Source organism: Dermacentor silvarum, chromosome 8, assembly GCF_013339745.2.
Source record: "Dermacentor silvarum isolate Dsil-2018 chromosome 8, BIME_Dsil_1.4, whole genome shotgun sequence".
In the NCBI taxonomy this organism is placed as follows: Eukaryota; Metazoa; Arthropoda; class Arachnida; order Ixodida; family Ixodidae; genus Dermacentor; species Dermacentor silvarum.
This window is the reverse complement of record NC_051161.1, coordinates 80,930,714-81,074,892: the sequence shown is the minus strand read 5'-3', so window position 1 is coordinate 81,074,892 and position 144,179 is coordinate 80,930,714. Positions and strand designations below refer to the sequence as shown.

The 144,179-nt window shown below is 45.2% G+C and overlaps 4 protein-coding genes and 1 non-coding gene across 6 annotated transcripts in view; 2 read left to right on the top strand and 3 right to left on the bottom strand.

Moving 5' to 3' along the window:
* Positions 1-28,608: 28,608 nt before the first annotated feature.
* On the top strand, positions 28,609-53,216 carry LOC119462723 (cubilin). Its single transcript, XM_037724011.2, has 7 exons — positions 28,609-28,842; positions 32,097-32,287; positions 38,620-38,817; positions 40,311-40,464; positions 42,668-42,759; positions 47,203-47,358; positions 52,201-53,216. The coding sequence occupies exons 1-7, from the start codon at positions 28,631-28,633 to the stop codon at positions 52,491-52,493; spliced, it is 1,296 nt and encodes a 431-aa protein (XP_037579939.1). The 5' UTR covers positions 28,609-28,630; the 3' UTR covers positions 52,494-53,216.
* Positions 33,184-33,263, top strand: Trnal-uag (transfer RNA leucine (anticodon UAG)). Its single transcript has one exon. It is a non-coding gene; the product is annotated as a tRNA-Leu (tRNA).
* Positions 53,217-69,722: 16,506 nt separating the features above from the next.
* Positions 69,723-88,778, bottom strand: LOC119461485 (cathepsin L-like). Of its 2 annotated transcripts, XM_037722817.2 has the most exons (7): positions 88,547-88,777; positions 87,670-87,812; positions 85,731-85,928; positions 81,415-81,606; positions 77,117-77,282; positions 70,084-70,189; positions 69,723-69,968 (listed from the first exon to the last, which is right to left on the bottom strand). In XM_037722817.2, the coding sequence occupies exons 1-7, from the start codon at positions 88,581-88,583 to the stop codon at positions 69,869-69,871; spliced, it is 942 nt and encodes a 313-aa protein (XP_037578745.1). In that variant the 5' UTR covers positions 88,584-88,777; the 3' UTR covers positions 69,723-69,868. The 2 variants fall into 2 exon arrangements, with proteins under 2 accessions (XP_037578745.1, XP_037578748.1); XM_037722820.2 differs by lacking the exon at positions 85,731-85,928 and having other exon boundaries at positions 88,547-88,778.
* A 3,270-nt stretch (positions 88,779-92,048) lies between these two features.
* Positions 92,049-134,091, bottom strand: LOC119462229 (cathepsin L-like). The gene is made up of 14 exons (XM_049672902.1): positions 134,003-134,091; positions 132,834-132,957; positions 129,984-130,126; positions 125,603-125,794; positions 120,844-121,035; positions 119,548-119,713; positions 118,179-118,284; positions 116,292-116,385; positions 104,276-104,396; positions 101,974-102,116; positions 98,745-98,936; positions 96,670-96,835; positions 94,719-94,827; positions 92,049-92,270 (listed from the first exon to the last, which is right to left on the bottom strand). The coding sequence occupies exons 2-14, from the start codon at positions 132,934-132,936 to the stop codon at positions 92,171-92,173; spliced, it is 1,827 nt and encodes a 608-aa protein (XP_049528859.1). The 5' UTR covers positions 132,937-132,957; positions 134,003-134,091; the 3' UTR covers positions 92,049-92,170.
* Positions 134,092-142,705: 8,614 nt separating this feature from the next.
* Positions 142,706-144,179, bottom strand: part of LOC119461484 (procathepsin L-like) — a 10,095-nt gene continuing 8,621 nt past the window's right edge. Inside the window, exons 7-8 of the mRNA XM_049673116.1 lie at positions 143,557-143,662; positions 142,706-142,893 (exon numbers count right to left, since the gene is read on the bottom strand). Coding sequence (XP_049529073.1) covers positions 142,794-142,893; positions 143,557-143,662 — 206 coding nt within the window. The 3' untranslated portion in view covers positions 142,706-142,793. The remainder of the gene's footprint in view (positions 142,894-143,556; positions 143,663-144,179) is intronic.

Sequence of the window (144,179 nt, the reverse complement as noted above, 5' to 3'; positions counted from 1 at the left end):
AACTGAATTCTCTGTGGTCGGTGTGCGCTTGTAGCAACACACCAACGAAGATAATCTAAACTTGCCCTTCCACTTTTTTTTTACTGCAATAGCAATTATATGAACACTCCAAAGCGGATTTCTGCCGTCGCCGTTGCGTGAGGTTCCGTATGACGTCAACGGCGATGAAATCGTCGCCGATGATGATGATGATGATGATAAGTGGTTCTTGAGGGAAAGGGAAAGGTTGGCGCCGTATGCTGTATGTGCGAGTGAAAGGGTGCGAGAGACGCGCGCTTTCACGGGGAACGAACGCATGGCGGGGAGCAAACGCGCGTTCTGCGCCGTGCTCCCTGACGGGCTACAGAAATAAGGGTCTCTGACCTCCTTTACAATCAACATGCAGGCTGTTTATTTTTTCAACTGCACCAAATTATTAAAATTAGAATACATAAATCTTGGTCACGTTATGTTTACCATTCGAGTGTACGGATTGGCGGCCTCTAGATACAGAGCAATTTCCGCACTTACGTGCGTAATTAGCGAAGTTACGGTAATTGACTTTCGAATTATCAACAATAGGTGGCTACAGCAAATGAGTACTTTGTGGCCCGTCCTCGACACTACCTATCCCAACGATCAAATTTTGAATAGCGGAGTTCATGTGGGAGCTACGCGAACAATTAGTTCCCCTTGGCAGTCTCCTTGAAACCGTAACTGCCTGCAAAAAGAGCGTCTGTGTCGTCGATGTCGCCGCCCCCCCCCTCCCCCCCACCTTTCGTCACGTCTCATCGACTCATCGACAGCGGCGTACACACATTTCTGTACATTTCTGTACACACGTGATTTCGCCTAGAAATATGCGATTTCGCCTAGACACATAAAGCTTCGCTTTAAAAGCCTCCGCAGAGCAAATTGGTGCCTAATTGGGAAGCTGACTTGATAGCACGGATTCAGTTTATCTCTCAGACTGATCAGACGGACCTTTTGCCTTGCAAGTTTTGTGCGGGGAAGACCTCGTCGCGTGAAAAGGGACGATCAGGTGTATTGCTTAATGTGATTGTCTCGGTTTGGGGTGGTAACGCCGTATTATCACTGTGGAGCGCGCGCTTCTTGAACGCGGATACTCTATATGTAGTGGTTTGGGTGCTTGTATAATAACAATAATGAAATTAAATTCAGGGGTATTACTTGCCGAAACCACTATAATGTTAGGACGCATGCCATAGTGGGGGACACTGGATTAATTGAGATGACGTGGGGTTCTTTACCGTGTATATCTATATATATATATATATATATATATATATATATGGAGCAAGGTTTACATAAATACTGTAAGTGTGTGCTGCAGTACTGTCCCTCTGTAATAGTTTTGGCCAGCCGTTCTCTTCTCCTGCCTAGCCGCCAACACTTTTTCCTTCGAGATTATACGCAACGCGACGACAAGATCAATCAGTCAGAGGAAGCAGACGCGCATATCTGAAGTACTAAATTCTCATTTAGAAACCAATCTTTGTTGGCTGGTCGTAATTCGGATCATCCTGTCGCGTTCTGCAAAAACAAACAAAAAAATTGTCATGTAGCTAATGCGGCATAGCTGCTGAGGCATGCGGGTTACAATTCAAATGTCAAGAACGGAACGAAGACGCCGCCGACCCTCGGTAGAGCCTGCGCAATATGTAAGGATTGCTATAACCCCGTATCCATTTCGAACAAAGGTAAATAAAAAGACAATTTCCGTTTTCAACTGCGTAAGCTTGAAGATTTTTTCTATGAGAACAAATCAAGGGCCAACTGCAGCAGTGAAAGGGAATAACGAATGTTGCAGATCCCCAGCGCGGTGCGCCACAGAATATGCAACCTCTTGTAACGCGCTGTCTTGAGAAACAGAGTCGGAAAGTGAAAAAAATGTGGTTGATCCCTCTTATATAGGAATCGGTATAGAACACGAAAGTGAAACGTGTCTTCACAGAAGTAGTGTAATGTTTATTGCACATTGATATATAATGTCTATTGGTGTTTTGTGGCTAAAGCGCCCTTAGGTGTTGATGCACCCACGCTGACGCCTGGTGGCACGTCTCCTCCATCACGACTACCAACGTCGATGACCATGAGCAACCGTCGTGCACATGGAAGCTGCACTACGCTGAACACGCTAGCACAACGCGAAAGACGAAGCACGTAACTGACACACTAATACAACGCGCAAGACAAAGCACGTAACTGAATCGTCACCGAGTCAAATCAGCGCGTACAGCGCGTCGTAATTGCAGCCTCCGCGATCAACTTCAGAAACATTTTCAGAGCTAATTGCGGAGGCCACGCTCCGCTGTGCTGAGTATGGTGAACGCCACCTAGGTGGCGTTGGTAGTGCTTCTTGATGCCAGCGTCCCTTCGAATGCTGGCATCGAGGCGTCGTAGTGCTGAGACCACCGAAGCGTTCACTGTCGGTGCGCGTTAGTGTCATAATGCAGTACTTCTCTTTTCTGCTCGTAGGCGGCGGCACCGCTACGAGCAAGAGCGCGGGTACACGGAGGAGTGTTAAGCCCAGACCACACGTACGCTTGCGGACGCGCGTAAGCTCGCGTCTACGCGCCTTGCGGTTGCCGCGCCTAGCGAGGAATGGCGGTTTGCATCCACAAATACGCGCGACAGCGCGCGCCACTGGCTTCACTTGTTTACACCTTGGCACACGCCACTTCGTATCAAAATGCTTCAAAATGCTTCAAAGTGCTTCAAAATGCTTCGATATCTATAAACGTAATTGTTATCTTTTTGGAGCTGTTAGATCAGCACGAAAAGTGAAGAAGAAGCACTTTCTTGCATGATATAATTCTGCTTAACTGAGAGTTGAATGTACCGCGCCGTCGCTGCGTAGCCAGGCGCGCCGACGCGAGGCAGCGAGGCAGCCCAGGCGCGCGATAACTGAGAGGAGCTGATCACCGAGATCGCGCCGCGTTTCGACGCGTACGAGCCGTGACGCACCGTCTGCGCATGCGTGGGCGTGCGGACGCGAGCTTGCGCGCGTTTGCAAGCGTACGTGTGGTCTGGGCTTTAGATATATAAGGCGCGTCTGTGTAGCTCTCTGCAAATGCGTTTGTGGCGCAATGGGTTAAACGCTCGGCGATCTATCGTCGCGGACCGAGAGGTCGTGGGTTCGATTTCCAAATTTTGCATGTTTGTGGAACTTTTTCTTCTGGTTTCTTTCTTTGTATTATGTTCTATGACGTATTTCCGTGACGGAAATACGTCATAGAACATGACGTATTTCCGTGACGGAAATACGTCAGTGAAGTCTTGGTGGACCCCGGCATAAAACACTTTCGTGTTAAAAGAAAAAAAAAAATTAGCGTAGTTTGCACTAGTGGCACGAGGCTAAAGAAACAGCAGATCTTACCGGCAGCTAGCTGGTCCTGGTCTTACGGGTTATGCTTTTCCGGAATTTATTGATTATTGATCGATTATCGATTATCTTGATTGGCTATTGATTGACTACCGCAAGGTATTGTCCACGTATTTGCGCTAGGCTCAGCACTACCACTCATCCCCAGCATTTTCCAGAATTTCTTGATAATTGATCGATTGTCGATTAGCTATTGATTGGCTATCAATTGGCTATCGCAAGGTATTGGCCATGTGCTTGGGCTAGGCTAAGCACTACCCAAGTCATCCCCCAGAATTTTACGGATGTTTTTATTATGGATGGATCATCAGTTAGCTATTGATTGTCTACTGATTGGCTGTCGCAAGGCATTGATCACATATTTGGGCTGGGCTAAGCACTACCAAGTCATTCCAGCATTTTCCGAAATTTATTGCTTATTCATCGATTATCGATTATCTATTGATTTGCTATAGATTGGCTATCGCTAGGTGAAGCAAGGCGCAGCTGTGCGCAGTGACGTCATCACTAGCGCGGCGGCGGAGGAGCTAGGCGAAGCGAGGCACAGCTGTCATTGCTAGGCGAGTTTTTGCGAATGCTACACGGGGAGACGAAAATCTTAAACAGCTCCGCTGTTAAAGAAGAAGAAAAAGAATAAAGCGATGGAGCTTAAGCGTTGTGCTACCTCTATTGCTGTGAGTGCTTCTCACTGCGGTCGTAAAAACTCCCAGTTTCTTTCTTCTTTCTATCGTTTATTACTTTTCGTTTTCTTTCTTGAAGCAGTGATGAGGGAGCCCAGATTTAAGGAGCTTACCATGAATGCACAGCGAGCGAGGATCCGCATAAGGAGCCTGGCTTTGTGCCTTCTCGGCGAGGATTATAATGCGATGCTGGCAAACTGGAGACTGCGCGTAGCGTGGCAGTTAATGAGAGTTTCGTGTACTGGCCTGCGACAACCGCGCCTCGCGCTTCTATTACAGACACGTCTCTCAGCGTGTGTAAGCCGCTCTGTTTTGGCTCTTGTAATAGAAAAAAAAAAGAAACAGCGCGTGTTCAGGTTCATTACAACGATTACAAAAGATTACAACGTTAAATGATGGGCAGCTGTGGCGAGGTAAGTGGGACAACGCTAAAGCTTCCATAAGTTTGAGAATACCTCTAAACTGCTTCGCTTTTTCGCTTTAAAGTCGTAACACCCCAAAGACCAGCCTATCATTCTTGCTGCGCATATATAGCTTGACACCTCCGAATACCAATTTAGGGACAGGAAACTTAGCGCGAAGTTCATAGTAGCGTTTTTCACACACTGGAGCAAGTTCTCAGTTATGGATACATAGTTACGCGAACCAATTACAACTTACACAATTGTTATACGTATAATTTTTTACTCAAGTAACAATTTATTGTAGTTTCTTTTCCGAATGTTTTTTTTCTGTGGCCAGAAATAAAGGTCAAACAATTGCTCTAACTTTAATTGATGCGTAATGAGGTCTCGGTGCTGTGTGACTTCGTAAACATAACTTCATATTTCCGCTTCCTGTTACTACCAGTCTTGCCGACCGTGGTATGAAGGCAGGAAAAGCCTCGCAAAGTGAATGTTGGCCAAATGCGAAGGGTGTACATGCCCAAAAAAGAAATGCCCTTTTGTAGGGTGTGTTTGGATGACTTTTGCTCGCTTTACCACCGAATTTATGAGCCATAACCGTGTTTAAATAAAACCAGCGTGTAACAAATGCTTGCACACATAGGCGTGTTACCCGCACAAAGAACGCCTGCAGCCTTCCCTGCACATCGCGTCAAATGTATGCTACTTTAATTACTGCGAGATGCAGACATGCTTTGTTAAAAGATATCTGATCTATTCTACTCTTCTTCCTATCAGACAAGGAAACTCTTACGCCACTTCAATGAATATATATATATATATAACAACAAATACCAGCCGAGCCTTTAGCATGTGTAAGATAGGGAAACTTTACTTTATCATTAACGCGGAAAATGTGCTATGCCACAATTTTATCTTTGTAGCAACGTACAGCGGTTAGTGACCACTCAATTGTAAGAATACTCGTAGTTTTCTTCTAGCTGCAACAGGATCGATGCTTGCCCATTTACATATCTCTGTGCTATCTTCCCTTGACTAATTATCTAAGCAGCACAGGAACGCAGAATGTTCGCTGATATAGTGAGAGATAGAGAGGCATACTACGAAATGAAAATACGCAGAAGTCTCTCGCAATCTCAATTCGTACGTCTGGCAAGGCAACCCCTTTTGCGCCCTTTACAGAAAGAAACTCAATTTGTGTTCAGGCCAGCAAAGTGATTGTAAAAGAAAAAAAAAGTTTATTTTTGTTTGTGCTGGGACTGGGTTCAAAGTAGAAACGTTTGCATTTGTAGTTGCTATTGAAGCAAGCCGGAGGGTGTCAAAGTGATTAGACCTGGAACCGCTTTCATAACAGCTCCTGCTTCAGCAGGCCAAGCTGCGGTTGTGAAAAGGCAATAACGCCTTGGCTCCAAATCGCATTAGGAGCTGTTTTATTTTTCTCCCGCGTTTCTTATCAGGACGGGATGGAAGTTTAAAAGCCTTCTTTTCTGTAACCTCATCTCAAAAATGAAACTGCGCGCCAGAAAGAACAAGCTCTTACCAAAGCCAGTGTTCTGGACACTTTGTGTTGTAAGACCTTTAATGATAGGAACGACGAAAAAGTTTCTCAAAAGATGCGGCTTTACACCTTCGGGCACACTGTTACAGATCAACTTGAACGCATGTGATAACAAACATCGGCGGGCAAAGTAAAAAAATGTATCGTGCTTAATGGTGTGTGTGTGTGTGTGCAGGTATGTGTATGTTTGCGTGTGTTTGTGTGTGCGTGTGTGTGCGCACGTGCTTGTGTGTTTGTGCGTGGTTATGTGTGTATTTGATTGTGTGTTTGCGCGTGTACGTGTGCGCATGCATGTGTGTTTCCGCGTGTGCATGTATATGTGTTCGTTTGCGTGTGTGTGCGTTGCGTGCATAAAAGCAAAATGTATGTTCAGTTCTATGCGTACATGTGAGAGAAACAAAAGAAAAAAGTAAGTTTTCATTTGAAAGGACTGTTAACCCATTGACCAGAATACTTTGCCTACAGAATATTCCATGTCAGGGCGTGTGGATGTTTATGAATAGAAATCGATTTGTCGTATGATTGTTCGTCTGAACACCAAGGCACAAAATTGTATTTTATTATCCTTTCTATTTTTGAACGCACTTCGCATGCTGCCTACCTCATGGAGCGTTGAAATTAGTGATTGGAGACCGCGCCAAATTGTAATAGAATTTAGTGTGTTAAAAATGAAATTACATATTTTCTACGCACTCGCTTTCCATGAAGGGTCCGATTTCAGGCTTAACTTTCCCACAGTCTAGTAATCTAATAAGATTACCTTAAAATCTAAAGAAAAGCTGTTTATTGCAATGGGCTGAAGTCGCTTTTACCGCGCGTCCAATTTGCAGGAGGGATGGTTTAATGGCGTACGTTATTAAAATAATAAAGTGAATTCACAAATGGCAGAAAGCGAAGAATTAATGTGTCGTTGACAATAGAGTGCGAAAGATAATGGTCACGATGGTGTTGCAGGCGGATTTACCCTGCATGTTCGTGTAGTTGGAAATGTTTGACAAGAGTCGCATTGCGAAACAAGGCTGACCTCGTGCCGATTGTACAGCGACATCGTACATTTTTTTCCATTTATGCTCAGCATTTAGTAATAAAAAGTAAAGGCGCTAGTGTTGTCCAAAGACGTGTTTCTCCACAATTGGTTTTCTTCAGACATGCTCATGCTGAACATACCAAACTTGTGCACAAAATATAAGCTGGCACGCTGCTGACATATTGTTTTTGAGTAGAGTCCTAATAGTTTGACGCTCACTTGAGACGTGATAAGGGCTCTCATAGTTTCATAAATCAGTGGCTATGGTGTTGGGCAGCTGAGCACGAGGTCGCGGGATCGAATCCCGGCCACGGCAGCCACATTTCGATGGGGGCGAAATGCGAAAACACCCGTGTACTTAGATTTAGGTGCACGTTAAAGAACCCCAGGTGTTCCAAATTTCCGGAGTCCCCCAGTACGGCGTGCCTCATAATCAGATGGTGGTTTTGGCACGTAAAACTCCATAATTTAATTTTAATTTTTTTAATTTCATAAATGCCTGCCGAGAGACCATGTCGCGCTACGCCAATAATGTTTTAATATTCGGATCTTCTGAAAAGTATGATGGGAAGCCTACGTGCTCATGTTGACCCCCCATTCTTGTAATATTGTCCCGGCAACGCTCGGAAGTTAGAAGACAAAGAGGTGGTGTGGAGCGCGTGCGTGAACTGGGCGGTTAATCGCACCGGGCTGGTCTTCGCCTTCGGCTGCTCCCTTCATGTGATTTTATGTATCCCCACCTGTAAATAAAACCACACCTTTGTAAAAATATGATAAGTTTTTATGAAATCATAAGCTTCAGTAATGATAGGCGCAGGGCAGTGTACGTCTAGTGTAATGCAGTTTCTTTTGTGGAGACGGCACACACCGGCTCTGATGGATTGGCCAACAATCGGATAGCAGAGTATTCAGTTTGAGCGGGCGATTATGCATGCAAAACTGATAATAGTATCATCAATAAAAAAAAGGTCACGATCACTAACTGTTCCGAAAAGTGTACTACAACTCAATTGTGCTGAGAGTGTTTCTGTCGGGTTTAGAAACATTTAGAAACAATTTAATAACAGGCACCTCCCACAGGCGCCAACATCTCCTCACGCACGTTTAATAAAAAGGAAGGCCGGGCAGCTGCAACAAAAGTAGCATCCATGATGCGAAGGCACCAGGCCGCGCCAAAACTGCAAGAATTGCCAGACACGTGCACCGTAAAGCCATGTGCGGCCGGCGTTTTTTGTTCGGACACGGACCACAGAACGCATCAAGTCCGCAAAACCCGAGGCGAGTCGATCCCTTCGCTGGCTGTGCCCAGAGGATCAGACTGGCTATGCCACCGGCCCGAAGAGCATAGGCTGGCAAACCAAGAACGCTCCCATAAAAGAAACCACGGTACGTGTGGCCAGCCGGAAACCGTGCCTCCGTGCGCACGCCCGCATCGGGGCAGGTAAGCACGTACTCGCGTACCGAAGCGGGCATTGTGACGAGGCCCCGGATATTGCGAGCAATGGCCTCGGCCACCGCTCCGCGGCCTCCCGATGTAGCAGGCCCTTCCCCTCCAGCAACACGGTACCTGCGCCAAATTACCCATCTAATAGTTACGATCCTTACGCTTCACGCGTGCCCCAGTAATGTGTGCCCCTTTGTGGTGTTCGCAGCGAAGAACAAGAATAGATAAAGAGATTTAAAAAAAAAGGAACGTGAATGACCGTCTCATGATGGTTACTTCTTTCAGAGTCGCATCCACGTTCGCGCTCGATCCGCTTGTTTCACATGCGTGACGTGAAATATAAGAGTATATGACTGAAGTGCAGTCCGGAAAACTGATTCCTTTCTTTTTTTCATTTCGGACACGCGGTAGGGAAACAAATGGGGCGGTCCATGCCCGACGGTTATTCTGCACACGTTTGTGTGCTTGAAACGTTCCTTGCGTGGCTTTATGAAACTGAAAGAGGGAAAGCCCAAGCTTGTGTCGCGCTGCGCTTTCTTCTTCCCTTTCCTTCCTTTCTTCTCTGTTTAAAGTGGCGCTTGTTACACCTTTTTACTCATAAAGGTGAGAATATTTTCTTTTTCTGAAGTTCTTATATGCCTAACAACGGGAGGGACTGATTATGAAGTACGCCGTAGTGGGAGATGCGGAGGCGATTTTGACCACTTGGGATTTATTAATAGCGTTCACCTAAATCCAAGTACACAAGCGTCTTTTTTTTACATTTCGCCCCCATCAAAATGCAGCTGTCGTGACCGGGATTCGATCCCGCGACCTCGACCTAAGCAGCGCAACGCCATATAGCCAATGAGCTACCACGGCAGGTTTTAGGCAAGATATAAGTTTAGGCAAGTTTGATGCCTCTTCGGCATCAAACTGCGGTGTTCTTTTTTTTTTTGCTATTGTGTAAAATTTTGCCAATGTACGTATGGCGCAATTATTTGGTCGCACCTAATCTTTTAGGAGATCCGTTTTTTTCGCGATAAAGCTAAAAGCTGGTCCCCCTCATGAAGTACTGGAAAAGGGCGAGAAAAAGAATGTACGCTATGTGCAATTATATATAAAAAATAGAGATAAGAGCAGTAGCATGTTATTCCGGAAGTTAACGGCATTAGCTCTCTAAGAACTTTTCCTGAACATTGGTAGGCGCTACCTCAGTGCGAGTAAACATTTCAAAGAACAAAATGTTGCCTATTGGTGCATTGCTTCTTCTGTTTAACGTACACAAAGTTTAGTTAGACGGCGATACTTGTTGATGGTAGATTTATATTTACATGAACCTGGATACACAAGACTCTCGGCTTCTGGTCGCCTTATCGAAGACGAAGGAAAATATTATAAAAATAATTATCGATATTTCCGACGTAAGTTATTAGCTAAGAAAACAGGACGACCGAAGTCAGACGGTGATCTGAACGTAATTTTTTTTATTTATTCGAACATTGGCTTCACGTTTACGCGCACTTTGAAACGTTTTCTTTTATTTTCTTCTCCCCTAGGATGCGGCGTTTCCGTGTTGGATACCTTGTCTGTCTATATTTTCTTTCTTTTCCACGCTATCTCTTACGATAATGGACTGACCATGCTGTCCAGAGAAATGATCTTCAGACGTCCCGCAGTCATTGAGAAGTGGCTTAGGTTGGCGTTAAAAACCGTATCGTCAGGTGTGCAAAGGCTGCGTATGAAAGTTTTCCTAAACTTAAGGTTTTCCGGGCGATACCGTTAAGACCCACAGGCAAAAAACTTCTCTGCTTCAGAAAGTATTTATTTTATGACCGTCTTATCTCTTAGGGAACGGAAGTTCGGGTACCACTAGACTGGGGTTTTACAGGGACTTAAGCGAAATTTTGCAGCAGCTCCAACTTTCAAAGCGCCGTGGCAGTTTGAAGAAGTGAGAACGCTCGACTGCATCTTGGGAAACCGAACGATTACGAGCGTGGTGAAATGACTACTTACCGTTATCGAGAGTAATCGCACACTCCCTCTTCACGTGAAAGCATTCGCGGCGTTAAGAGCCGTCCTCGATCAGTATCATTGTACTAGCTGCTGTTATTATATCTCCGCCGTAGTTTCAGCAGTACTTTGGTTTGTGTGGTAATGGTTGTGCGTTTCCTTTGGTATACCAGACTTATTTTTTTATATATTCACGGCTAGATATCACGAGCGGTAAAAAAGGCTCTAAAACAAGCAACTCAGAATAACCTTTTTTTTAATTTTTTTCACGCTTTCCTTCTCTCATTGCAAAGCTTGTCACAGTGCCGGGAAAGGAACTGATGTTTATCACGTTTTTCTAAAGCTTTTTTTCCAACAAATATATCTAGAAATTGCCTACGGCATTACCGCAATTTGGTCTTTCCCGGTAAGGCATTTAGAAAGGAGGACATTAATTTATCTTAAAATCAATGTGCAAATTTCTGATAACAAGAATTTAAATAAGTAGGTTATTCGCCGCTCTATTCGATTTGGGAATTAATATCAGGCCAGCGTTCAGGCCATATCTGGGCGTATCAGAATTTATGAGAACCTAGCACCCGTTCTGAAGTGTCCGCCTTCAAATTGGACTGCAAAATACACTGACGTTCCAATCAGTTGTTTCACCAAAGCTTCCCTCGTCCACTTCGGTGGGCATATCTCGAAAGCGGGGCTTGTCGTATGATATATGGTCAGTACACGTGGTCTAATTTTATCTGGCTTCGTTTCTTCCATTCCAAATAGTGCTCTAGATAGTAAATAATAAAAACAGTAATAAGTGATACTTCACTAACCTAAGCAATACGATTTGTCATGCAAGTAATGTCCGCCAAATCCCAGCGATCTCTTCTACCGTCTTCTGCTTAAATAATCCGGTCAAAGAAAGATGAAATAAAGGTTACGATATGTTTTTCTCTTTTCGTAAGCAACTGACACTGAAGCATTTTTGATGGCTCAAAGATAAAAAACGCAAAGCCTTAATGAAGGCATAAGGAATTTCATAGCGAGAACCGAAGCAGCGTTGCTGAGTGACCTGGCGAGTGAGAACAGAACTTCACAAAAGAACTCTAAGCTATTTCGTTAAAACTTCCGGAAACGCCGACTCAATCGTTCAAGTCGTTTACTGTAACAAAGCAAATTTCGGGCTATGAGAGACACCGTGGTGGAGAACTCCAGATTAATTTTCACAACCTCGGGTTCTTTAACACGCACCTAATTCTGCGTGCTGAAGCATTTTTCATTTTTTTTTAATTTCGCTCTGATCGAAGCGCGGCCGTCGCGGCTGCATTTCGATGAGAGGGAAGTGCAAGAATGCGGAAATACTAAACCAAAGACCTCGCGCTCAATAGTAGTACACCATAGCCGTGGCGCTACCGCGGCGGTTAGGAATTGCTGATGGACCCTTGCCAGTTGCTGGTGAGGTACACTTGGCTCAGTACATGCAAATTCAGCAATACGTCCGCCAAACAAGCAACGTCTCCGTCGACGCGCAAATTAAAATCCCGAGATTTCTATACACTTCAACGGCATACCACCTGTTGAGACCGCTGCAGAAAATTACTTCGCCCGCGGTCATCGACTCTTGCGCTCCGGATCGAACTGTGACCCGATGGTGGCGGCGCTTCTCTCGGCCCCTTATGGCATTACCGCTTTTCTTTTCCTTTTTTTTCTCCGTTTTGTTTACCTTCTAGTGGACGCTCACGAGCTAACAAAGTAGCGGCAAAGACTCAAGAAAAAAAAAAAAAAAACGTTTCTACACAGTGCTTTCCCCTGAGTGTCGCGCGTGAAGAGCTTGGGCTAATTGCGGAATTAGCGACAGGAAACGAGCTAATCGGGTTACGCCGGCAGTTCGGCGCCGAGCCAAAGAATGCGTTGGGAGAAGCAGTCACGCACGCTGCGTCGAAAACAAGGAACATCCCTTTTGGAGGGCAGATTATTCTCCCTCGTACGTACGTCTGCGTACTCCATTTCTTGATGCATTATTTTTGCCTATTATGGTTCTCTACCTCCACTTCAACTCACAAGGTAGATTCCCAGGAGTTCTTGCGTGCGCAATCAGCTTACTGTATAGACACTTTAGATGCGGCGATAAGCAGAGACTGTATCACCGGCGTCTGGTGCACAATCATAGCAAATTGCTGTCGAAACCACTCAATTATCGTTATGGTTAGGCGTATAGTTGCAGGCAGCTTTGTCATTCAAATCATGCGAAATAGGTGCTCAGGGTTACTGAATCGTAACAGTTTCAGTTCAACTACGAATAATCTTGACTATTTTAATTAATTTTATTGCCGTGTTACAGTACCACCTGTTACCAATTTTATCCAGTTACCACACGTATACCACACGTCCAACAATTATCGTCCTGACTCAAGGCGCTGTAGGATGAAGGCTGCGGTATCCAATTACCCGTATCGAGATTCAGCCTGTTTTATCCTATTCCCCAAAATTTCCTAATTTTATCGTGCAACCAATTTTCTTTAGGGTCTCGATCGGGCTTCCTCGGTCCTTGGCAAACGTTATGTTGCTAACCCCCAGTTATCTCCGCTACGCTTCAGTGGCCTTCGTCACTTATTAGAGGACAGAAATCTCACGGACTGTCTTTGACTGCCAATTCATTGTTATGGTATACATTCACTAAGTTCACGTGCAAGTTTTCATGGGAGATTCTCCCAGCGTGACGTGGTCAGTGCGCCAAATAACTGTAGGCCGTGCTTCTGTTGCTGATGATAATGATGACACTATACTTACATGCTTGTCACTCGCGTTACTGTGCGTGCCGTGTTTGGTTCATTATGTTATTAGATTCCAGTTTCATCGTGTTTTCTCTTTTTTTTCCTGATTAGTGCTACTTTGGTATAGCCGAATTTTCTTCCCCTAATAATAAATAAATTATTACGCGGACTGCCCAACTCTACTTCGTTCCTTTAATCTCAGCTAGAGTGAAAAAAAAAATATATCCAGACGCCATCTCACAACAACTGTCGGCGTAAATGCGATTAGCATTGAAGAAATGTCGCGACAAACCGTGTTGACAATGCCGAGAAGCGTGCCTTATGAGGCATGCATGCAGTCGGGCGGCTCTCTCACGCTTTCCACTGCAGTACGCACTGCGCCGGCTACCGATGCCGCTCCTCAGCCCGCACGTGGCAGGTGAGCGTATATATATACTGGGAAAAGATTGCCTGACTATATATGACGCTGGTTCGATTTCGCTCAGCACAGGGCTTTAAATAATTTATTTTTGCAAATCAAGAGCGGCACATACTCGGTACCGAAGTTGGTGCCAAAGTGGTTCATTCACGAGCGCCACGTACCTAGTGGCACACTCGGTGACCCAAGTTTGTCAGACAGTTGGTTTCCAACCCGGTTGCCTCTGCCCAGCAGCCCAATACTACTACCTACGCGGATCATTAGACCATGGACTACTCAGTGAGCGAAGTTCGCGGGAGAACGGTTAGAGGCATCGATAGATGAGCACCGGAAAGTGCGTAAAGCAGTGTTCAAAGGCTAATCACACCAACATATACCCGCGTTTGCTCAGTAATTCAACCTGTCCTTACCTCAGCGTTACACCTACGCTTTACGTTCCATCGACCACTGTGCGGTCATCAACTTTCTTTTGTGGTGTTATTTTCCTTTGTCTGTTTAGCTGTTCATAATATGCATGCAGACGGTGACGATGACCACCACCGCCACCACCACCACCACCACCAACACCAACAACAACAACAACAACAACGACAACGACAACAACGACGACGACAACGACAACAACGACGACGACGACAGAAGCAGCAGCAACGACAACAACAACGATGACGACGACAGAAGCAGCAGTAACGACAACAACAACGACGACGACGACAGAAGCAGCAGCAGCAGCAACGACAACAATAGCAGTTGTTGCCATTGTTTCATTGCGACAGGGGAACAAGTCGCCACGAAAGAAGACTCTATTTTACCCACACAGGATTCAATACCAACCCTTCGCATCCTACTGAAATTTCGGTGAACGATAAACGTCACTGCGTGGTCGGTTTTGATAACAGGAACTTAGCTGCATGGCCAACAAATACGATGCAAAAGTGCTGTATAACAACTAAAAAAAATTATTGAGCACAGTGGCATAGTTCAGCGTTATTAGCGGATCTACATACACGTCGCGTTTATTTGCTGAAAAAGACGCTGCTCAAATCAGTATAGTGGAAATTTGGGCTTGCTGGTTCATGATGTTCGGGTTGTATAGCGCCAAGTGAGTGACCGCATAAAGAAGGGAAAGGCGACACACATAGCGAAAAATACAAACGAATGGTTTATTTCTCCAGACCACATTTTTATGCGCTCGCACAAAGCCCCCACGCATGCGCAAATAAATACCTCCTAAGAAAAAAGCAGGTTCCTTGTCGGAAAGGTTAACAGATGGGGTGCTTGTGCACATCGGACCTAATCTCAAAATATTTTCATCCTGAATGACTTCTCTTGTGAGCTTGTCATGCATGGAGTATACAACGGGGCATGCGCTGAAGAATGGCTCACATCCAGACGATTTACGATGAATAACAAGCCACACATCATGTGCATTTTGACATTGTTATTGCGTTCTCTAAGCCTGTCATTAAGGCACCTGCCCGCCTGCCCAATATGCTTCTTACCAGAAGAGAGGGGGATCCTATAAACGACATTGCTAGGATTGCTAGGAGACGAAGGTGATCTTACGTTTCTTTTCCCAATCTCTTAGTCCCCTTACGCCGTAGTTACCATGGCAGAGCCAAAACATTTTCCGAGCCACTCATAAAACTACTTGTGATTTTGATCGTTCTGCTGATTTTTTTTCTTTTTTTTTCAGAATATGGGGTATTTTGTGGTAATACGGTATAACATCTACCTCATTTGGTTTATCCGCTGAAGGCTGCTCTGCGGTTGGCGAAAGCCGAAGTTCTTGAGCAAGGCTTCAGCAACTGAAGTTTGCGCAGGCAAAGAATAGCCGGCCGCTGACAGCCGGTCTGACTGGTAATCTAAGCTAGCTGCTAATTCATGTTCTCATGATTTAGTCAGAGTGCTACGGAATCAGAGGTTAACAATGGCTCTTTTGACTAACTCAGAGTGTGCCGAGTTGCAAGAGAGGACAGGCTTATTGCAACGTGGTTGACAGCGCCAGCACAGGTGATTAGGGTGAAAAATGAATACATTGTCAAGGAATTTAGTAACATTTCTTTCTGGCATCTCATGCGTGAGGGTTAAGGGGTAAAGGTTTCACTGAATTGAGACAAGATATTGAGCGCGTGCGACCAGTTCGCTTCCGAGTCATCGTCAAAAAGAACAAAGTCGTCATCGACAAATATAAAAACTTTGTAATGTTCTGGCTGACGAGGCGTTCGGCCACAGCTCTGTCAATTCTAGTAAAAAATATGCCACTTAAAATGGGGGCAATGCAAGCGGCAATGGAATGCCAGCTCTTTGAATGAAATTTTTGCCTTCCCATACAATGTGGGTTGTCTTGAGATAGGATGACAAAAGTTCAAAAGAACTGTTCACAGGCAAACCCTACACACGTTCAAACTGAACACTCTCGTACAAGTTAATGCACTCTTCGACTGCATGTAACAATTGGTCGTGAGAAATGCAGTAGTACAAGTTTTTGACATCAATCGAAAAGCCATAAACACTTTTTTCGGCCCAGGGTACAATGGAATTCAGGACTTCCTCTGAACGTCTTACGATGTAAGGGTCGTAAATTGTGTTTATGGCTTTTCTATGGTTGTCAAAAACATGTAGTACTATGTTCCTTTCACCCACTAACAACTGAAAGTTATCGCTCAGAGCAAGACGCTCATGGATGCATGATTTGGAACTTCCTCGAATGGTATCGCTGATTCTATCTGTTGTGTATGTTCTCATCAAACCTTGTGTAATCAGATTGTAAGCGTGACTCGAATTGTCTAGTGTTTTCTGGAAGGCATGCCGCCACCACCGATTACGCTGGAGCCTTCGACGAGTCATCTATAGATTGCCACGTGCTTGACCCGCAAATCAGATTTCAACGTTCACCGACTCTGCTTGCCGCTATCGTGCTTCGAATGTATCTTGCTTTTGTGGGCACAGGTTCACCCATTATAAAGTTGGTTTCATATTTGAGAGTTTCGCAACTGTGTTCTTCACCGTCACTACAATGTGGCAATAGTATGACATATGTGTGTGGAGATGTTTTACATGTACACGAGCGGCGTAGCACCTTCAGTTTCTAATATCAAAATATATAGCCGCACATGCACAAAACAGTAAATCTTCTTGACACAGCAAACTGCCGGCGCCGCATTATTCAGCCATCTGATATTTATCATGTCAATACAAAAATAAAGGAAGTCTCATGCAGCTTCCTCATGCAACGCGAGATCTATTACATTATCAATAGGAGGGAAACGTGAGCGAGTTGGCGGAAGTTCGCATATGACAAGCAGCAGCGCTAACTAGACGAGAAGGAAGAAAAGAAAATCACAAAGCAAGAGCTGTGATTCTATTTTCTTCGTCCTCGTCTAGTTTGCGCCGCTGCTTGTAAAATATGTACTGTATTATCCTCATCCTCGGGAACATGAAGGAAAGCTTAGGCCTCTGAGAACGGCACCATACCTTTAAGGAGGTTACACAACGCGAGCGTCATGTAAAAAATAGTGTATAATCATAAGCCATATATTGGAGACATAACAAGCACGGAGAAAAAAAAAAGAAATGCGTTCTTAACAAGCTCGCATATGCGCACTTGAACACACAGAGTTAACCCGTATAAGTCTGCGGAAGTTTCCGCCATAGTGCGATACTATGTCGCTAGCCTACGTGTTATCTTCCATAACAAGGAGTAGCAGTCGCTATCCGTCATGTTATGACGCGGCCGTGCATTTAGCATATCTAAGGCAAGGCTTGTTCTTTCTTTTTCTTCTCTCACCTTCTTGCGTCCTCGAACATTCAGCCGTTCAAAACCACGCTACATATGAAGCTCCTCGGCTACCTCCCAAAAGACTGATCGAGAAAAAAAAAAAAAAAAAACACCCGGAAGGGAACACAAACAAATAAAGCTGACTCTCACACTCGGCGGCCAATTTGCGCGCGTCGCATCTCGCGACACGCGTGGAAAAAACACACAAATAAATAGAACGCTCGAATGGTATTTGTTAGTCTTGTACCTTCTTTACTTTCTCCCGTGTTCTTCCCATTTTCGTACAGAAGCTTAAAGCCGTGAGCCTCCGCTCAGTGCGAACAGAGAGAGCCAGCCACAGAGGAAGAAAGTTATCCGTAAGAAGCTTCTTGCAGTTTATCTTTTTTTTTTCTTTTTCTTCACCGTTCTTAGATCTAAAATTTTTGTCGATAACACGGCCCCCATGTCGAAACGAAAAATAAACGGCCGCCGCCATTACCACAATTGCCACCTGCTGCAATCCATAACCACCTACCTTATTTGCAACCCGTGTCATCATAGCTGAATACAGAAATACACGCGGCTTTGGAAACAGCACAAAAAAGAAAGAAAGAAAAGAAAAGAAAAAAGTAAGGAGCACCGTGACGCGTCATTAGGCGTATACAGCGTGGTTTCGCTGCTCACTTCGAAAACACCTTGGGATACTCCATAGCTGGAAGGAAAAAGAGGAACGAAGGAAGCGGAGTAAAGAGGAAGACAAAAAATAAAAAAGAAGACATGGCGGCCGCATGCAAATGACGCAGGATACGTGGGCGAAACTAAACGGAACGTCGTCTCCCCATTTTCGGCGGCGCTTTAGTTGCGTCCATGCGAAAATGGCAAAGCTTCCTTTTTCCCCGCCATCTTCCCGCGGCGCTAGCGTTTTTCCTTTCGGGTTCGGGATCTACACACACACACACAAGAAGGAAGTGGGCTTGCCTGAGAGGTTGAGGGAAGAGGCTGGGAAACGCAAGTTGCGCTTAGTTGAGCCTAACCGAGTGCGGATGCTATAAACGCGAACATGCGTGCCGCAGATGGCTAGAAGGGACGATGTTTGCGAAACGGACGTCTTATGGCTCGGAAATGTACTGGGTCGTTTACTCACGCGGTTTTGCAAGACGCTTCGGTGGTATTGCGCGCGTCTACCACGTGGCTCGTACGTGAGGTGCGGGGAACTAAAAGCACCGTGCGAGGTCCGAGGTAGGCTGCGAGTGAATTGCGCCTCTGCGTACGGCGGCGTATGTAGGACACGGCGGCTGTACTTTCTGGCGGCTTCTTTGGTCGAGAGAAGTGCGGCGTTGATTACACAGTCCATCGGATTTGCAGCGAAAGGCAACGAACGCGTTCTGTTTATACAGCTCGTTAGGAAGCATCCACAAATGCCACTGAAACTAGCACGACGATGACGATAGAGAGGGAAAAAATCGGGGTAGCTTGCACTAGTGGAGCAAGGCTAAAGACACAGCGGAGCTGATCGGTTCCTAGCTGGTCCTGGCTATACGAAGTGATGCTAAGTTATACAACGTAATGCCAACTGGTGCTAAGTTATACGAAGTGTATAAGCATTTCCTCGTGGTCCGTGGCATCGGGGATCGCCTGGCAAAGCACTTGCAGTCTGAGCATACGTAAGGGAAGTGGGGCGAAGGCTATGCACAGTGTACGGGCGGTGCGCAGCAGACGACACGCCGGGTTGACGTCACGGCGCATGCACAGTAGCGCGCAGCTGGTGGGAGCTCGGCCGAGCAGCCGCCAGAGTCGCCTGCTGCCTTCACAAAGAGAGAGAGAGAGAGAGAGAGAGAGACGTTTTAAAGGCAGAAAGGTGGAGAGGTCGGCCTGAGTGAAGTGCCTCTAGCCTGCTACTCCACGCTGGGGAAGGGGTTTGGCGGAAGCTGCCGTCACAAACACCGGGATTGTTCAGCACTTATGCGGGGAAACAGAGAAGCGCGGATGCCGTCGGCAGTGCCTCTGCGCGTTGCCTCGTTGTAGCTGCTACCATTTGTTTCTTTCTCTCCCCTTCTCGCTCTCATTTTCTGTTTCTCTCTCCCGAGCATAGCGCATGACGCACGCACTCTCTCTCGCTCTCATTTTTTTCTTTCTCTCTCTCTCTCTCTCTCGAGCATAGCGCGCGACGCTCCACGAAGTGGTTGCCAGGCAATGCAGTGACAGGCGGCACACGTTACGGCCGGTTTAAACAGCTTCGCTGTTAAAAAAATAAGAGATGAAAGGCTGGGAGGTTAACAGGAATAACAGTTCGATCGGCTAGTTTCCACTGCTGAGGACGGGAGAGGGTAAAAAAGATGAGGAGACAATAAGAGGAAGAAATAAAATAGTCTGTCCCCCACGATGAGGAAAGCATAAACCAGCGCGTACCCAGAGTACGCAGATTTCGCGACAGTTGTGCTTCCTGTGCGGCGGTTTGTGTTTTCGTCGGCGCGTCGGTTCTTTGTTGAATTTTCAGCCCAGATCTAAGATGCTACCACCAATTACAGCTCCGTTAATCGCTTTGTTGTCGTTGGCAAGGCGTATAGTGTATGACAATGTTTCCTTGAGACAGGAAATAGGCTATATAAAGAGAGGCTGCCTTTATAATGAAAGGTGGAGATTTTTCTTGGGTTAAATGCCTGCCCTGCTACGTCCAGGTAGTTTGTGAAACGCGTGTACACAGAGATCAGACAAACATGGATTCGGCACATACACCTAACGCGCGCTCTCAAAATATACACTTAAGAGCTATCAGGTTTAAACTAATGGGACAAGTATTTGCAGCTGCAGTTACAAAAAAAAAATGAGGAAAACGAAGACTGAGGAACTGCCTAAAAAAACATGAATGCTGATTTGGGAATTCACTAAAAGGAAAAAAGAGAAAGTTGTGAGAAATTGAATTAAATTTTGTATTGCGTTTAATACGTTTAAATCTCAAATACATACTTTCACGTTGCATGAGTGAACCCCGTTCATGGCCGATTTACTTTGTAAATGTATATACTTTTGTTTGACGTGCAAGGCTATTACGTTTTCAGTATTTGTAAGAGTTGTACGTAGCATCTGTTACTTTGTGTCCGTTCTCTATTATTTATGCGTGGTTTAAAATTAATTACTGACGTGGAATTTTTCTTAATTTCTATGTTCACTGCATTACAGCACTACCAATTTCTCTCTGAATGACCGGTAAGGAATCCTCACGTTGGCAGGTTCGGGCGACAGCTGTGACAGCTTTTTTGGGTTATATGGCTTTCTTATTTTGCGAAATATTACAGTCTGAAATCAAGTACAAACATTGCCTACAGGATGAATAGTGAGGATAAGAAACTGTGCATAAATATAATAAACAATGACACCATTTTGACAGCGAATGAGATTTAGTGGCGCGATATGCTGCGAATTCGGTGATGGGGCAGCTGGCAACAAAGCCATGACGAGCGAACATATTGGCCTTAAGCATGCGATAAAAATAGGCTCTGTGTCATCGCGGTTGTACTTTCGTTCTTTCCGCCAGTTCCCGCAGTTGCGAGCAAAATATAGCTGCCCCGACTGCCAATTCTTCTCTATTCCCTTCCTCTCTCCTCTCTCATTAATTAAATAGGTTAATAAAGAACTGCTACTTCATCTGTGTTACACGCTCTTTGTCTTTTTTCCCCCCCTTTTCTGCTTTTCTTTGCTTGATGTGCTTTCCATACTGAACTCGCAGGCTTGGCACAGTCGTGCGGCCCAATCAGAACCGATGAGTGCTGCAGTGTGGTTCCTTCTGTACCGCCGTCCTCTCGGGGCGCTGTTATCATCGCATCGCGACGGCGCTTGTGAGGCAAGTGCAATGGCGGAAGACCCCAGCCAGCGATCGCATGGCCTGTGATCCGGGGCGACGGCGGACGGCTCCTGGAACGGCTCGTTCATGGGGAGCGCTGCGGTGACGGCGGACACAAGGCGAGACGCTCATGCATTTAGGCGATCAGTCGTAAATGCAACTGAGGACAGTAACACTGAATAACGAGCGGTTTTGACTTAGTGGATAGACGAGAAAACGTGTTCACAGCAGCGAAATTCGGGGGAAGTTGCTTTTGTCTATTTTTGTGTGCGCGTGTGTGGGTGTCCTGGACCATCGCACGGCTTAGGTCATCAACATAGACGAACCAATTGAACATGGCGCGTAACATGGCACGAAGCACCCTGGTAAATGGCGGGGAAGCGCGATACTGCAGGAAGCCGGACGATGAAGAGCGTGAACGACCTGATAACACACTGCATTTTTGTGCCGTACTCCTACCCAAGAGGCTGAGATATTGCCCCTGCGTCTATGTGTTGAAATTCACCGCAATGCACCAGCGTAAATAAATGGGCAAGAGTTTTAAATACTATATTTTGATATGCCGCCTGAATTTCAACGACTTTCAGTTAGAAACATCGACAGGGTGCGCACTTCCAATAACATGCGTATTTATGACCCTTCTTCGTAACTTTCTTTCTGGGTTATAGCAGTATTTTATTCCTGACAGAAATTCTGCTATGAAGCAGCAAATACGTACATTACGAATAAGGTGCCGTAAATGGGCACGTTAATAAAAGGACGTGCACTCTCGACGTCATGAACTGAAGGTTATTAGAATTCGGGTGGCTTTACTGAAATATCTCCTTTTTGAATATGCTGCCCATCGAGTTCCGCTGGTGCGCTGCGGCGAAGTTTGACAGTAGCTGAATGGGCAATGTCCAAAATTCCTCGACATGCGCATATAGCAGGGTGCTAATGCGAATGCAGTCTATAATAGTGCATTGTCTTTCAAGAGAAGCTTGCTCTGCGAAACGACCGAAAAATTGCTGACAGTAAGCTGCTGGGCGCTGCTGTTCGGCTGAACAGCTCATACATTGGAGAGCGATCATATAGCGTGTCCCAGCTGGCGTTAGGTAATATTTCAAAAGAAAAGAAAGTATTTAAGTAACACAGTGCAAGACATGACTTTAAGACCTAGGTGGTTCGGTCGTCAGATTCCTGAGGGCCAAACGCCGTATGTCTTATAATCGTAGCTTGCATCACAATTTCATAAATCTTTTTTTTCCTCTTCGAACAACAGGACTAACGTTAGCAAGGAAACGCGGTAATAATGAACAGACTTCCACGTAGCCACCTGTATTACCCCTACGGATGTACCTATGTTCGGCACTTTTCTCTGCAGAATTACGCAGTAACACAACAAACAGCACCTGATCTTTCTCACTACAACACATGCACACTTTCAAGCGAATATTTCCTGTAATAAAGCCAAGCTTTCTGTGCCCTCTTTCCCATGGTTTGGCTCATCTCCTCAATCTGTTTATCGCCGGCTAGAGTGGGCCGATCTTGGAGATGGTGCAATACTAAACTTGGCTTATCGCCGAGATGGTGTAACGAATACTGGGCCGATGATGGGCCTTGGGTCACGTGGGTCGCGTGTGTCGCTGGGGTCGCGTGGTAAAAGTATCCGCGTCTTGCTGATCAGCCGGGCAGGCACGCATTCACAGTGGTCTAACTTATACCGTCACTTCCGGGAAACGCTTCCCTGTTGCCCCGCTTTCTGGGGAATAAAGCTTTATCACTCTTGGTCACGTGACGTGCTAACCTGCATGCACCAACAATAGAGAGAGAAATACGTTGCCGACGACGTGATATGGACGAAATACTGACTAATGATTACCTTCAACTCGCCACTTACTATCAAACAACGGGCATTTCGTTCCGCTAATAAGTGCTGACAGGCTGTCACATCGGGTACTTTAAGAGGTGAGCGGTGGGCGTCTAATCAAGATAACCGCCTCCAGTAATGCTTCGACTTAGCGCACGGGAGGAACCCGAGTGTAATGCCTCACCTCTTTCCCTTCGCGAGGCTTTTCTCGGGCGCTAATGAGTTTTGCCGCGTACGGCAGAAGCGGCGCGAGAGGGCCTTGTTGAACAACGCACGCTGTTCGCGAGAGTCGTGGCTCCATTACGCTAAGTAGGTTAACGGTCCCAGCCTGTCGGAGTTTCGGGGCCTCCCTCGATTGTTGAAATCTCGGCCCTGAGAGGCAGCCTTCGAGGCGCTGCAGCTCTTTGGGACCAGATTGAACTACCGTGTTCCGAAGGCAGCCCAGGCGCATGGTTACTTCCGAATGCCTATACATATACGCCGAAGTGTTCTGGCTCTCCGCCATGCAACGCAATTCAGCATATGCATCCACGCATGTGCTTAAGAACTGTCAGAGAACGCCGACGGCTGTTTGCGGGGACCAGTGAATTGGGGAGAACTGAATTCGCGACAGATTATGCAAATTGCGCAAAACACGAGCAGACGCTCGTGATTGAAGGAAGTCGCCGGACTTAGAAGCCCCATTATTCCTCGTTGAGAAACGAAACGTCGCTGACTATGCCGCTTAGTGAAGCCACTTTCAACAGATTTGCTACACCAGTTGGACGTAATCATAGAGTTTCTCACTTACTTGCCTAGAGGAAAATCTGGCGCCATTGTCTATGGGAGTTTTCTAGCGAGCACTGTGCCGGCATCGGAACGACGGAATGCGTGTGCGAGGCTTGCGTTGGCTGGTGCTGTACGAGACTTCGTCTAAAAGCTGAATATGGCTGCATAGACAATGCGTTCTTCAAATAAAATTTTAATAAAATAATCTAATTCACCCGTATTACACTTTTCAATAAAGTTTATACTCAACTGTAATGCATAATCAAGCGATGAAAAGCAAGAACAGACGACAAAATGTTCCAAAGCGAGCGCGAAGTTCTATCATCTGCGCTCCAACTTCAGCGGTCCATGATACTTTGAACGTTTTATTTAATTGTACATCCAATCACAAGTCTTAATAATTAAACAAAACATGTTTTCTCTAATAATAAAGCTAAAACGGTTTTTAAGTGCTACTTAAGTAGGAAACGAATCGTTTTCACCATCGGAACGGTGCTAGCCAGGTGCGTCTTCAATGTGTCCTGGCTCACCGAGAACTGAGACAATCCGAAGTCACCATATACCGGCATTCCCACACATACAACAACGCAGCAGCCCCAGATTTCCCTCTAGGTAATATAGTGAGAAACTCTGTGAATGTAATCATACTTAAGGAATGCACTGAATTCAGCAAAAGTAAAGGTTAAATTCAATGCACAAGGGTCAGTGAGAGACTGGAGCAGGGATTATACCGAGCTGAGGCAGGGGAGATTAGTTCATTGTCATGAATCCGGTAACAAGACCATTAGGTAATATAAAGTGATACCCACTTGAGGAATATATAGTGCGTTTGGATGCTTTCGACTTGATTGGAGATCAAATGAGGAAAGCACAACAGAGATGTGAGGTATAAAGGACCATGAAACAGTAAATTCCTGGATGAGAATTTCAGTCTTGACTATTTGTTTCATTGCTGCAAGCGATACATAAAACGCAGAACAATGACTAGGATACGTATAAAGGCCTTATCTTTGTTCCGCGCCGCTTACGCATCCCGTAAAATGCACATCAGGCATGCATATAGTTTTAAACATTTCCGCAACACTAAGATCTAACCTTCTACAACCGAACACACAGCTTCATCTGTAGGCATAGTGTGGGCGAGCCACGCGCAGTTAAGAAGCATTTGAGTAGCATGAAAGACTTACACTGTGAGGTGACGTGGCTTCCTTGGAATGCACGTGAGTAGCCCTCATCACGGAACAGGCAGGAGCGGAAGCGGTTAACTCGCACGAAGCGCTATTTAATGGTTAACTTAAAGTCCGACGCGCACAGCGCAATGTATGAAACGAAGTAGAGGCAGCTGCCTACCACACATGCCCACAAAAGTGGCAATCGTCGCATATTAACTGATTAAACTTACCCTGGGACCCAGCGCGGCGCACAATGGCTCACACAATGGCCCTCGCCGTGCCGGCCTGATGAAAAAACCTCCTTCCTACCGTCTACTTCTAACCTTGGCGACGCTTGACCCAAATTCCGTTAAGCATCATGTTACAATTTTGCGACCACCGGTAGCTGCAGTGTAGTGTCTTGATGTAACGTAGGCAGCCGATGCTTCATTTTGATGAACAACCGAATGAATATTGGCGATCCTGTTGTCTACAGAGTTGCTCATGCTGCTACCAAGTACAGAAGTAGAGTTGGTTTTGTGCTCTCACGCTCATGTTTCAGGCTCTAATTTTCATCTGTCTCTAACTCCAAACTCCAACAAACTCAATATGCTCAAGAACTACTATTCTATTTATAAATATTTGCTGAATAAGTAAAGCTGGATGCAAGGCTTGATGAAAACGGAAGAAACACATAGAATCATTAGTTTCAATCACACACGGCGAGCTAATTATCTGCGCCTACATATGAAACCCTCAATTATTCGTGGGATTTATACTAGGTAGCTCCGTAGTAAATGTGACGATGCTCACGACACCTTCTCGAGAAATTGATATCAGCGGCGTCTTTGTAGCAATAACGCATCAATGAATCGAATTATAATGCACAGAAACGTCATTGAGCGTCACGTGCTAAATACAGGCGCTTCCGTTTTTACCAATGATGACATCGCATTCATCATGATTTGCTTATGAAAGCCGGATGGCTGCGCACACAGCCATTCCCGCAACAGCAGTCGTAATGACACACTCGTTTCGCCATGCCATAAATTACGAACATAAAAAAGAAATCAGCTAAAGACGCAGCAGGTTTCTCGACAGGGACGTGCCTGGTGGCAGAAGTTGAGTGGCGAGTTTATCCAAGAATCCCATCACCCTCCCGCGGGACTCTTTGTCCATTCCAAGAGTTACTGCGGCAAGCTAAACCCGCACTTCCTTCTCATCGACGATGGGAGCGGCCTATTGTTTCGCACTCACGCTTCGATGACTCTCTGGCAACTTCCAGCTCGTACGTCCACGTAGGGAGGACACGCGTGGCGTCTTCTCGTAGCGGCGCGAAGCGAATCGATGCGAGAGCCATTCTTTTTCTGTCTCCGGTGCTCCCTACAGGCCCGCAAGATTGGCGTGCCGCCGCCGTGCTTATATATATATATATATATATATATATATATATATATATATATATATATCTTGCTACATCCACGACATGGCTGGAGGCAAAGTCCGTGGTGCACGGCTTCGAGCCCGTTGTGCATTAAGGCATCGGTCTCCCGGGGACCTCGCTCCGCGCTCGTACGTAACCCGCACTTCCAGCGAGCGTGCAGGAGAGGGTGGCGTCACTCTGTATTGTGAGCCTGCCATCCCACGGGACAGGCTGTTTTGACAGACGTATTCGGGACAAAGCTACCGTGTATGACGTGCCGGCGAACGATATTCCCATAGAACAGGCCTCATGCATACATCACGAGCTGAAACTGTTTAGTACTACGTGGGAGAGATGTATTCGTGGCTGCCTTCTGCATTGCGTGAAGCAGTGTTTGGTGTCTGTTTCTTAGCGGCATTATTCGTGCAATCTGGGCATTTGGGGTTGAGAAATTGCAGTGTAGTGTTACTGAGCCAAGGTGCTTGTCCTAGCAAACTCGCTTTCATTTAGGGTCTGTATACGCGCAGTCACACGTGAGTTAGCTGCTTCTATAGCGAAGACATTGACGTAGACTTCTAACTGAGAAGTCCTGACAAATTCGGCAAAGTTTTGTCGGCTGGTGAGTTTGCTTAGCGGAAGAAATGTTCAGCAAACCTCCGAAATGCCTTCAGTTCTCAAGCTATAGCTTGCTGCTACATCGGCTTCTTCTTCGGCTCTCTCCAGTGACACCTCCGACATTGTGCGGAAGTTGGGGAATCTTGGGTACGCCCCTCTGATTCTAGGCAAGAAAGGCAACAGTGTGCAAAAGACGGCAGGGTGACAGCGAGAACCGCTACAGCAGCAGTGGCGGCATGACGGAGCCGACGGCACATCAACGGTGGGACAATGACAACGATGATGATGGCTTGACGACGCCCGCTGCATCAAGATGTTACATTGCTGGCTGATGCGAAATGATTAGATGCGCAGTGTGTGCAATGGGAACGCTGCGATTGACTGCAGTGCTGAAAGCCACGATACGAACGGCTGCTAACAGCGCGCACAATCTCTCTTGCGTGAACGCATTCGGCTTATTGCTACCTCAGAAATAAATCCACGGACACCACCACTGTGCGGGTATGCGTGGCTGGTGGTGTAAACTTCGTGCAGAGAGCCAGGCACCGAAATTGGAGGATTCAGTTGGTTGGAATTGCATCGTTATAGCAAAAGCGTACACACAAGCGACAAGGGACAAAGCGGGGCAACACACTGCGCTATGGTGCCACAAGCCCACTATGAATTCCCGTTCTGTCACATTGTAGTTTGCGTGTCCACGCTTTAGTCAAACCAATGCGCGTGATAGCTCAGTAAGTAGCACGTTTGCTCCACACTACTATGGTGCAGTCGTGTCGTCGCTTCAATCACCAAGTGTGCAAAGTTTTGTTCTTGTTCACCACATGGTGCGGATTAAGCTGAAAGTGAAGGAATGATTAGTTGAAAAATTGGAATGTCGATGATCAAATCGCGACCGCGTAACAAAGAAGTCGTTAAGAGAAAGCGAGCGCAATTTCGAGATGATTACTGTTGCCGCAGTAAAATTAGAAGAAGGACTGCAGAACCATTTAGTGACGATGAATGCTCCGTGTCGTTGTTTCGAAACTCTCACTGTTTCACCGCGTTTCTTTCGTTCTTTATTCAGTCCAGTTTTGGAACCCTTTGGCCTCTGGTTTCTAGGCCAGGTGTACACAAGCCATTCTTAAGATAAATGTTGGGTTTTACGTACGAAAAGCACGATCTGCATTTGAGGCACGCTGTAGTTACGGATTAATTTTGTCCACGTGGGGATCCTTAACTTGCACACAATGCACGTTACACGGGCTTTTTTTCATCCCCCCCCCCCCCCCCATTGAAATGGGACCGCCGTCGCCAGGAATCCAACCCGCGACCTTCTGCTTAACAGTGTAACGCCATAGCCGCTAAGCCACCACGTTACTAAAGAACAGTTCCATGTAGGGGATGGGCAGGGTATATCCGTATTCTACGTTTATTTTGTTGAAATGAACGCACTGGGCCTAACCGAAAACTTCCGCTCAGTAGTGCAGGCTGTGGCCGGCCGACGACGTGCATCACAAACTTTCTCGCTTTCGTGTTTGCTCACTTTGCAGATGCTTCCAGTTATAACGCTCATTGAATGGCTAATGTTGCTGACATTACAAGCAAGGGCTGTTCTGGGCATCTGCCACATGGAGTTCGACAGCCTGGCGAGCAAGTCTGGCAACTTCTCGTCGCCTCAGTACCCAGAGCCGTACCCGGCCAGCATCCACTGCTACTACCTCTTCAAGGGCCAGGAGTCCGAAACGCTCAAGATCACCTTTCTACATTTCGACCTCGAACCACCGTTTTCCAAGGGGCAAGTATGAATCTATTCGATCCCGACCCTTAGGAAAGTGTTCTCATTAGTTTGAGGGGGTAAAGTGGTTTGCCATGTTCAGGCATTGTCTCAACGTGAGCTTGCTAAGCTCGGCACACATTATAAAAAGTCGATGAGGTCATATAGCTAAGCGCTATACGCGCGGTAAAATGAAAACAAACACCAAAACGACGCATCATTACATGCCGGAAAAATCTGTGGTTTTCAACATGGTTTATAAAGACTGGTTTCTGTGTGGTCAGAAATAACCATAGTGTCAAACAGATTTTTTTTTGTTTGCAGTGCTTTTAAAACAGAACATGCCACAAAAATTATGCCTCTTGATAAGAAAAAAAGTAACTATAGGGTAGACCGCTTTGGAAAAAGAGCAGAATGTTGGATGTCGCGTTATCAGTTACATTTTAAACAAATAACAATTTTGTACAGTTATCATGAGCTATTATTTCAAATTTGTTCGAGAATTTATAGTGTTCCCAAGAAGTGGAAAGAGAAATGTTGCTTGCTTGCTTACAAATGTTGTAAGGACGCCCTGATGAAAATATTCAGTCCGCGATATTCAGTCGTCATACAATGAAATGTCGCCTTATCTTGTAACACAAGAAATATAGCAGTTGCGCAATACTAAAATTGTGTTCTGACGCAGTATTTTGATTCAAGGTTTCGAGTGAGAACTGTGTGTTCATCATTCGGTTAAAGAACGGGCTCCCGAGGCAAGACAAAAGTGGGTGTGTGTTGAACTGAGCTGGTAGGCGCATGTTTAGAAGGAAATCGAACAGCTCAAGAAACATTGTTAGTCAGCGCTGTGTCTGTCACCTTCACTATCTATCCTCTTTTGCGTTGTTGGATTTTCATCTAAACAAGAAAGTATAGCTGTACCCAAGTAAATATCGTATTTGTGTATTTGTTTGCTTCAAGAATTTTATTACAGTGGTTGTCTATGATAACCATTTATTCCTCTGATGTGTCTATCTGCTTTTGCAAGCAGTTATAATGTATGCTTCGTGACATGAGCCAGCGGTGCTGATAGATCAGACGTAACCTTTCGTACTACATCGAAAGCCATAGTATTCAATAACTATAGTATACCAAACCGTAGTATCCATCGAACACAATAGTATTCAATTGAACACAGGCGTGTAGCTGATTTTACGCAAAACAGCAAGGATGAAGACAAGAGCTCAGGAAGAAATCCAAGGGCATCTATACACTTCTTATGAGTTGTGAGTGCAAAAGCACGCATGTCCAATTGAACGCCGCTGAGCGGTCCTTCGAGATATGAACTCTCCGCGGGCAAGCGAGCGCGTGGATACGCTTGGCGTGTTTTGATTTGGCCTTACCGATTCGCAGTTAGAACGCTGGCGAGAACTTGCGCGGACAAGGAACGCGTGGATTACACAGGCATCGGAAAGTGATAGCGAGGGTGATTTGGCGTCGCGGCGATGGCCTCGATCTCCCCTCACGCATTACCTGGCGTGCTAGTGCGGCAGCACGTGTTCCCTTTCGCCTGCTCTGCCCCGTCGAGGTGCGCTCGGGCTACTGCGTCGCCGCCAATGAGAATTTAGGTGCCGTTTCGCCGCTACAGACGCCGGACAGCGGCCTTTTCGTTCAATGAGGCAATTGACGCTTTCGCATCAAAATGACCTACCGAGAACTCATCTTCCACCGGCGTCATTCCATCGCTACCTAGCTCTCATGTGAAATAAATTTCTGTATACTTCCTGCGTTTTCGAAGACATATGGCATGTAAAATACTTTGTTGGCATTGTTAAACTTAAAGACGATTTGTCACCGTGAAAGCAAGCTAAAACATGTTCTCCATCTGTACACCAAAAAGACGTTTCTTTTTCTTTTTTCCTTGTTTTATGCTGTTGTTTAGGAGCTGCTCACAGATGGGAAGGTAGGCTACATTAGAGCTCACTGTCTCAATACACAATTACCAATTTCTCCATAAATACGCACATACGTATCCCCGATCACAAACATCTATATAACAGTAAATCTGTGCAAGACAAAATCTAAACCAGGAGAAGCAAGCCAAATACACCAGCGCCAAGTAAAACAACTTTATGTCCACTGTTCAATAAAAATACTACTATACACGTAAGACAGGAATGCTAGATTCCGTGTAGTCCTGACTTCAAATACTCTAAGAGTTCCTGAGAATCTCTAAATCAAATAAAAATTGAGATTTTTGTCTAGAAGAAGCTCTTGTAGGGCTGTCAAAGCACATCTCTGCTTAGCAGGACAGGACCAGGGACCAAGTATTTTCACAATGAAAATTTCATGCCTGTTCAAGTGGTTTAACTTATCGCGAAAATAGATTGGATGTTGTTTATTTTGTAGACAGTCTATGAGCAAGTGATCAACAGAAGTGTCTGGTGTTTCACGGTAGTTGCCGTTAAATCTGGAGGAGACATTGTCTTACATGTGTTTTTCCACACAGACTGATATTGCCATTATTTTTTATCCCTGCCCCTCGGGCACTTTGGTACGTCCCTAAAAGAATGATCTTTTCCTATAGGTATGCAAGAACGCGTTATAAACAGGATCTTCCCCTTTACCTCCTCGATAAACTGGTGCCACAAATATTTGCTGTTGTCGAATACTCTCTCGCTTAATATATGCTACGGGCATTATTTCCTGTATTTCACAGCGCGAAGGACGAAGGCGCTGACAGCTTGCTTGGGTTTTTAGACCACTACGCAAAAACGTTGAGCTCACGTTTTTATTAATGAAACGCCACTTAGTCCGCGGGCGGTCTTGTTGCTTGTGTGTCTCCTCTAGTCTTTCTTTTATTTCGTTGTAGAAATATTGAACGAACAACTACCAACTCCGTAAGAAAAACATGCTGGGTCAGTTAGAGCTTCTTTATTTACATAGTGTAGCGATGAGGCACAACCACAAACAAATAGACAACGACATGTGTCTGTGCGCCTTCCTTTGTGGTTCTGCCCTTGCGCTAGATTTTTATTAACAAAGCGCCAACTAGCCGAAAGTAACCGTTAGTCTAAGGGTTATTTTCTTGCGTTCGGAACGTATTTCTTTGTATATACAATTACTAATCGTTTTTATAATCGAGGTAAGTTTTCAACTAGCCTAACTAAGACGCGAACTCTTCTTAACCCCTGTATTTGAGAAAGGGCTCTTGAAATCCAGCTAAAAGTTTGCTAGGGTGTAACAGCAGTTTCGCAGTCTGAAGTGTCGCGTATGAGTTAAACGTGAACACGACGCAGATGTCTCAACGACTTCGTGGACATCAGCACCATAAGCGTGACCAACGTGCGGCAGCTGGTCGGACGGTACTGCGGTGTCGAGGTTCCCGTGCCGCTTCTCACCATGAAGCCGCGCATGGAGATCATCTTCAAGACAAATCACGCCCACGAGCGCACTGGATTCTTCGGAATGTTCCAGTTCACGGACGAGAGTAAGCATTCATTTTAAAAGTTCAAGGTAACCGAAGTGTCATTCTGTTGATTGTGTGACGTCTGTCGTTTGACGTTACAAATTTAAGTAAGAGATGCAGGCCCGCTATTTCAAGAGCGTAGTGGCGCTTGTTTAATGGGCCGAGAATGCAAGTGTGAAACGATTGAGAGTAAGGGGTAGTCATTGAACGCAAGTGCGTGAAAGCCTTTGACCACAGTTGACGCCGTATTACAAATCAAATATGACCATATAAGGGCGCATATGCACTTGGACGCTAATTAAATTTTGCAGGTTAATTAAACCTGTAAGTGCGGCTGCCACTGAGAGTTAGTGGATGTCAGTGTGAACGCCATTGAACGCCGTATACCTTTAGATGATGCAGATATTATTGACAGGTGACCGAAAGAATTATGCGAATGATACCCTCCTGAATTGAGCACCTGGATGATTTCGTATCGTTGTGAGCAACAGCGGTGTGATTATCCGGACCATTAGGAGAGGAGCGCAAGCAACGAAGGGAAAGCTTGGCGACATCATCGGAAACTTCAATAACAAAACAAAAATCAAATTTCATCTGCCTTCAAAAGAGTACGGTGCTTTTTGCTACAAGCGAAGTTAAAGACCAAGCAGAATTGGGACAATTCGAATTGTTAAACCAATGTTCTTATACGGCGCAGTTTTTTCACGATGGTATCGCCAGCTGTGCTGAATGTTTATTGTGCACGGTTCCTTTTATATTGTTACGTCAAGGAAAGTTGACAGATGGTTGAGAACGGCCTACAGAGTGTAGATCGGGGACGACGTCGTGAACAGAATGAGCTATTAGACGTAGGGCTGGCTGAACAAAGCCGTCACGCCGATCGGATTTTCCTTGTAAAGCAACCCTTCACGACCAGCGGTAGCGTGGCCGAGTGGTCTAAGGCGCTGGTTTTAGGCACCAGTCCGAAAGGGCGTGGGTTCGAATCCCACCGCTGCCAAAACTTTTTTTTTCAATTTCGTAGTTCACATTTGCCGCTATTCATGCTTTTCTGCTTTCTGTCTTAGTACGCTTCATTAAAGCATTATTCTTTAGAGCTAATTTTGAGCTCCTGAACGATACGCTTTTTACTTTGCACAGCCGAATGTAAACTAACAGCCTTGTCACCTGATTTAAAAACTACCAAATACCATTGCGTGAGGAGTGGTTGCCGTTGCTGGTTTCCTACTGCGGTGATTGATGCCCCATTACGTGAAAGAATTCACGAAGTCAGCGAGGCTGCCGTAGTAGTCGGCCACTTTTTCCCGATAAGTGCGGGTTAAGGTAGGTCCTGGGCAACCTTCGCGGCTACTAAACTTTTCGGGGCATAGGCACAGAGAAAAGTCGCACTTAAGTACGTCTTCTTCTTGAAACACGTTAAGTGCCGATGTGCGACATTAGAAGTTTTTCATTTCTCTCTTTTTCTCGCGATTCCTCATTGGCTTGCACAAAGCCAAGCCCCCCCCCCCCCCCCTCTTTTTACTGAGATTGACCGCCGTGCGGTCAATCTCAGTAAAATCCGAGGACACCTAAACACTTATCAGTTGTGAATGCGAAAGCATGAGTGTCCAATGGAACGCCTCTCACGGGTCCTTCGATGTATGAACTCGTCGTGTTCAAGCGAGGAGTTTTGAGTTTGCCTTATAAGGGCACAGTTTGAACGCAGGCAAGAGCTTGCGGGTGTGACGGTTTTCACAACAAATCATTGCAGGGTCGGGCCTCGCCTCGATGACGTATCACTCTTTTTTTTCTTCCTCTCTGTTTTTCCAACGCCGCCAGCGTTGGAGCGAAGAACACGTTGGGCTGGTGGTGACTAGGCACAACTGTGGCTGCTCTTAAGGGATCGATGGTAATTCTAAATAAACGCATCACCGTTTTGATGATTCAAATATAATCTCAGTATCAGGGAGGGAGCAGTCTACCTGACTGGGGCAGTATTTTTTTTTATTTGGGTTGTTGCTACGCTGCGCTCCGCAGCACCCCAATGACTGCCGCTTCGCGTCGGCGCCCGGCACCGCGCCTTCCGCCACGGCACCGGGGCACAACCGACCGTGCTGTCAAACAGAGAGAAAAAAAAGAACATGGTGATACGTCATCGAGGTGAGCCCCCGCCCCTTCACGAATTTTTTCTGAAAATAGTTGCACCCAGAGCTTGCGCGGACATGCAATGCGCGGATAACACAGGTTTCCGAGAGCGAGAGTTACTGGGCGTCACGGCGACTGCCTCTCCCCTTGCGCAACCCCTGGCGCGCTATTGCCGCAGCAGGTGAACCCTTTCGCCAACTCTGCTCCGTTGAGGTGCGCTCGTGACACGGCGTCGCAGCCAATGGGAATTTACCATCCGTTTCACTGCTACAGACGAAATACGCCGACTCAATGATCCATTTGACACTTTTGCATCAAAATTAATAAAATTTAAGGACGAGTATCTTTGTAAAATACAGCCGAATGCTATAGCACATCGGAACCCACCTTGCAGGCGTTGACTGAGAAATTGAAGCTAAGACAGAGGGAGAGATTTCATAGGAAATTGAAGTTAAGCCTACCTAAATGTCCGTCTGGGTGAATTTTTGTCTTTCTTTTTTATGAGATGGAAGGCACTGTCGTGAATAAAAAAATGGGGGCTTCAATCACACAGTAATACCACAGCAGACTTGCTTTCTTCTAAAACAGTCAATCAAAGTTAAAAAAGAACCAAATATGCCATGCACCAGTGTGTCAGAAATGTTCTTGAAATTTTTCTTTCTCTTCTTCTTCTTCCTGTGGTTTTACGTGCCAAAAGCAGTTATGATTATGAGGCACGCCGTAGTGAAGGGCTCCGGATTAATTTTGCCCACCTGGGGTTCTTTACCGTGCACTACAACGCAAGCACACGGGCGTTTTTGCATTTCGCCTCCTTTGAAATGCGGCCGCTGCGGCCAGGATGCGATCCCGCGACCTTATGCCTAGCAGAGCAACGCCTTAGTTAACTAAGCCACTGCGGCGGGTATTTGAAGTTTTTAAACAGTTTGGTGGATAGGTAGATTTTCTATTGGCTCGACTCGAAATTGGCGAAGATTCAAAACTGGTACCGGCATATCGCAACGATAGACAATAAGGCGTGAACGCCGCCGCGTCACAAACACACACACCCACACAAAGAAAGAAAAAAAGAACGACCGAACGCCCCAGATAAAAATTATTATTTGTTAAAGATGCGGCACTGGCCATGGACATTTTGCGCTTGCCCTGTAGATTAACCCGTCAATTTTCGCTTTGACACAATGGCAATCTATTGCGCGCGTCCTGTGACACAGCACTTTATGTATAGTGCTTGCCAACGCTTCCGTAGTACAACAAAACCGGAAAGCCAGAGCTCCAGCTTGAGAGTCGAGTTGGCGCTGAAGCTGTTCCTTTATCATTAAAAAAGTGAATCGATTTCTCAAGACGAGATTTGCTAAACCACTTGCACTGCGCCTAATATTAAAAAAGAGACAGAGAAAATAGAAAAGGAAACATATGTTCTATATAGTTAGGAATGAAAGCAAAATTACATTATTTATGCGATTCATGGCTGCGAGTTATCGCTGTCAGGGTTATGGTTTACACAAAGTACAATATTGACCACCGCGCACACGTTTACAAGAACGAACAGGCAAACAAACAAACAAACAAACAAAAAGAAGCAAAAGAAAAAGCGAAACGCTAGAAAGACTGCTTCAGCAACCAAGTAATCTTTCATTACTGAAACAACGCAGAGCTTGCGAAAAGGCTGCGTGAGCTCTTCTTCACCCACATGGTACACTGCAGCAACAGCAAGAGATCGAAACATCATGCGGCATATTCTTCATTTTCTACCATATCATTTTCTTGCCAGTTCTCCGGGTCAGCACTCCGCGCCTCGTTTGAATCACCAGCTTCAAAACGCAGATGAGCGAAATGAATACGAAAAATCTCTCCAAGGAGCATTTTCAAACTAAGCCAGCTGTAACCAGCTGGGTGAAAGGTTTCAGAGGAAAACTAAATAAAGAGACGTGCAAAATGCATTACCGAAAGCTGCTCGCAAACCACTACAAAACAAAAAATAAATAAACAGAGGACACTTATTTTGGCGGGTATGCTTGCTTTTATTCAAATGGCGGTGTCGAACGGGAGAAGACTCTATATAGTTTTCACGAGACATCTTTAGATGTACAAAGGTCATCAACTGGAATATTGATTGTGATGAGGATGATCGTGTTAAGAGCTAGCATTACTTCTGGTCTCTTTTCCTTTGCCCAGCAACATCTTTCAGTTTTCGGGCTAGGAAACGAGGCCTTTTTGCGACGGAGAAAGAAGAAACACCGTCTTTTCTTGCCATTAATTTGGGAGGGTAATAACCCTTGTCGTTCCCTTAAGATAACATATGTCGGCTGTGTAATGGCTGAAATGGAACGTTGGAAAATGACAAGTTCTTCCCGGTGCGGCAAATTTTCGCATTCGTTACAGTACACCAAATAGGGGCTGCTTTATCTTGAAGCAGAAAAGGAGCTTTCGAGAACGTGGTCCCCTGTTTCCTATGCTCTGGAACCATCCGCCATGAAAAATAACCCTAAGCTCAGAGTCTATATCAAGAATTTACTGCAATGTGGCATTACGAGAAAAAAATGATTTGCGCATGGATTATGCCTTATATAATATAGATACGTAGTCGGATATGTAAGGGAAGAAAAAGAGAGAGGCATGGTACACGCTGTCACATCGGCTCGAACATAAAATTGGGCTGGAAGTTATTTTAGTAGCGAGTAGAGCACTGCACGGGCTCGGGCTTACCCGAAAGCCCCGGCCCGGCCCGGCCCGTGGGCCGGGCCGGGCCGGGTAGAGTAGTTTTTTTACGGGCTCGGGCCGGGCTCGGGCACGGCGTGTGCTTTTTGACGCGGGCTTGGGCGGGGCTCGGGCACGGTGTGTGCTTTTTGACGCGGGCCCGGGCCGGGATCGGGCTTTCTGGTGGTGCGCATGTAACGTGCAACGAGTTATTCTCGGGCGTCTCAACTCTGAAAAACATGTATTTTTGGGTCTCGGGCCGGGTTTGGGCCGGTTTTGAGCCAGGCTCGGGCCGGGCTCGGGCCTAAGGTAAAAGGGTGGCGGGCCGGGCCGGGCTGGTAACGTAGATTATTTCTGGGCCCGGGCCGGGCCCGGCTCTCACCATAAATGTTTTGATTGGGCTCGGGGCTCAATGTAAAAACGGGCCCGGGCCGGGCCCGGGCCGCAAAAATCGGCCCATGCAGTGCTCTAGACTAGCGAGTTCTACGACGTTGTCCGTATGACCCAACTCACGTTTTCAGGAGAGGGCGACCGCATAGCTCCTTTTTGCCTCAGCTTAAAGAAAAATGATTGTCTGGTTGAGGGTTTACTGTAAAAATAAAATAAATACTGAAAAAAAGGCACTGCTAGACGACTCATTTTGAAATGTTTAGCCTAATGGGAGGAAGGGTTCGGATAAAGCGGATTGTTACTCTATCATGCTGTGACAGAAATAATTTCTATTTCCGCCTTACTGTTGGGAGGAATTGATTCTCTGGACTTTCTGAAGTGTCAACTGCCGACTTCAGTCACGTCTATCAACGATTTCGTGCATGAAGGGACGCTTATAGTATTACTTCTCCGCTAAGATAAATACCGAAAGAGCGACTAAAGCATAGACATCTGTACCATGTAATACGCACTTCCGAGGTGCAGTAGTGCCACCGTCTACACGGAAGTCAAAGTAGTGGGTTGATAATCACCATAGAGTCACGTAAAATATTGTCATCACAGTACTTAAATATATTGTTGTAGAAAGAAAACAGCCTAGGAGTACAGTCTTTAAGCGGCATGTAAAATTGACACAAATCGATCAATTAGACTATGGCACCATCTGCACAGAATTGGTGTGTTTATATTGCCTTCGCAAAAATTATCATAACTCGCGTTAATGTAGGCTAAACCTCTAAAAAAATCCTCCGGAACTTTAAGTCTGATTAGGTTTTTTTGTATTAGGTAAATATGGTAGCTATGGGAATCCTCCCTTTAACACTTAGTCAAAAGAGTTAACATTTGCGCAGCAATCCACCATGGAGTTAGAGCCACACCAATCTTGAGCAGTGCTGCTCTAAACGTTCGTTTACTTCTATACAATTATCGTTGGTATACGGTCATGCGAAGGTGCGAATAACATCGGAGGTGCATGCTGGAATCGTTGACTCCGTGCTTCTGGGTGTATGCGGAGTCTGGGTGAGCTTTATAGGGTGTAAAGCATTGTTGAAGTGCCAGTTAAAGTGATAATGGGTGTCTCTCATCTGCTTGTGATTCCATTGCAGGTTTCATTCACCCGCCGCAATCCACGCGAAACGTGACCGGTTGTGGCGGCACACTTACTGGCGTGGGCGGTGACCTGGTGTCTCCGGGTTACCCGGAGACCTTCCCCAAGGACGTCGACTGCACCTGGCTCATACGCGTCGACTATGACAAGCACATTTATATCCGCGTCCTAGAGCTCCAGCTAAAGGGCAGCATTGGTAAGCGCTACGGCAATTCAATATTCTATCTATGTAAAAATTCTGTTCTTCCGTCGTTAGGGGGAATTGATAGATGAGAAATCTGCTCACTCCCTTACGTTGATGTCACACCACCTAGAGCGACTTCCCCCGAAAAACATTTGTCCAGCCTTCAATACCCTGGACTAAAACGAATTTTTCTTCAGCTATGAAGCTTTCTTCGTCTTCTTTTTTTTTCTAGAAACGTTTGTAGTTTCCTATTACACTAGGGTGGATGACAGTTTTCCTTTTTGTGAATTTTCCTGTACCTTTCGGGCTTACGCAGAACTGGTTTTCAATATGAGGTTTCCATGTGCTTCCAGTTGTCGAATAATTCTACCAGATCATGTTGGTGAGAGGGCGGCCGCAGTCAAGACGGCGCATGGCTTCCCGTGAAGAGATAAGAATGGTGAAGAGCATAATGAGAAATTCTTATGCTCATTAAAGTTTTTTTTTTCTATCTTTGCCTTGCTGTGGCGATCCGCTATCCCGCTTGTTAGGTCAAAAGGTACAGCAACCGACCGGTAAAGGCGATCGCCCCGGGTTAGTTTTTCTCCAACTAGAAGGCTTTTTTCTTTCTGAGAAGCCCTTTGTATACCAGATGATCAATTTTAAGTTTAGCAGAACTTTTGTATATCACCTGTGGCGGACAGCATTTTTTTTTTTTCATTCCTTGAGCTGGAATATGCAAAGAGGCCGGCATTACTTGTAAGAAGAACATATTCGACTAATTAACGGAAGTGCACTAATTAGCTTCGTAATTTATCACTTCATGACGCTTATTGCAAGTCAGGAATTGCAACCGGTGAGTTGACAAAGCGCATTAACTTAGAATGAATTTTCATGTTGACTCTGGCTTCGAGAAATTCATTGCAAAAGTGTGCGGCGAAATACGTAGGGATTCCAGTTACGTTTGTGATTCACTGCATAAACGAGCGTTTCGTTAAAGAGTAAGTGGATCAACAGTGCGTTTTTATCGCGAGTTTTATCGCGCATATATCTCGAAACCCTGTGCCATTTTCAAAATTCCCACATCCTTTTCCCAACCTCAAACAATATTAAAGCCGAACAGTCGAGAGCTATGCACCCTTGGCTTTTTTCTTTCTCGCGTTTGTCTGATTTCCCTGAGCCACCCCCGCCCCTACTTCCTTGCCGTAGCACTAAAAACAAACCAGGCTATAAAGCAAAGCCAGAGTCGGTACCAGTAACACTGGTTCATAGAATTTGTCACTTTCACGTGCCTTAGTAAACTATCGAGCATTTGTAATCAGTATTTGAACCCTTCGGCGTTCGGTAACACTTTCCGTCGATTGATTAAGTAGATCAACTATTTGCTTGAATCACAGCTTCGCTCAAAAGGCGGAAATTTGCTTGTTATATTTGTAATGAAGGCTTTTCCAGCAAGCAACAAATGTGATCTACTCGACTCAGTTGGCTGCTAACTAACTAATCATATTTCTCTTGTATACCCGCAGCGAACTGTGGCGAAGCGGAGCTTGCCATTTTCGACGGCTACTCGAATCTGAAGGTGAATCCTGTACAGCTCAAACGTTATTGCGGCGATCTGAAATACTACAAGAATACTGACGAGAAAACTGAGCTGTCCAAGAGGAACCGAATTCTTGTCAGGTGCGTGAAAGATTTGTTCTATATTCCCAATTAAAATTACAGAATTTCTGTTTTTTTTAATTGACATTATTTTTAAGGCGAGGTTGCAGTGCTTTTGCGTACACTGGCTAAGCCTCGTCGCATGGCAAAAAACAATTAATTCCCGAAAGGCATCGAAAAACACTAAATAGTGTGAAATAATACGAATACGTAAGTGGTCTGCACGGGCGTCCAGGAATCCACTAAAGCAAATACAAAAACACGTAAGAACACGTATAAACGCGCACAGGTAGATACAATATTAAAGGTACTTGAAGTTGTATGTGAAAACACACAGTTTACAATTTTGCAGACGAGTGTGTCATAATTACACAGTACACCACATAATTACATAACACCACATAACTACTTTGAGCTTTCTTGACACGTTACACGAAGATTTAGTGCAAACTTAATGTTATTGTTCTTTCTAGGAAGTATTTTTAAAGCAACAAGCGCTGTTCTCTGCAAACCTACTGCTGGCCATGGGCCTACTAATTTTCTTTCTTTCTTTTCGAACAGTTATGTGGTTGTTGTCGCAAAACCACAGGGCGTTTGCAATTCATGTAAAGTGAAATTTTAATTCATGTCGTTATGGTTGCCAAAAAGAGTGAATGCAAGGAAAAACTAAAACGCGCGTATCAGCTCGAAAACCCTGTGATGCCCCACATCACAAGTTGGCGAACAACAGCTTAGGCATTGCAAACTGACACATAACTGGAAGTATCTGAAACAAATCTTGAATTCGTAAATGAACAGGAGTACAGTATATACCAACTTTTTTAATCAATGCACTAGATGAACATTTCATAATTAAAACGAGGAAAGATCACATAAAAACTCAGCAGTCCACATAGCGGTAAACACAAAAACACAAGAAACAACGCAGAATTTATGAAGATTCACGAAAGCATCTTGTGTTTCTCATGTGTTTCTGATCGCACGGTTTATATTCATTTGGTACTGTTCTCTTTTTCCTGAATGTTGGGGTAGCTGCCAACCACCATATATGTCTTTGCGCGTTGACATCGGAATGCGAGGCAATCATGTTGTAACAGCATGACGAATGAAGCCGCAACAAAGTAGCAGATGAGGAGAGAGTACTAGGAGTCATCATATCTACATTGTAACGTATAGTTTAGCATCGGCAAAAGTGGCTTTCTTCTGAACCTGCAAAGCACTAAGGACTTCTTTCCGGCCAGAAAAAAAATTATGTCGCATTGACCAGCATGTCATTGATTTGCTGCTACAAACACTACTTTGAATTACTGAAGATGAACAGGCACACGCAAGCCATACTGACTTATTTTCATGCTGGAGAACATTGTATTTTCTCTGACACCAAGATTATTTGCACTCATTTTTTTATTTTCGTCAACTGTGTCAGTTATTCGCAAAAACGTATTCCCAAAGGTCGTTAGAAATGCTTGTTAAAAAAATTTTATACCAAAATAGATACAAGCATTCGCACTACTAACATATTTAAATAACGAAGCAGTGCATACCTCTTATTCTTTTTTTATCGCAAGTGTTTTAATCAGTACGAGAGATGTTGCTTCATGTGATGCCACAGGTAGAAAATTTTTGACGGGCATTTCTGTGAAGCCCGTGTTACAAATGAAGCTAGAAAAAAATCTCGAAATGTTTTTTTATAGCGCTTACGATTCAGATGGGTAATACTTTTTTATATAGATGCTGTGTTGCGGTGTACAATAATAACACTGTGATTCTATCAATGTTGACGTTCTAGATTTTAATAGTGGATAAATATAATACAGGTGTTGGCAGCTCACGCCCTGAGCTAACAAGCTCAGCTCTGAAACAATATGACTAAATGAAACAACGTGTTCACGTCAAAACGCTCAAGCCACCAAATAGCACCCTCGAGAGTTCTATGCTTGCTTTCCGCTTTGAACAATATAATAGCTAATAAAAAAAGTTAAACCAAGATAGGACGTTTCTGACCGACTGCCTCCAATTTGTAAAAATCTACCGGCCATTGCATGACGCGGTCTTCTCTAGGAATTCGGCTCCTGTAATAGTGAACACAGTAAAAAGCCTATCATGCTTCATTGTGACATGGTTAACAACTCATTGTTTAAGTTTGCCTATATAAAAACAACTGCATTTTGTTATGGAAAAATTTCTGTTGGTGTACGATATTTACAACTATGATTGATTTCAGATTACGAACCACCGTGGCATCCCCTATCAAGCAGCCAGGCCAGATAATTGGATTTAAGCTTGTGTGGACGGCTGTAACGTTTCAACCAAGAGGTCAGTACAATGCCAGAGTCTTTAGAGTCACCAACCATTTTATTGGAAGTACGTTTAAGGCATTTATACACAAATAGTGTTAATTTGGTGTTAGTTAGGGTAGAGTTAATGAAGGCGCAGCTAATTATGGTAGAATTAAATAAGGCACTCAAACCCACAACCTTTGGTGGGAGTTGAACCGGCTTTGGTGAGAGACAACAATAGGAAGTTAACAACGCCTTCGAATGATTAATGGAGCCACCATTCCACATGGTGCCACCAACTAAGGTCGTGGGTTCTAGTGCCTTAATTATCTCTACCTTAGCTAATATAGAGTTAATTAAGGCGCCCGAACACACCACGTTTGGTGGGAGAAAACAAGTAGTATGCAGTAACAACGCATTCGAATGAGAATGTCTGGTAAGGTAATGATTGTCTGGTGAGCACGCAGGGTTTCGCCTTCATCTTCTATAGCGTATGGTAAAGCGACTGTCAACTTTTGCAGCGAATAGAACGGCACCAGTGTCATAGAGTGAATATTTGTTGAAATGATGCTGTAATGATAGTGTTAAAAAAAGCACTAGTTTAGTTTGCATGCATAAATGTGCAGTACTACACTTGACAGATTGTACGCAAAATTATCTGTCTTATATACAGGGTAATCAAAGTGAAGTTGACAGGTCCTTTTTTTTTAATTAGGCGCTTAGATGTACGTGAAGTCCACCTCTACAGTATAAGGTTATGCGCCCAGGGGGACACAGAATGAGGTGGTAATTATAGATGCCGGGGGGCCTAATGAACTAAAGTTGAATAATTAACTCTTGAGTGGCTGCAGTAAGCAGGCATATTTGTATTGAAACGTTAAACGCAATCCTGTTTCTACACAGTTTCATTTGGCAGAATTCTTCTAGCGCATCTGTACTCCGAGATATCGAACTGCGAAGTTTAATTGCCGTTCGCAAGGACCGACGCAAAGCTCCTCCCTTCTGTGATGGACCTGCTGTGTACGGTGTTTAGTTTGACAACGGGGTGGGGGCCTAGGCAAAAGTGATAACTGGCACACTCTCAGCCTTGGCTTGCGTAATCGCAAACTGCAGTACTCGGAACCGCTATCGAAACACGGAGCCGAGCGGCCCGTAATGATGGTAGCAACTGCGATGCCGAGATAAGGTAGCCAGCGCTGAAGCCAGGCGAGGGGAGGGAGGGGGGGGGGGGGCATTGAGAATGCGCGATGGTGTCTAGACGAGCGGGCATTGTGATAACCGGGGTTACGCAAAATGAATTGAGTGTTCAATTCTCAATATTGTCATCTTTATTGAAATCCACAAAGGTAGTACCCATGCTAACGAATTTTTCGCTATGGCATTGTTAAACGAATAACGAGGCAGATACACATTAAACTAATTATAGGATGTATTTACAGTAGCGGTTGCAGCGCTAATCAGTTCAGCTCACAGCCGGGGCCAAATCACTTCGTCGTCTTCGTCGGGAAACCGCGCGCATCGTCCAAGCGACCAGCTAATATTCATGTAGCACTATTTCAAAGTTGTTGCGCTCATGCACAAATTTCACGTCTTTATGGAAACCTATTAGGATATCAGTGCTTTAAAAATTTTTCAACGTGCTTTCCTTCCACGGCAACGCAAAATATAAACCGCTCTCTTTCTGACTGGGTAACTCTGCGCAGTACTTCTGGTTTGATGCTTGCGCTGTCAGATATTATCCTGTTCTTCATGTCATTAATGTCAGTTGGCTGGGCTGAAAACACTCGATCTCTCACGTAGCCCCTAACAAAAAAGTCGAACAGAGAAAGGGCAGGAGATCTTGGTGGCCAAAACATCGCTCCTGCGCGCCCCATCCACTGTCCTTGAAAATGATTGTCCAACCAGCTCTTCGCAGAGGTGGAGAAATGCGGTGGGGCTCCGTCATGCTGGAACCATACTTTGTGCAGGTCGTTCAGGGGGAGATCAGAGGCAATGTTGTCGATCACAACGCTAAGTATCGCTTGCGTGTACTTCTTACTTTAGATGTTGTCCTTAAAAAATAGGGTCCAATGATCATGTCCCCGAGTCTGCCACAACACACATTCCCACTCCAGGGAACTTCGTGCTTGTGTAGTCGCAGCCAGTGCGGGTTGTCTTGTGACCAATAATGGGCATTGTGAACATTCACGGTGCCATTCCGGCGAAACCGAGATCCATCTGTGCATATTACTTGTTGTAGGAAGTAATTGTCTTCATCAATCTTGATGAGACCCCAATTGCAGAAGTTGAGCCACCTTTCGAAGTCTGCCTCGCTTAGGTGGTGGTGAACGCGAACGTGCTTCAGATGGAACCTATGCTTTTTTAGCGCTCTTGCTACTGTTCCAAAGCTGCGTCCTGACTTGTTGGCAATCTGTCGGATGCTGATTTCTGGCATCGACGTTACACACGCGAGAACGTCAATTTCGAAGTCTTCATTGACGATTTTATCTCTCTTCTGTCGCTGACGGTGGACAAAGCCCGCGGCGCAAAATCGCCGAAACGTGGTTATGAACGTTGATCTAGATGGAAGTGGACGGTGTGGGCGGGAAATCGCGTGCAACCGCGTAGCTAAAAGTGCGTTTCCATTCGTCCTGGCCATTGCAAGTACTACTTCAATTTTTTTTCTGTTTAATACCTTGTGCCGGTGGAAACAGCCGCGGCAGCACAGTGGTTTCCAACGCTTTTCTTGATTGTAGTTCGACGGGCAGCGCTATTGCAGTAGCATTCTGTGGCAATGAAGCTAATAAGTTGACAAGATAATGTCCCAGTGCGATCTCAAATCGTACAGAGAATGTGCCGTAAAATTATCTTCCGCTATCGGTTGTAACCCGATAAAGTGTACTGCGTACATCACACCAAGCGGTTGTTCCTTGGTATCGCCAGCCGAGAATGAAAGACGGGCAGTTATCAATTTCGCCTATGCCTCCAACCCGTTCTCAAACTAAACACCGTACACATCAGGTACGTCACAGAAGGGAGGAGCTTTGTGCCGATGCTCCACTGTCTTGCATGCGTAATCATGCGAACGGCCATTAAACTTCGCAGTTCGAAATCTCGGAGCACGGATGCGCTAGGAGAGTGCTTCCAAATGAATTTGTGTAAAAACACGATTGCGTCTAACTTTTCAATACAAACATTCCTGCTTACTGCAGCCGCTAAAAAGTTTCATGTACCTATAAGCAACTAATAGAAAAAACCTGTCGACTTAACTTTGATGACCCTGAATATACTGTATATGAGACAGACCACATTACATAAAGAGCTCATAAAGATAGTACTGCACCTTTATACCACGCACTTCAAAGTACTTTACAGCAATTTAAGAAAAGTTAACTCTTCCAAAGTAAGATGACTACATCTGTTTCGCAAATTATTTCTTTAAAGAAACTTTCGCACTTCGCAATAGTTGATGCTTAGGTGGGACATGAAGATAACGCAATAAAGCGGTTCACATCAAAATTTGATCAATATATTTTAGCTGATTACACGCATTTGTTTGAAGATGACTTCGTAGTGTCCGATCTGAAATCGCGCCGTACGCGAGTTTTCGACGTCTGAGCATTTTAAACAGGCAAAAACCGGAAAGTGCTCACTGCTGTTTCCAAAGCCTTCTTCTTCGTTGTTTATTTCTGCATCTTTTTCTCTTTAGTAGACTCGCTTGAAAAAAACTTGGAGGACATTTAAGCTTCGCTTTTAAGAGTGGAACGTGATAGCTTCTCACGATTTTAGGAAAGTGCAGCTTTTGTAACTGTGATATTTACCTGCAAACGCTGGCGGCAAACGCTAGCACGAAGGCGAGCTTTCTGGTTCGTTTTTTCCCCACATGGCGGGAGCCACGACTGCCACAGATGCGCGGAGGCGAGCGCCATCTGGATGGTGTTGCAAGGAACCGAGCGTGGTGCTTGTTTGTGTTTGAGGATTGCGTTTGAGTTTCCGCGTAACAGAATTGTATTTTCTCACATATTCAAATTACATTCCGAAGCTATCGTGTCTGTAGGTTGTGTACTTCACGAATTTTTGACGATTTTACTTTGAGACATTTAATTAGTTCCGTGATGTTTATGTGCCTCGGGGAGGGCCTGCGTGATTCAGGATGCGTGATTCGGGATGATTTTTCTGTAACGGACAACGCCGCTGACACTGACGCCGGATTTTCTGCGACACGGGACTCTTAACGCTCTCGCGCTAAAAGCACTCGGACACGAGCTACGTACACAAAATTCTTTATTCGCAACAGCCAATCTAGTAGTTCCGGTTCGTTTCCCTGTATTGTCATGCGAATAAATTGGAATCAATTGTTATTTATCGTTCATTGCCAAAAAACGGCAGCGAAAATATTTAGTCTTGCATCTGTCGGCACTGAACGGGGCAAGAAACTCTCTCGACTTGCTGAATGAACAACAGATATGGCTGTTCTTATTCCTGCTTTCTGTTTTCGCAGACGTCTGCAAGGAGTACACGTGCCCCAAGAGCCAGTACTGCATGAACTCGGAATCTCGCAGTTGCACTGAGACGAGGGAGTATTGCATCGACAGGTCGCTGGTGTGCGATGGTCTGCCGAACTGTAGTGGCGAAGACTTCAGCGATGAAGATAAGTGTGAGGGGACTCCCATACGCTATTAATATACGATGACACACGCCACACATTCTTTATATCCAGGAATTCCCCAACATCTCGACATGGGAACATTGACATTCTACTACAGATCACATATGCATGGCTATCTTTGGATGGGGTGATTATGAGGCACTTGGGGTGCTAACAAAGGCGGCCAAATAATCATTTCTCCTAATGACAGTAAAAATAATGGTTCTGTGCGCCTCCGCTGCTAATACACTTTTAGGGAAACCCATGGATGAAATTATTTTTTTTTTGCCGGGACAAAATATGGGCGTCACGAATAGAAGTACGACATGGAGGAAGAACCTGACAAAAGGTGTCATAGCTGCATAATTCCTTATTAATAGCTAGAATTTCATTGCAATGCCATCGTTATGGCGCTATAGTAAAACGAATAATATTTGACGCTATAAGTGCAGCGAGGCGGCTCCGCATTACTTTATACGACATGGTGTACTTTAACATGCGCCTGCACTTATGTACAGCCGTTATCAATAAGCAAGGGTTGACCTGGATTTTTTTCAAGGGTCCGTAGGGGCTAAACACACATGCCCTCCATAAAATGTTTCAGAGATACTCAAAATTCCTAGATTTGAAGCTGAAGTTGATTTATTTACCACACAAAGTACAAAAGAAACTTGCGCATGAGATGTGGTTGGGAAAGTAGAAAAAAAGCTACAACATGTAGCTTGATTTACCCCACCTCCCAGTACCCTGCAGCGGGCACTTTGGCAGAAGTAATACATGCACAGAAAGACTGTTTCAACCGCGACACTAGTTTGTTAAACAATAGCGGACACTTTCGCAGAAGTAAATAATACATGAACAACAATACTGTTTAAGCAGCAACATTAGGTAAACAAAAGATACAAGATAGAAACTACTGCATTATGTAACCAAATGAACGAAAAAAGCAAATGATAACAAGCATTATGCAAAAAGCGCATGCAAGTCATTTCTTGAAAGTACACTAAAATCGTCTATCGTGAGGTGGAATTTATTTAAAAGCTGTGGGACGCTTGACTGCATCATCTGAAATCCATAGTTGGTGCGAGATCTTGGTACACGCCAAAGTTCTGTGCGCTTCAATGAGCGTATAGAAGCGTTGTTTTGCAAGTTTGAAAATGCTGTCTCATAGTGTGCATCCTTACGTATTTCACATTTAGGGCTGGATAGTAACTTAAAATCGTACAAATTGTGTAATTTCTCAATCATATTTGCATCATAAGCGCATCATATTTGAACCCATATAGCACAAGCTATCGTCGTTGTAAAAAATGCTGTTCGCTTTCACATCGATAACTTCTTCCTGGGGTTTTAAGTGCCAAAACCAGTTCGGATTATGAGGCACGCCGTAGTCGAGGGCTCCGGATTAATTTTGACCACCTTGGGTTCTTTAACATGCACTACAACGCAAGCACACGGGCGTTGTTGCATTTCACCAGCGACCTCGTACTGAAAGGAAGAAGGCCGTAGCCACTGATCCAAGATGGCGGGTCGCTGTAGATAACATTTAGCATTTGGAGAATACATTACCTGAAGATCGCAGACTAGCAAACTTTCAAGGCTGTAGATAACTTGGCAGTTATAATTAGCAGGTGAAATTTACAGAGACTTACGCAGCATTGTGCAAGCGAAGCCCGTTTATCCGAAGAGTCGTGCATCAGTCATTATCAGCGTTCCTCTCGCAAATACGGCCCTTCGCAGTCTTCGGTGTCAGTCAACGAAGCGTCGATGAGCAAGGCGCCGTCATTGTCGTGCTTGTCGTCGCCAAGCCACACTACAGTCTTCGCCATCCATGTCATGCCGCCTTCTTCTTCACTGTCGGCTCATCGTCCTCATATATCTAGAGTGAATACCACCAGCGATCATTCATATAAGTAAAGAATATTGCTCCTGTTAAATGTGGATATATTCTTCAACTTGTGTCTACGTGAAACGAATAAAAACGTAGTTTCACTAGCTTGTTTCACTGGCAGCCGTGGCCTAGTTGTAGGTACCCTAGTTGTAGTTGTAGCCTAGTTGCAGGACTCGGCGGCAGCACTCGCCCGCATCCCACAGCAGCGGCGTATGCTCGACTATTTCACCACAGCTGTGGTAAAGTTACCGCAGCTTCGCGTAGTAAATGACTCAAGAATACAATAGGTGCCTAAGTTGATTACATTTTTTCCGCTTTCTCGATCGCTCTGAGTTCATCGTATACTATACGTAGGTGACATAAAAATTACATGTACTCGAAGCAGCACACTTGTGACACTGCCCTAAGTGGTGGTGGGGCACACTACTGATAGGAAAACTTACGATGTGTCTGGGTTGGTTTTCGTTCATAAAATTCATTCTTTCAGCCGAGATGCTCACCACAGAGAAGCGACTTTTCTTTTTTCTTTTTAGGTGGGGCATCGTGAAACGATCATTAATCGTCTATTATACTGGCGCCAAGCAGTCCATTATGCATGGACGGCGGCGATAAATTTTGGCAGTGAGAAGGAGAAAAAGTACTTTTGAAAATTACTATGCCGGATCAACAGATATTATAAAGAAGGCGGTATCTCAATGCTTCAGGTACAGAAATGCCATACTCCGCACTCTGCGATAATCAGCTGTTGCCTGAGCTGGTCAGTATCCATAAACTGGCTTCCATAAATCCGAACCTACCCGGCTCACTCCGACACTGCACTGCCACCCTGCGCTCCCGTTTCGGGAAGACCTGCTCATCGCTCTTCGAGTAAACCTCGGCTAACGTCGTAAACCTGTGATAAATTGCCCCACAGGGAGCGGGGACCACGCTTCCCCAAAAGCCTTTTTTCCACCTTGCATCGGCACCCCTCTAGTTCGTCGCTGGCAGCGTGCCTGATCGAAGCGCACCCGCTTTCGCACTGGTAAGGCTTGTAGCGAGGCCGAAAATGCGCGGCGCCAACAACCGATGCGCATAATTATGTCTATCGGCACCACGCCGCCACGGTCTTCAGCGAGAGTGAGCCAGTAAGCTCGCCGATACGCCTCCCGCCGGCCAAGACACCACCATGAGTGATGAAGCGAAGCTAATGCAGTTCTTGGGAATCTCGCTTACGAGCGATCTAATTTCGAGGCTTCTGTACGCATATACGCCTGCCTCAATAATTTACCTGGGAAGTGCAGAGCTGTATCCTCGACCTGGAGTTTTTTTTTGTTGTTGCTGCCTTTGAAGCTTGTGCTGCCGCTATATCTTGTTTATTATTTGTTATAGTTAACCAGCAAACGGTGATAAATAGGGTGACTAGCCCTCACACACACACAAAAAGTAGAAACGAAGGCAACAGTAACTCTCTGCAGCATCGGCGATCATTCTATTTGTAGCACCTTCAGTAAAAACGACTGAAGAAACGCGAACGGGACAGAGACATAAAAGAAGGCACATATAGACTCATACATCGCCCCTGTAGGTGTGTACAGGCCTTTTTTTATGTCTGTGTCCAGTTAGGACCCATAAAGCCTTGCCCATGCTGCATGCAATTGCTTGGTTCCAGCGCCCTTATTAAACTGAGGCAGCGCTTTCATCCGGTCACACCACTTGCAGGGAGGAATGGTGACTGATGGAAACCATTCTTATCGCGTGCTTTTCCGTGCAGATACGTTCTGCAATGTGGCACACAAAAGTACGGTGACATTCACCAGTCGCGGATTACGAGTCATATTTAGCGGAAGCATAATTAAAAATCCCTCATGCAACCAATAAGGGTGCTTGGTAAGTAATCACATCAAGTCAGACTCATTGCGCAAAAGTTTTACGTATCCTTAACCGCTACGTATCTTTGTATAACTTCGCTGTGTAAACTTGCTATATCCAATAGAATATACACAATCACGTAACCCAGCTGCTTCAGCGATCTCCCGATAAGCCAGACCTGAGAAAGACGCTGAGGAGAGCTTTAAACATTCGGTCTCCTCCTCATGAGCTTGGCTGGCTAATTTTTGTTTCACCTGAAGTCAGACACAATTCTGGTGGAGATACGGGACACGGCTAAAAGACATAGGCCACGACGTCTACTATAACGACGTTATTATGTCAACAACAATGTGTAGGCCTACAGCAAATATTCTAAGAAAGAAGCCACAGAAGAATTATACAACCTCTAGTAAGCAAGGACAATTGAGTATAGCTGAAAAGCACGTCGGTATATATATATATATATATATATATATATATATATATATATAGAGAGAGAGAGAGAGAGAGACAGAGAGAGAGAGAGACCCGGAAACGCACACCATATGGTTTTTACGCTGACACAGTCTGCGTCCAGATGAACCCGACACAAAAGGGTCTGACAGCATTTACCTCATTCCCGTATAACCGATATGACAGTGGCAGCTTGCGCCAAGGAGAGATAACAAAGCACCCGTCTGGTTTTTAGTTGCTGGCTGCAAGGCACTGACAACAGATCCGAAGTGAGTCGGGCTGAGACAACCTACCATGTCGAGTCCCGAGTCAAAGCTCACTCCGCGCAACAACGTTTACTTGAGCGTTACGAGCATATCTCAGCCGAATGGACTGCACGTTTTCATACTTCGGTTATATTAATTTGCGACATCAGCGATTTTTGCTGCCACTTGCTATGGTATTTCTTATCGCGGTATATTTCGCAAAAAAACTCTACCAAAGCTAACTGTCCCTAGTACAGGACTCAGCGATTCAAACGCGGTAATCAAACGCGATAACCGCTGAGGGCCGTACTGGCTGTCCACTTCGCGAAAACTCTCGAGGGTCGCAATAATGCCCGCTACAACCCTACCATTACGACTCGCTCTAAATAACATGCCTCTCTTCTCCGCTCGCAGGCAACCTGCCGTTGCTGGCGGGCTGCGGAGCCGGTGCTGGCGTGGTCCTGCTGTGCGGGGTTATCGCGGTGATTCTGTGCCGACGCCATTCTCGGCGAGCCGGCCAGGCATCGCGAAGCCTGTCACTGCCGCTTCGCGAGCTCGAGCACAGCCCTACGTGCGCCGTGCGACAGACGCCCTTCCTGCCCGAGCTCAACTGCAGCGTTCACCGGCCGCAGCACCTGCCGGGACCCGTACCGCCGGCGAGGCCGCCACCGTTTGCCAAGCCCCGGCGATCGCCAACCGACGTGTAGACAGTTCGATCGTCGACCAACGCTACTACGGCACTGCGTATTGAGAATCCCCCCCACTAGCAAGGTTTTTCTGTATTTCTTTACGACGTGGTTCGCGAAGAAGTTTCGCGCCGAAGTCGTGAACTATAGTGTTAATTTACGGCGTCGAGAAGCGCGCACGTACTACGTCTTCTGACAACGCGGATCAGCCCAGCACGTCGTCACTGCGTGCTCCGAAGGTCGCTTCCGATATCGCCGGCCAAACCCCGCACGTGACCACCGCCGGAACTCCCCTATCGGTGGCTCAGATTATGGCGTGCCACCTTGGCGTGACATGGAGCTCCCGGAGGCGAAGAACGTTTCGTGTCGACTGGCGGGATGGGTACTCCTACGTCCAGCGTGCCGACAGCGACGTTTTTGTGGGAATCCTGCAACGACAATATTACCGCGAAGCGACGATTGCCGGCTGTGAAAGCTGTGAAAACTTCTGACAGTCGCATAGTTTGAGCGCATATAGTACAGTAGGATTGCACAAGATTCTTGAAGCATACTATGTGTTGGTTTCGCGCTTTTGAGGTGGGCGAAGGACTGTGTCTACAGTGCTCACTAGCATATTGGCACATAAGGGGCTTGCATGACTGTGAAGCAAACTAATTGGAGATGTTAATGTGGTTTATCTTGCGTGTTCATTTGAACTGAAGAAAATTCGCTGCACTCCTCGCACTTAGATAACGAGGAGGTTGTATGAGGTATAAGGATAGGTAATTTTCGAAGGAGCTGCAGCTGATTAAGGATGCTTTTTTAGACACCAGTGGGAACAGGCCAGTTGCAAGAGCAGCAACAGAAACAGCAGCCGCTGCTTAGTACTCTTCTTTTTCTAACTACAAAATAATGAGCCGCATTGAAGTGATAAAATGAAGTCACCAGCTTTCATACTACAAGGCAAATTTTAATTGCGTTTCGCCTAATCACTTTCTTTCTTCAATGTTGTCTGTTGATTTAGCTACAAGTGGAATCAAGGCAGTTTGAAAGCTTTCCTTACTATCTAATTGTATGTAAGAATGAGTTACTTTTGGCTAACTTATTTATCGCACTGCAAATGTTTATTGCAGCCCGGTTCGCTGATTACGTACATGTTATATATCTATAGACAGAACAGGATCATAAATCCGAAACGTGAACAATCGTGTTTGGGTCTATTTAGCTGAAGACAGCTCCACACTCTTTTGGAAGCCGTGAGCACAAAGAAATCTAATGAACTCGTGTAGCGAGATTCAAAAGCAAATAATTCGACAGGGTGCATTGTAAAACTGTAATTGCTATTTAATTAGAGAGTGCAATGGGATGTTTCGAATTTAATAATACCAAAAGGTGGCAACAGAAAATTTCATGTTCACGACTTGCCCACCGGTAAACCAAATAGGAAAAGCCACAGAAACAATGACAGTTTTGCGTAGAACCAGCAACTTTCTCATAAGCCAGAGCACCCATCCCACTGCTAGGGCATTTCACTGGATATATCATGTTACCAGTAACGCCAGGTACGAAATGGGAAGCACAAGCTCTGTTTTGCCGAAGAGCTGCTATGTAAAGAAGCGGTCTTTTTTACGAGATGTCCTGCCAGAAAGACTAAGACTTTACGGCTTCGCTTCGTTGAAACCAGGCTGCATAACTGCTGAGGGAGCGCTATCTAGCGCCTAGAGATACTCCGAGATGCTCATCGTGCCTGTTGTGATCATCAACTAATGCCGTTTGTACGTAGGCTATATAGGTACCGCCATATAAAGCACAATAGATTGCATAATAAATGTTACCCGAACAATACAGACGCAAGAAACGGAGTCTGTAAGGTTGTACCTCACACTGCCGAGCTCTCTCAACCATTTTTAACCCTTCCGGACGTTTGGGTTCGCTGGATATTGTAGACTGTTCGCATACGGCCGTCATGACCATGTTGTGTAGATATATACATGACGCCGCTCAGAATCAGGCACGCTGTTGAGACGTATGAAACAAAAAAAAAACGAAAGAAAAACGCCAGTTGGGAAACATTGATGCTATCAATCCGACTCACCGTGACCCTATGCAAATCATCGCGAATGCTCTCCACTCTCAAATCTCCAAACAAGCTTGTGAGTATTTGCAAATGCATTCTCCTTTAATTTGAGAGTTTGCGTCTTATAATTTCTGAACGTGAACGTCCATGCATTCAGGAATGTTCACCGGCATAATCATTACCTATAAAAATTATGGGGTTCTACGTGCCAAAACCACCATCTGATTATGAGGGACGCCGTAGTGAGGGACTGCGGATTAATTTGGACCACCTGGGGTTCTTTAACGTGCACCTAAATATAAGTACACGGGTGTTTTCTGCTAGAGGGTCGAAGTATTGTGAACGTTGGCGCAGCGGGGGGTAAAATGTAGCCTGCGCTATTCCTACTTACAATGTCACTATGTCGAGCGTTAAAGAAAACGGCACTTAATTTTTCACACGCTAAATTACAGCGTGGAGTTGCAGTTTCTAAATATCAAGAGCTGATACTTCTCGGCAAGTCCATCAGTATGATATGAGGGATCATGACGGGGAAATAGATTGGAAGCGCGTTCGCGAGCACAGAGCACGGCATAGTTGGAACTATCGTATCTCAAGCTGTTCGCGTGAGCGCACCAAAATTGAGTGCTGCTTATCTGCTGGTGATACAAGCAACCAAGTGGAGGTTCCAATGACGGCTGCCACAAACAAGTGGGCGTGAAAGATAGACAGACAGGCAGAGACATTGTCCCTCTTGCAACGCTCACAGACTGTTGTTCATTCTGCGCTACTTTTCATATTGTTCAGCATTTTGAGCACTAGCCAGCTGTGGCAGCTACGTACCCACGCTGAAATATGAAGCCAAAGAAGAGTTCATCCTAAGCGCGAATAAGTGTTTAAAATTTCTGAGTTAGTGTCAGCGTATGACTGGTGCGCATTATGACTGGTGCGCAATGTGTTTATCTGATAAGTAATAGGAACTGTGGGGCGCTGAAAAGAACCGCCCAAAGAATCAATGTTTGCATTGATGTGCACCTTCTCTCAGCTATTTTGTTGATTTCGTCGCTTAAGCGGCACCAATTGACAAGTTTTTTTTTATTTACATGATGTTAAAGCAATTTTAGGGATGTTGACCCAGATGCCGCCCAGAGCAGGCAAAGCAAGATTGTATCTTCGTAAAAAGTGGCACTGATTGCGTCTTAAGGACTGTTGGACCGACACCTGTGTTGTCCTGAGTGTCACGAGCACTGGAGACCAAAGTTGTGGCAGCCGAACACGTGCGCATAGCATGCGTAATATATACATAGATATATAGATATGCCGTACATATATGCATGGACCGACAGCTGCAGGACTGCAGCTAAAACGCAGTGGTCCAGCGTCATCAAAGCACCGTGTGGTACAATGATGCTTGCTGATTGCTTTTGTAGCGTAATGAACGCCCGATGAATTCCTGTTCGAGAGCACGTGACCATTTTTTGTGTGGTTTCACCGGAAGTTTAGTGTTGACTTGAGTGTTTTGTACCCAATCTGTTCTCATTTATACTGTGCATTCACATGCAGGAGACTGGAAACGATCTTTTCAAAATGTTGAAAGATCTGTTTCCTGCTTCTGTGATACAAATATACCTCTGAGAAATGTGGCAAGAAAACACGTACTGGAGCGAGATGCAACCAGTGCTCCAATGAATGCATTGGAGGTGTAAAGTAGTGTGATTCCGTTTTACAAGTTGTCTGGCAGATGTACACCAGATAGTTTATTCATCTTTGCTTGAACTTGGAGGTTCTCATGGTTAGATATTTCGTGCGAAACAAGCGTTGCAGTCTATTCAGTCCTTCCTCAAATTACTAAAAATACTGTTTGCTCAATAGAGGTTCGGGTTTTCTGCTAAAGTTATCGATTACCCATCCGGTCGTTTACCAATGCTTGGTTGTTGTAATGGCGTCCTTATCTTAAGTGTAGCTCAAACGATGGAGATATGTGCATTAGAAAGTATCAGCGGTCAATTTCTTTTTTGTGTGTGTGTACCCTAGATTATTTGGCCCCAGAGCGGTGGCGGAACATAATACATGATATGTGATTACACAACGGCTGCCACACAAAATTGTACACCATGACTGCAAGCTGCAGCTTTGAAATAAGTGAAAGCATCAACGTGACATCTTAACGCGATGGTACTTCACATCTACTGCGCAGAACAAGCACATGGTTTTCTTTTTTACCACCACTGTACATTGCATGCATTGCCTTTTAACCAGGTGAACTTCTCACGTGGAGTCAATGTGCGGTTCGCCTAGAAAGGGTGTGTACAGTGTCTAGCAGTGCTCAGAAAAAAAATAACGACTAGAAATAGTTATGCTGAAGGAAGTACTCAAGCGAGAGCGTTTATTTAGAAGTATGTTTCAAGTACTTCATCACAATTTCGTTTCAGGCGCTGCTTTTTTCTATCAGTAAAATAATTTGCTCGTAGGTAATATATTGAAAAGCCTTAGCCAGTAAACTGTGACACTTCGTTTCGCCCCATGATATGTTTTATTTATCATGTGCCCTAAACGGGCAGCCCATTCTGGTGATAGCGTTTTCGTAACAGCACTCCAACCACCAAGCAATGATGATAAAAAAAAGAAATAGAATGATACAATTTCATTAAACTGGCCCTAGTCCTCGTAGAAAAATTGATTAATTGCCAGGCGTGGCGCGTTTCTTGAAAGAAACTGGGTGCCGGACTATTGGTTTAACTAAGTTACTTGGATGCTATAATCAGCTCAGCTTGTCTTATAGAACGTTTAGTTTACGGCTCTTATGTGTCTTGACTGCTAGCGATACACTGAAAGCATTTATGTTCTGTCGCAAATCTTTATTATTGCTAATCACGGGGCCGTCGAACGTACCTAAGAATGAATCTCACTCGCGCCTGAAGTGCTTGTATTTATAGCATTTCAAGCGAAAGGAAAGGTAGTGCGTTTCCTGAATGGAGCATTCGTGCACTTGATCGGTGTCAGAAAAAGGATTTAAAAATTTAATCTAGCCCCGACAGGAAGCTACTAAAATTGTGGCGAGTCTACAGGGCCTCTGACGTCATTTGATTTATTGTTTCATCCTTTCACTGCAAAACGGGTCAAGTTAGAGTTCTAAGATTATGCTTGCCCAGCGTTTACAGTTCCGACCGAAAGAGATGAATGAAAAAATAATAATGAGCAGGTCGTTATGTAATGATACAGTTCGAAAAACAATATTTATTTCATGCTTGGAAGAAACTTTCACGACGGGATGTAAATACCACATTCTGTCACCCATGGAATGCGTACTCGTGACACTTCAAATCGCATATGTAAATGTCATATCAACATTTATTGTACAGATTTGAAAGAACACGCTACACCTCATAATGTCAAGGGACATCCTAACTTCATTTAGAGTTTCGTATCGTAACCAGCCCTTCAGCTTTCCAACGCAAGTAATGATCATTGCGCTGTCGTTTTTTGTTCACCAGTAGTTTCGACTTGACCAAAACGTTAAACGAAAGTAGGACATTTTTGATTAGCGTAGAAATTATTTCCCCAAATTTGTTAGTGTGTTTGAGAGCTGCAGAAAACATTGGGCTGGTATGTTAGAACGCAATTTATTTCTGTACGTTTCACCAGAAGAGTAACATATCTTTTTTCTTTTCTTGTGCCGGCTATTTGTATATAAGCTGGATCATTTCTGCAAGTATGAACGTACGAGAAGCGATCTACGGGTGTACAACCTCCGACACAACTTTCTTGAACGCGGCAGCAGTGCGCGTTTATGTACGTTGCTGCCCTCCACCGGAGACGCCATCGCCTAAACAACGCCCTGCTGATAGGGCTAGAGCACGGAACAATTAGCCACACGCTATAATAAAATGCAGCTTTCATTTCGCCGCCATGCGAGATTAAGTGAGAGAGGAATGAAGGGAAAAGCAGGGAGGTTATCCAACTAGCGATGTCCGGTTTGCTAACCTGCTCTTGGAGATGGGAATTTGAATTATTTTTTCATCCTCCCTTTGTCTCATCCCCCAGCGCAGGGTAGCAAACCAGATGTTGCAAGCTGGGTAACCCCCATGAATTTCCATTAATTGCTCTCCCATGTATATATAATGAACGTGAAAATAAACCGAGGGGCCTGATTTTTTATTAGTAAATGCGTACATACATACATACATACACACACACACGCACACACATACACATACATACATACATACATACATATATACATACATACATACATACATACATACATACATACATACATACATACATACATACATACATACATACATACATACATACCCTGTCTACCCACTGTTCCTCTACCACATGACCGGCATCCCACACTTCACACAGATACACTTTCTTCCAATTTGACAGTCCTAATGCTAACGCATTAAAAGATAAGGAAAGGCAGATAGTACAACACCATCAGTGAGAGCACTACACATGATCGAAATCGAAAACACTGTGAAAGGTACATACATTCGCTCAGGCAGTTGTCCGAAAGAGACAAATGGGTTTCTGTGCTGCCACACGGTGTGGCCACTTTTGAATGGCCACGCAAGAAATAATGGTAGCTTGTGAAGCATTCCTCTACTCAAGGCAGGCCAGCACTGTACTCAGTATGTAGAGTACATACATGACCCTTAGAGCACAGGTAGGGCACTTGTTGTGGAAAGGCAGATAGATGACCCTCATTAATGACAGTAATACGGATATAGGTTCCCTTGGTCTATAATTTGTGGCACTCATAAGCTGGAGTAACGCCATGAAATTGAGATCGAGAAACACAAGAGAAATGTGTTGCGTGTTTGGTGTTGCATACTGGAAGCATCTAACGCTCTCTGTCTCAGAACAGCGTAACAGACGACACACACAGCATTGTGAACTGCTCTGACACCCAAGATAGCCGCGATGGGGTTATGCTATGTACAGAGGTCAACACACTTGTCTAGAAAGCGCGAACCACGTTCTCAGGACTGCGCTGGTGATACTGAAGATGACATGCGGCACAAAATCGACTGTATGTGAAGTTGTGTGACTCCATCTACAGTTTCCATTGATTTCTCCTGACCTGGTGGTCGGCTTAAGCTTTGGTGGCTGCTTTGGCCCTCAGGAGTGTGTTCTAGACAAGTGAGTCGACTTCTGTACATTGCGTGACAGCGAAGCAATATAAAAATCGCATTTCGTCAGAAAGGGGATTAAAAAGGTTTTAATGTTGTTAGCATTCTCTTCCGGCTGCGGCCAAATAACGAGTTCAAGTAAGCGTTCGTTCAACTTACCAAGTTTAACTGTAGACGTATAGGCGTGCGTTACAGATAAAGAGTTTACAGAAAATGGTGTTATGAATTTAGGTCCAAGTGAAAAAGTTGTGTAGCACTGACAAGCTTTGACGTATGTGCACTTTTCCTGTTGTCCCAAATAAACACTAACGTTATGCACAGTTCATTGGTATGCCAGCACACTGTTGTACTGGCAAAATAAGTCTGTGTATTCGCTTATAGATCGCTCGTACATGACGAAGTGGACGCCATGCTGCAGCACTACACGTAGCATGCTTAGTGTTTTCGCAGACGAGCACGCTGTATAAGAGTCTGTGCTCACAACTGTGTCTCGGTGCTTCAACAAGGCGTTCGTGACGACATAACCCCAAGTCATGTGTGTTCCTTGCTGTAGTTTGTGCTGTGAGAGAAAATGCTAGGTTGTGCAGTTGTCTCATATTGAACTCATTAACTTCTTTCATTATAGGAAACTCATGTTTGTTGCAAGTTCTAGCTTGACATAGTATATGCGAGAAACCGAAGCACAGAGACCTTTAAGCCTATTCATATATATATACGTGTCCACTTGAGTGCGTAGGATTATCAGAAGAGACGGGAACAAACCGATTTCCAACACTTACTACTGCGAGGAAAGCAGAACGCGCGCACATGTTAGCCAATGTCCCAAATGTATAGTTAACATTGTTGTGCAAGCGTCTTTTGAATGAGTACATTGTTGCTGTTCAGTGCACCGGGTCAGTGAATATTGTTTCACAGATTGTGTAATTTAAAATTTGTCCTTGTTGTGCTGATGTAGAGTTGCTATACACAATGCCGAGGCCACCGTTCCTAAACCGGGGGATTAAACTGTTCTGACACTCTTGCTGAATTTTTCTGGCTTGATATTAAAAGAACATCCTGTCTTCAAAGCTAATTTATGTTTATCTGATAGATTAACGGCTTCAAATAATACATGTGCGTCAGCCTATTCTGTAGCAGGGCGTTTGCAAGGAACAAATTAACGGAAATACGAACGTCTGTGGCGCGTTTAAAATAAAAATAATCTACTTATAGAAGTTTCTTGAAAGCAAATTGCATCTAAGCACTGATATATAGGTGAGAGAGGTGTACTCGTATATTCTTTTGTGGTACACTGGTTTGGATTAAACTATTGCTTCACTAATGGTGCTCTTTTGAAAACAATGCCGTTTTTAATGGCTGCTATTGTTTCAAGATTGCCTTTGTCGTGAGGATGATATTCAATAGCCATCAATGACCAAGCGTGCGCATTTGAAAGTGAAGAGCCACCAATGTTAAATACAACGCATACAAAAGCACGTTAGCAAACTGAATAACCCGAATAATCTTCATTCTATAAGAAATATAGGAAATTATAGGTAAGTATGCAAAACTGCTGTATTTCGATTTATTTAAAACTATATTCTGAGGTCTTATGCGCCAATTCCACGACCTGATTATGAGGCACGCCGTAGTGGCGGACTCCGGAATAATTGAACGCCGTGGGATTCTTTGACGTGCACCTAAATCTAAGTACACTGGTGTTTTCGGATTTCACCCCCGTCGAAATGCAGCCGCCGTGGCCGGGATTCGATCCGGCGACCTAGTGCTTAGCTGCTAACACCATTGGAGGTAATGAGAGTGAATTTATCTTCAATGCAAAAGGTGGTAGCGGTTGCGTGTCGGGGAGGTGCGACTGCGCCTGAAGACTTCCAGCGTGGTAGAACTAGGGCGCAAATTAAGAATTCTAGACACATATTTTTTTTCTTAGTTTCCTTTAATTACCCCCTATTTCATGTTTTGGTGTCATGACTACGTTGTTCGCCATTGAGGGCTCCAATTTCACGGTCTACAAAATACTACCGGTACCGACTGTGCCCACAAAAAGAAGAAAAATATTGCGGCTGCGTTTTTGTCTGCTCAGTTATTGAGTTATCGTCACGCAAGTAATTCAAGGGTAACCCCTAGAGAGGGTGCGATAGCACTCTAAATCAGAGCTCAGTTTTTTAAGTTCTTGTTTTCTTTCGTTTACACGAATTTTTTACGTTTTTCGTGCGACAACACAACTTCATGACCTATGCTTACAAGAATTTCGTGACTCATGAACATCTGGCGGAGCAGTTGGGAACCAAACGCAAAGGACGGAAGACCGTGCGAGTGGAATCCGCAGAGGATTCTAGCTCGACACCACCAAACCACCTACTCCAGGTGGAGGACAACCACCAACATGGCGGCTCTCAAACGTAGACACACCGAGTCGCTTCCCACCCTCCGCATTTGGCACTGGAATTGCAGATCCTATAGACCCCGCTCGGCCAACCTGCAAGAATATCTCAAAACAAACAATCCTGATATAATCGCGTTACAGGAAACCAACACCAAGAAAATAAAGCTCCCCGGCTACTCCACTGTGGCACACACTTCCCGCACCGCAATTCTTGTCAAGAAGACACTAACCGCACAGCCGCACGAAATTGAAGACACTAGAATCGAACACACCATAGTGGAGGTGTTGCCGACTCGCAAGAATCAACAGAGCCTATACCTGGTCAACCTCTACAGCCCACCGCGAGAGCAGCTACTCCACTACGACCACTTCGTCCGGGAGCTTCGCAAGAGCGTTAACGGTAACCGGCTTGTTGTAGTGGGGGACTTTAACGCCCCACACGCGGCCTGGGGCTACCCCAATACCACCAAGAAAGGGGCACGGGTTCATGACGCCGCACAACAGCACGGCCTTACGCTATGGAATGACCTGCTCCAACCAACACGAGTGGGCAACAGCGTGTCGAGGGACACCAATCCTGATCTCACGTTCAGCCGAGACGTGCGAAAGGCCACCTGGACCCGACTCCCAGACACGCTAGGGAGCGATCACCACATAATTCAAATCGAGGTTGAACAATCTCACCGCGCGCCCAAGGCAGTAAAGGCGCTACTCACTGACTGGAACGCGTATAGGAATGAGCTTGACGACGTTTCGGACATTGAAGACATTGAAGCTTGGTTATACGGTATCGTGGGTGCGGCTGACGGCCACACTAGGACGATTCATCTAGACGAGGACAATCCAGCGGTCGATAATCACCTACTGCACTTATGGAGGCTCGGCGATCGCTTCTCAAACGATGGCGACGGCAAAAGCTCAACCGCAAGCTCCAGCGCCGAATTGCCCTATTAAGCACGCAGACACAGGAGTACGCTGAACAGCTGGCGAGCCAGAACTGGCGATCCTTCTGCGACCAACTTCAAGGGACGCTCAGCACAAAGAAAACTTGGCATATACTTCGAGCACTGGTTGACGACACCCACACCAAAACCCAACAAAGACATACAATTCACCGGCTAATCCACAACTATGGCGGCACAGAGGATCAGCTTCTCCAAGAACTTCAGACGAAGCTACACGGTTCAGCTAACCCGCACACCACTGCCACCAACCTTTCCACCACCAGGGAGTACGAAGGAGCGTCCAACGAAGAGCTAGACCGGCCTTTCACACAGGCAGAGTTACAGGCGGCCCTCTCTAGATTAACACGCAATACGAGCCCGGGCAAAGACAGAGTCACCAACAAGCACTTTCGACAGCTACCCCCTCGGGCGTTGGCGAGTCTCCTTCGGTACTATAATGACTGCTGGATTAAGGGCGAGCTACCAACAGCCTGGAAACACTCGGAGGTGACCATGGTACCCAAGCCGAACAAACCCATCTCCATCGCAAATCTCCGCCCCATCTCCCTTACGTCCTGCGCCGGGAAACTATTTGAACACATGGTCAACGAGCGGCTCACCACACATCTCGAGGACAACGATCGCTATCCACACATCATGTTCGGCGTCCGCCAGATGCTCTCCACGCAGGACGTCCTCTTCCAGCTAAAGGAAGATATTCTTGACCATTTGAGCAAACACAGCAAGTCATCCATTCTAGCTCTAGACGTAAAGGGCGCCTTCGATAACGTGAGCCATGAAGCCATTCTCCGTAACCTAGAAGATATCGGCTGCGGTGCCAAAACATACGCCTACATACGCGCTTTCCTCACCAACCGTACGGCCACGGTGGGAATTGCCAATCTCCGGAGCAAGACATTTCACCTACCTAATAGGGGTACGCCGCAGGGTTCGGTAATCTCGCCACTCCTCTTCAACGTGGCCCTCCTCAAACTTCCCCGCCTCCTAGACACCATCCCAGGGATATTTCATGCTCTATATGCAGATGATATCACACTGTGGACGAGAGGCGCGAGCACGGGTGAACAGGAGGACCGTCTTCAGGAGGCGGTCAACATCATCGAACGGTACCTGAATACCTGCGGCCTCCACTGTGCCCCGGATAAATCCGAGCTATTAGTACTCGCGGCACGCACCCGGGGCCGGCCCCCAAGCCACGACGCACTGGACCCACAAGTCCTTCTTCAGGGAGTCCCGATACCGAAGGTCGACTCACTTCGAATCCTCGGACTCCATATACACAAGGACGGGTCCGGCTCCACCACACTCCTAGACTACAGAACACTGTGGCACAGCTGACTCATCTGATACGACGCGTGGCAAATCGCCGCAATGGCCTCAAAGAGCACGACACCTTGCGAATGATACAAGCCCTCCTGTACAGCCGAATTACATACGGAACTCCTTACCTCAACCCGAAGACAGCCGAGAAACAAAAGCTAAACCTCCTAATACGAAAGGCCACGAAACTCGCCCTAGGACTGCCAGCAACCGCCTCCACTGACCGATTGCTTCGCATGGGAGTTCACAACTCCTGGGAAGAACTTGCGGAAGCGCACCTCATCAACCAGATCGAGAGACTCAAGATCACAACCACAGGCCGAGCAGTCCTCCGACGCACAGGATACGCAATCAACCTAGAACTTGATGGCGAACGTAAGGAAAAGATCATGTCGAAGCTCCGAGATTGCCTACAAGTTCATCAGATCCCTCGGAACATGCATCCAGAACACCATCGAGGCAGACGGCTCTCCAGGGTAAACGCCATCAGACAAAAGCACCGTAACGACCCGCAGGCGCGCTACGTGGACGCAGCCAAGTATCCGGGCCGAAACGCTTTCGCCATCAGCGTCACAGACTACAGGGGAACGACACTGGCGTTGGCTACAATTCTCGCCAAACACGCGGACACAGCAGAGGAGGCCGCTATAGCACTCGCCACCCATACAAGCGACGATGCCATAGTGGTCTTCACCGACTCTCAAACAGCGGCACGCAACTACATGAAGGGCAGGATCTCCGTCAAAGCGATAAACATACTGAAACGTGGTGACACTCCTCCCCTCTACACCTGCATCATGTGGGTTCCGGGACATGAGGGACTCGAGGGGAATGAAGCGGCACACACCGCGGCCCGCGCAAGCGTCAACCGGGCCTCCCCGCACGAGATTTCGACATGTCCCACCCACCCAAATCAGCGGAGGAAACGGAATCAATACCGCAAACTTATCAAGCGCTACTGCAGCACTATCGGCTTGGACGCAGGGTATACCCCCCACCACATCCAAAACTAACGAGAAACGAAGGTACCGACTACAGGCGACTCCAGAGCAATACCTTCACCCACGGAAGCTTACTGCATCATTTCCACCCGACGATATACAGCTACACCTGTCCACACTGCAACGTGCCAGACACCTTGGCACACCTCCTACTGCAATGCAAGCACACCCGAGCAAGCATTACAACGACACAACCAATAGCAGCAGACGCAGACCCAACCCTCCTCGCAGAGACGTGGGAGGCTGCGATCTCCAAGCCGGACCTAGTCGACCAGCGCGAACTCGTCGCCCGGGCCCGGAGGGCGATCCAAGCTAGAGGGTTCCTGGAATAAGGGACCCTCCCACCTCGACTGGCAACTAACTCACTGTTTCAAATAAAGGTTTATTCATTCATTCATTCATTCGTGCGACAGTTTCATTATTGTAGAAGTATGCTATTTAAATTATTAAGTGTTCTTCGAATACCAAATATTGAACCAATCAATGTGCAAGAACTAAGCATGTGAGGGGAAGTGAAATTTATTTTTTCGGTTGCATAACGTTGACAAAGAACATTAGTCTTGGTGCTATAGGAGGTCCCTACGTAACAAAAACCACCAAGGAAACCTCCTAATTTACGTCCTAAAGTAGTTACTGGAATCAGTTGGCATTAGTAAATACAAACGTTATAAACACAAGAATTGAATGAAATTAAAAAAAAGTTATGCAAGAGCTAAACCATAGAAAAATGAAAATAACCTGTTTGTACATCATTGTGGAACACAATGCGCACAGAAATAAAATTGTCTCATTCCCCTTGCATATTCACTTACTCGAAATATAGGATTGAGGGGAATGTTTAAGCCGCAACATTATAGCAATGCAAATGCATTTAAGAATAAGTTTACTTAACCCTTTAACTGGTATGTAAACGCTATTGTTCACCTAACAAAAGCATCTGCAAAAACTAGACAAATCCAAACATTAGATTGTGCCTTTCAATTTACCTTTCTTTATGTACCTACTCAACAGTGGCGTTCACTAAAATGTCGAGCGTGAGAAGCAGCAGATGTATTAGTCACGAATTCTGAAGGCTTCGTCGATATCTTCTTAGCGCACGTGGGGTCATATTCTTGATAATGCGTTTTCTTTTCTATTTTAGCAAGCTCTTATTTCTTAACTCCATAAAGGTAGATCTAAAGAACACATATGGACCTTGCCAAAGCAAGTGCCAGAGAACAGTTTTGGACCATACATTGACCTTTCACCACCTGGTCAACATTAACTTTGACCTACTATATCTCACTTAGTTTTTAGAGAAATCGATTAATATTTCAATTGGTATGTATTTGAGCAAAGTAAATACATAAAGCAATAAAACAATTATAGGTCAACGCTTTCTTATCTTGCCAGTGAAAGGGTTAAGGCAATGTTCACAGATCCAAAAAGCTGACAAGCAAAGGCAGTCGAAAATGATTCATGAAGTAAGGCCTGCCGTAATCGGGCATGTATAATGGTGAGCAAAGACGATCGAGAAATAAAATGCGTGCTTTTAAAGCTCCTTTAAAAATAAGGCCTTATAGGTGCCATGTAAAAATCCTTTTTTAGTGGTTTGCGAGTGTCATCCACTATCGCAAAATGACTGCAATTTCCAACTTATTTATTTCCTGCATTTTTTATTGGACACGCACAAATACCGCATCTTTTGTTGTTATTCCCGCCACAGCCATTGGTGGTTAGGCCTAACGGCGTGCCATAAAGTAGGTCTCACACTGCGTAATATTGCTGGGCAGTTAAGCACGTTGGCGCAAGAACATAGTCAAGTTTAAACATTGACTCACTATCTTCGATAGAGTATACATTTATCGAGCATATAATTTATAGCATATTTGAACTTGTACCTAAAAATATGACTCATTACAAGAGAAAAATGAAAGAAAGGATGCCTTCGTACAGGACAAAGCGCTTGGCTTCCTATTAGGTGACGTTAGGAACTCGAATGTCCATACAAGCATCGCGAATCTGCCAGATAAGAAACAACTTGACGAAAAGCGATCTTTACACTTTTTCTTTGTTTCGATAATCTAGCATGCGATATAGACCGCGCACAATTTATGCTTGGCGTGATACGTTTTTCATATTCTCTTTGTTCCAAACTAGTGTGGCATCTTGTGTATGTGCACTGCTGCTATTCTTGTACATTTTTGAAGTCAGTGCGAAAGAAGAGGAAGCTTTTTTATGATGATTTTCGTTTTTTTTTTCTTTCTTTAGAGACCTCGAGTTTAACCTGATACTTGGCAACAAGTGTGGTTCTCGCTATTCTTTAATGTCATTACCTCTTTTCTAAGCAATTTTATTGCTTCTAAGAAGCGAGAACAGTGATTGTTTTGTTAAAAAAGCAGCGGGGAAGTTTGTTCGCCTAATTGGTTCTCATGGGTATCTGTGGTGTTTCTGTGAAAGAGACTTTCTAAATAAATTGAAGGATCAGCTGCGCGAATGCAACTGACCCTATTGCTTACATAGCGTCGTGGCTTGTTCTTGTAGAGATATAGATTTTTGATACACGAGTTTAATGCTCCACATCTCCCCACTCTGTAAGAAATGAAACGCTAACGCACAGAACCCTAGTACTAACTCATTGTTTATTTTTATGAAACAAGCGTCTTCGCGCATCCTTAAGGAACTGAAGTATAGAACAATAAGGAGGACCAGACATGTCACCATGTCTAATGTCGAAAGTGTATTGAGGCTTGCCTTTGTCTAGTTGCTCATCAGGCCACTTAATTCAGGCCGCCATTTTCGAAACAGTCCAGTGTACTATCTTGTATTCGTGTATTGTCAGCGAGAGAAAGACAGGGAGCCATGGAGAGAAACAAAAGTAAAGATAGGAAGGTAAACCAGGTGGCACAAGGTTTGCTACCCTACACTGGGGGAGTGAAAGCATAAAACAGGAAAACGGAAGAAAGAGATAAGTGCAAGACTGAGCACATAGAAATGGCCTGTTTACAGCATTGGTGGTCGCATGCCTTCGCTCCTCAAGTACTATAACTATAGACAATGCTACGCCTTCCAAGTATAAGGAGCACCAGGTTACACAAACTGAACCCTTCGCTCCATCTCCGGCATCAACCCGGGTTTCATCGACGTGAGGCAGCGCTTCTGTCCCGGCTGTGGTTGGGAGGGGCCTTCACGAGGGCGAACGTGGCATGGATTGGAACGACCGACTGTGTTGCGCGCGACTCCTGCGGCAGCGAAGAGAACATCGAGCATTTATTGTGCCATTGTCGTCGATTTTAGCCACCGAGACAAGCACTAACTATCGCATAGCGACGACAGGACGATCAGCTGTTGTCCGTGCAGGCGCTACTCGAACACCGTCCCCAAAGCTCGTCGACCCACAAGGCTGTGAAGGCACTCTTGTGTTTTTTGAGGTCGAGTGCCTTGTCTGAACGCCTTTGACTTTGCGGTGCCCTCCACGCGCTTGCGCGAACTCAATTTCCTTCCTCTCCCTCTCTCTCATATTTCGTTTCCCCTTTTCCTTCCCTCATCCTGCAGATACCCAACGAGACGCATTTCTGGTTAGCATCCCTGCCTTTTCCCTTTCTCTTCTCCTCCTCCTCCTCCTTCCAAGCCACATACCTGCTCCCTTAATGAGCAAGTGCACGGCGAGGAGACTATTGACCCTCTTCGAGGAGCAGGTGAAGATTGATTGATGATTATTGGGCTATAATGTCGGAATGCTTTACTTTGGCTATAGAAGCCTCTATAGCAAAAAGCTACGGAATAATTTTGACCGCCTGGTGTTATCAGCTTTGCATGTAAATGTGAGACCCCCTTCGGAGGGTGACCGCTGCTTCAGGGAATTGAGCCCATGACATGTTCCCTCACAACAGGGGGAGTATTCTGTAAGAGTCTGTCCATTTCGGCCGCTGCTGATTGGCTGCAGCTGCACGAGTGAGGAGGGGACAAGTGCCCCCAGCCAGTCTCCTTCTCACTGGTACAGCTGCAGCCAATCAGCGACAGCCGAACTGCACAGTCCACAAGGTTGACTCTTAGAGCATACCCCCCCCCCCCTCCCGGAATGCTATATGATGACTGAATCAACACATCGGGTAATAACCAGCAAGTGGAAAGTTTCAAGTAGATATCGCTACGATCCTAAAGAAGGAAGACGAAGTGGACACAGTATGTAAGAGTAAAAATTATAGAGAATTTAATAATGGTGAAGCAGGAAGACACGCTTTCGATGTGTAAGGCAACACGAGATGACTAAAATGGCAAGTGTCATCTCTTAAACGCAATGCCAGTATAGATTTCTGAGCTTTGTCTTGGCCCCGAAGACGTTTTAAACCACTGGCTGGGCACGGGCAGCTGAGCTAAATAATGCAATTGCGGTAAAGTAAGACAGGAATCAGGTATAGTACGCAATATGTTTTATTCTCACGAATTGTCAAGGTACGAGTTGAGTGCTCATTTTAAATTGGCAGATAACATGGTCTATATTTCCTTCAGGTGTTAAAAACAATAGATTCTGCGCAGCAAGAAGACGCTCTAAATGTTGCTTTATGCCGACTAGACTTCCGGATAGGTGGCCAAAGTAGCGATACCACACTGGTTTGCGTTGTTTCTCACCATCCTTATGTAACCATGCTCGCCCCAGTCTGGTCCAATGCTGAAATTTGAACAGTATCGTTTATGGCATCACAATATAGGATTCAAAAAATGCCGTTAGATACCAGTATATATAAAACTATTACACATTTGCTAGGAACCAAAGGAGAGCTTACCTGTTCTTACAAATCCAGTAATCTATGCCATTGGCAGCGCCGTATCCAACTACTAAAAGGCCGTAGTTGACGTCAGTAGTACTACAGAATGGATTATTATAAATGCCTAAAAATGAAAAATAGGAAAGAGAGAAAGTTCACATAGGAATAATGATCACTCAATAAGGTAGGCTAGGGTTGACTACATTGGCTAACTCATGTACGTATATATTGGCTGATTATAGGGCAATTCCGTCAACTTCTTTAAATGCGAAGCTTTCTTTTTGCCTAGTCAGAGCCAAGCTCACAACAAGCTTGTCAGCAAGCGAGTGGTTGTCTCAAGGACGCGATGTTCTTTGATGACGTTTTGTCTCCGAAAAATGTGGGCCGATCTCGGAGATAGTCTAGTGTAAAAATGCGCATATAACGAGAAGTGGTCCGATTGGCTGGTACCGAAATAGCGCACGCAAACAAACGTCATATATGATACAAATTATGGCGGCTCGATTGGCCAGAATGGGACATAGTGAAAACAAACACCGGATATAGGTGAGATAAGGCGCCACGCGGCGGCAGTTGATGCACGGGAGAGCGGACGTGAGTTCCAGCACTAACATGCCATCGTTGTCATGCTGTAGTCGTCATTAGGCCGTCGTCATTTCATTGCCTTCATGACCATATGGTCATCCTTTATAGCGAAGCTATATACCTCTACCAACCGACGGTTCTTTCGTGTGCCCAGCAAAAAACTTCCGCCAAAGTGGGCTGAACCTGGCAAAGGTGCAGAAAGGGTCCAAGCTTGTGCGCCCAGCAAAAAACTTCCGCCAAAGTGGGCCGATCCTGGCGATACTACAGGAAGGGTCCAAGCTCATTCGCACATACCAGGGAAGAAAAAGAGAGAGAGAGGAATAAAGAGAGAACGAAATAGAAAGAGAGAAGGCAGGAAAGAGAGAGAAAGAAAAAAATGAAGAGAGAAAGAAAGAGAGAAAGAGGAAGTGAGAGAAATAAACAGAGGAAGAAGGAGGGAGAGAGAGAAAAAGAGAGAGAACAAAAGAAAATGACCACGAAAGTCAGACAAACAAACAGAGAAAGATAAATGAAGAAATTGACAAAGAAAAAGAGAAAGAGAGAAATAAATAAAGAGAGAGAATGAAAGAGAGATAGATGGAGAGAGAGAAAGAAAGAAAATCCCTACGAAGGTCAGATACACACACGACAAGCTTCGCATACCCCCATTTTATCGACAGGGGAAGGGCTGGTGATTTTGTTCATTGTGCTATCTTCGCCGTCTTTCCGCCATTTTTAACTCTGTTGCTGTCACTGCGTTGTCATATCTTCGTCAACACGCTTTCTTCGAGCGGATGTCTCCATAGTGTCGCCATGATTCCATCGTCGTCATGTTATTGTTGGCACTGCTTCATGATCACAATGTCGCCCTGATGCCGCCATCGCCAGTCGGCATCACAAAGTCGCCATCATCGTCCTTTTATCGTGGCGATTGCGCTGTCGTCAGACATTTATTGTTGGGCCATCATTGGGATTCCACCTTTTTCATCCCTTTGTGTTCATATCATCATCGACATGGCATCGTCGCTATCCATGCAGTTGTTATATACTACTGTCGCGATGGCGGCGTCGTCATACTAATGCAATTATTTTATAATCCTCATCCCACTGTCGTCATGAAATCGTTGTCATTCCCCACTCTAAAGATCAAGAGTCCTGGTAGCTTAGGTGCAACATCTACTCTAGCGAAAATGCAATTACTCTTTTACAACTCTTTCGTAGTGGTAGAGTACGAGGCCATAGACCATTTGCAGCACATATACTCTATCGAACGCGCAAATGCTCCCTGCGTCGACGGCGAGAACTCTGCGATGGCCTCTGGGGGTAAATTTGCTTCATGGCTGAAAGGCCATACGCCGATACTGTGGTACAAAACACTAAAGGTAATGTCACAGTTTGCACACCACTTCGCCATAACTGGTGAATTCACTGCATCCGCCTGCACTTTTAGCTCAAACACACACTGAAAGATTCCCGTTCGTTGGGTGCTTGGATCATTTTCACAAGAAAGTAAAGTGAAAATACTCCACATAAGACGTTTTGACATCTGGCACAGGCGCTTAGTGAAGAGAAAAAAAAAAGAATGCGCGGAGCGCCCATGAGGGAGTCAAGGCACCCCTTGCAGACGCGAGAGCTACGCACAGCATCGTAAAATCACATGATCGCTCTTGTCTAATACCTCTGTTTGCTGCCTTCCCATGATGCACGACCTTTTTCATTGATGATCGCTCTCTGTAAAAATAGAAGTTATCGGTCGTCCCGTGCCCGCGAACTCTGAGGTCCTGTAGTACCTCATTCTGCGTGGTTGCAAGTTGCGTTGAGGGGGCCCTCAAACTCCCTCAGTGCTTTATTTAAGAGATTCGTTATTGCCACTAGCTGTTAATGCACAAAGCGCAATTTTATTTATTAACGTATTTGACTGATCGAGTCACTGACGTGTCTCCTTGTTTCTTTTCTTATAAATTATTATTCTGCCAAGATTTGCTATTCAGATTCTTCATTCTGAAGAGTGAGATGGGGAATTATACCTAGATTTTGACTCGCAAACTTTCGAGCTATTTTCGACCTTTTTTTCGTGTTCCTCGCCAGTAGTGCTCGTATCAACCACTGTCTTCTTGTGAGAAGCAGAACCAAATTGAAGCCAATTTGCGCTCCTTGCAAACACCTTGAAGTTCTGATGGCTTAATTTGTTGGTCAGCTTGTATAGGGCATTCGTTATTCAGGACTCGCGTTACTAGAATTTGGCTCGAGGTCAATAAAATGTGCAAGTCTTTCATTGCTTGTTTGCTCTTTCGTTGCATTGCTCTTTGCTTGTATTTTATTCATGTTACATTTTAACTGATATCGGTAATAATTATGCGTTTCGTTGTTGTTTTTTTTCAGCATTTGCAAAGCTTCTTGCAATGATTGTGAACTTGGCGCAGCTTCGTCCCTGCTAGTAAAAGAATATTCCCTAAAAGCTCATTTCAGAAAATGCAAGTGCAGTCACGCTGAATTTTATGATGATGATGATGCATCGGGTTTTTTTGGTGCAAGGGCCAGGGATGACCAAAGAGCTCCAACGCTCAATTTTAACGAATGTGAGGCAGTGCTCATTGCAGACTCCCAGTGTTTGTGTGTCCGGACTATGTATGTCAAAAGCCTTAAAGGGCAGCCTCATATACACGAAAGCTTTACGTACCCGCTTCCCTCTCCCGCAGAGCAAGGTAGCAGACCAGGTGCAACTTGGTTAACCGCCCTGCCTTTCCTTTACATTCTCTCTCTTAGATGAAGGTGGCCATTTAGGTATTTGGCGCACATACAGTTACATCTTTACACGTGGCAGAAAAAATAATCGATTACAATTACAATTACTTTATTTGAAAATGTAATTAAGAACAGGTACCAGTTCTTGTCTCACGATATACGTTAACAATTACTCAATAGTAATCGATTACTTCTATGTTACTTTCCTTCGAACTCATTTTATCATTGCATGGATACATTAAACAGAATGAGCTGACCTGACCCTTTCATTTCCTTCGAAGCCTTTCATACATTGCTTATCGGCACAACAGCTGCTTTTAAAAAAAATTTCGCCGGCTGTCGTCCCTTGTTTTTGTTGTGAAGACATCAATAGTGACAGCGAAAACTTACTCGCTGAGGCAATTTCCGGCTGCAAGGCAACTACCTGCTTTGCAGCCGGAAATTGAAGGCCGTTTGCCTTGTAATCTTTCCCGGCTTCATCTTAGACATTATTTATGTTACAGCTTTGACTATTGTATTCCTCTCTACATTAATAGAATAACGTTCTGTTCATGTGGACGTAATAACTGCACCTCTTCACTTTGCAATGCTGTAATTGACTTTGTATATATTTTGTATTCTGTGGCTGTTCGCCCTCCTGGTATAATCCTCATTGGGATTGCGAGGAGTTGTAAATAAATAAGTGGGAAATACAGGGAGGTTAGTGAATTCGGTCGATGTGCGCGCTGGGAGGTAGGGTGGTGGTGGTAATGTAAGCGAATCTTGCGCACAATATTGTGGTTAATAAGCACCTGGGTCATATATGAAGTGTAGCGGTTCATTGTCGCTGCGACTAGGAAAAGACGCGCCCGGCTGGGACAATGAAGAGCAGAAAAATGCCGGCTCTCCCGTAATCGAGAGTAGCTGTGAGCATGAAATGGCTACCGGCGAAGCAGATTGGTTGGAGATTATACTAGCCATAATCTTAGAATGGGTATAGAGCATGTTAGCAAAGGCACACCCCACCACACCACACCACCAAACAATCCGCGGCGCGCCGGACGCTGCCAGCCTGGTCCCGCAGCTTGGCGCCCTCTCTCGAGCGAGGTGGTGCAAAACCCGCGCCGCCAAACTGTCGTACAGCTGGCGTTGAGAATAACACAACAACCCTGTCTCAGCGCCAAAAGACGACAATCAAGTGTATGGGGCCCTGCATCTGCCCTTTGAAAGTCGCTGTTGGAAATGACAAATATAAGTTCAGCGTTACTAGAAGTTACAGCTTGAGCGACATTGTGAACAAACATTAGGAAGAACTCCGAAGCAACATTTTTGTAACTTGTTTGGGCACTAGCTATGGTATATGTAATGCGGTCCTGTACAAGGGGTTGGGGGCCATGGAGACCGCATCTTCTTAACCTTTGACTAGTTACCCGGATGATATCGTTTCGTTCTCGCAATGATGCCCGGATGTTCTGGTTTGAGTGCCCCGATACGGGCTTGGGCATTTTGGCTAAGGTCACTAGAAGATCGCCGACAATGGGAGCAAAAGCATTTCATGCTTACTAAAAAATCGTCCGCATGTAATTTCCTGGCATTACCTTCCTACATAAGTGGCCTTCGCTATGGAGACACACGAGCACATGTTCAATTAATCGGCGAACGCCTGATGCAGCTTTAGCATGAGGAAACAAATACCGAGCCTCCATGTTTTCCTGTTTGAATATGCGCATTCACGAGGATTCTGCATGCTACGATATCGGGCACTCTACTGTATACCTTTCGCGAATATCAGGTTCTTAAAGCTGCGTCCCTGTTACAGCTCGTCTCGTGAATAAAGTAACTGGTTAGGTTTAACTGGTTACTGGAAAGAAGTAACTGAATTACCGTGAGCGTCACCGAGTGAACAACGTAATCGTTAAGTTACAGAATTACCAAAAAATAGTAATTGAGTTCAAGTAATTCATTACATAAAAAGTCATCGTACAATGCAGTGGCGAGCCTGGAATAATCATTGCTATACGTACGTAGCCATAACTATAATCCTTCAAAGCTGGATGTACCTGCCCTTTTAATTTCTGAAGCGAACTTTCCATTATTCTCTTTTACAAGCTGAGGCAACGCTGCCTCATGTTGCTGGCTAATGGAGTGAAATCAACATCACTGCAGTTACTCTAATCAGCTGCAACCGCTGTACAGCAGTTACTCTAACTAGCTGCAATAGAGTGAAATCAGCTCTAGTGCAGCTAATGCACTCCTGCGCAGTGAAGCTGAAATACTCTACTGCTACTACTCTCTCTGGAAGTGGCATAGGACATCTAGGCTGCTCCTGGTAGAGTACATGTACTGTAGAAACATCGCCGTATATGTGACATGCAGCTACCACACTGATGAGTAGCCTTTAGAAAGTGTTCGACACCTTTGGTTTTTAAAGTGTGGTCGTTATGCAGTCGGCGTCACATCATCGTCATCACTGCAGTGTCGTAATTCCATGGTGGTTGGGTAGTAATTATCATCACGTCATCGTCTTCATCCATCGTCGCCACTCCTGCCAGTGTCTTCATCCCATGGTGATCACGCTTCTTCATCACGAGCAGACTCCCTTGTTCTTGAGAATTCTATGCGGCGACACGCTACGGAATTGCGCTTGCCCGCGCTCTTTCGAGCGAGGCAGCAAGAGATCGAATCGGCAACCAGTGTATCCCCCCGTTACACGGAGCAAGTGTTTGGCGTCATCCTAAACACGGCCAATCGAATGCGCAAGAGGACGTGCCGTAGATCACGTGTTTACCAAAGGGTTCGATCTAGTCACTTCCGAGTACGTCTCATACTTCAGTGCGCATGTGTCGCTACTATCTATAACAGGTAGCATACATGCTGCTTAAGAAGCGTCAGAGAAATCACTTAAGAATTGAAGCATAAGAATTTAAAAATTCGCCCAAACGTTGGCACCATCTATACCGTTCGGGTATGATTGGCATGAAATAGTTAACCTTCAAGGACACTTGCTGCCCCAATTTATTTTCGTGTGCACGAAGATCGCCGAAATTCGTATCGTATGTACTGCGGGACAATATAGCCACGTGCAGCAGATGCCATCGCTGAGAGTTGCGTAGTTTTTTAGCAAACTAGGTCTAATGGCTGTGCGTGCATGATCCCAATCCATGCTCTTGAATAGATTATTTCTACTGCAATTGTCCACTAGCTGCTGCGATGGTGCCAACATGTTAAGAAGGTATCTGTATTCACAATCTGCAGTACGTTGTCATGAGTGATGCCATTTAGCTTACGTCTACTTATCTGCGAAACGACATGAATAAGCAAACCTTCCTGCTCTAGCTTTTCTGTCAAACAGAAAGAAATGAAGAAGCCGTTAAATGCAATATGTTTAGAATTTGCTCTGGTTTCACACTGTACTTTAATTTGCTACTGTTTCCCGGTGCATGTGTCGCGCCCAATTGACGTCACGAGAATCAATACTTTGGACTGTCAGGTCGAGTTCGAGTTTTGATGCCGCATTTCCCTTTTTTAGTGCTATTTTCCTAGGCAAGCTGAAGTGGGCAAACTGAAGCTCGAAAAGAAAAAAAAATGAAATCGCCACATTGCCCTCAGGTTTTCAAGAAAAGGTCAGTGTTGAATTACAACCAGTCAAACGTATATGATCTATGTTGTTTCGAACAGCGTCTTGGGCTTCGTTTGTGGTGCAATGAGTAGCAGCCAAATTACACCAACTCGCATAGCTGTTGGCGATTCAATTAAGTCTTACCTTGATGATACTGGAAGAAATCATCATGCCCGGCATCGACCACCACTGCTACGGGGCCCACGTTGGCTACAACCGCTTCGAGTTGCTCTTCAGAACTATGAGGAACTGTTCGAAATCCGGATATCGTCGCCCCTACTGCTCCCTTGTCAAATGCACACGGCATGGTCTAAAACAGAATAAAAGGAGTGTAAAAAGATGTCAGACAACTACAATACTCCCTTATGCAAAATTTGAGCGCAGCTGCATACGCGTTTTCATTTCGCGATATATTGGGGTAAAGAATTTGAGGACCAAAATTCCCGCACCAACTGGCAATGAATCAGTGCGTTCAGTGCCTTCGCAAGAGGAAGGGGTGGTATGGGAACGCTGGCGTGATGAGCTGCATTGGAGCTAGCTGTGGAAGAAGACGACCGCACCGACTGGCAATGAGCCAATTGTGCCAATAAATAAGGAATCATCATCATCATTGCCGTCAGCGCCTTCACAGAGGGAGGGGCAGCATGAGAACGCTGGAATGATGAGCGACATCAGAGCCAGCTGTGGAAGAAGACGGCGACGAAGGCATGAGCGCGTGCGGTTGCGCCGAGGGACGGCGACGTTCAACCGAGGAACGGACGCCTAAGATCTGCGCTCTAAAAGTGCCCACATATATGCAAACGAGAACACCGGGAAAGACAACGACCGGTTGTATGGGAGAAAACATTCCTCATTCATATTTCTCATTGTAACTAAATCCACAAGTGGATGCATATCTCTTGCGCTGCAGGTGAAGTGTTTTCTAAAGGCTCAACTCATTACTGAGATAGCGAGCGAAAGATGTTTCTATAGCGACGGCTGTTTACCGCATGACCTGACTTCGGAAGGCCATGCATGACGCGCGCACAATTTCGTTTTCTAAACGGTAGATGACTCTACCATGTTGGTACTTGCTGGAAAAGTACAAAGGGTGGCCGAATACTCAACTTTCACTTGCTCATGTGCGCTGGTAAGGGCTTTCAAAGTGGTTATTGTGCAGGCGTCGTTCATATACGCTGCTACGAGATTGCTTTCGGCACGCCTACAAATAACGAACGAAACAACAAGGAAACGGCACTAAGGAGAGTAAATGTTTGCGCGCGCCATAATGGCAGTGAGACTGCAGCCCCCATAAACTTCCGGTCACGTGCGATATAATTCTACTATGGTAGAACAAAAAGTATGTTTTTAAGCTGTTTCAATGTATCAAAAGCCTCATTTTGCGTTTTCAGATAGAGGAACGACGCATAACGGGTCAAGGCTAATACTTATAATTTCCCGTATAACCTGCAGCCAACCTGATTTGTAAAACTGTAAATTTTTACAGAAGAAAGTGTTGAATAAATGCGGGCTTCTGTTATAATGCCTTCCTGCTACTTGTCCTCAATTAGTCCGCCACGTTTAGCTGACTGGAACATGGGGCCAGACCAGAAGCCGTCGAGTGCGTATGTTTGTAAAAGAGAAATGGTCTAAACTGTGTAAAGAGCGAGAGTAGGCCGAGCCGCATATTTTGAACACCCGAGGCAAACAAAAAAATTGTGGCTTGGTGGCGGAGTCAGTAGTGAAAAGTTATGCAAAAAAAAAAAGAATGACAAATCACCCGTGAGTGCCACAATAGAGTTTCATGCTAAGGCGCAGGCATTTTACGCATTTGCGATTTCGGCTTTCCTGTTAATGAGCGTAACTGAAAGCACTGAAAGCGATAGTTTCTACCAAACAGGAGTATCCAGAGCGGTTATCGACTATAGAACATGACGAAGAACGTGTATGCCAAAGTTTTAACGCGATATCATTAAGAGACCTGTGTCGCAAAAATCCATTGTCGGCATCCGCGCCGTTGTCCGTGAGCAAAAATTTCCGCATATATTTAGATATATCTATATGCCACGCCTTGCTACATGAAATGCGGTATATGCGGTTTGTATCGCTACACCATTCAATCACTAAAGTTGCTCACACCTTGTGTTACATTCTTGACAAAGTTACAGCTCGAAATTTTGAGAATGACAGCCCACAAACAAACGTAATCAAACTAAGCACCGGTAGTGCATGCCTTTTATGTTAAGTTTTCTGAGACTGAAACATTAAAAGTGCGAAACAACAACATAAACCTGAAAATGACATAAGTTTTTTTTTTATGGTGCGGCTGTCGGTTAATTCAAGGATCGGCCCAAGCAAGAGCGCGCGTTTCTACCTGAAAGCTCACCTTCGTTTACAGCATTCACCGCAAGCGCTTCTCGGTAAACATTAGGATTACATAAGCTGCCGTTGCCGGGAAGCGTGATACGCAGTCCGTGATCTTTGAATGCTACCGCGTTCCACTCTTAAAGAGGAAGCTTAAGCGCCGTACAAGTTTTATCGAGTGAAACAGCTTTATGTAGATGAAAAAAAAAATATCACAGTTTGATCATTAGGGTGAAGCAATAAATGAGATAGCAACATGTTACAATAGTACACCAAGTATAAGACCCGTAGGTGTTTTGGCAATATGAATTCAAGTAGGTGCAAGCTGGCTAAGTAAGAATGAGCTGTTATGCTAAGGGTCCTTTTGAGTCCTGCCATCGCACAATTTCACGTATGTTTAATAATTAAAGCCAACATCTTTCTTAGCGACTTCACCACCACTTTTTCGTATCGGGTATGTTTCAAACCTCTCTCCTGGGCCGATCCCGGAGGTTGTGCACAGTGGCGCTAATAAAGCAACATTATTTTCAGATTAGAGCTGTGTTATTGTTTCGCACTTTTAACATTCGGGTCTGCCAATATTTAAGATAAAAGCATGTGATGTTGGTGTTTTGCTTCATATCCAGTTGTCTGTGCTACAATTTTCAAAATTCCGAGGAATAATTTTGTCAAGAATGCAAGATCTGGTATGAGCAACTTTAGTGATAGAATTTTGCGGTAGTATAACCCATATGTACCGCATGTCATATAGCATGGCGTGGCATATAGCATGCATATACCTAAATATATATGACACCTCACGGCTATGCCGACAGCTACTCCATCGACAAAAATTCGCTTGCAGTGCACATATAATTGCGATCGCAATAAAAGTTCGTAAGCAACCTTTTGAAACATGTGTGCATTATGTTGAAATGCATATGTTTACGTCATAGAAGAAAGTCAAATGTTTTCTTTGGATGTAATTACCTTTTCGATTTTATGATGAAAGTTTGAACCTATACCTTGCCTCTCACACTGGCTATCATACGCAACATTGTCTCTCTATATATAGAGATCCCTTAGGTGAGAACTCTTCCGTCTTCTAACCTAAAACTTAAAAACTGGTGCTGTTTTTCGCACTAGATAGAATTAAGAAATTCACGCTGAAGAGAGCTTAAATGCACTGTCAGTCTCTTTTGCACGGAGACCACAGTGAGAAGTAAGGTGAAATGTTTTAGTTTTCCTTTTGACATGGTCTCGCAATTCACGAGCCATGCATAACCATAGATTTCCATGCATCTACATTCAGATGTACACAATGAGGGCACTTTATCTTCTCTTTAGCAGGATAAATCCTGTTGCTCACCTTTCCTCGGACGTTCGAGTAGCTTACGGAAGTAGGAGAAGGAGAAGAAGGAAGAGGAAGAGAGAAAGAAACTGTATAGAGAGGTCAACCAGACGCACACGTGGTTTGCTATCACACGCTGGGGAAAGGGAGAAGGATCAAAAGAAGGAGAGGGACGGTAGGCCCTATAGCAGCGCTAACAAGGGGAGCCGCCCATAACGCCTACAATTGGTCAATAAGGTCAATCGATTTCATAAAGTGTAGTAATGCACGTGTTGCTTTGTAAGGCTGCGACGCGTGGGCCAATAGTCCAAGAATCTTTGTTTTTGAAACTTATCTATATACAGGCAGGCTTAAAACAGCCCGGAGAGCATCGCGTTCGACGTCATAACGATCACGAAAACACAATACCCCTCAGATCATGTGCTCACAGTAGCACGACTCAAATGTTGGTGCATCTCCGACTCCAATAAGAAGTGTGGAGGCTTTCGTAAAAGTCCCCTTTTACCAGAGGCACTGCAGTAAAGTTACATCAAAGGCGGAAAGGTGCGACGTTATTTTCAGCTTCAACGAAGGAACAGGTCTCTACACGCGACTCGGGGTGTTCCAAGAAGGCTAAATCTAAATTTGAACAAGTAAATGAAACCCCTCGTAGCATCTGTTCTTTACAAACGTATGGGAACTGTCTCAGCATACGAAAGTAAGCTCCCGTGTGGCCGTCCAGATTACTCAGAGAACAGCAGAGAACTCTTATTTGGGATTAATCACTCACCTTCGAAGCATAAGGGTAGAGTTCTTCTAGATCAATGCCCTTGTTTTGTATGATATATTCAAAAGCCTGATCTGTTCGGCCTCCTTCGCAACCTAGGTTGCCGAAGTCTTGAGAGCAGTCGATGAGGTTTTGTTCGCTGAGGTCCACCAGTTGACCCGTCTGGATGAAATGATGGCTTTCCACGGCTCCGGTCTAGTTGCACATGGTTCATGAGAATGTTAGAAATAAATTCTAAAAAAAGTAATCATATACCTCAGCGAAATACGTTAGCATGCACAGGTACGTATATTACTTTAAAAAATATTGAACACTTCACATTATATTAGAAGCATAGGGGTAGAACAAAATGGCTACCGATGAAAGTGTGACACATAAGTGCGTTAGTAAAGCAAGAAATTAAATCCAAGAATATAAGGGCACGAAATGAATCAGACGCCATGTAACGCCATGCTAGTACGACTACTCTTGAATAAAAAATAAACCAGGATAAATATTCATCGCCGATTAAGCGGTAAATGCAAGGTAAATGCGTCAGCATTACGTCGCAACTGTTCGAGGTCCCGTATCCATGATTTAAAACACGTTCACCCCATCACAAAGTGTTGTTCAGGAGCTCACTCGACACACGTCCTGCCTCTTCTATGAACTACGTATAACTGACGGTGGTCCGGAGCAGACGGCATCGTCTAGGTACAAGCAGAAACACGGAGTACCACAAGGGTTAATGTTATCTCCTGTTTTATTTAATATATGTTTAAGCTCCATTCCTCAGCTCCAGGACATTATAGTATACGTTTATGCCGATGACATCGCTTTTCTTTGCATCGAATGTTGATGTACATTCACTTTATCAATCATTGCAAAATTACTTACGTAGTCGCTAAACGTGGATTGAGAATATACATAATGTCGCTGAACGTCAGCAAAACTGAACTTGTTCCCTTTCCTTTACATCTTCCCGTTCACATTTGTCTCATGTATCGTCAAGAGTTTATTCCCTTGGTGCATTCTCTTAAACACCTGGGAATCACGTCTGATGGGACACTAAACTGGAGGAGCCGGCATTGAAAAAGTCGCGTCTAAAGCAACTCGTGCCGTGGGATTTTTGAATAAGATCAGTAACCTACGTTATGGGTTGCGAAGACATACATTAATTAATATATATAGAATCTATGTCCGACCCACCATGAAATTGGGGTGCGTCTTGTTTTCTGGCAGCCCTGCTTATAAAATTGAGCCTCTACTACTGTTAGAAAGGGAAGCTCTGCGATTATGCCTTTGGCTCCTTAAGTTTGTTGCAAACACCGCGGTGTATATGTGAACGTGAATGCCATGCTTATAAAGTAGATTCAGGATTCTTACGGTTCAAACGTACCTAAACACTTACAATTCTTCTCAAAGAAAATCAATGTATGTTTTCATTAATGAACCAAGTACATTTTTTAATAATCATTGGTTGCGATCACGCACCCCTCAGGTCATATTCGTACAGCCACAGCTAACACAACTGAATGCGCAAATTCAACATATATTCACCCAAGAAGTCAATCCAAGATAAGCCTCCAGATTGAATTTGGCGATACTTCCCCTTCAAATGCTTAACTAATGCCTTTCTAATATTGAAATGACCAAAAACAAGATAACCTTTTCCTCAACTGGAAACAAATAATATAATAGCCACTGATTCTTCACTGTCAGCCGAGAAGGCCGGTGTAGGCATTTTCGCTCCTTTTCTTAGTTGGTACTTTTCTATTCGCCTGCCGGAGAACACACGTATTTTCATAGCATAATTATTGGCGATTGTTCTAGTACTGCGAAAACTTCCTGCTAACTAATCGTCAGCGGTCGTAGTTACAGATTCTCGGTCGGCATGTACGTCGCTTTCCACGGCAACGAATACAGCTATCGTAAGTGTGTTCCAAAACTTAGCCCCTACAACTTTACGAAAAATTAATTTACTGTGGGTTCCTGGCCCCCACGGTTTATACTTAACTCAATGGCAGATTTATTACCCAGAACGTCTTTAAGTGGACCTTTGATTCATATTTTACTTGATACAGCTTACATCCATGCATCGAGATACAGGAAATTTAGCCTACAAAATATTTTAAGCACATTATCGCTGATACCACTTCCAAACATTCAGCATTTCGGTTTTTGCTGGAATAAACAGTGGTGTCCTCAGTAGTTGGAAGTTACATACACCAAATTACGCTGTCGCATCGAGCAAGTGAATTTCAATTTACGTAGAGCTGGTCTGACGATTTACCTTCTATGTCACAATTGTAAGAAAATTCAATCAATAGACCATTACTATTTATCATGCCGACGATATTCAAACCAGATAAAGGTAATACTCGAAGCTCCACTCTGCAAAATTGGATTAGGATTAAGTATACCGCTAGTATTATCATTCGAGGCCTCGACACTACGCTATAGCCAGAGACGTTTGTTGGCATGGTTTCATTTTAACTGAAAGATTATTACCCTGCAAGTTATTGTAGCTTTATTCTACCTACCAGATCAGCCTTCATTTCAGTGAAATTAGCTTCTTCAAATACTTTATTAACATTGTAGTTATTCTATCCTTGATTTTAACCACTTTTAAGATTCACCCTTCAGTTAGTCTGACTGCTCGCTCGCATACTAGTCTAGTTACTCCAAAAGGTTCTGTTTTTTTTTTCTTTGACGTTGAGTTTCTCATTTTCAAATAATAATTTTCTTGAACTACCACCTGCCGGCCGATTCTTGGCCTATCCTCCTTAGTGGGTGCGAGCAATGACAAAGTTTCATCATCATCATCACCTTGGCTGATCAAGGCCGTCGCGAATAACTCTGCACCTGGCCTATTCAATGTTACGCCTTTCGTGGGCATAACAATATATATATATATATATATATATATATATATATATATATATATATACCCCTCTACCACGTGACGGGCTTCCCGCACTTCACGCACCCACGTTTTTCCACTTGGACAATCCTAATGCTAACGCATTAATAAACATGCTTCTGAGATTTCTTGTACTTATCAGCTGCTGCAAGCATATGAGTACGCATTCTGTATAGATTTATGTATCGGACAGTTGGGCTGAAACTCGTGAGCTGTTTGTAAATTTAGGTCATGCAATCAGGTGCGCCCAGAGAAGCAACAATAGTGCTATTTAAGTGCTGAGCAAGCTACATGCACGCAGGAAATTCACTTCTGATAAGTTTGTACAATTCACGCATTTGAAGCACTATGGCGATTGCAATCGTGCGAATGCCGATTTAAGTTCGATCATATAATATATGAGGGAGATGGTGGAAGAAAAAAACATTCAAGCATTTCGCTCGAGAATAAACGATAGATAAGCGGTAGATAAGTCGATTGACAGCGAGACTTACGCAAAAGAAAGCAAGATAAAGATATGTTAGCCTGGCCACCTACGTGCACCGTTGGAGTCGAGAGTAAGCACGCGGATTCCGCGAACGACGCTCCGGCTGTGGGAATGCAACCTAACTCAGCTGCACCAGATTCGAGGGATGACGTGACTGTTTGGTCCGCGGAGCAGGCGGGATTTCGCCTTCGCGTGTGTATTCACCTTTAATGAATCTTGCAGAGGCGACAACTATAGTTTGGCCACTTCCCGTCTTTCAGCACACGTTTGCACTTTTTTGTCCTCGCGTCCCCACATCGATCCCTCGTCGTCCGACTGCACACGAGAGCGTAAAGTAAGCGTGCGAGCAAGCAGCCGACAAAGCTCCTCTCGTATTCGGTCGCTGCCTACGTATGATGCCAAAAATGGAAGCAGCTTGAAGCGCGCTATCCGTCAAACGTAAGGGTATACGCTTTTATTTTCAGCCGCTTCTCTTACCGTACTTCCTAGGGTACAGACCTGTCGTTTTCGACTCCACTCATACAGTGTGCTATATACCGGCGTCGAAATGTAACACCTTCGTTTTTGCAGCGAGCGTTTTACGGTGTGCGTCTTGTCAAATTAGCGGTGCGCGTCTTTTGCTGTGCCTCAGCCACGTGGCCTCAGTGACGTTATGCATCATTCCCTCTGTTCATTCTGTACTCCAAGATTGTTTTGATCTCAGCATTGTTCTGATCTGCTGAGCTTTATTCTTGCCCACATTGGCGTTATGCCTTGAGAGACGTGTTCTTAGTTTCTATTCTTCAGAGTGCTTCCTTGTTTCCGCAAAACTGAGTAAAGAACCTTAAAGCATAGGACTGCCCGATGATTGCTTAGAAAACGCAAATGCATCTATGTAAGAGCAATGCTTGTTGGCTAGAAAGAAGATGAGAGAAATCGAACAAAGCAAACCGCGCTGAAAGCCCATGTCGCCACGCAGGGTCCTTGCGTCTTCACAGGAGTCACAGCTCCTTTGTTCCTCCAATCGACAGCGTCAGGGAGAATTGACGTGTTGAACATTCGTGAAGGTCTGCTTTCCTGACCGTGGTAAGTCCCGTGCGATGGGTGAAGGAATCTTGCCGCAACTGTATGTTTGATCTCCTCTGGCAACTGCAGAAATTGAAAGGGAATTGTGCTTAGCACACCAATTACAGCTTTGTATCTGTCTCCTCGATTTCCGCTGTTGATTGTCCACAAAGCTGAAATTGCATGCGGTATATACATGGGAGAACTGTCTATATGTTGAAGTAAAGAAAAAGTGAGGCGTAAAAACAAAAGCTGAATGCAAGATACGCTTTTACAAATTCTCTAAAAACCTTTTACGCAGATTTTTTGACGAACGAAGCTTTGTTTAGAAGTCATTGAATAACCGAAGGATTTCATATAGCTTAATCCAAATCCATGAACTATTAAGGACAACCTGAATTGAGTTATAAGAATTAGTATTAAGCAATGAAGGATTAGCTGACGACAGCCCGACTTCATCATCTCACGACACTATTACTTTTTTGACAACATTGTATTCTTGCAAAATAGCATTCTGACATAAAAACGCAAACGCTTTTCTTAATTATACCAAAGGTGTAAAAAAATATTGGCAGGCTTCCTAAATAAATTATTATATATTATGTTATAGTCAGGCTAACTTTATTCATGTTTTCTCCTGAATTATCACTCTCGACAGGGTCTATCTGCTGCTCTCATATAATGATACTTTTCGGTCAGAGTAAGGCTGCGTTAGGGACAATTAAAATTTATTTCTTGACTACCAAAAGATTGCGATCTCTTTGCACGTCTAGTTGGGCACACGCTTCCTTGGCCTCTGCATTTGTAATGCCACTTGCCGCCTGAACAAAAAAAGTACCACAGAAACCATCTCACGACGACTGTCGATAGTAGTGCGATTAGCATTCAAGCAATGTAGCCACGTACGGCATTGCTGAAGACACGTTTATTTGCAGTCTGAGTGGTCACTCTCGCAATTCAGTTGTTTTGGCTACATGCGAGATACAAAGTTTGCGGTAGCTGGCCCACTTTGCTTTGGCAATCACTTGCCAAAGTCGACCACGAGCACGGCGGCATGCCAACGACTGTAAGACGACGACGCAGTGAGGACGATGTAATGACGTTGACGAGACGATCGAGGCAGTATCATGAAGGCGGCATGAAGATATTGAGATGACAACGACTGCGTGACGGTGATGACGTGGCAACGACTGTATCATGAAGCCTGTACGAATGACGACGACGTTGGTCGACAACCGGATGACGAAGCTGGAATGACCGCAATAGAACGATCCGCGACGGCAATTGGCTGATGACGATGCAATGACGTCAATGGCGTGACAAAGGCGGTATAATCACGATTGACTGTGGAGACCACAATTACTACAGATTAACGAAGAAGGAATGAGACCGATGCAAACGGGGGGACGACAACGGCATGCCGAAAGTCAGATGACCAAGCTGAAGTGACGAGGATAGAACGACCATGACGCCATCACAACCAGAAGCGCATACCTTCTGGAACAATTTGATACACAACTTGTGCCACTGGGCCGGCGGAATTAAGAAGCTAGATAGATAGATGGATAGATAGATAGATAGATAGATAGATAGATAGATAGATAGATAGATAGGTAGATAGATAGATAGATAGACAAATAGATAGATAGATAGATAGATAGATAGATAGATAGATAGATAGATAGATAGATAGATAGATAGACAGATTGATAGGCTCTCAACGCCTGAAGTAAGCAAGGACTGCTAATCGCATTAGAATGTAATTGCATTTTACTATCTACTAAATGCGTCTGTGCATAAGTAGTCAGAAATCTGGTTTACGAACCATGTCAGCGAACTTGTTTACTATGCGTGTGTAGGTAACTTCTCCTCTTGCGTATCTTTTGTTATGTTCAGCGATTTCGAGCCGGTTTTGAAGGAACTGCAGCTTCCTTGTCTCATCTTCTAATTGTGACGAGTAATATTTCCCTACAAACAAGAAAAGAGAAAAAGGATTGTCTGAGCTAGTGTAGAGAAGAGTTCTGGTAAAATGGGAAAATAAAAGGATTGAACGCACAGTATATTGAGCGGTGTGCACGGCGCGTATCGAGAATACTCCGCGAAATCGGAGCTTTGCTGTCAAAATATTATTGCACGAGCAAACCGTCTAACTGTTTATGAAAAGTTTGTATATGCATCGCACGGTATACAGACAGCTATAAATTAGAAGAAGAGAGGAATATTCTGATCTTAGGGTGAGAATTTTTGTTAGTTACAATCGCGTGAATGGGTACCAAATAAAGCATTGAGGAGATTACCTGTTACATTAAATAATTTAAATGTAGAAATAAAAGGAAAGTGAACCAAAAGATAACATTGCCACAGGTTAGAGTCGAGCCCTCATCTTCCGCATTTCGCACGCGAAATGCCGAAGTTGAGCCTTCGGTTCCCACCACCGGCAAGTTGCGCTTACGTCCACTTCCATTCCATTTTCCTTAATAATATTACAATTCATCATTTTCAACATAACACTTAATTTCACCTGTGCTAGATCTCTCTCGCTTCATTGTCAGTTTGCCTGATATGCTTTTTAGACAACGTGTTTTGTTACTCAAGCACATGTGTAGTTTTATAATATATATAAGCAGTTCATAGCTCCAAAAGGATAACTAAGACTTTCGGCCAAACAAGTTATTAGGTATCGAGGTAGAGCAGCGACTTACCGTATTTCACCTTGAAGGCATTCCACTCGTCTTCCATGCTTGCAATGTTGACTCCGGCCAAGCCCCATGTTACAGCTTCTTAATAATATCCAGGATAACAGCGTAAGAGAGAAAGAGCCTGACATAATCTGGAAGCACAATGAACGAGAGTAGCACAAGCCTTGTGGTTATGCATTCCCAGGTTAATAAAAAGCGTAGAATTAGGAAGCCAGCTGCAGGGAAACCTGTCACGATACATGTGTGAAACAGACCCGATAGAGTTGTTTCCGGTGTTGTGTGAGGGACAGAATGCAGGCTTTTCACTGAAAACGTATTTTTGAAGCGAAGCTTTATGTGTCTAGGTGAAATCGCCTGCGTGCAGAAAACTAACATCATCAGCATTGGTTCGAGCGTCGTCGTCTTCTTCCACAGCTGGCTCGTTGGCGCCCCTCGGGTTGCGCTCGTGCTCGCTGCTCGGCACGCGGTCGTGATACTTCTCCCGCGTTCGTCGTCATCGTCTTTTTCGAAAGCTGGCTGCGTTGCCGCTCATCATTCCAGCGTAGAATTCCACTTCTCTTCTGTCATCGTAATGGGGAGGCCGCGTTTGCGGGGGTATGAGCCATTGCTTAAGGGGGTATGAGCCATTCATTGTCTTACGTAACGGACAGATTTAATTTTGAAACAATTTAATTTAGAATAATCGCAAGTGGCAGTGACGGGCGAATGCTGCTAAGCATGCCGCCGAGCAAACTCGAGACATCGAACGCAAGCGACATCGGCGGACTGTGGGCATACCGTCAGTGACGTCGTTCTCTCCATCGCATCCGAACGTGTGTGTAACGTCATAATTGAGAAATACTTTAATGAACCCTCGGGATTCACCCAGTGATAAACACCGGGCCCGCACGTTTCTGCTTCGCTGGTTAACCATCTTCACGGAATGGAAGGGCCGACGAACCCCTTTTTTTTCCGTATCCCACAAGGTTCTCAAGTATCAAAGCGAGTGCAGAAGTTCAGGAATGGAATCACTACCACTCCCAGGAAGAAGAAAAGCACAGAGTCACTGTTTGTATTCGTGATAAAGTCAAGGTAATTTTCGAACTGTTTTGCAGTGATATTATAGCGCCTGTTTTTTTTTTCAGCTTACGAAATACCATCAGTCCGGGTGCAAGACGCAAAGAAACACGATTGCATTTTATTGCGAGGCTGTTTGCCTGCAGCCCCCGTATGCATCCCCCCCATGCGTTCCCAGGGGGGTACCCTGGCCGCCTCACGTCCGTATCACGGTGCGTAGACAGGAATGCGCAGGCCGATCCCGGAGATAGTGCAATACCGGACCAACCCACGGCGCAGCTGAAACACGCTTCAAGCATTACGCGTACTCCAAAAAAAAGTTTAATATGTTCGGTCAAAATAGAACCATATCAATTCGGCATTGTAAGAGAAACACTATATATAATGAAGTGCACTTTGTGTGGCACGTTGGCCTTCATGCGCTTTATTTGTGTTTAATTCTGTTTGACGAAAAATGAGAGGGCGAAAGCGTGTGGTGACGGCGCCTGTGCACGTGGCCTGCGCTTTTGTGGTTCTAACGTCACGCGCGTCGGAGGTGCCGGCGTGGCTGCAGCAACGGTTGCGGCAGATGTATGGGACGTGCGGTGACCGCGGCGGCACTTTTGTCGGCGTAGTGTGGTGCCTTATGAAAAAAAAAAAGAATATATGGTTTCAGTATGCATGCGGCCCATGTATGCAGCCTAAACAGCTTCGCTGGTAATCCGTCGCCATGTGAATGTTGCGGCCCCACGAATTCTTTCGTCTGTCATGCGCGCAAGAGCCTTCCAGCCCTTTGATCGCCGAAGTTGGTCATGCTTGAACATTCCGTCGCCAGAGTACAAATGCCGTCATCCTTTTAGCATCCACCAAATGACCTAGGCATAGGCTCGTACGATTGCATAACGTGTAGCGGCTGATGAGGTCACAACGCGTGTTTCTTTCGCTTACGCTCATATAATGCCTGTGCATAATTCTACAATCGCCGTGTCGTAAGCTCACATCAAAAGTCCGGCGTAGAAACCACGCCATTGCCGCCGCACGATCATCCTCAACGTGGTCATCACCCTTCCGTTGTCGTGACACAAACACGTATGCTCGTGACCCAAACGCACGCTAGTCGAGTTGTGCAAACACTTTGGTCCAGCTGGCATCGCTTTGCGAAGGCCCAAAAAACGCTGGATACCCAGCTACCCACAAATTGCTTCTCAAAACATCGATTTCCACAGTGAATTAAATCTGCACCATCTTTTTTACTGATAATATTTTTCCCGAAGCTCCAAAACCAAACAACCAATGATCATTCTTTTTGGTGAAGTATCGCTTTGTTCGCGCATGTAATTCCTGCATGATGCATTTGCCTTCCTAGCTTTAGCTTCAACAGAAACTATAGAGCGCGCTGAGTGAGAAGAATGCAATTTCTCTTTGCTATTTTTACTCTATGGTTATGGGTACACCATATTCAACAAATTGGCAGCTTGTGTCCTTGCACCGGCCCTGGCACAGAAAGATTAGCGCTTTGGAATTCCGGTTTCTTTTGTGCCAGAAGAAACAAAAGCCTAACATAAAGATTGCAGTGTAAGTCACCCAAATATTTTAGTGCATTTTAAAGCTATAACCCTACATACAATATCACAGCAGTGTCCCAGACCATCCTTAACTTAGCACGTACGACTTGTCAAGCTGATGCTCTTGCACGCAAGTCACTGAGCGCCAATGACTGACATCGTCGAATGACGACAAAAAGGGACGGAATTGCAGGAACTGCTTACCGAAGTCCGATAACAGTGAAAAAACAGCGCCAACAATGGTCACTTGTGCAATTATATAATCTCTGAGTGTGCAGTCGCCTCTCGTCAGCATTAGACAGAAGTGCCTACAACGAGTGTTATCGGGAAAGCGAGATATGTTCCGCGAGCATTCCCAGCCAGATGCGTCAGGTACTCAGACGTGCAGTCATACAGCTGCTTTGTGCGAGGACGTTATCGTCACGTGCTGTTGGGGTACCTCGTGCTTGTAACAGGAATAGAGGGACGAGAGGAAATATCGTTATCATCTATGAAAATTCTGTTCTTAATAGCGGCGCGTGTAATTATTTAAACTTTGGTTTTTAACCGTAACCAGAAATTTGAGTAGACAACTGTATTTACATTTTGCTTCCACAAAACAGCATACTGAGACCGGGAATACAGCGGGCGTCAGGCTGGGGCGGGTGACGCTACGATGATGACAGAAATTTAAACTTGCAGGTGGGACCACGTTACAGCAGTTGTTTAGAAGAGTATTGCGCGAAATTATCCAATTATACAGTTTTGTTAATGGCGTAGTTTCACTTACACACGGAACTTATGACTCATTGCTGCTAAATAATTATTGACAGATGCACGTCAATTCAGATAGCATGCAGAAAGTGCGATAGGATAAAATGGTTTTGTAAATACTTTATTGCATAAGAATGACAAATCAGATATTTCTAGTTGCTTGCCTGTTACGCGGATTTGGAACCACTACAAGCGATTGGAGCAAATTTTCAAGAACCTGTATTTGTGTTGTTTGCGCTCCGTTTAGAATACTCAAGTAAACTAGAACGGCTCATTAAATAACAGGATACGTAATGAAGCTGGCGATCCCACATTCATTATGTGCATCCCTTCTAATGAGGATGTAGCCTTCTTGACCCCAGTTGGTGCCCCATCTGAAATAAATGAGAGTGATGAAATTAAGATGGTCTCAGGACGTCAGCAGCGCGACGTCCTGTGAACTACCCTCGCAAGCGTATTTAACTCAAACAAGCATAGACAGGCCTTACATCGTAAAAAAAGTACGTTTCAAATAGAATTGTCATGTGATTGCACAATCTGTCGCAAACAACGAGAGAAATCGTGCATCCCCGTTTCATGGAAAAGCTACTGGTTCCAGCCGCTTTCAACCACCCATCGCGTAAGAAAGAAAAAAATGTAGGTCTAATTCACGCTGCGAAGGTGGATTATAGCGAAGCTGTTGAGATTCACCAAATAATGTTAAAGAAAAGAATATACAGTATACAAAAAAGCGGCTTTAATAGCGCCACTATTTCAGCACTCCCAAATGATCGATCAAGATACGAAATCTGCATATATCTATAGCGGTTCCGGGACGGGCTTGGCATTACCAGTGGCCACAAGGTACGCGCCAGCAACTCTCGCCAGTAAGATACTGATCGCGAATGAATATAAGAACGTGACATTTTGCTATTTTCCTTCCTCATGACACAGTTCGATGGTCAACATTTACTCAAGCCCGAGTTTCTGTCTTTTTTTTTTCTTGCCTTGTCCGTTCGGGGTTCATTCCACAAGCGGAACAAATGATATGTTTATGCCACGTCACGTCGAAGCACGACACACATTTATCAACGCCGCTCACTCTGTGCGCCCGATCGAGACAGGGCAGGGTTTTTTTTTTCTTGGAAAACAAGCACTCGGTTGTGCGGCTAGACCGATTTTTGCGTGGCGAAGCTATGACAACAAAGGTATGCGGTTTTCTGCCTTCAATTGCTGATAACAGGGAGCTTATCATCTGTCATGTGATTTTGATGCTTCCTTTGTGCTTTTTCTTTTTTGACAATAGGGACCTAATCAGTTTTTTTTTTGCTGGGCACGCGAAAGAACCGTTGGTATAGAGGTATATAGATTCGCTATAAAAATGAGAAGGCATGACTGGCATCCAGGAAAGTGCCTGCTTGGCTACCTCAAGCTGAGGGAGGACACGGTTCGCTGAAGCACGCCGCTATCCCAAACTCACCGGTGAACTGATCAATAGACAGTTTTAGAATTGGTGACCCAAGACTATAGGCCCTTAAGCCACGTTGCGTTAGTTGCTCTTGGGTTTAGAGGAGCAGCAGAGTTTGAGAATTGAGTCAAACGCAGACTGCTTTGGGTCGAGCGCTCGTGACGCCGCAGTGGCGAAAATAAAAAAAAAGGAGCTTGAAAGCAACAAAGAAGAAAAGCTTTTCTTGCAAGTGAAAACGAACAGAAGGCATTTTTGAGCAAAAAGAGCGAACAATAAAATGTCACAAACGTAATCGCTTTGCTAGCACTACGAATTAAGTAAACTATTTTAAGTCAAGCAAAGCCAATCGCAGCCAAGTGCTCGTAAATGTTTTTTTGGTGATTCACTTCAAAACGGCAAGTTCAACTGTTTAACATGGAGAAAAACGGTCGGACAGCAAGTGTGCTCTGCTATCATCTGCTGTACGCTGATTTGAGTTGGGCTGACATCGAAGATCTATTTCTACTGTTGCCAGAAGCGATTTACCGACGACAAGGCCGGCGGCAGTATACGTCTCGCAAAGGTTGCGTATTGACCGCAGCGAGAATGTTTTCTTCGTACCCTCTGCCAGATTTTTCCCAACTTGTGACCACAGCTTAACGTCATGAAAGGGCTTGTTGCGAGCGCTTCACGCAATATACGGATGTCATCTTCTTCTGTGTAGTGCGCGCACGCGTACGTATCTCTCGGAGCAGCCATGCTTACCACCTAAGAGACAACGGCTTTGGATGGCTGCGGCTCGTACGGCTCTCCTGGTTATCTCGCGATTTCTTGTCACCCGCGAGGATGACCCAAGACGGCTTGGAGGCCCACGCTAGTTTTCGATTTTTGGGTCTTGGGTTAACGCGAACGCAAGAACGCAATACTGGTTTGCATACTGCGCATGCACACTTGCGGCCCGCAATTCTCTTGGGTCCCCAAGCCGCTTGATCCCCAAATTCTAATGCTCTCTAATATGAGCGCTGGCTGCTGAGTTTGACCGTTTGGTTAATTGTTCAGGCATAACAGCATGGACGCGATGTTTGTAAGGGTAGAGGTGTCTATCCCCTGATGCACAGGGCTGCATGACGGCATCGCCGGAAGGAAAATATCCTCTACGCAATGCCGTTTTCATTGCCGCAAAATGTTTGAAGCCAGAAGGTGTAAAATAGGAAACATACTTTAGGTGATCTAGGGCGACTGGTATGATGTCCTCCGCTTGGACCATCCATTATAAATAAGAGAACAGCTGGAAGCACTAACACTTCTTTTCGCTAACTGTGAATATAAAATTACTTTGCGATGGGTAAATATGGTGGAATTATTAATGCTGTAATACTTCTAGGCTACAACTTACGAATTCCTCACAATCCAGTATTTCTCGCCCTTTTCAGTGGCTCCATAGCCAACAATCAGCACACCCTGGTACATAGTGTCTTTGGAGCACCCAGAATCGTGGTACACTCCTGAAAGGAAAAGGAGGTGGACACAATAATTAATGAGAATCACCGTACCACTCGTAGGCAAACTATTGCTTCTGCCTTGCATTGATCGGTGAGAATGCGTACTTCGCCATATTGAGGATGTATTTGTGATAAATTTCAAGCTTCTGCCTCTTCTCTGATTAACTTTGCTTTTCAGACAAACTTGCTATGGGCAGCCAATTCATAGCAAACATACGAGATCCATTAGGCAAGGACCAAGCAGATCACACTGTTTAACTAATCAACTTGTCAAAAGCCCAAATGGTTACAAAATTGTCAACTTTAGGGCTCCAGGATATGGCGGACGTGTTGTGACCGCGAAGCTCCAAGGAAACTTTTTCCATTCCTTAATTTGCAACGATATGCGTATGGTATACCAAACCTCACTTCTGTGCAACCTTACTATTTTGAGATAGGCTACATATCACGCACTTGGAATACATCTTTCATAGTACCATGTGAAGTTTGGTATCATACCGAACTTCATTTGCCATTACAATCGATATATCAAAATAAAGACCACGCACTACCTCTTACGTGGCAGCCGGGATCATCTACGGGGTGCTTCCTACAGCACTTCTTCCGTGCTAGAGCTGCCCTTATTGCAACAAATAATTGACTTGGGCTAGTTGGTTCGTTTCTTAAATATAAACAGGGCAACACAAAAAAAAAACGGACGGAGATAGGAGACGTAAACAGGAGGGGCGCAGTTCTGCTTACGAGTCCCTTCTTCGTTCGTGTTTTTCCGCGCTTCCCTGTCTATGCCTGTATTGAGTCGTATTTTTCGCTGAAGAAAGCTTGTTTTAAAGATAACAAGCACTTCACGGCCTGCCCACATTGGCCTCGGAAGGCGCTTCCAACTTCAATGTGCTCAATAACGAACCTTGTGACTACACACAAAGGGCGCTTCATTCCCGCCCTAATGCATTGAGTGGTTCTGATAAAGGTGACCAGGGGGTGTATTATGTAAGGATTCACTCTCCAGTTTCCGTTCTTTCTTCTCTTCGACATTGACTGGCATAACGCCAAGTCTTAGTTGCCGCCAGTATCGGCCACTCATTCGGACGGGTCATAAGAAATGAATAGAATGGAAGGGTAAGAATCCTTACAGAATACGGCCCCAGAAATATGTGGTCAGTGATATGTGGCCTTCTCAAAGCGTGATGTGAGGTTGGCTGAAAAGTTCCAGATGCACGGCTTGCACGTCACAGATGGCGTACACAAGCGCATTCGCATGGTGCTTACTTATGGCACTCGTTGGCCATTCTCACGCGCAGTGGAGCGTCACTGTTATTTTCCACTACGACTTGATCTCTGCTCTCTTCATGAGCATGCATCTGCGACAGCTAGACTCGATTGTGAACCTCGATTGATAAAAGTTCAACTACGCCAAATTATGAGCCTGTCGTATATATGTATGCGGTCGACTGGCAATCAGAGTCTAGCACGATTACAAAAAGCTGTCACAAAGCATGGTTAGGTTTACTAAGACACCCCTAAAGCGCTAAATAAATGTTGAGAGATGGGGGAGGAAAGAGAGTGCGAGGAGATTATTTGGTCCAGAAATATAGAGGTTCTTTCCAACGACGACCATAAATTACTGTGCCAGCGATTTCAATTTAAGCTCTCATTGTTCTGACAGCTACCGATACGGCTTGTATGGTGCTTGAAAGCCGTGCACGAACGTCTGCTGGGCTGAAAGGGCGCAGATGGAAGATTCCATGGAAGCATGCCGAGGCAAAGAGCAAGTACAGAATGCAGATTTGAGTCATGCCTCTCTGACATTCCCATTGTGCCACCTCTGCAATCGAAGCGATAACTTGCCTTCGGAGTAGAAGGTGAACGTAGGCATCCTGTTGTCGATAAATGCACATACGGGACCGACTAGAGCCACCTTAGTCTTAAGTGCCATCTCTGTTGCAGAATTAATGTCGACAAAGCTGGACACTGTAGCAGCCACTCCCGTCGGATCGAATGCACAGTCTGATTTCTGCAAGGCAATCAAGAGGAGAAAACCTTTAGAGGGTGTAGTCTCGTTATTTTGGCCACAGGAAATGAACACAAGTATAGCGATAGAAGGAATGAGTAGCCGCCAATGAGAGCTTTGTCTTTTTCACGCGAGAAGATCCGGAATCTCTGTTCTCTTTTTGCAATAGTATTTTATCACTTTGTTGAAGCGAGTAAAGAACGGTTTACATCTTTTATTGGTGTTACATATGCTTATAGCGCGGCTTCTTGTGACCGCCTCTATTACAATAAAGAAGCACTCACATTCTTTGAGATCAGGCTAACCCCATTGCCTGTGGCGGTATAAGACGTCAAATCCAGGGATTCTCAACTTGCTCCTGATGAACGTAGGGGTTCCGCGAATGGCACTTTAGAGTTCCGCAAGTGGTCAAAAGGAATCCGACCCAGCGCTTCCTTTGGCGGATCTTTACATTAGAGTTTGTATCTGACGATTAACACACCACGTGCGCACTTTGGTAGTCTTCGCGATAACGGCGGAACCATCGGGTAGTCATCGCGGCAACAGAGTTCAAGACTCATTGCTGGCTAAGCATATCAGTGGGAAAAGAAGTGCGTGTGTGTGTGTGGAGGAGGGGGGGGGGGGTTGCGTGGCACTCTGGGAAGGCCGGTGTGGTTCCCCAAGGCCAGAACGTTTGGGTATCCATGATCTAGTCGAATGTTATGCGTCGTTGAATGAATACATTAAAAGGAAATTACTGTTGTGTGAAATAATAAACATCGTCGCATCACCCTTACAGGAAGGTTCTATGATTAGAGGCTAGATATGTAAAATCGTGCAAAGTATTTCACAGTACTTTAGAAAACAGCGCAAAAACGGGACCCAGGAAAGGAGCACACGCATTTTGTGCTCGATTTCTGTGTCCCATTTTTGCGCTGTTTGCTGAAGTATGTGTTCGTACCAACAAGCCCGGCTAGCCACCATTTTGTATTTCACAGACTGTCAAACAAGCGGTAGCGTCGACTACTGTACAGTAGAGAATATTTTGACACATTGACCTTTTCCATAAACGTCGCGGTTACTGAAGCAGGCGACAGTGCCATTATTTGACAAACGACGCTTTTATACTGTTTCGCATACGCGAGCGGCATTCCTCCGTGGCGCCCCTGGTGTGCAGAACAACGTGTATATATATATATATATATATATATATATATATATATATATATATATATATAATTTGTGTGTGTGTCTATACTTCAAGGTATTGGTTTATATGCACTCCCCGATGTCTATAAAGATTAGGATTGTTGGGTGCTCCACAGTGCGTTATGAGCAACACCATCGTTGGGCGCTCTGGATAAATTAGGCAGCCAAGAGTTCTTTAATATGCTCCTAAAGTCTAGGCACACGATCGTTCCTGTATTTCGTCAACATCGAAATGTGGACGCCTTCACAGTGTATCCAACCCGTGACCACGTGCGCAGCAGCAGGATGCCGTAACCACTAAGACCACCGTGTTGGTTGTATACGTGAATAGTGTTCTCGCTTTCAACAGTGTCCGATCAGATGGTTGTAACACACTTACCCATAGAAGCGGCCGTTGCCCCATTTCGTAATACGATATATTTTAACTTAGTTTTTTGGACTGTTGCTGGAAGCTCGAAATGGAGAAAGATATTGCAAGTGTACAACAGGGTCTTGCAGAACAACCGTTTGTGCCACTGACATCAGTGTCAGATTTAGGAAAGCGGCAGTGTAACATGTAACGGCTACTGCACATATACTTAAGAACGCAAGCTTCACACAGACAACCAGTTAGCCTAGTGTAACCCCGCTGTAATTAAAGCCTAGGTTTCTTTCCCACGTTAGTTGCACTCCCGTCTTGTGAACGGCGAAAAAAAAGGGCAGAGCGCCTGCAAAGACGACTTACTGTTCCCACATATGGGTAGCTTTCTTCGCTATCAATACCACCGTTCACTTTAATGTATCCATAAGTAGAATCCATAAAACCTCCGTCGCAGTTCCTGTTGTGAAACATGGCACCACAGTCCACAATATTTTGAGCGCTGAGTTGAATGAGTTTGCCAGTTTTAAGGAACTGTTGACTTTCGAGGGCTCCAACCTGCAAGAATTGAACGTACGCGTTTAATGCCTGAAACATGCCTAAACCACGACGTCGTCGAGAAGGCTACAATACATACATGGAAACGTCGTCTATTCTTCTCACACCATTCAGCCACAGGCGTCTGTTTAACACCCACGTCTGTTTCTACGTGTTCTTGCTCTTATATAGCGACTAATAGGCTTGACAATGAGTTGAGGGTATTATTCCAACCAAAAGTAATATTGAATCGCAGAGAGGGCTAATATACACGAGCGACACGTCAAATTCTAAATTTGAGTCACATAATGAAGTTTTATGTAAACCATTTATTTTTCACTTAATCAGAGGTGCTCCAGTCATCGCTCAGTGAATAAAATAAAATAAAAGCAACGACGTGCAATCTAACATGTAGCGGCCGTCAACCACCATCAGTGAATAGTGAGATAGAGGTGTGATTCATCATTTAACTGACGTGAGCTCGCTCAATGCTTGAAGGAAAGAAATACAGCACCAGCACACAAAAGCAATTGCAGGAACAATTTGATGGATCATAACGAGACATCCAGGTGACTGAAAAAAAGTATGGTCAGAGAATCAATGTTAACTCTTTTTGTGGATTTGTATAAATGTCTGCTATAATTTAGAATTTTAGTCAATCTGGGGCACACATCTTACATTTGCACGGCATACGTTTGTTAATGAGAATGTGACAGTCGTTGTACAATTTTCATAAGGAGTTTCAACTCCTACTGCGTCGTTTCAACTTTGCCGTTAGTGTTAGTTATGCATTTTGTTTTGTACGTGCGGGTAGCACTGACAACAGTATGTGAGAAGGGCGTAGAGAGGATGCCCAGCCTGCACCACCAAGGTATCGCAGGTATAGCACTGACAACAACAGAAAAGTGTTTGATCGCTACGTCGCGTTTATCTCTGACATGCGGAGTATGCATAAGATCCTCAGCCATTCACGTGTTCTGTAGCTCGACATGTTCTGTAGTCGCAGCATTGACACCAGCCCAGGTGACTCGCTTTATATTGTCTCGTTCGGCAGGTGTCCCCAACACAGTTCCCTAAAATGTGTCTATTTGTCTCAATATAAAATAGAGCCATTTGCAATCACCTTATCCCTGTTTTTTTTAAACCTTTGGTTACTTTGTTGGTGTTGATGAAAGAAGCGGTCAGCTGCTAACCCATTCTCACTTTAATTCTCCAGTTGATGAAATTTAGCCTTTATTTGTCAACCACTGTCCTTTCCAGCTACTTACTGCACTGAATGCATAAGAAGAAAGACACGATCCTTGGTCGGGCAGCTGGCGTCACAGCGCCCTGTTTTCTCCAATCCACTTCATCAGGCAAGTCACTGGCATTCAGATGGATCGGTTCTTCTGGACAAGCCAACCCTTCTAAGCCGGATCTTCTTCCAGCTGAGAATGTTACCGCTTGGGAGAGCTCGGACCCTCAGCTGCGGCATAAAATGTTATCTCTTATTGAAGCACGATGACAAAATCGTTGCTTAAGAACAGAAGTAAACCTAGGGTAACATTTTTTAGGGGAAGCTTTGCCACAGGCACTCCTGTCTAAACAGTTGGTTATGGGAAATTGTATTGCTAAGCGTCAAAATTTGAGCACGTTGAGAAAGCTAAAATGTAACAATTATAGAGAGCAGATTTCATTATTATGCGGTTGTTTCCTGAAAAAATTGTAAAAAAATGGCAAGCTTGCACAACAGTGTAGTAGGCAATATTGTAACTTTGCAATAAGAATTGACAGCATGTACACTGCATCTATTGGAATAATTAGAGCAGAAAAACTTGTGTATGTTATATTACTCACAAAGAATTTGTCTACTTTAAACGTTCTAAGATCCACAATTTACAAAAGTGTTATCAGTGTTGGTGCAGAGTTTTGAAGTCACATTCTGTGTGTTGAGTGCTTATTTTTAATCAGAAAATTTCAGCAATCTCGTAAAATAAAACTGTGAGACCCAATAGAAATCTGCCTCCTACAATGAGTAGAACTAAACATTATCTTACAAATGCAGCACTATTTATTGCAAATTAGTAAGTAGGAGCTCACCTGGAATTACAGTTACCATTTCAATTAGAACAATAAATTTTGTACATTTCAGCAGGTTCGGTAACTATGGTGTTGCTTCTGGTGCATATCTTTATCCCTGAAGTTACGTAACCCCAATATCACCACAAAGAACAGAAATATAGAGGTAAATTCGCTACTAAGTAACAAAACGTAGACGGTATGGTTATTGAATATCTGGACCATGTGGGATGCAACAAGCTGTTGATCAGAACAGCTATACACATTCGTGGAGCACCGGTTGACTAGATTTACTGGTGTGGTTCTCAGCGTTCCTCTGAGCCTGAACTTCTGGTGCATTCTAAGCCTAACAAATGTTTTTTAGGAGGACTCACCGGCCCAGACTATGCCCCCATAGTCAACATTGAATAATAAAAGGTTGTAGTTATAAAGAAACACTTTTTTTCATGTTTTTTATGACTGAGATAACTGCAACGTTGAATTAGTGAACATACGCACCAGCAGTGCAGGCGCGCGTGGCAATATTCCTCACGTTTTATTTAACAGTGACTGCAGCCCAACCAACGAGGATTAAAAAAAATTTTTAATCCTCCTTGAGTCCAACCGATCTTGTATCGTGAGGATGACTGCAGCAATTAGCGTGTTAAAAAAGGCAGCAAGAGAAGGTGACATTTCAGGGTTTCGCTTAGCCCTATCCAACTTCAATGACATTTTTTTGTAATGGGTAGTTGCCTAATATACTTTCTAGCTTTACAAAGGACGTTATGGTGTTGACCTCTCTAAGTTTATTCGTGTCTTACACAAGGCAGGAGTATTAGACGTTAGCAACAAGCAATGTTCCTGTTAAGGTTTTGTAAAGCTATGTGGTTTGCTAGCTAAAGACGCTCTCCATGCGTCTATGCACAAAATTCAGTCAACAACAAACGTATCGAGAAATGAAGACATTTGCTGTCACAACAAAAACGGTGAAACTTTCGTTCCTTTTATTTTACTCTCTTACCATATCTCCGAAGCGATTCATAGCCAGCTTAAAGCTGACATTTCCTTCGTTGTATTTCTGGTTATGCTCCTTGATCAACTCAAGATTGCTTGAAAAAATAAGAAGCCTTTTCTGTTCCTCTTCTTTTGTTTGGTACAATTTCCCTACGTAAAAAAAGCACACGGAAACAAAAACCTCCCAGGATGGTTATGAACAAACAATAGAAAATGAAATATTATTTTTGTACGCGCATGCAAACCAAGAATTCCGAGTGCTCACTGAATATGTACCGCGCGGTCTATTCAAGCGAGCTCCAAGCGTAAATGCCGAACCGTTCTCCTTTATGAAAGGATGTTGTTTTCCCTCCTTTTTTTCTTGCTGCATCGCTTTTCTTTCATATATGGTGACTTACTCACATCTTTATTTGCGATAACATGAACCATGCTTTAGTGTGGACTGGACTGGACAAACTTTATTTGGGTCCTGCAGGACGCGCATTAGGGCGTAGTGGGCGTCTCCCACGTAGGGACCGACAGTGAATACCTGGCGGCCGCTTCGTGGGCCTGCGGGAAGGCCCATTGCTGGTCGGCGAGAAGCGAGCTTCTGAGGGACTTCTCCCACTCGTCCGAGGTAGAGTCGGGATTAGCGTGTCTACACTCCCAGAGCATGTGTGCGAGTGTCGCCGTGCATCCGCACGGGGGGCACATGTCGCTGGGGTACGCGTCAGGATAGAGAACGTGGAGTTTGGCGGGGTTTGGGTATGTGTCTGTTTGTAATAAGCGTAGGGTTAGCGCCTGCGGTCTGTTAAGTTTGGGGTGTGGGGGCGGAAAAATGCGGCTTTAGTGTGGGAAACAAAGTTTTAGTCTAACCTGAGCCCCACTTGGGGCACGACATTACAGACATGTAGAGCATAAAGGTGTGGCAAAGTTGAGCATAAAGTGTTTAGAAATTAGTGAAGTGCTTGTTAATACAATTCCCAGCTGTACCCAGGGAGCGGAAGAATGAAAAATATCGACTGCTTACTTGAGAATAACAGAATAAAATGGCGCAATTATGAATAGCTATATAGCGCAGCTGGAAATATTTATATTTCCTGCTCAAATATGAGTAAAACAACATACATGTAAAATATATATGTTGTAGAAACCAATATTGTCGAAGTCAACGAAGCTTTACGTTGTTCAAGTGTCTTGGCCGCCTCTTGCCGTCGTCGAGCTCCTCGCTCTTTTGACAAAAGCCACCTTACGTTCTGCATGAACCTTCCGTGATCGACAGGCCGCTCCGTTTGAATTACCTCTGTAGTTTTACACAAATCTCCAACCCAGATCCCCGCAGTCACACACATCACTGAGGGGAGCCCCTTATTCCGCGACCGTTCTCAGGTAATTAAGCATGTAAGGTGGCGAGGGAGACATCATCGATCATGCAACGATAAATCCGCTCCTTGCCAAACACCTAACCGTCCTCCTCTCCACCTAGCCCTTTTCACAGCCTTTCACCTTTTCACAGTCCAAACCACACCAGATTACACACATCAAGCAGTGCATTTCTTTTACATGAGCTGCTTAAGTTACAGGGTTTAACGTTCTGAAGCAAGACATGACCTACAAAAGACGCCTTAGTAGTGGAGGCGGGCTACCGGTTACTTTTAACGAATTAAGCTGCTTCAGCATGCACTCAAAGCACGGTACACGAGCGCTTCTTTACATTGCGCCCCCATCGAAACTATCCGGCGAATAGTGAAAATTTAACCGCGACTTTGTTTTCTGTAGCATAACGCCGCAGATACTCTGCAACGGCGGCATACCTAAGTGGGTCACAGTGAAGGTAATTTGTTAAGTACATTTATGTAACCATCTAAAGGCAAGTTATTATTTGTGTGAAGAAATATCGTGCCGACCTAATCGCCAAGCTATTTTTGAGATGGAAGAGACAAGTGTAGGCAATTCACAATATAAGTCTGCGGCCGCTATCAACTTAACAGCGACTGCGATGTTGTGCGTACCTAATAATGTCTTCATAAGGTATCCCCGAGTACAGCAGTGCCTTGTTCATTTTTATTACCAGGCTGACTCTCGATAGTGACAGGAGCGCGACCACTGCCGTTTCGAATGGGACTGCTTTTTTTCATGACTTCTTAAGTTGGGCTTTCACTGCACGTCATCGTCTATACCTGCGTGATTAGTCGCCTTCGCAGCAGTTAATTAAATGTGGCTATAGCTATGCAGTGAAAAATGCGGTATCCTCCGTGAATAGTCTTGAAGTTATTTCTATCGTACCCACCGCGCGTCACGAAACCTAAGGCGTCTAAAGGGCAATTTACCATGCATTGACTTGAACGATTTCCACTGCTCCTCTATTAACGCCTGGTCAAGAAGGACGGTACCAGCCACCAGGTTGGTGACTAGTAGCAAGGTTGGCATTGAAGGTTTCATTTCTGACTTCTTGATTCAGTGAACTTCACGCTGAAAGTGAAAAGAGGCAACTTTAGCAAATGACGCACGTAGCACACCTTGTTACGGGTCGTTCAAACGAAGAAAAAAAAATCGCAGTCATTCCACTCTGCGAATGTGGGCTACCAGCGGAGGTGTAAAAGAACTACACAAAGATCACTACTCGCACCAGCAAGGAAATCACGCTGTCGCGTGACGTCATGAATGTTCGCAATCACCGATAGGTCGTTTTCAGACCACAATTGGTCACACACACAACTGAAGCCAAACGTTTTGTCTACGAAGTCTCGGCGGAATTGCGCATTCGAACCACTGTAAGTACCAGCCTTCCGAGCGTGGTACCTCCGTCGTTGCGTCGCATTTCTTGCTTCGCGATCTGGGAGTCTCTCCGCTCGAGCTCGCCGCTTACGAACAGCCTCTTCGGCCCCTCCTCGATGGTTCGTGCCACCCGCCGCTCTCGCTCACGTCTGCAGTCCCGACGTTGGGCCTCGGGAGCAGTTTGTTTGTCTGTCCAGAAATTTCCACTGAAATTTCGCATACGCACCCTTGTGCTCGTGCAATTTACTGGCGTGGTACCTGCGTCGCATCGCCGCATTCTCCGCTTCCCGACACCCACCTTCCTGTCGAGCCCGCCGCTTACGGGCAGCCACTCGGACTCGCTGCTACTCGCCGCCCGTTCCATAGCTTTTCCCTTGCTACGCCAGCTGTCAGTACATGTCTTACTGGGTCGCTCCGCCACGACCGCTGACAACGGCGTTAGGTAGTATTGGGTGGTTTCTTAGCTTTCATCTTGCTACGGCAAGTGTCAGCACATGCCTTACTGGTTTGTTTTGTGTCCTCAGAAAAAACGCCGGAGTTTTGAGGTGAGGACATTGAAAATCCTATGAAAGGGTATATACTGCTCCGCTGTAAAACGAAAATTTAACGTAAGTTCAAAGAGTGTATTAAAGAAAGCAGATAAAGGCAAACGTTCTGCCGTATTTGTTCTCGGCTAGTATATTGGTGTATTTTGTAGCCTAGCAATCTCTCTCTATATATATATATATATATATATATATATATTGTGAGCATTATATTACCCCTTCATCTTCTTCATCTGTATATACTCATCATCATGGCCAGCGTCACTCGCTTCAGCTCGCGGCCTGCATAATAAACCGTCGAGGTTGCACAGCTGTCTCGCAAGTGGTGGAGGTGCGGGGTAAGCGGCGACCGGAACGAAGCTCCAGGGATACTCGAAGTCATAGAGGACCAAGGAATCGAGAGCAGCCTCCACCACTTACGAGACTGTTGTGCAGTATGTAGAAGAGTGGGTGCGGTGTTGTGGAAATGACAAATGACACGGTCGGACGTAAGGGCACGCTTTAGGGCATCAAATGCAGTTTCGCATTCGTCCGACCATACATAGGGAGCTCCAGAAGGAAGTAGTTGATGGAGCGGCGCCGCAATGGTGGCAAAGTTACGTATGAAGCGCCGAAAATACGAAGCTAGGCCAAGGAAGCTACGCAAATCTTTGGCGCGTTGAGGCCTGGGGAAGCCCAGGACAGCGGTAATCTTATCGGGGTCAGGTCGAATGCCCTCCTTGCTGACAAGGTGTCCGAGCACTTTAATGGTTTTGCTGGCGAAGTGGCACTTTTTTGTATTCAGCTGAAGGCCAGCAGCAGAGAGGCATCTCAAGACTTCGTCGAGGTGCTGCAAGTGCTGATGGAAGGTCGACGAAAATATGACGATGTCGTCAAGGTAGCATAAGCAAGTCTTCCACTTTAGGCCCCGTCGTAGTACAGTGTCAATCATCCGCTCAAATGTGGCGGGAGCATTACACAGGCCGAAAGGTATTACGTTAAATTCGTAAAGTCCATCGGGTGTGGCAAAGGCAGTTTTTTCCTTGTCTGCTTCGTGCATGGGGATCTGCCAGTATCCGGAGCGTAGATCAAGGCTGGTGAAATACTCCGCGCCTTGTAATGAATCTAACGCGTCATCGATTCGGGGCAGTGGATATAGATCTTTGCGGGTTATTTTGTTCAAGGCACGGTAGTCTACGCAAAATCGCACTGAGCCGTCTTTCTTACGCACCAAAACGACAGGAGACGACCAAGGGCTTGAGGAAGGGCGGATGATGCTTCGTTTCAGCATGTCGGCCACGTGGGTATCGATGATCTGGCGTTTGGCGGAAGAAACACGATATGGCCGCCGGCGCACGATGGAAGTTCCATCTGTGTGTATGCGATGAGCCGTTGCAGAAATCTGTCCCAGAAGAGGAGAGTGCACGTCGAAGGAGTCTTTATGCTTGGATAACAACGCCAGTAACTCTTCCGTCTGCTGTGGCGTTAGATCGGTGCTGATTGCACTAGCGAGAACAGAAGCAGGGACCGTATCTATAGATGTAGGTGCTTGTGAAACAGCAGTAGTCGAGGTAAGCACAGAGACAGGCTGAGTGTCCAAGACGCAAATTACAACAGCGCCTTTAGGAAGAAGTACTGGCTCAGTGGTTGTGTTGAGTACAGCCAAAGTGGCCGTGCCGTTGGTGAAGCGAACAAGGCTAAGTGCCAGAGCAATCCCTTTGGATAGGCAACGAGCTGATGGTACAACTAAAACGTCACCATCGGCGATGTCCGAGTTTTAACTACAAGAAGTTGTTCGCGGCCAGGAGGCACCATACATTCGTCAGCAGTTCGTAAGCGAAGGCGCGGGTCAGCCACGTCGTTGGAATTGTCGGTCTCGGTCAAGTTAACGAGGCGTTGACGGCACGAAATGAAAGCAGACGCCGAAGAGAGAAAGTCCCTCACTAATATAACCATGCGAGCACAGGAAGTCAACACTGCGAACTGGATATGGTGGCAAATCCCGTCAATCGAAACTCGAACGGTGCATTGTGCCGATGGCCGAATCACAACATTATTTGCGCCATGTAGAATAGCTCCATTGTAAGGTGTAGTAACCTTGCGTAGACGAGAGCACAAGTCAGCGTGAATAACAGAAATAGCTGCGCCCGTATCAATCAATGCAGGAACTGGTACGCCTTCTACACACACTAATAAAGTATTGGCCGGGCACACTGGAGGAATTGTAGTCTGTGCGGGCCATGCAGCTTTCCCTCCAAAAACTGCACCATCTAGTTTTCTGATCGGTAGTCAGGAGTGCCGGAGGCCGGTAGCAGAGGTGATGTCGAGCGTCGGAGAGGGGAAGACGAGCGGCGGCGCCCTGGACGGTAGTTGCGAGGCTCTTCGGGATTTGGAGGCGGAGTAAATGAGCGTTGGGGAAGCGGGCGCTGGGAGGGACTCGGAAGAAGCAACGGGTCTCTCTCGTAAACATACATATACGCAGATCTCACGTGCTGTGGGAACCGGTTTAAGCGAAGTTTGCAATGGTGATGAAGACTTTTCGTTTCGCCTGGAAGGGCAACAAGAGGTGAAAGGCAGATACGTTGAACAGCTTACGTGTCTGGTTGTCTACTTTGTGTTTCGCCAGCGTTTGCAATTATAGAGTGCACGGCCAGCTTCGGCACATTTTTACAGGGAAACACCTTGCTCAAAATAAACGTATGGTGCTCGATCATGCGCATTTCACGCATGACCGCTGGCGCGACGACCAAGACGGCATGATGACGAGGCAATGACGACTGGTGAATGATGACGGCGAAACGACCACCTCTGTATGTCGAAGACGCAATACCGACGATGGCATGAAGACAATAGCATGATGACACTGGAATCACTACGGCACAATGAGGAGGACAGAACGACGACGACGACGAAATGACGACGATTGCATCATGAATGCGACGGTATGACGACCACGGCCTTATGACGACAATGGGACGATGATAATAGAATAACGATGTTACGACGGCGGGGCACCGATGGCATGACGACAATGACAGGACGAAGATGCAATGACGACGATGATATGACGACAAAGACAAACCGACAACGGGATGTATGCGCTGGAATAATGACGATGATGATAATGATGGCGTAACTACAATGGGACAACCACGATCGACGGCTGATTGTCAACGACGGCATGATGACAAATGAATTACGACACTGAAATTACTACGGCATAATAACGACGATGAAACGGTCACGAAAGGATGACGACGCGCTTACGAAGGCGAAGCAATATCAATGATGAATGACAATGACGAAATGTTGATGACAAAACGACGACGACTGTATGACGACAACGGCTTGACGATAGCGGTGTGACGACAAAGACATGACAACGAAGGAACAATGACAATGGCACGAAGGTGGTGGAATTATGACAGGATGATGACAAAAATTCAGAGCACTTCCACCACTGTGAAGATGGAAGCCAGCGAAGCTGTCACTATGGTGGGTCTGCTGTAGTAAATATTGCCCCCCACGATGAGAATGGGCGTATCGTCGTTGGGCATCATCCAACGGAACATGTCTATCATGAACGTTCCGGTTGAGAAACTCGCGTTGCCACGTGGCCGTCGCACCGGGGAAGTTGGCGCTAGCGTTGCCGAGGCGTGCATCACCATTGTCGGGTTCCTTGAGGTCAAGACGCCGCAGACGTTTGGCCTCAACATCGCGCTCCCACAACTCGGGGTCGGTGGCTCTTCACTGACGTTTGGTCTCAACATCGTGCTCTCTTAACTCGGGGTCCACGGCTCTTCGCTCACGTTTCGCTTGGGCTTCGGAGGCCCTCACGCTAAAACCGGCCCGTCGACGACGAGCCCTTTCCCGAGCGCGTTCGCGGTGGCATTGCTCAAACGCGTTAGGACACGTCGTCAGCTGCTCATTACTGGCTCATACCCCCCTTAAGCAATGGCTCATAACCCCGTAAACGCGGCCTCCCCATTAGGACTACAGAAGAGAAGTGAAATTCTACGCTGGAATGATTAGAGGCAACGCAGCCAGCTGTGGAAGGAGACAACGACGACGAACGCGGGAGCAGTGGCACGGGCACGTGCAGAGAACGAGCACAAACTTCACTCTCTCCCAGCTCACGCTCTCCCAGCTCGGTGATGCTGCGCACGAAAACAACACCAACCTAGCAAGCGTTTAACAGCTCCGCTGTAAAACATGACAACGATGGCCTAGTGGTAGTGGAGCTCACGTCAACGCTTACGTGTATCGTCTGCCGCCCCAATCATGTTGGTTTGCACTATATGCGGTGCTTGTTTTCACTATGTCCGGTGCCGGCAAATCGTGCAAGACAACAGCCAGTAACGAGCACCCGAAAAGTAGGGGGGGGGGGATGAAAGAAAGCTTCGCTTTGAAAAGAGAGCACAACACGTCGACACGCACCATAATTTACGCAGTAAGCAAGAACACTTTTCTGTTAGCCTAAGAGACGTTCAAAGACTATGGCTTAGCTGAAGGATGCCACTTACCACTCATGCGTAGACGTTATCAGATTGGCACTCACAGGTGTGCCACTGAGACGTGCTGCTTGAGCTCACGAAAACACAAGCTGCACAATACAGACACTATCAAACAATTGTCTGGTTTCGCGGAAACATGTCCATCGAAGCAGATAAAACAGAAATCTCCCAGTACAAGCTGTGAAAGCCTAAGTGAATTGCTTTGCACGTGGCAACAGGCTATCAGATAAGTTTCTTTTGCCACTTGTCAGTTGTGCACAGGCTGACTTCTCTTCCTCCTGAAGTGATAACTGTGTAGTGGATGGCCTCATCAGTCAAGTCAAAGGTATCCTCGTAGACTGATCGTCGTTGCAAAAATTCACGCAATCAAATAGAAGAGGGAGGGTGGTGGGGTCGGCGGGGCGTCCAATACCTCTACTGATGAACCAAGAGTCACTTTAGTTTGATGTGTAAGTTCAACGTAGTATCTGTATCATCAACAGCTGCAATACACGCGGCTATAAGCAGCATCTGTGAATTAAAATTAGAGTGCGCAATACTGCATTACATCACGATGGTTTCGCGAAAAGGGTCTCGTTTCAACATTCACATTCTTCTGAATGGTGCGAAGTAACTTTGCTTGGTGGCTCGAATACGAATTGGTATGATGATCCGGCGAACTTCCTCACGAGCTGCCATGGAGACAAGCGTCATAATGCGGCAAAGCTTGCGATTCGCATCTACAGAATACACACTGTTTGAAAAGGCTCCTGAAAGCTGTTACACTGCGTGCAGTGCCATAGCAGAGAACTGAAACTTTTGTCAAGGTTAATGTAGAAAATTCCCACCCGTTATCCGACTGGACCAGTGAGACTGAGAAATCCAGTGGCACTTTGCGAGTGGTTGCGCATTGCGTATAAGCATTTTACTTCTCATGCTGCCCACAACCATATGAAGGTGCCTACAGGTATGACAGAAGTTTCACTTCAATTCGGTAGAATGGTTCTTTTTATGTCTCCTGTTCCTAATTTTCGAGCTACTTTCGTCATGCTGTTCGCCAACTATCCCTGCAAATAATTTTGTTAGAATGGTGGACCAACCAAGCATATTCCACTTTTCAATTGAGAACAGAATTTCTGCTTCCTTATCTTTTTTTGTTCTGGTCGGGTTTCATGAAGAAGCAGTAGCTATTTGCTTTAGGTGAAGCCCTTGGGTAGTTAACCTAAGTGGCCTTGGAGAAGCACAGTGTAAATAGCAAAAAGGAAGACGCACATAAACCTGGAACAAGGTTTGGGTGAGGATTATTTGTTTTTGCGTTGTTAGAACTTGTATCTATCCCCGATATTTTGCCTACTCATGCGCCCACTTATACACCTACTCATGCGCCTACTTGTCTTTACCTCTGCCATCAGCAGCTTGATTTACCGAAAATACGCCAGAGCCATTCTGACTTACTGCCCACTTAGTTCTGCCACGCTTGCTACGGCTTTAGACATCATCTGTATCTTTGCTGACACACTGTATCGGTGGCCAGACCACGTTTCATGTGGCAGAAAGCTTTATTAAGAATTAGGAAATCCTGGACTTGATTGCAGAAATGATTCGCGCCGCAGAAATACGTGCAATACATTGTGTATAAATATTGCAAAATAATGAAGAGCATTTTAGGATCGTGTCTACTGTCATAAATATAGATTACCACGTTGTCATTATCATATGTAAAGGGCAAAATGTTCATTGCTCGAAAAAAAAATCGTCGGCCCTTCCACTGCGTGAAGGTGGATGATAAGCTGAGCTTATCACCATCACAACAAATGGAGGGTATACGTACCCCTTCACAGTGCTGAAAACATGCTAGATGTTCCTTGGTTAAAGATTCCTTACTCGTACCGTAAGCTCTAAATTCACCAAGGTCTTCTCCACTAGTAGCATAATGTTCATTCAGCACTTCCAAGGCATTGTGTCGCTTTTCGTCGGAGCAGATCACACGGATGAGGGACAAGTTGTTGTCGAACCACAAATACTTGCGTTCAATGTCTCGAGTTTGCCCGGTGGCGCAGCATCGTCCCGACATTGCTGATTGCAATTTTTCTAAATTAAATTGCTTCAAAATTACATCTATTCGTCACGTAGGACTCATGCCCCCTTAACTGATGGCTCATGCTCATGCATGAGCATGCTCATGCAATGGCTCATGCCCCCTTAACCGCACAAAGCCCGAATACCATTCCACATCAAAGAAAATTAAAAGAGCTTATTCACATCAATTTACGGTTATAGGGGGTATATTGGTACAAAGAAAACAATCAAACAATAATTGTGTATACAATAATTAGCACGGCAATTAATCGCTTAGTAATTGATTTGCAGAACTATCCACAACTGAGAACTCCCTCCGGTCTATAAAAAACACGTGTATAGGCCCTGCATAGGGTTTCCAGTGCTTAAATCAAAGTTTTAGGTGCCAAAATCAGCGTATCAAAAATGATACATTGGGCTTTGTGGGGTTAAGCTATGGCTCATACCCCCGTAAACACGGCCTCCACATTGCGACGACAGAAGAGAAGTGAAATTCTACGCTGAAATGATGAGCGGCAACGGAGCCAGCTGTGGAAGAAGATGACGACGCCCGAGCCATTGCTGATGATGATAGTTTCTGCGAACAGACACGGACGTTCAGGCTAGACATAGCCTTGTAAAAAAATTCAGAGCCCTTCCCCTGGCGTGAAAATTGGGTTAAGCGTAGCTTGTGGCAAGACGACACTATCGCAGGCGTTCCGCTTCGTAAGCCCTAAACTCAGGGTCGGCTGTTCTTCGCTGACGTTCGGCCTCAACATCGCGCTCCCGCAACTCAGGGTCCGTGGCTCTTCCCTGACGTTTCGCCTGGGCGTCGGAAGCCCTCACGCTAGAATCGGACGACAACCTTCGCTTACCCCCATTTTCTCGACAGGAGAAGGGCTGGTGGTTTTGTCTCTTTGGGTCCCACATGTTACATGGGCAGTTCAAGAGCGTGTTACATGTCCGCGAGCCCACAGGGGTATGTGCCATTGAGCTTGGACCCTTTCTGCACTATCACTAGGATCGGCCCACTTTTCAGCGTGACACCACCACCACCACCGCCCACACTTGTGAACCTATAAATCTTCGCTTAAAAAACACCAGCCCTTTTCCTGTCGAGAAAATGGGGGTAAGCGAAGCTTGTGGGAAGACGACGCTGTCGCAGGCGTTCCGCTTGCTTTGCCCTAAACTTAGGGTTGGCTGCTCTTCGCTGACGTTTGGCCTCAACATCGCGCTCCCGCAACTTGGGGTGCGCGGCTCTTCGCTGACGTTTTGCCTGATATTCGGAAGCCCTCACGCTAGAATCGGCACGTCAACGTAGAGCCCTTTCCCGAGCGAGTTCGCGGCGCCGTTGCTCAAAGGCAGCCTGCTCCACGGCGGAACGCACCGGGCATGCCTTCCCATCCGGGCGCCGAGACTGTTCTGAGGCGAGGGATGCCCGGCGGAGCGCGCGCCCACCCCCTTTCCTTCCCTTTTCATCCCTGCGACACACCTAATCAGCGGAGCTGAAATGTAGGGCTCCGGTACGTGCCACACGTGATTTCTTTCTATCCTTCTCTCTTTCTTCCTTCGTTCCTTCTTTCTTTCCTTCCTACCTTCCTTCCTTCTTTCTTGTCCGTGGCTTATACCCGCATATCTAACATGGGTATGCGCCACACGTGATTTTATTATTGTTAATTGTGACGTAACTGACGCGAATGTGATGTTTTGATGTCATGACCTATCAGTCATGTTAGCCACACATTCGTACCCTTCCATGCCAATTTTGGTATATGCGAAGTGAACGAGACCCGAGTTTTCGACAGGTTTTCGAGATGGTTTTAGCGGGCCACCACCACCACCACCGCCGACACTTGCGAGGCAATACAAGCTTCGCCTGAAAAAAAAAAAGGCCCTGCAGGATTTCGTTGTCCTTGAAACAGTGATAGTCCACACAGGCCTGAATATTGTTATGAATGGTCTTCTTTAGTATCAATAACTGCAACAAAATCAACCTTGTTGTGGTATGTAATGTGCAGTAAGAAAATGGCAATGTTTTTGTGCTGTTGTTCATCAATGTGGCGGCCATCCATTACATGATTCATTCGAAAGAATACACATGATTCTTACATGATTCCTATTTGTACGAATATACGAGTATATGCACATCCCGATACTTGGATGCCTCTTCATTTATGCTACCAGTGATGTGAAACATGCGTTTGACATCAGTATTGTGCATCAGTGTCAACATCGTTATTGACAGCCACCTATATTCTAGATAGCATACTGCGCTAGCTCTTTTCTGGAGCAAGACAAGGAGAGACAGTGAAATCTAATTAGAAGCATCGCCATCAAGACGATTATATTTACGGGGCTACTGTTGTGAGAAGGGGATCAGTTTCCTCAAAGGTAACCAGAAAGTAGGGGAAATGGGAGCAACTCGACGGTTAGACGTAAAAAGGGCGTTTTCGTCTCTCAAGGCTGCAGTAGTGCGCGTGCGGGGTGAAATTTTGCAGGGTAAGTGTTTAGTCCCTGCTCAAAATGAGAGAAACGAGAGGATTAACAGCAACAGTTACTACCCATTCACTCTATTGTTTTTCCGAAGCAGCGGAAAAGGTATTGTCTGTATAAATACAGAAAACGTGTATAATTTGAATAACCGTCCTGTAGTTCCCACTGTCAGCGTCTCTGGCGCTGTTTTATAATTATGTTACCCCACCAACTCGCGCAGCTATCTCTATTTTTGCAATAATTTGAAGTTCGTGCAGTGTCTATTGAAATACATATAGGGCGACACTTTGCCTAGTCGTGAGAAAATTGCGGGGAATTTAAAGAGATGGAACATCACGACCCGGAACTTCATGTGCACACACAAGTGAATGCTACACATTAAACACGCAAGTTCTTGATCGACTAGCAGACGTCCTTGCTCAATGGTATTTAAGTAGCTTTCATTCAGAGAAGAGAGAATCACGACTTAAGTGAAGCGATCTGTAGCTCAAACGGGGCTCACCAAACCACAGAGAAGTCAGTCTTCTCGCTTGTCTTGAGTGCCCCGTTTGCGTTACACGTGCTTCACGTACTGTGTCGTAGGGTAAATCATCTAAGTAATAATCGGGCAGCTTCCTTTTTGCAGTCGCATATCATTGATAGTACACGCAACGCTAGACACTCTCACCATAGCACACTCAAAGTGCCGAGTCTTTTTTGTATCGCCGCACCTGCGTGGAGGTGCTTAACGTGCTCTAGTTTTCCGTCACCTAAACGGGGCTGTCGTGGTGTGGCACAATCTCACTCGACAAGGTCTGTCTTTCGAGAAGAGGCTTCTCAATTGCGTAGTTTGGTCGGAATCTTCGAGTAGGGGTGCTATAACGTAAAATGATTCCAAACTGTTTTGATTCCAAGTTCTGCAATCAGCCTGCACGATTGGTCAAAACATTTTCGGGCCACTCCCAACTTCGCCTGTCTGTCACGCGACGTCACGAAAACAGCGATAGCTCCCCATCTGATGTAACGTGTACACACTGATTATGCATGATTAAACCACACAAAACAAAAATAATCATTCCTGATTCGACGCCTTTTCACCATTAGCCCTCAGCTATTGGTCCAATGTTTTCTGTCTACGCCCACTTCGCCTATCTGTCACGCGACCTCGCAAAACCGCGAAAACTCACCACGTCAAAGTGACGTGTACGCGAAAAAAATGCATTAATATGCCGAACAAAACTGAACATTTCTCGGAATAGCCACAGACTTCTACGTTCTGAAAGGAATAGAAGATGGTTGCCGCCGATCGATCAGGCCCTCGCTACAAGCACCTACCAGTGAGCATGTATTTATTTGCGCATGATAAACCTTTTTGCGTGGCAGTAAAACGTTATTGAGCCATTTCGGCATGCATACGACATCGCTCTGCCAACTCTTGCTTGCTAAGGATCCGTTTTAGCGGCACTCTTATCCTTCCGCTGCACGCCGCGGCGATTTTCGACCAGCTACCGCAAGCTAAGTAAGGCGAAGCGGACCAATCGGAGAAGCCGGCACCACCCTCTTCATGCGGTTATCTATTTTCACTGTGCTGGCTCGGCCCCATCAAAACCCTCTCCACTAGAGCGTGATCCTCGCCTCTTGTCAGCCAATTAGATAAGAAAAACCACTGAGTGTAGACAATGTTATTGGTTTTGAAAGCGAACAAAGGTGACCTCCTATAAACGAGGAGAGTGTTTGATTGGGTTGTTCAGACAACGTTGCGGGTCACCGCCCGATGCTTGCATCGGTTGTTACGTAAATTTGACGTCAGGAGTTTGGAATCAAAACAGTTTGGAATCATTTTACGTTATAGCGCCCTAGTTTAGATCAAGTATTATAATTGGGCTATCTGCCACAGGCAATTTTTGAAAATTTGGTGCAGCTAAAATGAAACACCCTATATATTATTTGGGCTTGTTGTACCGCGCTGGTTCTGTTTCCGCATTACTGGTTTTAATTCTGTTTCCTTGGACCACTTATACAAGCGGGTAGCTAGGGACAGTAGCGATGCCACATTGATTGTCCTTGTCGCGGGACATCAGGATGTAGCCCTTGTCGCCCCAGGACTCGCTCCAACTAGAAGGAGAAAAAGAAAGATTCAATAAAAAATTGTTATAATGGGTCAGATTAAGAATAGACGAACTTACAGCATTTAGTCTGTTCATTGCCTGAATATATCAAACATCACAGTAAATTTCATAGAAAACCATGAAAAGCCATGACCCTTCGCGCCTTTATGCTGGGCGTATCTGGTTTAGGACCTAATCTAGCCACCGTTATCATATATCACGTGGTACGTACACGATTTACGTCATACGTATCGCGTCGAACGTATCACGACGTACTCTGCTATTTGATACAGCCAACTGCGCTCGACCTGTGGGGCAGCAGGTAGACGAAGCTACATCTTAGCGAGTTCACTCCATAGTTATCCCTATATTTAACGATTACATCGGAGTACAGTGAGCTGCTTGACAAGGAGGCGCACACCAGACTGCAGGCCACAAAATACTCTGAGCTGTTGTGCATTCATTGTCAACTGATTTAGGTTATTAAATTACTAAATCTCATTATTACCTAGTGTTTACGCACATGACGTTTTCGTTTTGTATGCTTTATTTGCCTTCTTGCAGAAAATAATGGATGACGGTCATAGTTACTCGCTTGATCGCTTGAAAAAAATATATCCTCAGCGGCATATATGTCAGCTACGAAAGAAAAAATGTCGCAGTTTCGCCTGAAAGGCGAAGCATCAATTGCGGTAGCAAATTCGTAGAAGGATATTTGAGGTAGGGATAATAGTGTTATGGGCTGCATAAACTTGGACACATTTGCTTACTAACTGAATTAACAAGCGTGGTGTCAGCGCGCACAAGTAAACATGAATAGATCACACTGATTGACCTCAGACAACAATTGTCAAAACGCTGGTATCAAGCGAAGCCGCCGCAGTGAGCGAAAGTTTGTGCGGTCTATCGCTTCAACGAAAACTGAGCGGCGAATGCATAGTGCATACAAAGGTCAGAGCCGTGCGGAGATCGCTTTTAAGAGACAGTGCGGGCGATCGCCACAGCCGGGCAAAGTACAAGCGCTGTTCTTGGCAAAGTACAAGCTGCCCCCCCCCCTCCCTCCTGCGCTGCCTTCCCGCTTTCTTGCTTTCGCGTGGGAGATTGAGTGGCCAGTTCCCCTTGCGCCCGGTTGCAAGATGGGCATTTGGTGCCGCAGCAGAGCGTCGCCCCGCCTCCCTATCTCCCATACCCCCACCAATTTCGCGCGACGGTCACGTTTGCTTTCTGCCGTGCGTTCACTCTCCGTGATAGCGCACGTCCCCCGCGCGCTTTCACTCGCGAATACGGAGCGCGGCGACGATTTTATGGCTCTTGGAATTTATACGGAACCTCACGGCGACGGCGACGATGACAGCGACGCCGACGGCAGAAATATGGTTAAAGTGTCCATATAATTGCTATCGCAATAAAATTAAGGTACCAAGTGCATCACTTGTTCTCATTTCCGTGTGCAAGATCGCTCTTATCTTGAGTGTGAGCCTCCTCATTCACGATCGTCAGCCTTGAATGATTCCTAATCGCAAGTGCGTGATTCGACGCCATTTGCTCCACATATGCACTATGCACTCCTCTCTGGCTCGAAGTAATGCATAACGCAATGTACGAGACAGATATCAGCCTCGCGCTGACTTGGACAGTAGCCAACTCTCCCACGTGTTTGGAAAAGGCGGGGGGGGGGGGGGGGGGGGCTCTAAACACACACTGACACGTGCACGTACACAGAAACAGACGCACAAAGGCAATCGCTTTGCAATGCCGAGCTGAGAAACGATTGCTAATGACTAGTACTTTTGCTCTCACCTGTTCTTCACAAGCCAGTACTTCTTGCCATCGAGAACGCCATAGCCGACGACAAGAACAGCGTGGCTAGGTAACGTAGAGAAGCACGCTGGATCATCGTACACTCCTGTCGGGTAGCAAAGTAAAAGAAGTGAGGCTCAGCTTTTACGCATCGCCAATACATGCGAGAGAAACACCACTTTGTCTTGAAAGTTTTCCTGAGGACGTTCGCCGCATCCGCGGCTAATAGCCGTAACGTTCCACGTTTAAACGTTCCTGTCCTGTGCTATACCCTAGTTTCGCGGTAACTGTCATTCATACTGCTTTTCGTCACACCCGAAACTCAAATATTAAGGTGCTGCTTTACTGAACGTTGAGACTTTTATTCAAAAGGGTATGCTTACCTTATTGATGGCGTGCTGAGATTATAGTGGGCACCGGAATCAAAAAAAATTAAGTGGGTAATTTTGCTAAGGTATAATTTCGGATTCCATTAAATGTAAAATATACGTAATTATTTATTACATATTTGCTACTAGCAGGCACGTTCCTACTCATAAACTACTGGCGGGAAATGTGGGGTGTGTTTAGGCTAACTCGTGCCAAGCCTTATCAAATACGAGAATGCAACCGAGATGCGGCATTACAACAAACCTTTTTGAGGAACTTAATGTATTTACACCGTGAGCTCGTATCAATTAATAGCAATTATTAATTTATCCACTTTTAACGTATTGTTTCAATAAAATATCTTCAATGGAAGCATTGTAAAGCACTTCAGGAATATGCAATTGCATCAGAAATTGATTAAATTAATATTGTAAATAATGATCTAATCGCACAAAAAATAGTTACCTTCCCAAGAGGATGAACGATACTAAATTGGCTGCATTATCGATCGTTTCTTTAAAGGCTTAGTACAAGTTAGCTAACACAGCATGTATCAGTGCGAGTGTCTGCGACATAATAATTGCTCATTACTCGGTCCCCGAGCGCTGTGGCTTGAGTAGTCCACCAGAGTCATTTGTGCAGTCTGGTGAAATTCAATGCATGGAGCAAAAACATGAACAGCACTAAAATTAGAACCACGGCATGTAAAAGAGCAATACACACATGCAGTGACTCTCCAAAGCACATTGTTGCGGAACCACGGCGAATGTTTTCTACGACTAGTACTTTTGCGCTGCACTGTGAATTTACTACGTGTAATAATGTGCTCGCTTCTTCACATTTTCGGGGAAATACAAGCGTTTTATTAGCATTTTTTCGCTAAATAATCGTTTTCCACTCTAAAAACAACAATTGCTGACAATTTTACAGTATGTCGACATCTTTTTTTTTTTTTCGCAACCATTCACACACACTGAAGCTGCACCGAGTTGATTCCTACCTCCGGCGTAGAAATGGAATGAGCTCCGACTTGCGTCAATGCCGACAGAAATTGGGCCCACGTTCGCGACTGCTTTCTGAAGTTCACTCTCGGAGAACATCTTGAGGTCCACGAACCCTGTATCCGTGGCACCGACATCTTCTCTCTTGAAGCGGCAAGCCCCATCCTGCGTCGAAAAGTATATCGGACGGCAAGAATTGTTTCAAATGCGTCCGCTTTTGCCCGCTTTTGAAAAAGGTAAGGTGAGACTGTTCATTTCAACTGTTTTAAAGCAGACCGCGTTAAAAGACCATGTCAAATAATTCTCAAAATCTTTCCTGTGGCTTCGAAATATTTTAAGGTAGAACATTGATTGAAATTTTCTTTCCTGCCTTTCCATACCCTGATGGATATTAAACGTTAACTTCTTTCCTCTGAAATTCAATAAATATAATCCAAACTATTCCTGTGGTTGCGCTATACGAGCATCTCTGCGTTTTTCATGTATTTGAAGAAGCAACACAGGAGCTGCCCCGGAATTAAAGCTTCCTCTTAACGGTGAGGAAAACGAAGTACCCTTTTATAGCCCATGAGGGTGTAAAGTGTTCAGTGCGTATGGGTACTGTTGACCAAAAAAGTTTACGAACCGATAAATATCCGAGCTGCCTTTAAAAGTAGTCAGTAAAACGGTACATCACAATGTTGTTCGCATGTACCAGTAGAGGCGGGAAATGAGATCACCAAGCTGCGTTTTGAGGCTGCGGAGATATTCAGCTTTTTGTCAGATTCCTTGCTTCGTAAACTTTCTTGGTCGATAGTATACATAAACGTTAACTTCTTTCCTCTGAAATTCAATAAATATAATCCAAATTATTCCTATGGTTGCGCTATACAAGCATCTCTGCGTTTTTCATGTATTTGAAGAAGCAACACAGGAGCTGCCCCGGAATTAAAGCTTCCTCTTAACGGTGAAGAAAACGAAGTACCCTTTTATAGCCCATGAGGGTGTAAAGTGTTCAGTGCGTATGGGTACTGTTGACCAAAAAAGTTTACGAACCGATAAATATCCGAGCTGCCTTTAAAAGTAGTCAGTAAAACGGTACATCACAATGTTGTTCGCATGTACCAGTAGAGGCGGGAAATGAGATCACCAAGCTGCGTTTTGAGGCTGCGGAGATATTCAGCTTTTTGTCAGATTCCTTGGTTCGTAAACTTTCTTGGTCGATAGTATACATAGCGAGATCCTTTTTGTATAATCCGAACACAAGTTTACGCATTGCGTACTGGCATGGGGGCTATGATGATACTGTCACTCACCACAGCCTCGTATGGATAGCTTTCCTCAGTGTCAATGCCACCGTTGTCCTTGACGTACGTGAAGGCGCAGTCAAAGTTTCCGCCTTCGCAGCCTTGGGGACCATACGCTCCGGCGCAGTCAATAAGATTTTGTTCACTAAGTGGCACAAGTTTGCCAGTCTTCAGAAAATGCTGGCCCTCCAGAGCACCTGTCTGCAGTTGAGGGGGAACATTATTGTCACAATGTACCGAAAGAGGGGCGGATGTATATTGCAAGTTTCTCAAGCGAACTAGAAGAGCCACTGCGACTTTCATCCTCGTGATGTTCATTTGTCGCCCGGCACCCTCGTGTTACTTTCGTCACCATCCCGTATAGTTGACCTTTGTGAAAAAAGAAAAAAAAATACTACTCTTTCGTTACACAGGCCCATACGGCGAACTCCGCCAAGTGACCGATGTCACTTGTGAAATTATTCTAGCCCCGCCCACTACGCTGTCCGCTGTGGCAACCAGTGGCATTGTGCACGTCCACAGCTTTCCGCGCACTTTAGATATTTAATAGCACCGGGATGGTGCTAATTCCGCCAAGGCAGTGTTAGGATAACAATGACCGCTGCTGAGGAGACGAGCAGCCGAGTGGAAGACGACGAAGCCTGCGGGCTCTATATATAGTTACGAGCGAGGGTCTGTTAGGGTTAGTAATATCGATGAACGATTAATCGATTAAAAGTATCCCGCAAAACGATTAATCGTCATCGATGTCCACCTTTAATTTAATTGACCTAATCGATTAGGCCTGTTCGATTATCGTTTTCGAGAGTTCGACAGGAGTGGCACGAGAATTTGGAAATCTTACTGGAATGGCGGCCCACGAGCAGTGTCTGTGCGGCTGGGGTGGAGCGACTGTCGACTTTCTTTCCGAGTCCAGAGTGATGCCGAGCCGAGCGCTTCCCCTCCCCCCCCCCCCCCCCCCCCCCCACCGCACACGCCGCGTGAAGCCGGAGGCTTGAAATGCCCTCACAACTCAAGGCACACTATAGTAACCCAGTCATTGATCGTAGTCCCACTGCCAGTCCACTAAAAATGTTTCACAGCATGCGCGCTGGCTTAGACCATGTATTTGACATGGCGATGCAGTTCTATATTCTCGCATGCTGGTTGTGTGCCATTCAAAGTAAGTGTCGGTTTCACCCAAACATGCCAGCCAGTTCACATTTCTTCGCTCCGTAGAAAAGATTATGTGGTTTAAAATCCTAAACCACTGACTTTCTTTTCCCCTGTGTACATTGCAATTTCTTGCATATGTCAGTTGGACTTCACCTTTCACTTTTGCCATTTTTCTTAATTCTTCTTTAACTGTACTGTACTTGGATTCAATAGTGCAATATACCTTACTAAAGCGAAGCTTTGTATGTGTATAGTCGGATACAACTTAAGTCTGCAGTGAAGACCCGTCCACGCCCTCATAACCGCCAGCCACTGTTCCTCCGTGAGGCTGAAAATAGTTCGTACTTCAAAGTTTCCCTGTTACCTAAATAAGGCGGTAACCACGAAAATGAAATTATAAACGCGTAATTTTATACGTTTTCACTTAACTATTATAGTGGAAAGTACGAGTACGACAATTACAGTCGTATCAAGTATGACGCCATTTTGAAAACGTCGCATAACGACGATTTTGTTTGCTTCTGTGATTGGCTGGTGGAGTAACACAACCTCGCGTGGTCCCTCTACCTTTTTTGCCAACTGCTGTTTCTAAATTTGTATCCTACTATAGGTGAAATCGTATATGGCTAGGCGAAATCACCTGTGTACACAAGACTATCATCATCAGCATTCGCTCGAGCGTCATCGTCTTCTTCCGCAGCTGGCTCGTAGGCGCCCCTCGGGTTGCGCTCGTGCTCGTGCTCGGCATGCGCTCGTTCCACTGCTCCCGCGTTCGTCGTCGTCGTCTGCTTTTGTAGCTGACTGCGTAGCCGCAAATCATTCCAGCGTAGAATTTCACTTCTCTTCTGTCGTCGTAATGGGTAGGCCGCGTTTACGGCGCTATCAGCCAGTGCTTAAAGGGGTATGAGCCAATCATTGTCTTACGTGACGGACAGATTGAATTTTTGAAGCAATTTAATTTAGAAGACTCGCAAGCGGCAGTGGCAGGCGAATGCTGCTAACAACACCGCCGAGCAAATTCGAGAGATCGAACGCAAGCGACAACGGCGGACTGCGGGCACACCGTCAGTGACGTCGTTCTCTCCGTTGCAGCCGAACGTGTGTGTAACCTCATAATTGAGAAATACTTTAACGAACCCTAGGGATCAACCCGGTGATAAACATCGGGGCTGCACGTTTCAGCTTCGCTGGTTAACCATCTTCACGGAGTGATAGGGCCGCAGAATTTTTTCATTCTGGACTAAGTGCCATTTTGTAACATATATTGTTTATCTTGTCAAAAGCCACTAGTCTTTAGCAAGGTAAAGATTACCTTTATCAAACGGTTATACACTTGTGTTTCAAACTTGGTTCCGCCTCTCAAACATTGTAACAGGGCCCTACAAATGTAGATAACTGCGTTTCAGTATTTTTGAGAGTACCCGGCAAAAATTTCGATCAATCGATTAATCAATAAAAAACCGTGTATCGAAAGCGAATAATCGATTGAAGGCTAAAACGATGAACGATTAATCGTTATTCAAATAAAACAATTCATCGACCATCCCTAGGGTCTATCTTGCTGTCTAGATGCAGTGTAAATGCATTTTAAATAGTATCTTTTGTCTGTGGAAGAGGAGGCAACAACTTTATTTTGTAAGTTTGGCTGAAGAGACGGGTGGCTACCAGGCGATGCCTGTGCCTTTCCACACGAAACATTATATTGTTGTTTCCAAGCAAAGCTTCTATTGCGGTACAGATTTCGGTGGCAGCGTAGTCACGCAAAACGTTACGTGTGGCGCATACCGGTATTGGATATGCGGGTACGAGCCAAGAACAAGAAATAAAGAAAGAAGGAAGGAAAGAAAGAAGAAAGAAAGAAAGAAAGAAAGAAAGAAAGAAAGAAAGAAAGGTTGTAAGAAAGAAAGAGCATGTGCGGGAAAAGCTGCGCCGGCGCCGGAACACATGACGCATGCGACCAATCAGGGGCGTTTTATGTGTCGCGGGGAGGGAAAGTGAAGGAAAGGGGGTTGGCGCACGCTCCGCCGGGCTTCGCTTGCGTCAGATCAGTTTAAGCGACGGATGTGAGGGCCGGGTGAGAAGGCCGGGAAGGATGAATGATGGGAAGCTGCGTTGCGCCGAGGAGCAGGCTGCGTTTGAGCAACGGCCCCTCGAACTCGCTCGGGAAATGGCTCCTCATCAAGGTGCCGATTCTAGTGTGAGGGCTTCCGAAGCCCATGGCGAAAAGTCAGGGAAGGGCCGCGGACCCCGAGTTGCGGAAGCGCGATGCTAAGGCCAAATGTAAGCGATGAGTTGCCGACCCTGAGTTTAGGGCAAACGAAGCGGAATTCCTGCGACAGCGTCGTCTTGCCACAAGCTTCCCTTAGGCCCTTTTCTCGACACGGGAAGGGCTCCGAATTTATATCTATATATATATATATATATATATATATATATGAGACTTAGTACAAACCAGCAGATACATGCAAACTTAGAAAACTTCGTATACGTCAGGTAAGGCTGTCAGTAGTAACTCTACCGGCCTGGAGAAAGATCGGTACTTGTGCGTGGGCTGCTAAGCATATATTATGGTATTGGGTGATATTATTCCACCCAAATCTTTCCTATTTACGTGAGATTATTAGAAAAATATTTGCTAAGGTATCCAGAGCTAGGGGTACGAGCAATTGCCCTGAGAGGTGAATAGCTGTAGGGAATGAAAATTAATTGCAGAAAGTAGAATACCTGGATCCACACTTACGCGCTACAATTTACAGAGACTGATCGCTCGTACACGCGATAGCGCGTTTCGACCAAAGACCTCTAACAAAGGAACTTATTTTAGAATGCCGACATCACAAGCCATCGCAGCGGAGGGCGATGAGGGCACTGTTGCAGTTTTTAAGGAGAATAGACTTGGGCTAGCGGCTGTAGCCTGAACAGATGTTTATAGTGCTGCAAGTGCTACTGAGGTGTGCCACCTGTGACCGATTGTGATTGTGTATCTGTGCTCCGTTATTTCTCTATCTCTACTTTCCTGTCACTTTACCTCCCCCTCCCTTCTCTCCCCAGCGCAGGGCAGCAAACCGGATCTTAACATCTGGTTAACCTCCCTGCCTTTCCCCTTTCTTCCGTCTCTCTCTCTCTCTTTATGAGAACCATTTAGTAAACTGTCAGATGCCTATCATCATCCACTTGCGGATATTGATATAACGTGTTATTTGTAATGAGTAAAAATGTTAGGAATAGCGTTACTGTTGAGATTGAAAACATTTCATGCGCCCTGTGATGAATAACAAAGGAGTAAATTGCTATTGTCTGTGTAGGGCTAAGCTATGTAACACACGGTTGTGTGTTTATGCTGTGCTCCTCTTGTCGAGCGCCTGGGATTAGACTTTCCTTTATGTGCATTTTAGTATGAACTAAAGTTAAGCCTTCTACTATCATAGCACATAGTGACGTAGGCTGGCAGACTATAGTAATACAAGGCCAGAAAAGTGAAGTTGTCATCAACCGAAGAAGTTGATGAGAACAGGAACACCACACATAAAATAGGATACCATTTGTGAAGCTGCAGAAACAGCAGCAGGTTAAAGATACAGCGAATTTGCATGGGGAAAGTGTTAGAACTCACTGCACTAAAGGCCCAGCAGGATCCACACTTTCCTTGGTCCTTGACCGCAGTCACTGCTCCTTTCTCGCGCCAATCAATGCTTTCGGGCAAGCTGCTGTCATTGACGTTGGCAGGTGGCACGAAGGTGGAGTTTTGCTCATTTCTGTGCCTGACACGCAGACCGTTCAGCATTTTCGAAATCTCGTGTGGAAGCTGTAAGCACAAGCAGGGATGCACAAGAATTACGGACATGAACAGGCAATTTCTCAATAACGACAGCCAGATGGAAGGAGGCACGGTTATTGCGGGAAATCACCGCTTTTAGCGAATTGCTAATCACAGAGGCGAGTATTCAAAAATGTTCGGACGAAAATGAATTCCAAACAACGAGCTCCCATTCCATTTGAGTGGTAATGTATTTCATGGTCAAAACCTAGTTCCAAGCTATGTATGAAGTTTACAGCCGGGCCTATTGAGAAAGCAATTGTAGGGACGTTCGAGGCGCATTCACACGGTCACCACTGGCGCCGCTGTCATCCTTGTTGTTTTCTTGAGTGGTTATGGCAAATACCCACGGGGGGGGGGGGGGGGGGGGGGATTGGCCATGAATTGTGTTGGGAAGTTAGGTGTATGAAAACAAGGAAATTAACAATTTCAACGTTAGAATTCCGCGCTTGCGCGGTATCGACACGCATGAATTTCATCTTCTTCGTTTCATCCTAACACATGAATAAAAATAATAAGATGACATTTATTTTCTGTTAATATGCGCGTCAAGCGCAATTTAACTTCATACTCCCTGGCATCCTTACACCACATGCAAACGAAAAAGATGGCCCAAAAAAGATAGACCAATTTGCCGAAACAGAATACGGTTTCGTATTTTGTATCCACGCTTTAATGCATCTTCCGTAAAATATGTTATGGTTTGGTATGACTACAGTCCACTAAAATTAATTAGGTTAGTTCTACAAGCAAAGAATTAGGAAAGTAAGGTTGAACGTGCCTCCACAGTCTCTCACGTTGATTAAGGCAGTTCATGAAGAAAGGACTGACTGCATGCGAAAAAATATATACACAAGGTGTGCCAACTATCATGCACTGAGATTTTAAAATATGCAAATGCCAAGTGGCTGAACAGAACCAATGCAGTGTTGTTTGCCGTCGCTTGATTATTTTTTGCACTCCGTCGAATTACTTGGTTAGTAATACTTATTTAATCAACTTCTCAAATATTGTGATTAGATAAAAGGTGGTATTGCGAATATTTATATATTTATTTACTTTACATACTTTCAAGGCCCGTAGGCGCTACAGAAAGGAGTGGTGCATATGCAGAAAAAGAATGCAGAACAATGAACAAAATATTTGTTGGTTAGATGGCATGGAAAACAGCAATCTTGAACCTCGATGCGTCTGTAATATAGTGGCCACCAATGCGGGAAGGTGGTTCCAGTCATTACGGGTGCGAGGTAAAAAAGAATAGTAGTACGCAGTCGTACGACAAGATGGCACGAAAACATTATGAAGGTGATCGCTGCGGGATGAAAGCTAAGAAGTTTCTCTTTTAATACCGGGTGGTGGTGGTAAATCTTGTGGAAAAGGCAGAGGCGACTATATGCACGACGTACTGAAAGATCCGGTATGTTAAGGGTTTGCTTCATGAGTGTAACTTTAGCATGACGAAAGGGATTAGATAGAATAAAGCGGGACACGTGGTTCTGAGTGGCTTCGAGGGAGAGGGTTAGTGATACTTGAGGGGGATCCCAGATGTCTAGGGCATATTCTAATTTTGATCGAACAAGTGTTATGTAGAGCGTCAGTTTTAAAGATGCAGGCACGGCGTAAAAGTTTCTGCGCAGATAGCCTATAGCGTGCGATTAGCATTAGAAGTTATATATTCCACATGCTTGTGCCATGATAGATGGTGAGTGATATAAAGGCCGAGACACTTGTAAAAGTTAACTTGACAGAGAGGAGCGCTATTCAGAAAATACATGCGTGTGTCAGTACTATTAGTGCGGTGTTGATGCGCGCATATATTTACATTTATTTACGTTTAGTTTCATATTCCATGCATTGCACCATATAGATAAATTGTTAAGGTCTTCTTGCAGTTTAGTGGAATCGGCGGGGTCACTAATCTTATGATATATTACGCAGTCATCAGCAAATAGGTAAATTGAAGACGATTTCACGCAGTCAGGGAGGTGGTTAATATAAATTAGAAAGAGCAGAGGCCCGAGGACGGATCCCTGCGGGGCCCCTGATGTAACTGATAAAAAAACAGAGGAAGCGTTATTGGCAGTTACTTACTGGGTTCGATTGGAAAGAAAGTCTTTAATCCAAGGTCATACTAAAGGATCACTATTAAGATGGTCGAGTTTAAGGTTTAGTAGATTGTGCGTTACGGTATCAAAGGCCTTAGCATAGTCCAAGAAAATGGAGTCAACGTCAAGGTTATTGTCAGATGCAGCAAAAAGATCATTAGTAAAGCAAGATTGTTGGGTTTCGCACGAGTACATTTTTCTGAAGCCATGTTGAGAGGAATGTAAGAATGAATTGGTCTCCCAAAAGTCAACAAGGTGAGAGTAAATGATGTGTTCCAAAAGTTTGCATGGGATGCTTGTCAATGAAATGGGACGGTAGTTCTCGGGAGCATGCGCATTGCCTGACTTTAGGACTCGAACCACCTTACATTTCTTCCAGTCACGCGGGAGCGAAGAATACTGCAACGACTGAGCAAAGATTTTAGAAAGAATAACAAGTGAAAACAGTTCAGCTCTTTTTAATATATTTGAATTAATACTCTCAGGCCCACTGGCAGACGAAATCTGCAGAATATTGATTAACCGGATAATACCAACCAATATTACCAATATTATGGAGCAACATGAAAAACTCCCGGCACAACTTTCTGTTGCTCAGTACGTACTACATAAAAGTGTTTTTTCGAGCCTGAAAGAAGCCCACGAATACACGCAACGTCCCTCGAGCGGCCAGTCGCAAGGTAATTTTGCCTGTATTCGGAGGCCTCTTGATAACCAAGTGTTCCCATTTACTGCTCCCCATAGCAGTACGCATTATTTTGCGCTAGTGATGTAGCCTTTAGATTTTGGCTATTCATAATGTCATGCTCAACAAAGTCAGAAATTGAATATATTGTCGACGTAGAGCACAAGATGTGGGACGAGATTTTACCCTATGTGACCTTTGCGTATAATACTGCTGTACAGGAGACTACACAGTTTACGCCGTTCGAACTTGTATACGGGCGCCACGTCACCTCAAAATTTGATGCCATGCTACCTGTGTCTGATAATAGCCCAAACAGCGAAAACGTGGAAGAGTTTGTTCGAAGAGCCGAAGAAGCCCGCCAGCTTGCTCGGCATCGTATCCGGAGCCAACAGCATACCGACACCCTTCGATACAACCAGGGTCGACGCGACGTCCATTATACAATACCGGCGACTGCGTGTGGGTCTGGACGCCCATCCGTCGCCATGGACTCTCGGAAAGTTGCTCCGCCGGTATTTCGGTCCCTACAAGGTTACACGCCGCCTCAGTGACGTAACCTACGAAGTCGTACCCTGCAGTTCCGACCCCGGTTCGCTCCGTCGTCATCCTCGCGCTGAAGTTGTTCATGTAGTGCGCATGAAACCATACTATGCGCGTACGTGAACGCCAAGATGCACCTGAGGAGCTCCATTTATTGTCGTGGCTGAAAGAACTTTTTGACGCGACCGAGACGGTCCCTTTTCGCACGGGGGGCAATTGACACAATGATGTGGGGCTCCCGCACCGCGGGATGGCGCGCGAAAAGGTCGGCGCCGTGAAAGACGACGAAGCGCGTAGGCTGCACGCTCTTCTTCTGGCCCGCCATTAAAGAGAAGCGTCAATTTTTTCAAGACTCCGTCTTCGATCTCGTTTCCATGCAGGAACAAGTATAAAGCAACGAGCCTAAACCGTCTTTGAGTGTAGCAATCAGTACTTTGTAGTGCTACACATTTGATATACTTCGACAGAGCACCACCACCATCATCATCATCTTGGGCATATACGTAATATGCTAGGCGTGCAGCCAGGCAACGCTCTCGAGTATTTAAATTAAAGAGTCTCTCTTCGTTCTCGACATAGCACATGCTATTCTTGCAGACTAACACCGAGGCTTCTCTTTACGTATACGACAGACGCATCAAGTAAAATTTATTATCCTAAAACAATGCTCAGAGCGTTGATGGGCTTGTATATATTGCCGTTTTTGAACGTTCGGCAATAATGGTAACAAATGCACTTGAGTTAGTATCCTTAAAAGCGTTAATATTGTTTTTCACTTTATTCTTAAAACCACCTCCCTTCCCTCCTCCTCCGCATATGCAGCAGATATACCGAAATCACTTACCAGGTCACCAAATTGGTTCATTCCGAGCTTGAAAGACACGAGCCCTTTAACATATTTTGCGTTGTGGTTGGCAATCAGACGGCTATTTTCAGTGAAGATCTTAAACCGAAGTAGGTCTTCTTCACTAGACTGGTACGTCTTACCTGGAATGAAGTTCAGCGTTAGTCTCTGGCTAAATGAAACTTATTTCTTAAGTTTATCATTTTCTCTTTCTTTTTTTTTGCAACCGCCCATTGTGTTCGGCCATGATCCTAGTCACACGTTCTCGAGATGTTATTCTTACAATTCCGCCTTTTTTGCACGTTTACATAACTATGTTGGTGATCACTTTTTCGATCCTGCAGGTATAAAGGGAGTTTCATAAGAGAAAGCCTTTCTAAAATATGTAATTGCCTCTCAACCTTTCACTGAATTAAGAAAACGTGAATAGGCTTTCATTCCTTTTGTGCGAGACGTCATCGCACTGGCTTCCAATACATTCATGACATGTGTCGGAGTCCCCCATTATTTTTATACACGCGTTTGATTCACATGGTATGAAGTGGTCCTTGGCCTGATGCAGACTAGACAACCATGATTACGAGAGTAGCTTCAGCCTTTTTACAAAATACTGGGCTACACGCACAGACTTAGATTAGCCGCAATGTAATGGGCTTGTCACCTGAAAGAATATTCAGAATAAAGTTGCCACTTTGTCGGGGCTCCTGAGTCTGCGCGTTTTTTTTTTTTTTAGTGCGGACCACAACCTTTCGCACTTTGCAAGTGTCGTTTAAAAAAGCTACGAGCAGAGCAGAAGCTCATCTAAGAATTTTTGAAAAGGCGCTGTGCTTAATACATAGCGTTTGGACGCTCGTCTCTACAATGTGCGAAAAGAAATAGGTGTCCAGAAAACCCCAATTTCCTTTCATTCTTTAGAGAGATGTGGCGTGAATAGTCAACGTTGCTTTTGTAGGTATGCGGTACAGGAAAGATTCATGTCTTACAAATCAAAACGGCAATTTCCAAAAAAGCGCCTGGCAGCTCGTTCCTGTCTTCAGAATGTAAAGGCGTTCAGAATGTTAAGTAGACACAAATGCCAACTTGCTTCATAGGGCGGTTCAGTAACTTTCGTGCCGAATTTGGAGTTGTGATGCATTAGCTTATTTTTTTCGCTTGCGTTGCCACACGGTATAACATCACTATGGAACTAAATATAAGCATACAGGCCCTGTTCATAGAGATATTGCCATAGTGACTTATAAAATGTGTTGTCCACAATCGATATTTCATAGTCTTCAGCTTGATGACTGTTCAATTTCACCAATTGTTTGCCTATTCTGGTACGACTGACATTTGTCACAAGCATATGCGGCGTAAATACCGGTATCCCGCCAGAAATACCACGTGCTCTGAGTCGTAAATGTACAGCTGTCATGGAATCTCAAGCCGGAGATAAATAGCAAAGAGAACGCTTTGATTACCTCAAGTCGACATTGTCTTTAGTGGCTTGTCCACACTGCTTTATACTCAGTTTCAGTTTTAGTTTATTATTCTATAAATACGATAATAATATATCTATTATAAATACTGGGCGTTTCTGTCTATAGGAAAGCGCACAGGTTGCGGTGAGATATATTTGCAATCAAAAGATCTCTCGATGAAAAATAATCGCAGCCGAACTTTTTGTAGCCGGTCATTATGTAGAAATAAATCCGAAACACGATGTAGCTTTGTTTGCAAACTCCACACAGGAATGCGCGAGAAGCTGCAACGTGCGGCAAGACAGAACATAACACCTCTGAGAATTCATAGCTTCACTGAGCAGTTTACTGGCGCAAGACTGCAGGTGAATGGACCTTCCGGCCTACGTCACAAAGAGCCGGTCACATGATAGTCGGTACACGTGGGAGTGTTTGATGGGCAAAAAGCGCGGCGCGTGCGCGTTGGCACGACCTGACAACCTCCTGTGTTTATTATCTTGTTCGCTTTGTGCGCGTCCGCCGAGCCAGTTGGTCGTGCCGGAGATCTCTCGCGTGGTTGAATGCGTACATCGCACAAAACGAAAGCAGTGGGATTTACTTTTTTTTTCAGCACCCTAGAATTAAGAAGCGGCAAGAAACGTAGGTGATGGCAATGCGGCGGGACAAGGGGCAGCTGTTGGACACCTATAGAATCTGTGGAGTTCATTTCATAACTGGTAAGTGTGGTTCTCTGGTGGCTGTAGTTGCATCTATTTACACTCAAAAGAAGGAATGTGACCATTTCTCTTGCAGTTTGGAAAATAAAATGCTGGTCACGCTTATGTGCACTGTAATTGCACTTGATCCGTTGTTGTACGGCTTATTATTATAGTGACGTGTCACATGTAAGCCCGCTGCGCTGCTCCCCCGGATGGAATTTCACTGATGGCGTTCTTCGCCTTTCGCTACATGGTTATATACGTCGTTCACACAGTTCAGACCGTTTTTGCAGCGGTTTAAGAGAAAGGGATCGGGGTACTGCTCGCCGCTGGCCAAGAGAGTCTTGGCGTACCACTTGCGGGCAGCAACTCGCGCACTCGAACAAATGCACAGCAGCAGATGCCATGGTAGCCATGGCGCAACAGAAATGTCTTGCCCACCAGCCCTTTGCACACGTCTCCCATATAGCTTTGTACATAGCCCGTCACGTCCCGCTGTTGTCGACTGGGACATTTTTGTCCCGTCAGACCTAATGTGCTTTGCGCAGGTCACGAGAAGCTGCAGCGGCAGGCTGTGGCCGTCATTTCTATGAAGCAGCTGTAGTAATGCATACAGTACAGAAGCCTCCTTAGACATATTGTGTTTTCTTTATATTTGAATAACGGAGCGACTTTTAAACCGGCATACTTACTGTGGATAGATTTGAATGCTTCCCATTGAGTGCGATAGTCGTCTTGGTAGTTTGCGGCTGTGGCTGCTGCCACAAGGTAGCTAATTAAGTAGAGCCGTTGCATGGCGGGGAAAGGCGCGTCAACCTAAAAAAAAGCCTTTTTCGTGTCAATTTCGCGCGACAATAATAAGCTGTATAATACACATGAAGGTGGCAATCTTAGAATAATGGCAGTAAACATTTTACCATTGCGTGTTTTTTGATGCACCAAGGTGCTGATGTCGACATAAATAGCAATAAAGACAGCCTATTCAGACGAGTAATTGCGCAATGTAGTAGAAATATATTAGCCACGAATGCGGAAGTGCGGATGAGCCTTGTGCCATTGGACAAGTTTGGAAAGCCCACAGGCAAAGGGCTATGGTACAGCTCGCCGCTGGCTAAGAGAGTGTTCAAGTACCACTGGTGGGCAGCCTCTGACAGTGAACACAATGCACTCGGACAAATGGCAGCAAATATTTACCACGGCAGTTTTACTGACGGAGACTAAAGAAAGCAGGTGGGCCAGTCTATTATCGCTTCACGAGGAAAGCAAAAGACTGAAATGAAACGCATTGCCGAAATAGTGGAGCTCTCTCCCCTTTTCTCTGAAGAGCATCGCCGGCGCCGCTTCAGCCACGGCTCGCGTGTTACAGTGCACCTAAAGCGTAATACAATAGCTTTTATTCGCCACCCCAATCAGAATGGAGCCGCCGCATTCGGGAACTCAATACCATAATCTATGGCCCATGCAGCTCCAGAACGCTTAAGCCACTAAGCCTTCATGATGGGTAACCACTGTTTCACACAGATTCAAAGTGAGTACTCACACTACCGATTTCTGCTGTAAATTAAAGCCCCTTGGCCCAGCTCCCCCTTTCTATTATTTAAATGACTTCGGGAAGGAGGAGATTTTAGTGCAAGCACAAAGACAAAATGGTTAACGCAGTTCCATAGAGTGGGTGATTTATATTATGAGAAATAAAAGCAGGAGATGGCCTTGGAAATTTTCTTCGATAGCTAGGTTGTTCTAAAACCGGTGTCACTGCGTACCCAAGGAACAACGAGGATCGCTGATGTTCAGGCATTCCCACGTAACTTTTTTTCATAGTCACGCCCTGTCGAAAAACCTACGGACGAGTCCCCCTTACCTTTCTCTGAAGAGCACTAAATTCTTCGAGCAAATCCAGACGCTTTGTGGCTGTGTGACACGAGCTTTATACTTGTCAAGGCCGTGTGCTTATCAATCCTATTGTTGCCCTTTGTAGTAGGGTATTGCTCAGCTGAAAGAAAACATTCCTGCTGTTATCGCAACCGACTGTCTATGCATGCAGACTGCTCACTGGCTAGTCTGTGGTCGAATGGGTAGTGAATTCGGCTGCTGCGCTGAGAAAACAGGGTTCAAAACCAACTATCGAACCAACTTGGATCACTGGTTATGTAGCAGTGTGTACATGCGCACCGCTCTTCAACGAACCTCTTTCACTCCGACATGGGTAAATGTAGACGCCGTACTGGGTAGGTAGCGCTCTATGGTGAAACTCTTTGACGACGTCTTGGAGCAGTTTGCATGTGCCACTCGGTCTGTGCTTGTTTCCTGTGAATCTCTTTGATACCAACTTCGGGTACTAGGTATGTGCCAGTAGGTGTGTAGCGCTGTTCAACGAACGTCTTTTTCGCCAACTTGGTTAACTAGGCAGGTGCCACCGGGAAATGTGCCGCTCTACAATGATAAATAAAGAACCCTTAAAATTTTCTTATGTTGAACGGCATCGAACACACCTCACGAGGGCTCTCAAGGACCGCAATATGACACAATAGCAGGTTGCGCCACAACTGCATTCATGTGCCACGGAGTGTGCGGCAAGCGAGGTTACAATTATCAGCGTTCGCAGGCACCGGCGTGTCCAGAAAGAAACGCGAGAGAGAGGAGCCAGGTTGACGCATGACGCATTTCTCAGCGTTCGCACGCACCGGTGTAGCATGCATTTCGGTGGCCGCGCACAGGATTCGCGGTGGCGGCGCCAGATGGCGCCAAGTCTTGGGGAAGCGCGAAATAGGAGTACCGCCGCAGTACACGCCTCATACGTAACTCGTTTCGATGGTGGCAGTAGGTTGTGTAGCTATATTGATTCCGTGTCAACGCATTACCAACTAAAGTTCTCGTGAGATGGGTGCTGCCGCAATTTATTAACCTTCTCAGTTTTACAGCAAGTCTGCGTTGTTTGCAGTACAATTGTACTCCACAGCTCGCTGCAGTCATCACGCACCTCGTGCCTTAGCGCTATGGTCATTAGTTCGTGATACGTCGACAACGATACGTGGCTCGTCATCCCTCAACATAGCCGAGTCTGATGAGAAGCCGGACACCATGACACAGAGACGACGCAAGCAAACAGTATAGGCCAAAACTTGCTGGCGGTATACCTTTGTGAGTCTGACTTCAGTACCATTGAAAAATGGACGAAACGCCACGCCATGCTTCGTTATTCAAAGAACGTGGACGCTGACGCTGTTCACCCGTTTATTCAAACTGAGCACAATAGCCCTCGGAGAGCGTCTGTCAGAGCGTGTCGAGGGACAGCGCGTTTTCTAGGAGACAAGAGCCGGTGCTGCGGCGCCACTCAAACGCTGCTCAGGCAGAGCCGTAGCGCCAAGCGCTACGGCTCGCGAATACACGCAAAGTGCCTCGAGCGGCCGGTCGCGCGGCAATTTTCCGTGTAATCGAGGGCTTCTTTCACGCTCGGAAATACCCTTTGATGTGCCACGTATTGAGCAATGGAAAGCTGTATCGGAAGTTTTTCATGTTGCTCTAAAATTTTCTCATCGACACTTTTTATCTAATTATAATATTTGAGAAGTTGAATAATTAGTTAAGACTAATTATGTATTTAGTTGGAATGCATTCTGAGTATCTCCAAGCCACGGCAAAAAACATTGCCTTGGTTCTGTCGATCCAGCTACGTGGCGTTTAGGTATATTTATTGTTTGGCTAAAGTTACGTGGGAAACCCTGAATAAACTAGAGCCGCTATTTCCGTAATTCATCGCGGACTGTGTTCTCGTTTACCGAAATTGCAGGTGCCACATGTTGGTACGCTCCGACATGGTGCTAATGACGTTCCGATGCACCTTAGCGGAGAGTGCACCGCTACAATTTTTATCCAATAGACCTGCCACCATAGAGAGCCTGCGGTGCTTTCGTCGTAAGATCGCCGAGTTATAGAAATCAGAAACTTCAAGTTTACTGAGTCTGTCTTCTTCGTATGCGCTTACCCAATGGTTCATATCGCCGACACCGCGCTCTTTCTTTGGTTGGATTCGTCGCACCCCAACCCTAGTGCAGGATAGCCAACCGGAAACTCGGATCTGTTTAACCTCCCTGCCTTTCCTCTCTCTCATTCCTGCACCCCAAACCGTTGGTGAGGGCATTTGCGTTCACTATTCTGCAGTAAATAAAATTACTTGTAAGAATGCGTATCCTAAGCGTTGTATTTACGACATTCTGTATACATTACGAGGGGTCAAGTATGTCTTGACTTGCACTTTGGGATATTGCAAGATACCAATGCATTAGCTTGATAAAGGAAAGTCTGCGTTTGCTATTCTAGGGCTGCTATTTTTTGTCATGCGGTGCCTTTCAGACAATTCCTTGTGTCAACAACATTTCATAGAATGATAGGCACGGTGCTTTCTTGCTTAATATAGAAGACCTACCTTTGTTACCTTACGGCATTGTTATATTTGTTGTCCAGGATTTTAGGCATTTAGAGAGTTTAAACGATGTTATCACGTGCCTTGCCCAGGCTTATTTTCGTTTTAGTACTAAGAAGTGCCGATTCGCCACAAGAGAGAAAATAAAGACTAACTATTGATTGGGCCTCATTGCCAATATAAAAATGGAATAAATCCGGATCCTGACAAGGCTGCTGCTCGTCGTCAATCTCCTCCACCAACGGCTATCAAGAACATTCAGTACTGAGCTGAATCGCCTTCCTACTTTCAATAAGTAACTAAGGAGGGTGGCTGTCGGGGCGACAGCATTTATTTATATACACACTGTTTGCGCCCTTGTCTGCCTTTTGGGGTGTTCCCTTCTAAGTCCTACTTCTCTCGCTGTGTCCTTGATATCACGACCATCGCAACTTCTCGTCACACTATTCTGGCCATGGGTGAAGCCATTGCTGGTAGAGCAACTCTAAAGTCTTCTTCGAGAAACTAAATGCCTCACTTACTAAGGGGCCATGGCTTAGCTATTTTGATCCCGAACATCTCCACAATGTTGCACACCAATGTGCATGGAATCTGCACTTCCCTTTTGGAGTTGAATTGTACATCTGAAGTGCTCGATTGTTAAAGCCGTACTTTTTCTATTTCGGAGAGAAACTATGCTATCATGGAACAAAAATGCTTCGTAACCGTGTCGTCAATACAAAAAGCTCGCCTCTATATCTGCGGCATGGTGTAAGATATATACTCTTTAGTTGAGGACACTCGCCAGACTCGATTGACCAGATAAAGTAGCAAAGACGCGCGCCGATCGGCCCGGTGACGGCAGCGGATACCTATCGGCAGTACGTTGCAACTTCAACACAGAAAGCTTTTTATTGGTTGAATCTCCCGTTGTTATAGTAACCGGCGGTTCGCGGGAAATCCGAAATGATTGAGTGACGCACGAAAGTAGGTCACCGGGTAGAGGGCATGCCCGCGTTCCTTATCGGTGCACGCTCTCGCCTGCGTTCTAACTGAAGTTGCGTCGTTCCGCCGATAGGAATACGCTGCCGTCACCGCCCCGATGGACGCGCGCCCTTTCTACTTTATCTGGTCGATCACGTCTAGCAAGCAAGCCGAGAAGTGTCCCCACCTAAAGAGTATATATCTTACACCGTGATCTACGGCCACCAATTCATAATTATGATGGATCATCATGCTGCGTGTCAGTTGTCGTTCTTTAAATATTCATTATCACGTCACTGCTGTTAGGACCTTCGTTTGCGGAAGTTGTAAAGGGCCGGGCATTTCCACTAATGTCGCAAATTACACTGGCTCCTGCACGTAATGTGAACACCACAAACGCACATCACTTCCTATCGGTTTACTCTAATCTGTTGCCCTCTAACCTCTCCATTGAACTTGTGGGCCTATAGACTCATATGTTCCCCTTTTGCTCCCAGAAACCACTAACCACTGTTTCCTTTTCTTTTCTTTGACTGCGGCGCACCTTGTTAAGAGCTATGCTCAGACCACGCCTCATTGCTCCATGCTCAGGGGACCGAATTCTTTTGTGCATGCGGTCGCCTTGAAATACGGCACGCCTCGAGCCTTCCAGAGTGAATGCGGAAACACATTCCTTTCCCATGTCCTTGTAGGCATTATCTATGTCTACAGCACCGTGCGTAGAACCATATCAGCCTACGACCCAGTTTTAGTGGGCGCTTTCACCGAAGTTTGTCCGACATGATCCTTGTGTATTTTCAACCCAATCGTCCCTACTGTAATAGCAATAGTCACGTTTACTGTGAATGCTAGCATCTACCACACAACTATAATCTCTTTTTCCTCCTCTGTGGCCACGCGAAATCGTTCGTCTTGGGCGCAACCTTGTTTTTGGCAAACGCCCGCACCACCCGTTGCCGTGAAATTGCCTCCGCCATCATAATGGCCGTTCAGTAAGATAGGAAAATTTGTTCTGCTGCCACGGGGTGGGCCACGTGGCTTCGTTCCGCGCAAGTGACAAAGTCTTTATTTTCATACGTAATTGTACACGTGATCTGGACGAAAAAAAAACGGCAGATCCCACGCCCTGTGGGAACCGATGTTATGCGAAGCAGTGTACCGGGAGCCTACCAAGTTAACAAAACGGCCATGAGAGTACCAAGACCTAGGCGGCTCTTTCATGACCTATAGGACACGCATGTCATGACAATCATGTAATGAGTCCTCAGGAGTCCCTTTAGCTACACCTGAGATACCTTAAGCCGAAAGCCTTAGTCATGCTCATGACTTTGACTTCGAGTACCACATTCGAAACCATTTCATTGGTTTTTGAGTGTTAATCTTTTTTCGCTGAGTCACTGCCATTTTCGCTAAGTCATGCTCATGACTATGATTTCTATCATCATCATCATTTAGTGTTTCCTTCACTTATTGCCCACGTCCAAACCCATTCCAGTGGTCTTTAAGCGTTAATATTTTTTCGCTGAGTCATTGTCATTTTTGCTGAGCCATGATCATGACTATGACTTCTACCAGCATCCTTTAGTGTTTCTTTCACTTAGTACCCACGTCCGAACGTATTTCAGTGGTTTTTGAGTGTTATTATTTTTATGGGTCACTGTCATGACCTACATGACACTCATGTCATGACATTTATGTCATAACCGATCACTTACGTTCGTGATACACTCCTGTCATAATTGATAACTCCTGTCCTGTGTAATTATATGCCAATTTTGGTACCTACCAAGTTAACCAAACGACCATGAGAGCACCAAGACGTAGGCGGGTGTTTCATGACCTACATGACATGCATGTCATGACATTCAAGTAATGACATATGATTTGTGTTCGTCGTATACTCTTCTCATAGTATCCCAATTTTGGTACCTACCAAGTTAACAAAACGACCATGAGAGCACCAAGACGTAATCTGCTAGATAGATAGATAGATAGATAGATAGATAGATAGATAGATAGATAGATAGATAGATAGATAGATAGATAGATAGATAGATAGATAGATAGATAGATACTGTCAAAGTAGCAAATGTTCGCCAAGAAATGCTTCGCATTTAAGAAATGCTTCATTGCAACATTAGTGCGTATACCGTTCTGCGAAGAACTTCTAACGTGAATTATCTCTCGTCGCTTTAGTCACATGAGCTGCTTACTTCCCCCATCGCCCCACAGAAATCGTTCACATTTCTCACCTAAGCCTTACATCCTGCAGCCGCTATGTGGCCATTCGGTACAGGGGAGAATAGTATAGCAATTATCAATATTTTCACCGAATAAAACGACGACGGATTTCACGTCTTGGTTCCCGTGCGGTAACTTTCTTATCAAAGCACGCAGAAAAGGAAATATTTAGTGGGACGAGCTATGCCTTAACTTCAACTCTGTTATATGTATATACCTTATGGTCATTCATTACCGCTTTCTTTGTGACAACCTCGCGTGGTTATTCTAATTTTCACTATTCAGTGAGCCAGTGTCTTACAGAAAGAAAAGTTATGGGAAAAGATATACAATTGCTACACATTCAAAGGACTTGTTGGAAACAATGCATGGCGGAGTTTTAGTGAAACATTTCAAACAAACGCTCCGCAGGAGAAACATAATTTGAGGAATGTTACCTTACTTCCACCTACGCGCAAGAAAGTGTTTGCGTTCTATTTCAATTGCATAAGTTTTGTGTCTATTGGTACCACAGAAACTAGCATGTAACTGCTCGTGTTCGTTTGGCAGCACAAAATATACCTGCATGCCGGGCCTTCAGACTCCAGGCCTCCACCATGCGGCCCACATGATACACGTGATCACAGACTGCTCTGTCTCATGGATCTCAGGATTGGGCTCACTTTACTCCGCGAGCAACCTCAACTTTACTAACGTTGTACGTTGGGCTTGCTGATATAGCATGATGGAGGCTACGCCTTTTGACCCCATTTCGACCTTTACGTGCCAAATTCCCGCAAAGAAAAATTAACTTTATTAAAAGTTGATGCTCTTGAAGACGTAGATTTGATGCAGTGAATCCATTTAGGTACTTTTTGTGATTTCATTGTGTAATTATGTCGATAACCGAGTCAGTCACAAGCACATCTTTAAGGGCATAGTGCAGGTGGCTATATAAGGCGATTCATGATGCGCATGCTGTCCTGCGTTTAGATAAGCTAAATACGAACGAACATGAAATCCCGCGTAATAGTTAAATAAAGCTATCGTTTTAGAAAATCCGTGACTTCATGAAGTCATTCTTCCCGCTTTCCGTGTTGTTATTTTGTACGTGGAGCACATCTGGCTAAGTTTGTAAACTGCCTCATAACCAAGTCACCTCCTTACGGACATGCTGTGGGCAAGTGTGCGTTTGCTATGGTTAGCAAAGTGGCCGACATGACGGTGACTCTTCTATGTGGTTGGTCTTGATAATTCCTAGAAACAGTTCTCTTTTTTTGGTGATGCAGTTTCATAATTGCGGGGCGATTGGTCATTCTCATAAGCTTTGCAAATGGGCATTACTATGACGACAGAATAATCAAGAGAAAGTGGAATGGCCAAAAATGTGTGTAAAAAATCCCACTTTAACCCGAAAGGTGAAATATTGATAGTGATAGCTAGGTACTGGAGGTCTACACGAAGTAAGCTACGCAGCTTTATATAAACTACAGCTATATAAACTGCAGTAAAGATTCGCTTACTAATAAATTAGCAAGCATGGTCCCACGTGCGCAGAAGCTAACAAGAACACATTTCCCTCAAGGACCCTGAACTGATCCTCACTGTCACAATGCTGGCGTGATGAAGAAAGACGGCAGCTGGAAGCAAACCCTTCCTGCTGACTCTCCCTTCATCACGTATCATGAAATTGAGATTTCACTAGCTGCAAACGGCTAAAGGCGCACGGAATCAGAGTGCGCAAGAAGCCACCAGCCACCTTCGCTGAAGCTTTATATTTGCGCCTACCACACATTTCTTCCAAGATTTGGCGCGTCCGCGTCGTATGCGCTTAGCCGCGCGGACTGCCACGGCTAGGATAGTGGAGGAGCCACACTTACCTGCCCTCGTAGCGTGCGCTTGATCACGTGACCTCCAACACTGGGTGCGTGGGAAGACGGCGCACAGGAGGCCACCATGCTTCTCCGCTCACATTCACACGGATTCTCTCGCACTCACAGCATAAGGTGCGTGGGGCGCACCAGGATCTTATCGCAAAGAGACTTCATACGGAACGTCACGGCGACTTCGAAGGTGACGGCGAAAAAAAAACCCCGCACCATCCCTATGATTGCTATCGTAATAAAAGCAATGAGAAAGCAATAAGAATTTGAAGGAATAGTTTTGATCACGATATTGCCCTGACGTGGAGCTGGCATGACAACTACAACGTGGTTCCGTAAATCTACTGCAAAGCCGTCTTTCTCCTGCGTTAGGTATGAAACCTAACGTGCGTCTGGTTGACCTCCCTGCCTTAAATTTTTTGTTCTCTCTTTCTCTCTGCTGCGTTGTAGACGGCACAACAAATCAGAGAATTTGCAGGGTAACTTCCTACCAAGTGCGAACATAAAGAAGGTCGAAGATGTGAGATGCAAATTGCAGACATGGCTGAAAATTTGATTCAGGGCCTAGATACAAGGAGGAAGTAGTAGCGGCGTCGTCCAGCTCGAAAACGAGTATGTGAAAGTTTTCAGTGCTAAATGTGTTCTGTGAAAGTATCGGCCAAGCATGTTCCTTTATTAATTTATTAGGTGGATATGAGACGGTAGCTTAGCTTCCGATATAGTTTTGTACGAAGTTAAATTCATGATAACATAGCAGATATATTATCGCACAGTCAAATAAGGAGCAGAACAGGTGCTGTCGTACACAGAACTCAATACCATCTGGTTTCGAGGAGCACAATTTTTCGTTTTTGCGCTCTTTGTTTCGTGTGTAGTAGTACTCTTTCCGGCGATCTTTTCTCAGGCAAAAAGAAAATTATATTCCATTATCAGATGGCTACGCAATCGCTCTGTGAAAAAAACTGGCTTTCGTGCGAAACAGTCAACTGTTCGGTTACAGAACTTCTGTGTTCAGAAGGTCTGCAACTGCTCTTTTTATGAAAAAAAAGCGATAAAAACAGAACACATGTCACAGTGTCAAAACCAAGGTGATTTATTGCAGTGGTTAAATTATGTACAATTTACGAAGCGTTTAATGTAATGTCATGACGTCAAATCGCTAGTTAGACGAGCGGGTAGCTGGCTGAAGAGGCGATGCCGCACTGGTTGTCTTTGTCACGGGACATCTTGATGTAGCCCTTATCTCCCCAGGTTTCAGCCCAGCTGAAAGGCAATTGCAAATAAAACGTGAAATAAACAACCTGCGGGCTAAATTTCACAAAACATCAGTATACTGTTTTCGCAACCTAGGATGTTGCTAAGTGTGCGTGACGGTGTTGCTTTGAAGTAGAAACAGTTAGACTGATATAGGATCTAGTTTACGTTTATAGGATCAAGACAGCGATGGAAACGCGTGCTTATGTCACGGCAACGTTCAGGCTGTGTGTGGTGTGGTGGAGCTCGCCTAAGTGTGGCGCAGAGCAGTGTGCTTTTCACTGCTGCAACAACTGCCGCATCTGCTTCCACGGCGTTGATGCGTGCTTTTGCAGAAAGAAAAATGCATTCCATTAGCTGGCTCGCGACACGACACCCTGCCATCGTGTGCTTCTCGGAGAATGGAGCAAAGATAAAATTACGCTCCGCTATACCTAAGCGCTTGAGTGATTGGTGGAAATGCATCCATGTCGCAGCTGTTCGCATACCTCGCAATTACGAACGTGTCTCAATCTCGAAACTGCAATCCACAAATGTTAACAGAAACGTTAACTAACCTGAAGCAGCGAAGCGCAACTCTTCGCCCGAAAAAGTTAGCATCGTGTCAACCACGTCTGAATTTTACGTGATGCTCAGCAACTGTTTTCTAGAATACTCAGTTATCGTTCTCACCTGTTCTTAACAAGCCAATACTTCTTGCCGTTCTCAACACCATAGCCGACAGCAAGCACACCGTGGTCCAGCTGTTCGCTGCTACATTCGGACTCGTCGTACACTCCTGTAAACAATACAAGAATTGACACCGTGCGTTCACACACGAGTTTCCTGCGAACAACTACAACAACAAAGGATGACTTCTACCTATTTACCTACTATATACCTACTGATTCATACCTTAGCATGAATCAGTCAGCAGGTTAAGTTTCCCCAAAACTTCCAAGCCCTCGTCATAGCGCTGATCCATACAGTTGTCATTTTGGGGAGCATTTTGTATTTCTACATCACAGAATATTGATTGATGACGAAGTTTTCCATGACAAATCCAGTCGTGATTAGCGTAGCTCAAGCACAGCATCGTGTGTCTCTCCCATAAAAATACGCTGCTCGATGACTTGAATGATGGTGAAAGTGAAGGGACACTAAAGTAATGAATTAAGTACAATGACATGAGAGCATCACATCACACAGTGGCTGCCACAGTAAACACTGCACCTACTAGTATAAGCTAAATGTTAAATACGGGTAAGAATTAACGCTCCCGACACCGATACTTTCTCTCCCAAAACCAGCTCCAC

Bases quoted from the DNA above. Each gene is read 5' to 3' on its own strand.
- LOC119462723 (XM_037724011.2), top strand. From the start codon at position 28,631: ATGTTGCTGACATTACAAGCAAGGGCTGTTCTGGGCATCTGCCACATG. The intron at 32,288-38,619 runs GTAAGCATTCAT...ATTCCATTGCAG, and splicing joins GTTCCAGTTCACGGACGAGA to GTTTCATTCACCCGCCGCAA. The intron at 38,818-40,310 runs GTAAGCGCTACG...GTATACCCGCAG, and splicing joins CCAGCTAAAGGGCAGCATTG to CGAACTGTGGCGAAGCGGAG.
- LOC119461485 (XM_037722817.2), bottom strand. From the start codon at position 88,583: ATGGAAGACGAGTGGAATGCCTTCAAGGTGAAATACG. The intron at 87,813-88,546 runs GTAAGTCGCTGC...TCTTGTTTGTAG, and splicing joins TGCCTTCAAGGTGAAATACG to GGAAATATTACTCGTCACAA. The intron at 69,969-70,083 runs GTAAGCTCTCCT...TTCAAATTTCAG, and splicing joins TACTGGATTTGTAAGAACAG to CATTGGACCAGACTGGGGCG.
- LOC119462229 (XM_049672902.1), bottom strand. From the start codon at position 132,936: ATGCAACGGCTCTACTTAATTAGCTACCTTGTGGCAGCAGCCACAGCC. The intron at 125,795-129,983 runs GTAAGTGATTTC...TTGTGCTTACAG, and splicing joins TGAACCAATTTGGTGACCTG to CTTCCACACGAGATTTCGAA. The intron at 94,828-96,669 runs GCAAGTTATCGC...TTTTCCTTTCAG, and splicing joins GTTCACCTTCTACTCCGAAG to GAGTGTACCACGATTCTGGG.